Below are 119,455 nucleotides of genomic sequence, written 5' to 3' on the forward strand. Positions count from 1 at the left end.
GACGGCACACGTTTGAAAAACGAAAAATAGAAAACAACAACAGAGTAATTTTAAAAGCCTCTTTGTTTGAGAACTACTTCTTCTGCCACGGATTTGAGGGCGGCCAGAATGACAGGTAACACTTTCGGCTGCTTTGAATCTCATATTAACTCAATGGACGGATTCGCCGTTTTTAAATATTACAATTTCTTGGTCACAAAGTGTAGTTTTAAGATTAGTTCAGTCGAGAATATATATGTATTATATTTAAATCTGCAGTCGATTAGTAAAGATAGCGCCTGTTTGAACGTTTGCTTAGTGAGATTCGGTATGTATGAGAACCAAAGCATGAGCGGACGTCAGTGTTTACTCGCCCCGCTGACCACCGCCCTCTCTGGGCTACATCTCTGACAGGGATTCCCTGGCTCTCATGCTGGCCTGATGGTCAAAAATGAGATCAAATCAGCAGTATTTGGTGTCACGATGAAACTATTACTTGTTTTCTTATTCATATTTAGTGTCATTTGTGTTGTTATTGTTTTGGCGCGAGGTAAAAGTTAATAAAACTATACTTCTATAATGTTACTATTGGTTTACCATTTCATCTTAACGCGATACGAGCACTCGGTTATTATTAGACTTCGTTCTTGTCAGTACTATATAAAACAGTTTTTTATAAGTGTCAGAGAGATGTTTTTGCATGCTGCTTATAAATATACCAGTGCCGATATCTCATAACATGTTTTAATAGTCACGTCGCGATTAAATAAATGATCAATGTCCACATTTAAAAGCTGCGGTGCTTACCTGCAGTTCCACGGTGTTTTCGCATTCTGATAAGAGATATAGCTCCAGAAAAAAACGAGTGCCTACATTCCTCCCTCCAAGCGCCAAGCGTCCACACGATGTGACAAGACATTAATCCCATTAACTTTAACGTAACATCCAAGAGCGCTGATCTTTGACGGAATAATAACTTCCGATTGGGGATTCACAGACTGATTTATGAGCTAGTGAACTAATGAGACACACGGAGAGTGATTCAAAACAGAGATGAGCCTGTTGAGGACCTCCATTCACTAGGTGGCGGAATGATACGAAAGGTGAAGCGGTTACTGTGCCGTTATCAGTAGAATATTGCACGCCTCTTAGCCAATCAGATTCGAGAACCAGAAAGAACTGTTGTATAAATATTTATAAAGGGCTGAGCAATCTGTGCTTTTGGTCTTTTTCTCTTATTGTCAGAAGATGATCTCCTGTGGATTTGTGAAACTTTTTATGTGTTTTGGTTAAGATACTGAACAAAGAGTGTTTTGGAGGCATGGAGGTAAATTTCTTCATCTTATGTTTTTTGATTTTTTGTTGGGTGTGTAAGTCACCAAATCCATCTTATTTTTAATTATTTTAATTTAATTTTAATGAATTATTTATATTTGTTACAACAAACCCTCTGTTTGTTACAATGAATCCCATCTATGGGGTAAGTTGTAACATTTGAACTCCTGTCACTTTCGGTGTAATTGTATGATAACGGTATAGGTCAATAGGTTCATTTGTAGCAGAGATGAGTGTGTTGTTTATGTTAAAAAAAGATTAATCCAATGTTAACATTTTTTGAATAATAGAGCCAAAGCCAAAAAGTATTTTGTGCCCCGCTCTCACTACAGTGTATTTGTTTATTGACCTTTGCCTTGCCTTGAGGTCAACATCCCATATATTGTCTTACAATGAATATGTATTGATGTAGTCTATGTATATGTTGATCTAATGAAGATAATATAAAGCTTTGAATCATTTTGTGTCAACCGGCCCATGTTCTGTGTGTATCACGTTCTTTAGGGTGTAACAGAATTAAACAATGAAATGCTAAAGGACAAAGAAAGACAAAAAGAGATGGAGGGAGTGAGAGAAAGAGAGAGAACATTGATTCGACAGAACCGTGAGTCTGGACCCCTGGGATGCTTCCTGCTGATGATGTGAGAGTCCAGGGTTATTTTTAGCACCAGGTTGGACACAAAGAGCCTTTCCGAAGTACAGAGACAAGGTCAACTGAGATTTTCAGGTAAGGGGAGTTTAATTTAAAAACACAGAAATGGAAACCTACATTTTAAACTTTAACACTTAAGAATAATTTAAGAAAAAAATTCTTACTCCATTAGCAGATTTTTTGCCTTTTTTAAGCACACATTCAATTAAATTGTATATTTTTTTGTCTAAAAACTCCTATTCAGTTACACTTTATAATAAGGGTCCATGAATCATAATGAACTAAGACATAAATGTATTTTTACTTACACATGAAATAATGCTGAGTTAAGGCATGTACTAAGCATAAAATAATGAAAAGTCATCATCAAGTATGCCATGTTGTAGTTAATGATGACTCTTCATGTGTTTATTTTTAGTGAATGATTTAACTCATCATTAGTTCATATTTAAGTAAGAATTCATTTAGGTATTAGTTAATTATGATTCACTTATGACAAAGTGTTACTTTATTTTCTTAGGTCATTTTTGCTCATCAAGAAAATACATCTTGAATTAAGAATTTTTAGATATTTGTACCAAAAACAAGACAAAAAAGTACTAAGTATAAAAAAATCACTTTTTGCAGTGCAGTTCATGTAACTGCTGGAGATCCACTGACCGAAAAATTTTCACCCTCTATATCTAACACAAAATTTTTTTTTGCTATTGTACCCTGCAGACAAAAAGGTACAAAGCTACAATTTCTGTCACATGAAGTGGTACCCCTTCAAAGGTAATTTTTGTACCTTTATAGGTATAGGTATATTCCCCACATTTTTGAATGGGTTTTGCTTTACAATTCTCTGCAGGGTTCGGTTATCCCTATTGCTTGTAACTTTTTTCTACCACATCTTTTCCTTCCCTTCGCCTCTCTATTACTGTGCTTGGACACAGAGCTCTGTGAACAACCAGACACTTTTTGGGGTACAATATTATACTCTAAGGACCTATTTTGTACCAGTTAAATGTTAGGGGTACAAAGCAGTTAACTGTATGTACTCAAAAAGGTCCAATATTGTATTATGTTTTGTATAGCTGTAAAGGTACAAAACAGTCCTTTTAGGGTACCACCCCAGCGACAGCAAAGGTACAGTTTTGTACCTTTTTTCTGACAGTGTGTTATGTTTAAAAAGGACTGTGTCTTTAAAGCAACAGTTAACCAAAAATTAAATTAAGCCATAGGTGTGTATATTACTTTCTTCTTTCAGCCAAACAGTAAGTTATATTAATATCAAAGCACTGGATAGTGCACCAATTTAAAGCTCAAAAAAATTCATTAATCCATTCAAAACTACAGTTTTTAATTGTCTTCTAAAGCAAAGCGGTGGATTTTGGTAAGATAACATTTATATTTCAAACTTTAGAAACTACATGGTCATGAGAGAGTTGAGGTCAACATCCCAACCCATTATTCAAAGTGTCTTAAAGTGCATTCAAGCTATACATTTTATCAGTGTGTTCCCTGGGAACCCACAACCCTTGCACTGCTAATGCCACTACCAATTGAGTTACAGGAACACATACGTTTTTTTGAGGTACCTACCATGACAGATAAATCAAGGCTTTTGTACACGTTCATGTTGAAAGATTTGCAACATTTTTTATTGCTGGCTACACAATTGGAGCACAATGGAAAAGTGAAATCTAACTCGCATCCATCATGCCAACCACTGCCACAAAACAGCTTCATTTAGAAATCTCTTAAAGCTGCCAGTTCTGTCTGCTGCTTGCAATGGTCTGTAATTTTCAGCCATGCAGATATTGAAACTTGTTTTTTTTAACCGGTGACGTCATTGTGAGCCCAGACCGAGCTTTGTTTTCACTGACGTGGAATAATTATGTTTACCAGAACATTAACCTTGTGGCACAGATGGATTGTTACATTAGCCGAGATGTTGAATAACCAAATGGCCTACGTTTTTTCTTCAAAGATGTTTACAGAAGAGCTGCCATACACACACACACACACACACACACACACACACACACACACACACACACACACACACACACACACACACAACATGATTGCATTTTGTTACTAAAACGTGTGAATTATTACAGACAGATCTTTATTCATCAAACATGAAGATCTGTATTGTGTATCCCGGTTATTGTGTGCTATTTGTTTTCTTTGTTTATACACAAACAGATCTGGAAAATTATAGCTTAAAGTAGACTACCTGTTACCCATCATTTACCAATTCAATAAACATGCAATGTTACTGTGGGTATACTGTACAGGCTTATATATTATTCAAATATTTATATTTATACATTAAGATGTGAACTCAAAAGAGTACATTTTTGCAAAAAAATTTCTTACAACAGAAATCCCAGGATGGTACCCTTTCGAAAGTTCACATTTTCACTTAAAGAGTTTATACCTCAAATGTGCACATTGGCAATATGTGCATATAGTACCTTGGAGGCACCAAATGTATCCATATGGTGCATATTAGGACCTTTTTGAAGGGTACTACCCCGGTGACAGCTTGGGAACATTTTTGACCATTTTTTCTGACCCGTGAATTTACTTTTAAAAATACAAAACTATTAAAATTCTAAAATGTGTGACAAAAATAATAAGTGACCCTAAATTATTTAGAGTTTGTTGTGTGGTCTAAATATAAATGAGGTGAGAGAGTTCATTGAGTTCTGTCATCGCTACGGTAGTCTGTTATTGTGTTTGTTTATTTGCTTATTTGTTGAGAAACACCCACACACAAATCTGTAATGTTTACTGTTTGTGACATCATGCATTTAGTAAGACAAACATATGACTAAAACAAGATAATGAGTCAGAAAACACTTTATGTCACGGTGCTACAAATACTGAAGTACACAGATGGACTGCAACTCTCCAGACGGAGGGATTTTCTCAGCCGTGGTTGGACTGTTAGGGGAAGTGACCGGCTGTGATAAGAATCTATCAGATGTAAACACTCGAGTGCTCATTCACTCGTCTAGGAAAGAGTTGTGACTGCGAGGAAGCCATCAAACCATAAGAACAGCAGGGCTGAAAGACAGAGACTGATAAGAGATGTGTCACACCGTCTGAAAGAGTTTTTTACTGACAAATGATCGCATTGCATGTAAAAACGGAAGCATCTAATGCATCTTTTCTGCATTGTTTAAGAGAATGATATTTAATCCTTTTTATTGAAATAAAATGCATAGCTATGCACTGCAAAAAATGACTTTCTTACTTAGTATTTTGTCTTGTTTTCAGTAGAAATATCAAAAAATTCTTAAATTAAGATGTATTTTCTTGATTAGCAAAATGCCTTTTAGACAAAAACTATACAATTTAAGTGAATTTGTGCTTTAAACAAGCAAAATTATCTACTGATGGGGTGAGAAAAGTTTGCCTAAATTTAGTGTTTAAGAAAAAAGATAACTTATTTTTAGATTTTTTTCTCACCCCATTGGCAGATATTTTTGCATGTTGTAGATTTACAGTTACTGGAATTGTATATATTTTTTTGTCTATACACTAGACTTATTTTCTTAGGTTATTTTGCTCATCAAGAAAAAGCATCTTGATTTAAGAATTTTTAGATATTTGTACTGAAAACAAGACAAAAATACTAAGTAAGAAAGTCATTTTTTAAAGTGAGCCTTTTACAATTTTGCATTGTTGCAAAGCAGCTTTACCGTATAAGTAGATATTAGTAAGTTTAGACACATATGAAGAAGCAATATTATTATAAATAAATATTATTGCAAAATACATTAGCAACACAACTCTCAAAATATCGTAAAAAATAATGTACATTAGATTTTTTTATAAATATGAGCCTGTCTGTGAAATTCAGTTAAAGTCTCATAATCTAATGATAATATTAAAGATATCAAGAATATATTTTCACAATATTCTTTATATTATGTAGCATGATTTTATGTAGAAAACAATCAATTACAGATTAGCTGGGTTTTCACATGGGTCACATAAAATTTACATTTAGGCATTTAGCAGACACTTTTGTCCAGAGCGACTTACAAAGATTAGGAAACAAAAAAGCGATGTTTCAATAATACAAAAGGTGCATATAACAAGATATAAGTTTTCACTATTTCTAAACAATACCTTTTGAGAGAAAAGAAAGAGTTAGTTTAGGTCTTGAAGATTTTACGTCCCCCCGTGACAGACTCTTCACACTTTAGTTTAGGGAGAACGAGGATAAGCTCCAGGCCAGCACACTAAATCCCTTCCGGCCCCGACCAGTGGGCTTAACATTAGCAAAATATATTTCAAAGGACAATTTGTTTCTTTATATTATTTCTCGGGAGACATTACATCAGTCTCATCAGACAGCCATAGTTCAACAAAGCAGTTAAAAAAAAAATAAAAGTGTGATGGCATAAAATAATTCATGACTCAAAATAAGCAGATGATTCTGTCATGAGACTTTACGTGATCTTAAGATAACAGTCGATGTCTGTGGTTATGCTATTTAGCCTGCAGGCACATGTAGGAAGTGGGATGTGTGATCTGGGATCACAGCCGCAACATTCATGACAGCGTCCCAATGAACCGCCAGACGACCACTAAGCCTCATGACCCTAACCAGGCAAAACATCTTCTAGATGGGTTACTAAAGACACAGCATGTTAAACCCCTTCTGCGTTATGTTTTAACTATTTAGCTATTATGTGATAACCGGTGGAATATATTTTTTGTGGGTCATACTTTCTGTGGGATATTCACATAGCGTGATCTTGTGGCCACTATCACGACATCCTTCTCTATTTTGCATGAAAGAGTTTCATCAGATAAATAATAGGTTATTTGAAATGATACGGCCCAATTTCACCCTCCGGTCGACAGAATCAGATGCACTTTTGTTTGCACAAATGTCTTTGAAACCTGCCTTTAATCCCAGCAGAGATGAGAGGAACCAAAGCTGACAATATTTCAGTCAGGCGTGACCTGTGTGGTCAGGTTCCTCTACGCTTTTAAAAACAAATATACAACAATGCCATGGAAAAAATATATTTTTGGTTCTCCGAAGAACCTTTCAGTCGAATAATTTCTTTCTCACATTTTTTATAGTCTGAAAATCAGAAAGGCTCTGTGGATGTTGAAGATCCTTCATAAAACCATACAGCCCAACAAGGGACCTTTATTTTTTTTAAGTGTACATCACAGCAGCGCACTCCATTTTTAGTATAAAAGTCTCGTTTTAATTGTATGTTTCTTGAAAGTTTTAACTGTGATAAAGACTCTGAATTCAGCATTTAAAGCCAAAACATAGATCAACATAAAGAGAGCTTTGATGTTTAACTTAGATATGCGTTGTTTCTTACCCTCGGCAATTACGTCAACTACATAAAGGTTGAGATAACGCAAGATCAAACATTATGATTTAAAGGAAGAGAGGATGTCTGTATCTTCCAATGTAAAACGTGTACAGCGTGCATGCCTTAGTCATCGAGGGGATTTCTGCGTTTGAAAATCCATACCCTCAGGACCTTTGGGTCAACGTGAAGTGGTCCTACACATTCACGTCGAAACACGAACATGATAGGCATTACTCAAACTAACACATATGTGTCATTGTAATGAATGAGGCATTCCCAGAACTTCACACAAAATCTCGGCATCCCACCTTTTTTTAAATCTAGGAAGCCTGTAGATTCCTGTGAAGTGACTGTTGATTGACATGAGGATCCGTTTGATGTCATAGACCCTCTCATAAACAATAAGATCATTGCTAGACTATAATTTTACTCATTAGTCAGTTGTCATTATGAGGTGTATAATTGCAAGTGTCTATAACAGTGAAGTATATTTAACATGTGTTTGGTTAATGCTTTAAACTATATTTAGCAAACGTAATTGTATGAGTCGTATTTAAGTTACTGTATTATGATTTGTATGCAAAGGACTAATCCATGAAAAATGAGTCTGAAAATCCCAGGGTGTGCTTTCCATCGCCCTAGGATATGTTTTAGTCCATGCAGGTACAGACAAGTATCTCACTGCAGCTGTATGAACTAAGACAAATTTTATTTGATGCCAACGATCTTACAACCGATTAGCACCCGGGTGAAACAAGGTTAAGTCTCACATCAGCTTGAACTACCTGTTATTGTTAAAAACAACCTCAGGTGAAATCTGCTTTTCCCTTTGAACTTTTTCCACAGTCAATCTTTTCTATCGTTGTCTTTGTCAGACCACCGCTGTGTATAAAAAAGCAATGAAGCTTTGAAGTCTCACGTGCATGGCTACTGGTCTTCACTTCATTAGGTTTAACTCGAGTGTGTGACAACAAACCATCGACCCACAGAAAAATGAAAGAGATGGTTTGGAGTGATGAATAGGGCCGTGGTGTAGTGTTGCGTTTTGTGGTTCTGACTCAGGCTGGGGCACGATCAGGCCATAGAGTCGGGTCACATTGACAACTGGGATATTCGGATGAGTCACCTGAAGGGATGAATGAGAGAAAGAGCTGAGGACAATGAATACAGAAACAAGAATAGAACGAGAACTCCCTTCGGATTGGGTTACACAGTATAAACAAGTGACGCACGCATACCGATTCAAGAAGGCCTGCAAGAAGTCTTTCGGATTCATATGCACACACCTGGAGCGATTCTGATGACAGGATCTGATACGCTTATCAGACAGACTATGAGCTCTCACGTTGCACAAAAAAATACCTTCCTTTTACAGAACAGTTCTCAGATTTCTTATGGGAAACCTATGCAAATACAGTATATGCAACCTAACTACATCTCAGAAAGAAAAAAAGAAGTGGGAATTACTAGCTCATGTAGTACAACAGGCTTACAGCACCACCTTGTGGTCAATGTGCAAATTATTTGTTGTCCTACGTTGAATTTTCCATACATTTCTTTTCAGACAACAAACCTCATTAAATTCAAGACAAAAGCAAACACAAGGAGATGTGTTTGTGATGTGTTTGTGATATGCAAATCTTGCGGATTTTAAGCCCTAACCCAGTGTTCAAATTGAGGGGGGGCTGGGGTGGCCCTGGACCTCCTATAAGCATCGAGGGACCCCCTATAAAGCACGAAAAGATAAATTAGGGGGTCCCCTGGTTTTTATTAAATTAAAATACTAAATGAATTTCTGGTTGGGGGGATTAGGGGACCCCCATAATCTTTTGACATAATTCGAACAATGCCTAAACCAAATTACAGTCTAATTAATAAACGCATTATTACTTCCTTTATGTTCTGCACTTTATTTTGCTGTTCAAAACTATATTTGCTACATTCACCCTTATGTTCTTTTAAGTTATTGTTTAAAGTGGCATTGTCCCATATAACTGTGATGTTTAAGGTCTCCAATGCCATGGGAACTAAATGTTACCCTTCTGTTTTTAGGAAACAAACTCTTTGCCCTTTTAGAAGAGCTGGGGTTTCTTCACAAAAGAGTTAAATGTCACTCAAAAGGGCCTTTGCTATCTCCGATTAGGGTTTTCTTTAAACCATTTCATCCTTTATTCCTTCAGTGTAACGTCCTCCTCACGTGACCTGTGATTTGGGGATTATTTGATATATCTAACAATAGACTGTTAACAATGAAAAGCTTGGAGGTTTGGGTTTGTAAGCGAATACAAGAAGCGTAGGCTCAAATATCAGATGGGTAAATAGTGTAAAATGATAAGGGTGTGTGTCACTGTTCTATTGAAATTCTCATGAGTTTACATCCAGTAAACCTGTTCTGAGATTCAGGAAGTTTACAATCAAAAGGATGCACTAACAGAGAGATATGTGTCTTTGTGTTCATGTATATGTTTGGTATAATATATAAACATGATATATAAATGATGCTGGATCTTATATGTTGATATTTTGGCACATTCACTTTAATTTGAATAGGAAAACATGTACATTTTGTAGACTGCCAGGAGCAGAGGAAAGCTTTTTCAGAAAATATTGATATTAGTTCATAAATATCAATTTCTGGATAATCTATATTTAAAACTTTGTCAGATGTCTCTTAAAATTGATCTGCCAGAACAATACTTTACAGGAAATTTCCCGAACAGCAAAGCACAGTCTCATGGGCAATAACAGGAGAGACTACAGTAGTAAAACTTTTTATTGGAATTTTAGCAGTGAAACATTTCAATGATACTTTAGTCAATTGAAGTCTATGATGGTGATTATTAGTAGTAGTAGCAGTAGTAGTAATAGTCAACACAATCTCAGTACAATTCATTTTGTATTTTATTATTTGGTTCTTTCATATTAAATCAAACGACCATATTTGTACATTTTTGTACGATTTGCATTTGACCCTCTGATGTTGGGGAGAGGGGCGTGGTTAGAGGCGGGGTTTCATTATGGTTCTTTTAAAGTCCCCATGATACGAATGTCGCGATCGACTTTACTTTCAAATTGTGACGTATTTCCAAGTAAAGCAGAAAATCATATGAGGAAAATAGTGGGCATTTGTTTGTGTTTTCCACTGTGCTTTGATTGGATAAGAAAAAGTAGGAACTGGCAGCAGACGAAGGTCCTTTTACACTCCGAAGTGTGTGCATCAGCGCCCCCCTTGCACCCTGCTGCAGGCTCCACACATTTTACCAACCCAGAAGTTCTTGCGAAAGAGCAATCAGATGACGGATGGTAGGAGTCTGAAACAACAACAACAACACTTTTCTTCCTATTTCTGGTGTGAGGCTTCAGTCTGTCTCAAAATACGACTCTGGTGCATCCTCGTGGACTCGCGTCAAGGGTCCCTAAGGTCTGCACTACATGATGTCATCAAAGTGTGGACTCTAAGGAAGTCCACAAATCTGGAGTGTGCCATTTGGGACAGGGCTTGACAGTTGGAGGGGGCGGAGTTAAAAGATGCTCTCGCCTAATTAGACGTCTAAAGGGCTCGATATAGTCGTGCGTAGGTCCTACGGCGTAGCCGCGACGACGTAGGTTCCGCGTTGGTATTCATTTATACTTTTGCGCCGTCGTCTGCGTCGACGTGCAAACACTGGTAGGCAGTAACCACGCGTGTAACCACAGTAGCAGCGCGAAAGCCAAAGAAGAAGAAGCTTTGCAAGTTAAGCCACAAACGAAGAAGAAACAGCAACTTGTTGTGTATAATTTGAGAAGACCAGCAATGATGGATGTAAACAGCGACTTTTGTTGCAGTTTGAGTTAAATCACTTCTCAACTTGGCCCAGGGCCGGAGTGGGACTCATTTTCAGCCCTGGAGTTTCATGCCTTAGACCGGCCCACTTTAGTTCACGACTGACTATTAAAATAATATCTTTAAACCCTCAGTAGTATAAGTCTGCAGTAGTGCACTGTTCTCTGCAGCCTTGCAATTCACTGTATTTTTCAAATATATAATTTCATATTCCGTGCAAATGCAGTAAACAATTATAATTTTTGCCATAATTATGCAGCCCTACCATAAGACCATAATATTACTAAAGTAAACTTATTCAAAAACTAAAGGAAACAAATGTGTTTGTATTTTCCTCTATATTTCTATTTCTAAAAAATGGTGAGTCTTGAGATTAACTGTTGGGTTGATAACGTTTGGAAACCCCTGATATACAATACACAAGCAAGATTTATCAAGTAGGCCTATGCATTGGAAACAAATGGAAATAATCTGTATCTTTTTTTTAGTACTTAGATCATGTATATTGCTAAATAACGTAGGCCTACATTGTGTTAAAAAAAAAGAAAACATCATGGATATACTTTTGAAACTAATGAGTTTTACATCAAATAGATTTTTGTTCCTCTTGCAATAAACGATGAATAATGACTATTCATAGAGAATTCATCTATGACTTGGATAAAAAAAAATACGTTTAGAGGCCAGCCCGTTTGTATTAAGACGCGCTCAAGTTTATTTAAAATAGGCCTATAATAGACGCGCGGCCGGCAAGCGCACTCAAAAGACGCGCTCAAGTTTATTTAAAATATAGACGCGCGGCCGGCAAGCGCACTCAAAAGACGCGCTCAAGTTTATTTTAAATATAATAGACGCGCGGCCGGCAAGCGCACTCAAAAGACGCGCTCAAGTTTATTTTAAATATAGACGAGCGGCCGGCAAGCGCAATCAATATAGACGCGTCTGAAACAAAACTCGTGTTCAAGTAAGCGCTTTGAAAACCAGAAGACAGCGGCACGTCCTGCGTTTCCCATGCGTTTTAGATGTCAATGAACCCTAATGCAAGAATTCTTCCAATAAGTGGTCGGGACTCGGGACACAATCAACTTGTGCGTAAAGCGGCAGGGACATCTCTCACCCGCAAATACGCTTCATCCCGGTGGCATGACAACACCGGCCCTCGTGGCCAAAAAAACAGACCGGCCCACCGGGAATCCTCCCGGTTCTCCCTATGGCCAATCCGGGCCTGACTTGGCCATTGTTTTCACCGTCGCAAACGGAAATACATATGACGCAGTTTTTTTTTACCTGACGGGAGGGGTTCTGGTGGACCAATCACAGCGCTTGCGGTCCGCGTAGAACTGACGCGCTGCTAAAAATTTTGCGAGGTGCGCATCAGGCTACGCAGAGCTACGCACAGGCTACGGATAGCCTACGGCGTAGAACCTACAGCACGACTATATATCGCCCTTAACTGACCTCATCAGAGAATGTTCCCACAAGAGGGCGGAAGTACATTTTCAGATTTTGATTTGAAGTTTATAAGCGCAAATAAATAAAAAGAAAACAACGACTTATGGAGATAAATTGTTCACTGCAATATTACATAAAAAAAGGAAAGTTACTTTTGAATTCATTGGAACTTTAATAACCAAACGCTTTTTACGATTCACTTCAAATACATACTCGAAAAATATTTACGTAATAGTAGTGATAGTAGTATTAGTACAAAAAATAATACAAATAAATAAATAAAATAATAAACGTACAAATAAAGTATAAATAAATTAAGTAATATAATATAAAATAATTTATACGTTACATTAATACAGTGAATATCTGTGAATTTATGCCAGTGAATATAAGCCTACCATCATCATTTTTCCATCACTATTTTTTATTTCTTTATAAATAACAAAAATAAAAAAATAAACGAATTTAAAATAAAATAAATTTAAGTAATTATGTAACACACATATTAATCTAAGTCTGTCATCATCGATATCCTAATTCATTTTCATTCATAAAGTGCATTATCGGTCAAAATATAAACGCACCCGCTCACCTCCCTTTAAGAGAGCACTGCGCCTTTAAGAGCCATGCAGAAGCGCCGGTGTGGCCGGTGTGTGTTCCTGTGTGTGTCAGCCGTACCCATCATGGCCACTGAGCAGCAGCTGATGAGACGGACCCAGCCCGTTAGACACCGGTACCGGTGAGGAGGCTTCATGCCTCCATCATCCTCCTCATCCTCAGTGAGATCTCCGAGCAGGATGACTCGTGGCGGCAGCATGAATAAGGATTACTCCATTAATCTGTCGGTGCAGCAAGTGCTCAGTCTCTGGGTCCAGGGCACGGTACCGACCCTACAGCACTTCACAGGTACGTGCACACGCCAGGACAGATCCGGAGTCCGAATGGCTTCATGCGTCCGCGCACTGACGCGCGCGCAGCTGTGCGTATCCGAAGGTCACATTTTACATTACACTGTACAGTTTTTTACATTACTACAATACAGACCATCATACTAATGCATAATGTACAGTAGTGCATGCGTTGCTTAATTTAACGTGTTATAGTAAAGCAGTATACTACTAGTATGCTGGAGTCACATTATGCTTTAATATTTACTGTGATATATGATTACTGTAACTATCATGACGTTACTATCATGACTGTGTAAAGATGCATTATCATGTCCAGAAACTATGAGACATTATTAAATTAATATTATGGTATTCCAATAAAGGGTCAGCATGTTAATGTTTTAACTTTATTATAGTAATTATTTCATACCATAGCATACATTACGTACAGAAGTCTTAGTGTTTAAATAACTGTGTACTAAAAAATGAAAGCTTTGCTTACTATTAACCGCAGTGCACTAATGCGTTTACACCTGGTATGAACCCTTTATAGGCAGCGTGTAATTACTTATCTTTGGTTAATCTTGAGTCTTTGCATACGGAGTAAACCGTAGTAATTTTCAACAGCATATTGTTCATCACATGATGCTGTGCTTGGGGGCCTGATATCTCGAGCATTTTACACTTGGACTGCTCTCATAACAACACAATTCAAGTGACATACAGTATTGTCATGCTCGAGTTAAAACCTTAACACAAGCATTGTGTCAACATTATTGGTGTAAAAGCATCTATTCAGTGTCAAGGCTATAAACAACTTTGGAAACAGTGTCCAATGTCTTCAAAAGTCTGGTTTTGAAACTCAAGCGTCTCTTTTATCATAAACCATTTCGTGCGTGTGCAGCAAGCACGTATTTTGACATGACACAACACATATTTTGACATGATGAGCAACACACGACACTCCGAACACATATTGCATCCTCGGAAGAGAAGTCACCGGTGGCCACTGCTAGTTTGTGTATTTAAATTATGGTTGTTTTGATTAACTACTGGACTCAGTCACAGCAAGTTTACGGATGCTAGTAGTAGACTGAATAAAATATTATGTTTCCAGAGAACAGACAGGTTTTAAAATGTGTCACATTCATCTTTCCCTTCAGAGATTATAATTTATCTATTCTCGTGGACATCTGGCATGATGCAACACAAAAACCAGCCTGGAAAGCATTTTTGTGTCTGCCTTTCGACAGAATTTATAATAGCATGTGAGAACTAGTTTTTATATAAATATAGTTAATTGTGTCAGGCTATTTTAGACATGGTTTACTGAAAATCACTGAGGAAGTATTGCCACGTTACGCCCAGTTTGATGTGACAATCCTTGCATGACAATATTCTTAGTTCAACTTAAAAAGTTACTTCAATTGGTAACATCTGAAGTTAAATTAAAAGTAAGTTAAACTTTTCCAATTGAAGTAGTTTTTTAAGTTAATTCAACTTTTTACAATATGTACATGTTTTCAACAAAAAGCTGCTGTATGCCTTTACAAGACTTGAACTTGGAGAAGATGGTGTAAGGTGTCACTTCCTCGCAGTTGAAGGAAATAGCCGCTCCCTACATCCGCTTTAAAAGCCTCAGCCGGTAATAAACTTGTGTTCAGAGAGCAGACATCTCTTCATCTGTGCTGAAATAAAGCTGAATAAGTGCACACATGAGATGATGACAAACTCTCACATGAGAGTTTGTCATGTTGTTTCCGGTTTTGGTCAGTGAAACCAAATCATCTAGTCATTTCATTTCCTTCTGTTGTCAAAGACCGACTTCTGCCAGCTTAGTAGTTTGATGCTGCATTGTGTAAGAAACTTTAATGTTACTGAAATACTTTGACATCTATGTACTGCATGTAATAACTTATTTGACCAGGTGAAAATCATAGGTATGATTTTAACTATTATAAGGTGGCTTAATATCATTTCAAAGTTGCTTATGCACAGTTGACATTGTGTGAAACTATTGTATGAATGTTTTATTTCATGCTTTTGAATTTTTTTTATACTGATTTTGTTTGAAACCAATACTTGTGAAGAACTTTGAGCTGCTTTTTATGTATGAAAAGTGCTATACAAACAAAAAATTAGTGTTAGAGAAACGCCCATTACAGCTCTGATGGATGAAGTTGGCGTTATCTTTGTATGTTTCCTGTGTGGGGAAAGAAAAGCACGCTGTGACAGAGTTTGACTACTGTATGAGAGAGCAGCTCTCTAGACCACATAAACATTTCTTCTGTGTTTGCTTGTTTTCTGATCGCTATCTCTTTTGCTTCTCGTTTTTTATCATTTTGTGGTTGTCACGAGGTCGTAAAGCACTTAAGGTTTGTAATGATACTATAGGTTTGTTTATTTGTAAGTTGGTTTAATTAGAATGAGATAAGTTTGGTTCATGGATGCTGTGCGTGTCATCTCATGCACATGTTAAAGAACAGCATTTGTCTTTGTGAATGCTACATTGTGTTAACAGGCAAACAAAAGGGCTTTTTGTAACCTCTCTAGTCTGTGTTGTTGTTGACATATGATGTTTGAAGAGGCCTTTCACGTGCACATGCAGGCCTTTCACTCTTTACATTGACACCCTCCCGTTTTATTTTACACAAAATGTTTACCATAAGGTTATATAAAAACACAGCATTTTGCGTGATCTTCTGATCACTTCTTCTTAGTAAATGGTTTAGTAATTTTATGTGATGTTGTGTGTTTCACACTATTTGTGATTATCTTTATCATCTTTTGGTAGATACAATATGTGATTTTGTGTGAGTAAAATGTTGACTAAGCATCAATCTATCATATTACCTGGGGTCAATGTGGGTCAGTAGTACATTAATGAAAGACGTTTAGAAAGCATTAGAAAACAAAGCAAGTCTGTGCTTTGATGGTCTTTGCGGGTGAAGTGTCTCTGAAGTCTCTCAGTTACTGTATCTCTGTGCTACAGTGTCCCTGTGATACAGTATCTTTGTGCTGATGTGTCTCTGTGGTACAGTATCTCTGTACTGATGTGTCCCTTCCTGTGCTACATTATGTCTGTGCTGATGTGTCCCTGTGCTACATTATCTCTGTGCTACAGTTTCTCTGTGCTGATGTGTCCCTGTGCTCTCTGTGCTGATGTGTCCCTGTGATGCAGTATCTCTGTGCTGATGTGCCTACCATATCTCTGTGCTGCATTGTTTCTGTTCTACAGTGTCTCTGTGGTACAGTATCTATGTGCTTAAGCATCTCTGTGCTACAGTATCTCTTTGCTGAAGTGTCTCTGTGCTGAAATATCTCTGTGCTGAATTGTCTCTACTGAAGTGTCTCTGTGCTACATTGTTTTTGTTCTACTACAGTATCTCTGTGGTACAGTATCTCTGTGGTACAGTGTCTATGTGCTTAAGTGTCTCTGTGCTGAAGTACCTCTGTACTACAGCATTTCTGTGCTACAGTATCTCAGTACTGAAGTGTCTCTCTCTGTGCTGAATTGTCTCTGTGCTAAATTGTCTCTGTGCTGAAGGGTCTCTGTGCTGAATTGTCTCTGTACTGAAGTGTCTTTGTGCTACATTGTCTCTCTGTTACATTGTCTCTGTGCTACATTGTCTCTGTGCTACATTGTCTCTGTGCTACTGTATCTATATGGTACAGTATTTATGTGTCTATGTGCTGAAGTATCTCTGTGCTACAGCATTTCTGTGCTACAGCATCACTGTGCTGAACTGTCTATGTGCTGAAGTGTCTCTGTACTGAAGTGTCTTTGTGCTGAATTGTCTCTGTGCTGAAGGGTCTCTTTGGTGAAGTGCCTCTGTGGTGAAGGGTCTCTGTGCTGAAGGGTCTCCGTGCTGCAGTATGTCTGTGCTACATTATCTCCGTGGTACAGTATCTCTATGGTACAGTATCTATGTGCTTAAGCATCACTATGCTACAGTATTTCTGTGCTACAGTATCTTTGTGTTAAGTGTTGTCTGCTTTGGCTGATGCAGTAGGCCGTGCCACCTCATAAGAACTGCAGCAGTGTTCCTGGCACAGCATGGCTCTGCTGTCAGACGCTTTTGTGCTGTCAGGCTCAGTGTACTGATAACATGGTTTGATGGACCTCTCTCTCTCTCTCTGCTGTTTGCCCGTACATATTAGTGTGTGTGTGTGTGTGTGTGTGTGTGTGTGTGTGTGTGTGTGTGTGTTGTTTACAGACTTCCAGCACAAAAGCCTTTATGTCTGGACATTACGTCTTACTTAAAATGTGAGCTTATGGCTTAATAATACATTGTGTATATGTGTGTACTTCCTTAGACTGGTTTACATTAAAGGAAGCGGCATAAATTAATTGACCGGATCTTGCATTACATGTATTATACTTGCATTTTCTGTTTGTAATGTTTGGCACATGCAACAGTATCACACGCTTGCATGTTCAGAATATATATATATATGTCTTTTCACACATTTAAAGGGGAAGTGCTTTAATCAGCACTATGCAGAATGGGCACGTATGCAGTTATTTGATCCATGCATTTTACCTTGTTAAATTGCTGTTGTCAGCAGATGTGCCTGCCTGAGCTTATGATTTCTTAATCTTTTTTCATTTGCGTGTAAATGCATTTCACAAAGCTCATGACATCAGCGGTTAAATAACTGTTGTGTAAAGGGATTTGCAATGTTTAGGAATTTACTAGAGTTGACTGATTCCTAACAGGGTGGATCAACAGACCCAAACTGTTCATTTACTTTTCTCAGAAGTATGTGACACTTGAGTCGTGTCCAAAATGACTGCATTATACAGATCGTGAAAGATAAATGGAAGTAAATAGACAGTTTGTATGTCATTGAGATAGCAGACAGTGAGGGAAGTTCATTGTTATAAATATTAAGTGTTCAGCTGTTTTAAAGAGCTTGTGGGTTTTAGCAGTTTTAGAAAATAACCCTCTTCTAACACATTTACACTGTCAGTCACTTAAAATTAATAGTCATTTTCAGTGTTTGCTAACACTGTTGGAAGTGGACATGCAGAAAAGTTATGTTTTTCTCATCTTTCAAATTGTATATTTTTTTTTGGCAGTGCTGTTGTCGAGACAACTTAAACCAAGGCACGGCCAAGACCATTAAAAAATGTATGGAATCACATTATGGATATTGTTGGCATTTGTATTAATTTGTTGACAGATTTATTTTTGGACTAAAAGACAAATTAGTCAGTGATTGCTTTTAAAGCAAAAAGTTTTACATCCAATTACATTAATGGTGTTAACACACAATTCAGACCATGCACCAGCAATTAAAATAAAAATCTTGAAATAAAATCACGAGACCACTAAGTCTGAGGCAAGAGCGAGACTAAAGACAGTCGAGGCCGAGATAAGACCAAGACCCTCAAAAAATGGTCTTGAATTGGGTCTTAAGACCAAGACCGTTCTCGAGGACTACAACACTATGATTTGATCACATATCATATGTCGGAATCAAGTCCTTTACTAATAATTGGTAACGAAGTACGCTAAGTTTTGACATAATCAATGTAAAAATATGCATATAGTTGATGTAACACCCTGTATAGCTCAGTGGTAGAGCATTGCATAAGCAGCGCAAAAAGGCCATGGTTTCTAACCCCGGGAATACACATATTGATCAGAAAATGTATACCTTATATTTAAATCATCTGCCAAATCCTTTATTCAGTGTGTGGCACTGTGAAATAAAGGGTGAAGATGTTCTCACAAAGCAGTTCCTCTTTGATCAAGAAAGCAGAACTCCCTAAGAAGAACACCGAAACATCGATTTCATTATTAGTAAGGACAGGCTTAGGACAGAAAAGCATTTACTTTCCAAAAAGTACAGACAAAAGATGATACACATTTTTCAAGTTGTGTCACAGTCTTTAGATTTAATCTAACTCTCTGTCGGTTTTGATTTCTCTTTGTTTCTTTGCAGAGATGTGGTACTGGGTGTTTCTCTGGTGTCTGTTCTCATCTCTGTTCGTCCACAGCGCCGTGGGTCTGCTCATGTGCGTTACGCTTCAGCGTCATAAGAGAGGACGATTGATCACGGTGGTCCTGATCAGTGTGGGCTTCCTGGCATCGCTCACAGGAGGAGTTATCACCAGTCAGTTTCTCATTTACATTTTAGTTAACTTAAGCATCTACACATTGACATCGTTTTTGCTTAAAGATAACCTTTCCTCTGATCTGACCTATTTATTTTCCCATTGTACGAAATTATTTGACAGTATACAGATACAGATGCATACAGATTTTTTGCATACTATATATGGGTGATTCTCACGAAAACTTGGTTTTAAAAATGTCAAGCATGAAAATTTAAAAATTGCTTAAATTTACTTTAGTTTGAAAAACAAAGTCTGGAGTAAATGGGAACATTAATTTAAAAACTTTTACTTATCATTTAACACTTTTTGTAACATAATTTAAAAAATGTGTCCTAGAAAATCTCATTACCGCAACAGTCATAAAACATCAACACTGACATATTTTCAAAATGACATGACAAACCTGAAAGAACATAATTTGGAGATTCTGCAAATGCATTTAAAATCAAAGTATTATGCTTCTATTAATTAAATTAACATTTAATAAGCATCTGTTGCGGTAATGATAATCAAAATGTTGTGTAAGCATTCTGACAAGACAATATTTCAAATTAACTGTAAAAAAATGATCTTACCTGGTAGCCATCTTGAAGTAACTGGTCCATGTGCTTGGTCACTCAAAATCAAACTTTATTTAAATTCTGTACGTGTGCTTAAACTGTTTTCAAAAAGTGTTGCGGAGGATGAGAACATCAGGCATGGACACATCATTTTCCTAATTTTCTTCATTATTATTATACATGAATATTCAGTAAATATTTTTTTTCTGTCATCTAAAGTAGTCTAGCAAAACATCTAGTGTTAATTTGATTAAATTACAACATAACGCATGTTCAAACACAGCCGGACACATTGCGGTAATGAGAACTTCAGCAGAAAATGAGATCAAATTTACAATTATAAATTCTTATGTTGAAATCACACATTGTGCAAGGTAGAACACAGTATTGTGTTAATTCTGATGCTTTTTAATGTTACTACATTACACATTTTAAAGCTAAAATCATTAGTGCCGTGGTGTTTCAATGGTTTCGTGAGAATCACCCATATAGGAGATTTTTTGATGCAGGGTTTGTAAATAAGTGTCAACAAGGTGTTATTGTGCATGTTTCAACTTTATCTAATAATGTAACCAAGACTAAATGGACAATGGACATTTGTTTGTTGTACCCCATGTCATCCAAGATGTTTTTTGTTTTTTTTAATCGTAATCTTTTGATGTGATTGCGTAATACGTAAGGTCGCGCTGGCGCATCACATGGCTAGTGCACGATAAGATGTGTTTTAAAAGTAGTTTAAAAAAATTTTTTTTGGGGGGGTGAAAATCACAATCATTTCACTTGATAAGATCCTTATGCCTTGGTTGGGATTGTTTAGAGCCCTTTGAAGTTGCATTAAAACTGCAATTTTAATGTGATGTCATTTCTCAGGTGCGGCAGTCGCAGGTGTGTATCGTGTGGCGGGGAAGGACATGACACCATTAGAAGCTCTGGTTTTCGGGGTCGGCCAGACCACATTCACCGTCATAATTTCATTTTCACGGATACTGGCCACGCTCTGAATGGACAGAGTCGCTCACTAACGCAGCCAACCGGCTCACAGAAGAGGCGGGATGAGGATAAAGTGGGTTGAGCCGAGGTGAGTGGCATTAAACCAGAGAGGGGTGTGTCCTGCGGTGCATCGGATTAGCTTTAGGAGTAACTCGTATACCCTAAACCCTATTGGTTCAAATCAGATGCAAAAACAGCATGAAGCTGTTTATAAGCCTTTGTCAGAAACTCAATCAACGTGCCAATTGCCTTGATGGAGAACTACAATGACGTTTTTGTTTTGTTTTTGCACATGAAACGCTGCAGCTTTATTTCCACCACTTGATGTTGGAGTCGTAGCAATGCAGTACAGTGGAAAAATACTGCAACCATAATCACATGGATGGATCTATCTATCTATCCTAACCATTTGGGCGGCCTGAAACATTCCTGTTTGTATGGATGGATTTTGACTTTGGTCTAACAGTGTTATCACATCGTGATTTTTTTCCACTTTGCACATTTTTTACATGGAGGAAGATGTTTAATATGCTTTAATGGATCTGAATGCTGGGGCAGGGCGCTGCTTAACAACACAGACCTTTTATTAAAAGACGTTAAGACTAATCTGGTCTCTTTAAACCTAGTTAATGTAGTTTTATATCATTATATTATGGCCTGTACATAATTTGATTGCTCTACACAGTAATTCGAGTCTTTATGTATAATCCACATTACTGTGGCAATACTATTACTGCTCATATATGGGGACTTTAAACCTCAGGCCTTAAAAGACGAGATGCACGTCTCTCATGAGTCAAGTATTTGTCAATACATCCTGAACTGATTCTGCTGCACACTTCTGTGCGTCTCTATGGGGCTCAAAGCCGCAGTGGTGTTGCGTCACGCCTCATAAACACATGTTAGGATATCCGGAAAAACACATTGTACTTGAACTTTCTAATGCAGAAGTTTACACTGAGGCCATAAGAAAATAATGTGTCTTTGCCAACAGTTTAAATGTGTGAAGATTGCACTCGCAATAATTTGCCTTTCGTAAGATTCCCAATCCATGATCCTTATACCAAACTTTACCAAAACAGTATCAGCATCAGATCTGTGAGTGTTGGTTGAACAGTGTGAAATGTGACAACATAAACACTGTGTTTTACCTTACGGCTGCCACTGGCATTAATATTTGCAGCAAATTATGCTTTAGTTTGCTTTTGTTTTTTGAACTACTTTCAATGAGCTCGACAAGACAATTCGATTTTTTAAAACTTCAGCTTTTAAAGTTTTTATATACCGTATTTCATTCTGATTTCTATGAAGTATATATACATATACTGTATATTGAGGATGCAACAATATTTTGGCCTATTATCAGTATCGGCAGATTGCCACTATCGGACATCGGCAAATTGTTTAAAAACAGCCAATGATGAAGCCAGATTATACCTGGCATTTAAAAGGGGCAGATAAAAACTCAAACTTGATAAAAATGCAGTTCGTTCATACGCTTGGCGTAAAATAATTTATAAATAAAAAGCAAAATGTATTTACTTTTAGGCATTTAGTGGCTTTTGCATTGGATCCCCTACATATAATTTACAGACCTATTAGATCGTGTGAAACCGATAAACAATCATGTTTAAATCATACTTGGTTTTAAATTCTAGTATTTTATGCAAGTATGGCTTGCAATTTAATTGCATGTTTGCAGTCTGAATCAATGTCCCCGAGGTAAACAAAAAAATTCTATGTTAAGCATTACAAAACAGCTTCTTTTATATGCATACAGTATGTCTGTTTACAGATGCCATGTGTGACTGTTGTGTCAATGCAAATAACATCTGCAGGTCATTTTAACACATTAAGGGATTTCAGTCTCTGATACGCACAAATGAACAGATTTCTCTGTTTCTTTAAGCCAAAGTAAACCTTATCTCTTCTTGTTCAGTACTTTTTTTATTGAATATCATTTTTTAAACACTTGTTTAGCTTTTTATATTATGTGTTTTTGTTTGTCATACTTCACTTAGCACTGATTCATGAACCTGTTTTAAGACCTACTGTATAAAACAGGTTTTATTATAATTTTGTTGATACTGTGAACGATTTTCAGATATTATGTAATGATGTTACCATATTTATGAGAACGCTGGATGATAATTTCATTCTTATGCAACTAACTAATAGGTTTTCTGGCAGTATAAGAGGAGCCAGCAGAGGGCGCCAGTGTACTGTGAATGAGTCTCATGTAGAAATGATTGTAGCTTTGCTCTGCACACTTCTGCAGATATGTTGTGTTATTTATGAAGACTCACAAAACTCACTTTTAGAAAAGTCACTTTAATTTTTTATTTTTAAAAATTATTTTTTGGGTTTTTTTCATTTTACAAAGACTGCTTTCCAACTTACATTCAACAATGCTACTTGTATTATTTTGCAGTATTTACTCTAGTATGTATCATGGACAGCATGCGAGTATTGTGTAGGCTATGTATTGAAAACCCAAATGATCTAGATTTCAAATGTGCTGTATACAGTCTAGTGCAGTGGTTCCCAAACTTTTTCAGCGTGCGGCCCCCCTTGTGTACAGTGCATTTTTTCGCGGCCCCCCAAAAGAAAATTTATGACAAAAATGTCATATTTTAATTAAACAAAACATATAAAATTATACCTAGTAGTGCTGTTGGTTAGTTGGCTTATTATTTTTTAGGTTTAATTACACAGAATTCATGATAAATTAATGTATTTTATAAAATGTCATAAAACTGGGGGCCCCCTGGCACCGTCTCGCGGCCCCAGTTGGAAAACCACTGGTCTAGTGTACTTACGGTGTGCACCTGCATCGTACAGTCATTACGTGATCTTTCATTTGCAGTGAATGAAGGATTCATATTTAATAAAATCAGCATTCAGGAATGATAAAAAATGAATGCATTTTAAAACAAATTTATATAAACAGTACAACATAACCACATTTATTTTCAAGATAATGACTGACCACCACTATATAGTGTTGTCATGTTTGAAATATTTATCTTTTAATACTGCTTATTGTTTCATATACCACTTTAAAAAGATTATTGACAATATTGAATCACACGCAGTACATAATACGATGATATTCAATTCTCAACACACTTTTAACCTTGTTTCAACAAAACCTCTCGGCATCTAAGTATTTGAACTTTGGTTGAATGTTTTAAAGATTTTTTTTCTTTAATATGTTTCTGTTGACTATTGCCAAGGTACAAACATGAACACTGTTAAAGAGAGAAAATGAATGGTGCTTTTATATATGTAGATTTTCTCTCTTTAACAATTGTTGTTTGTTTATATTTTTTGCTTTCTCTTAGCACTTTATTTAATGAAGTTTTCTGTAGACTTAACCTTTGCCAAGAACATGTGTTCATATGCACAAACTTTACAATTAAATTATAAGAAATAACCCTTATACCTATGGTATATGTTACCATATTTGCGTTTGAATAATGAAGAAGTTGAATCTTTTGGTTTCTTGTTTTGTCATAAATATAGCATTTGTGAATGAATTTAGATATACTGTATGTTTGAATGGTGTTTAAGCATGATGTCAGTGTTGGTTGTAGTTGTGTTTGAGTGCATTAACACTTTTACTGCTTTGAATCTCAACAAGTTTTCATAGAAATGATTTTATTTTATCAGATTTGGCTTTTTTGCTAACTTGGCCTAAGAGCAGCTTGAATACCATTTATTTCGAAACTTTAAAAGTTGTTTTTAAGCTCTTTAATATTTTGTGTAATACTTTGAATTGTCTTTTTTTAAACATGTATTTATCGTATTTTGCTTTTTGTTGGTTTGCACAGTTTTTAAAGGCCGTAAATGCAGTTTAGCAGCTGGTGTAATTTGTGTAGGCTATACTATATGACATCATCAATATGGTTTCAGATCTTTAGAGATGCTGGCAAAACTTAAGATGGAGAATATTGCAATACAGAGCGAGACATGATATCAGATATTTTCTCTGTTAACATACAATGATTTTATAAAGCATACCCTTCCTTCATTAAAGGGTTAAACCTGCGCGTCTGTACCCCAGCGATTGCATGCATTAATGCAACTCCTCTTGGACTATGTTTTTGTGAACGGATTTCTGACAATCCTTCTTAACCGCTACTCGTGTGTAAATATTGTATAATATGTTCTTTTATAAAAAAAAATAATGCCAAGTGTCTAATTCTGTACAAATTCTCATCTGTAAAGACAAACACCTGCAGTGAGTTGAAATAAAAATGTTTTACAATTAAAGTTGGCTTGTGGTCTTTTGTCACTTTCATTAAAATGTTGTTTTTCTGTGAAGATTTCGGTGAATCAATTAACATTTGATTAATTTTTTAATCTTGGTTAAGATATTATGATGAAGTACTGTATATATAGCTTGCATGTACAGTAAGTCACTTTGAATTAAAGCATCTGGCAAACGCATACTGTAAATGTAAAACCAGCTCACCGCCAAGTAACAGCAACATGATAGATAATGAAACAAAAAATTATACAAATTCATTTTTACAACCCAGCTCCAAAAGGCTATACTTTATCATCTCTTATAAAACTTTTTGCTGTAAGTAATATTGTTTAGTATCTAAATTGTATGCCGTTAACTGTTTTAAGCATAAATGTTAAAATTGAAGAAAACTATTTAATAATGTTTAATCATTAACTATTTCTTTCAATTTTGACTTTGTAAGGGCGTCTGATTTTAATATGATCTTGACTGACATTCAATGTTTTGTCTTCCTTTGCTAAATTCACGTCGAATGGCACAATGTCTTGAATTGTATAGCCACATTGAAATCACAATTAAGGTCAGACTTGTTTCTTTTTATAAGTTACTAGAAGCAGACTCATTGCTGCATGGCTCATTTAGTCTCGACAGAGACTACCATCTCATTTCCGGTACGTGTTCCCTCCCCACTCCACACAAGAGTGGACGTGCAGAACCAAAGCATTCGTACTACCTGCAAACAGGGTGCCACCCTCCTGGAGCCACTCAGAGGGGGACAGGGGATTATTTTTGGAGCCACTGTTCTTAGCACTAAATATGGGAAAAATCATTTAAAATGGGACTTGAATGGTGATTGTGCCATACAGCCCAATTTTTGCAAAGGAAATAGCGAAGGTTTGCTATAATTTGAGCATTTAAGCACACAACACATATGTTGGATAAGTATTTAAGAATTTATATGAAAAGATTTCACGTTGAAGCATAGTTCAGCTCCATTGTTTAGTGCCCCTCCACACACACACATTTTTAATCCCTGCTTTTACTTTTTATTATGGAATTCTACGTTTTTTACATTTTAGATTAAAAATAAACCAAACTATGGGATATCACACATTTAACTATAAGAATTATAGCATCCAAAATAAATCAAATCTCTATTAAATAGTATTTGATCATCTGCAATGTAGTCACTTTTTGTCTCGAGTTTGCAGAAATTGTTATTTTATCAAAAGCATCTTGAGGTTTTACCCGGAAATGCATTACATTTACATTTACATCTAATCATTAGATGCTTTAATCCAAGGCGATTAGATAACAATGAAAGCGAGTCAAATCTTGCTTCATTCCCAAAAAAAGAGCAACAGTGCTCCGAAAACTAAGTTACTGTACCTACTGTAACACAAAGCCATGAACTTTTTTATATAAATGCTTTGTAAACAGTATTGAATAAGTGCACATTTATTCTTGACTGCTTTCTCATCAACTTCAAAAATGTTTTTAAACTTAAATTTTAGTTTTTAAATAAAAAAATTATTTATATGTTTGGCACAATTTTATTTTTGTCAAGTAAGTAATTTAACAAACATTTATATTCATTATTATATATTATTAACATTAAAGGGTATATCATGTAAATCAAACTTTTTCCATGTTTAAGGGCTATAATTGGGTCCCGAGTGCTTAGAAAATGTGAAAAAGATCAACCCAGTAACTTAGTTTTGGTAAACCATTATCTGCAAGCATGTGAAAAATAGGCCATTGAAATTTGGTTCCCCTTGTGATGTCAGAAGGGGATAATGCCGCCCCTTAATCTGCACTATCCAACCACAGCACCGCCATTTAGTGCAGAGATCAGCTCATTTGCATTTTAAAGGACAGACCCAAAAACACAAAGTGGAAATTTTAACATGTTATAATTAATTAATTATCTATATTTTGAGCAAAAATTTCACATACGTACTCTGGGGACACCAAAGATTTATTTTACATCTTTAAAAAGTCCCCTTTAACATTTATTATTTCATTGTTTATTATTCATTCATTCAGCATCAGTATTCTTAATGCATTGTGGAATTGGTTCTCCGCAAGCATGGGTGTGATTATATAATTGCAGGTACATTTGCTGTCCAAAGTCATTATTTTTTCCAAATGATTGTAGATTTGGTACTTATTTGGGCAGTTTTCCAGACAGGGCTTACCCTAGTCCCAGACTTAAGCGCATGTTTAAGCTGCTTTAATTTAAAAACGCCTTATCTCTTAACATATATTAATGACAATGTTTTGTCTCAAGATGCACCCTAGATTTGTTTTTGTAAGATTTGCTTGTAAAAACTACTTAAATGTCAGTTTCCTTGTCTGGGAAACTGCCCCTTAGTCGTGGATCACACAGTGTTTTTACAGACAATAACAATAATGTCAATTTAGTAAGAAGTATCTTACAGCTGAAAATCGTGTTTTCCTGTTGTTCAAATAATCAGTGTCCACTACCAAGTTAGAGTAACAGGGTTGACAGTATGTCACTGGCACAGGCAGATAAAGATCTTTCTGCAACCTTAGATTTTCAAGGACATCATTCAGTTTGATTTATAAGTTTGACCTCAAAATGTCCCCACAAGGTCAAAAAATGTACTGGTATTCCTGTCTTTGTCGGGACATTTGGTCTCCACAACGTGATAATTATCAGGTACACACACACACACACACATGACTGTCAACACTGTTTCTCTACCTTGGAAACGTGATCCACAATGACTTTGGACACCAAATGTACCTGCAATTATATAAACACCTTATCAGGCAAAACTAGGTCTCCTTGAAGAAGGCAACATTTTGCGGTCTCTGGTACAGCCCCTTTGAACGTATAATGTATACTGAGAACGGCGCAACTGACCAATGAGAAGTTTTTTAAGGCTAACTGATGAAGCTTAACAATTGGAGTCATTCCCAGACACATTCCTGTAACACAGAGAAAAAGTTCAGCTAAAGCACCAACAATTGACTCATTTTGTTTAAATCAGCCTAGTCACTCCCCGGCCCTCATTCGCCTATGGGCACATCAAAGCCCTCGGAATGAACCTCAACAACAAACGGCCCACAATAAAGTATCCTGTGTTGAAGAGCTTCAAGCCCATTTGGATGCTTGGACCTCTGAGGACCTTTTAAGCGAGCACAATGCTCATTACTTTAACAGCAGAGCTGCGGAAGCGGAGCGAGATGATACAATAGAGTCACACACGAGGAATTTAATCAGTTCGTCTGGGAGTCAAAGTTCCCTGCTGGTTATCGCTCTGTTTTGTTATTGTGTTATTTTGTTATTTTATTCCAGGATACCGTTGTACATTGTGCTGTCAAACACTGCAGCGGTCCAATTGGCTTCTGTATAATGCACGTTTTTTTTAGCTCGTCCAGGATTGGTTGCAGGGGTACAAATAGATGTTTGAGCATTTCTATGCCTGGACATTAAAACAGGTGCTGTGTAGAGGAATGTTTCCACAATAATAGTTATGTTTTATTTGATTATTAACCTCATTTCAAATGATTATTAAATTTGGTTGATAAACAAGTTACTGTGATGAGCAATGTGTACAATGACATAAGGACACTTCCTATGCCCGTGTGTGTGTGTGTGTGTGTGTGTGTGTGTGTGCGCCTGTGTGTGTTTGCTGGTCAAATGAAGTAACTCTGAGTTCATTTGTCACGTGTGTGTTTTTTTTCTGTGCCTCAGTAAAGTGGTTTGGCATCTATATCCTGTTTTTTTCCTTGAGTTCATAGATAAATTCTGCTCTCCCCGGCAGAAACGCCAGTCTGTCTTTATTGTGAATGTGTTTGACCTGGAAATGTTAGGAACAGAAGGAAATGACTGTAATGTGATCCATTTAAGAGAAGTCAGTTTTTCCTCAACCCTTCTGGAATGTGAAGAATTGAACAGCGGGTCAGAAAAACAGCTTTATTATCAACAATCAACAGTACAGACGATGATTTCATATCACAATACAAACACAGCATGACTCACAGGACAGATCAGTGCTGAACTTGTGCTTTTCTCTTTGTCACGCACACAATGTGCTTATAGGATATGGGAGACTTTTTAATTTAACCAGTTTAAACCAGATCAATGTTTAGCTGTTATTTGATTGCTTATAACATTCTTAAAACATTTCAAAGAAGCATGTACTGTACAATATTTATGTCATTGTGGCTAATAAAATAGTTATTTATTTATTTATATATTTATTTATTTTACTATTTATTTGCACAGTTTACTATTTATTTGTTTTTGTATTTTTTATTATTTAATTGTACAATTTACAATATATTTGTTTTCTTATTTATTTATTTTTCACTATTTATTTGTTTTCCTATTTATTTATTTTTATTATTTATTTGTACAATTTACTATTTATTTAGTTTTTACTCTTTATTTGTACAATTTACTATTTATTTATTTATCAACTATTTATTTGTACAATTTACAATTTATTTATTTACTATTTATTTTTACAATTTACAATTTATTATTTACTATTTATTTATTTATTTATTTATTTATTTGTACAATTTACTATTTATTTGTACAATTTACTATTTATTTGTACAATTTACTATTTATTTATTTATTTATTTACTATTTATTTGTTCAATTTATTATTTGTGTTTTTCAGTTCATACCAACGTGAGCTCAAATGTTCCTATTTTACATAGGGGCGATTTCATGTGATTCAGGCACAAATGAAATCCCAAACGTAACCCCAACATCAGTTGTGCAAAAGCAGATTGTACAAAAATGTAGAAATGAGATTCAAGTACAAATTCAGTCAGGAATTATCCAAAATAGGTACATATTGTCATGAGATTGTTTTGGAGCTACAATAATTTTTAAGTAGACAAACCATCTCCAAATGGTTTTACTGCCTTACAAAACAGTATTTGTGAAATGCCTGCAGTTTCATGTCTCCTGGTCACTGGCCGGGTACGAGGCAATGACCAATACAAAACTTGACTTCAATACAAAAATTAACTGATATAAATTAAGTGGCCATATACATGTCAAAGTTTTTGCGCGGTTTGGCTGTTCCTTTACACGAAAAGGGTGTTTCAGGGTCATGAAAATGCAAACTTTTGAGTTTCAAAGTGCAAGATTTTGAAAAACGACGCCTTGTTGTCTGCGTGTAAACCCCCAAAACTTGAATGTTAAAGGTGACATCATGCTTAATTCCAAAATTTTGGCCCTAATAAACCTACATCGTCGTCTTTCTAAACAAAACTGCTCCATGCTTTCAACATCTTGATTTCTTTTGTATTTATCGATCTGTAAAGTGTGCGTATGCACATAGTGTTTTTTTACAAAGTAACATCGGCATCTACTGGCCTGGCACAAGTAATACAGCGTATTTATGTACATGTGGATCTTTTTATAGCGTTGTCATGCATACGTGAAATTTTTAAAAAGCGCAAAAGATTTTTGTATTTTCGTTTTACATTTTTGTCATGCAAAAAGCCTTAAATGAAAGAAAATTCATTCAAATACAACAATTAAGTTTCGTTTTTTAATCCTGTAAGGGTTACATTAAATATACAAATCCCTAATGCTGAAAGTTTCATGTTTAAAGACTAAAAATACTTAAAATTTAAAAATTGCTTGGGCCCTTCTGAAAAGTCCAGCTAAGACCAGCATAAGCTGGTAGCTGGTTTTAGCTGGTTTAAGGTGGCAGTAGCTGGTTTAAGCTGGTCCTCCCAGCCTGGCAAAGCTGGTCAAGCTGGTGGGTCAGCTGGCTTAAAAAGTGACGAAACACAGCTACACCTAGCTTGCTACACCTGCAAAACCAGCTTAAACCAAGCTGGGAGACCAACTAAAATCAGCTCACCATTTTATGCTGGTCTTTACAAATCCTCTCAAACTGGGTATTTCTCATTAGTATACCTTTAACCTGAACTTATGCATGTTGTAATTTCAGCCTGGTACTTGATTTATTACGTTTCCTGGTGTTGCAAGGTTGTACCGCGAACTCAGACCGGTCTGTTTTATTTGCAAGACGTGCTCTCGTGTCCAGAAGGCATTCAGACGAAAGAACTTCCTGCATACTTGAACTTGGAAGGTGAAAAAAATGAGGAAACAACATCCACAAGCAGACCTGACCCCTCAAGCCATATAATGATCTTCAATGGCCAATCCCACCCTGAAAGCTTGAAGCTCAGGACTCTAGACACGGAGGTATGCTGGATCTGAAGAACAAGCGTTTACAGATCTGCCTAACCTCATCCCCTCCCAACCCCACAATGCACTCCAGATATATGATGCTCAGTGCATCAAACTATTTTTAGCAGGCTTTCGAAAATGCACTCGCTCCTTGGCTCCATTGTTTCATAAGGGCCAGATACAAACAATGGTGTATCCTCGCCCCTCGACAGGCGCCGAATGAGGTGCCTCTCTTTTGTGTGTCGCTCCAGGGAAGTGAATGTTGGAGACAACGGCGGGCGGTCGCGTGTGTAGCTGTCACCTGCTGTCCGGGCGCCAGGCCTCGCCGTGGGCACGTGTCATTGAGGAAGATGCTTTTGAGAGGAAGGCTGTGCCTGGGATGAGTCTATCAAATCAAATCACTTCCTTTGACTTTTTTTCTGGACAGATGTACAGTGTCTCAGAAAATATTGCTTACAACCCTGGCAAGTTTGAGTTTGAAAGACGCCTAATAGCCATCCAACCAAAGCCAAGAAGTCCAGGTTAAAGTGCACTTTTTTTGCTAAAAAACATGGTTATTTTGTGTATTTGATATAATACAATGTGTTTGCGTATGGGTAAATAAACACATTACTTTCCACATATTGTACTTTTTTATAGCTCCAGATATCCCTGTCTTTTGCATATAGTTAACATGTACTAATACACACTTACACACCGAAGGAAATGTACAATTGTGAATCGGCGGATAGGTAGTTCTTTTAGACTTTCAGTGAAAATTTAATAAACGTCTAACCAAAGCTAAAAAATAAATAAATAAAGCCACTGTTGACTTTGCTTACATGATAGAATATCATAAATCTCGCAAGTTATTTTGGTAAAAACGACATGTAACCAAAGTTTATTTTGTCTAGAAGTGGGTCATAGCAGGGTCTATAGTTAACCTGTAAACTCGATGGCAAAGTGAAATGATGGCTGTTGATGTTGGGATTTTGGGAATGCACATTTCACTGCATTAGATAACTAAATCTTTTAAAATATTTTATGCTTATTGATGGCTTCTCTGACAAATGTTAAATGCTTTCACATTTGTAATTTGCTTTGGATAAAAGCATTAGCTAAATAAATGTAAATGTAATGTAAATGAGCCATATTTGTATGTTTTTGGCAAATTCTGATGTCAATGTGATCATTCTGGATGTATTACTGTAAGTCAGTTCCTCTCGGGTTAAATCAGGTAACCAAAGGTTAATTTCACTATATTCATTTAACTATATTAACTAATGTTTTATAAACATTAATTTTCACATTCATGTCTCTGATATGTCAAACTGCTTAGTAGTCTATTATATGCTTTTATTATTTTGCGTTTGGTTAACTATTTTGTCATCTCATGCCAGGACATTCCTATCTACGTGTGTGGTATCCAAATACTTTTGGGCTTCTTTTCCGGGCAAACAAATTTCCACAAGGTGGCGTGTGTGCACTCCTTCAATAAACACAGAGAGGACAATCACCTACATTACCTGCCAAGCAATAAGATGATTTATAAATCAGTTACTAAAACTTTAGTATATATGGATGGGACATCATCCCTTGTAAAAGTCCTCATGTTTAATTGATCTCATTTCTGAAGGATTTTGCAAACAAAGTGGAGATGTGCAGGGCAAGGTTGCAATTAACTCATTCCATGCCAGCCTTTATTTTATTTTTATTGTGATTTTCACCAAATGCCTTTTTAGGGAAATGTTATTCTATAAATATAGAAACATAGAAAAATATCAAATGAAAGAACAAACCCTCTGCTTTCAAACAAACAAACAAATAAACAAAACAGGAAAAAAACATTTCATCCTATCTTTATTTGTTCTCTTTTTATAATCTTTTAAAAATGGGTAGGTTTCTTCAAAATACAAAATTTTCAGCAAAAATAATTGCATTTTCGTAAAGGGATATTGTAAGAGATCAGATTCAAAACAATTATCAGTTTAAAATTAATTAAATTAGTTTTTGCTTTAGTTTTTTATAAATTGGGTAAGAACGCCATTTAGTGGATAATAGCGGAATTACAGATTACAGTAAAAACGTCAGGAAAGCTTCAGGCACTGTTGGAGAAAGTTACTTTTAAAAGTAATGCATTACAATATTAAGTTACTCCCAAAAAAAGTAACTAATTTCGTTAGTTACTTTTCATGGAAAGTAATACTTACGTTACTTTTGTATTACTTTTTTTATCTCTTTCAGGCCTTGAAGGTGTTTTTATTACTGAAGAGTTCTGCAATTAGAAATTTCATGACAAAAATGTTGAGCTCTGGCCTGCAATCTAACTGAAACTGTTCCCACACAGGTGTGTACGCAAAAAGTGACTACGTTTAGTTTAATTTAATGTTTTTTAATTTAATTAATTAAACTAAAAAAGTAATTTGCATTACTTTTTTGAAAAAGTAACTCAAATATTAATGTGTACATTTAAAAAGTAATGCGTTACTTTAATCGTTACTTCAGAAAAGTAATATTATTACGTAATGCACGTTACTTGTAATGCGACACTGTTGGCAGGGAAATGTTTTTTCTTAAATGATGAGATAACTCGTCTATGGCGAGGAAAGAGTTAACTGAAAATTTGTCAAAATACACTGTCAAAAAGTCAAAAAAAATTTAAGCTGTTTCAGCTAATTCAAGCTGTCATCCTTTATAGGTATAATACAGGATTTAGTATAATACACCACTTAGGTACCAATTTCATGCCCAGTGTTGTCAAAATTTTAAATTTAAGAGACAAATTTCCACAACTTGTATAGTAAAGCAGAGTAAAGAGTAAAGATATTGTACACATTATGTACAAATATGTACCTCTGAGTTACTAATAACAACTCTTTAGGTGCAAAGGTGCACTTTTTAAAAGGGCACCGCCCCAGTGACAGCTAAGGACCATTTTTTTAAAACACAAATGTTGAGTAAATTAGTTACATTTTTAATCTGACTGTGCTAATTTTATATATCAGTTATTACAGTTTTTCTCCATTGGTTTGGCTCATTTCTTAAAACAGAAATTACATTCTCAAAACTCTAAGATCATTTGGCAAAACAGTCTTACAGTTCAGCTCAACACTATAGCTCACTTGCAAAAGCTCATATATTTCCCAAAACTGTTCATTCATGCTTCAAAAATAAATTCCTTTTTCATATAAAGCGTCAGTGCCACAAAAATGGCAAATATCCTTATCCTTGCTTTGGCTCATTTCTTGAAACAGACTGGACGTTCTCAACACTCTTGGCGCTTTTGTCAAAATAACTTGGATGGTTCGGCACAACACCATGGTTCACCTGCAAAAGCTCATACCTCTCCCAAAACCGTTCACTCATGTGTCAAAACTAAATTTCCTTCTCATTTAAACAGTCAATGCCCCCAAAATGCTTTATCTCTTTGGCATTGTGTAAGCACTGCAAGTCAAAATGTTTAGATGTTTTGTCACTATGGCAGAGGACCATTGAAATATACCTTATGTCCACATTTCAGTCTTAGCCCAGTCCTTCATTGACAATGGTTACTGTACTGTTTTTTGTCTAGCTAACAGAATACAATTGTGTATAAAACTGAAAAAAAAAATAGGATTTTAGGGTAAGAGTAGCCTCCAAGGTTTGACACCACACATTGCACTCATACTGCCAAGGAAATTGTAACCACTTTTATTCACACACAAGGTAACTTCCATACACCAGACTAAAAAGAAAATATATAAAGCATAATATACTCTAATATAAACACAAAAAACAATGAAAATTATATGCAGCCTACAGTGCTGTAAATAATGCGGGAGTTTCAGAACTAACATTTCTTCACTGGTCGCTGTCCTCACCCTTCCTCTCCTGGCCACCATCCTCACCCTCCTGACCATCCACACGCTGCTGTCTGTCTGGCCACAGATTCTCATCCACATCACAGTGTATATTCTCCCTTGCAATGCAACGAGGGAACAAAACAGCTTGCATGTCGCAACCATCCCCTACACTGATCTCCTGTAATATCCTAACATGCAGCGTTCATCATGGAGCAGGGACCTTTGATTTTGAGCCCTATGCTCATATATCTCCACCTCCCAGAGGAGAAAAACTCAATAGGATTGAGGAAAGGAGAGTAAGGTGGTAGGAACACCATGACCATCCTTGGATGAGTAGTGAACCAGTCCCTGATTAGCAGGCCACGGTAGAAATTCACATTGTCCCATACAATGACATATTGTGGTAGGTGAGGCCCGACGAGACCTTTCTCATTTTGAGGGATCAAATCAAACTGAAGGCGGTCCAAGAAGATGAGGAGCATCTGTGTATAGTATGGGCCAAGACTGGGGATGTGAGTGGCCACACCATTCTCAGATATGGCATCAAACATAGTAATATTGCCCCCTCACTGGCCTCGGACATCCACCATGGCCCGGTTGGCAATAATAGTATGGTCACGTCTTCAGCCCTTGGCCACGTTGCAGCCAGCTTCATCCACAAACACGAGGATGTGAGGGGTCTCGTTTCCTTCCAATGCCATTATTCTCTTCAAAACCATAAACTCCTCCTTCATTAGTTAAGTTTCACCTGACTGTCAACTGCTTTAATAAATGTATCAAATATTCTAAGAATTCATATATGGTATTCATGGTATTATGTTCTTGACTTATTTTGACAATTGAACAGACTATTGTGCATGTGATGACTTATACAATGGAATAACGCTGACACGTTTTGGAGTAAACAACCATTAGACTGAGAATCAACCAATCAGTTTAGATCAACAAGATCTATTCACTTGGAAATTCTGCTAAATGTAGGCTAACTGTACTTAATCAGTTGCAAAGATGTACTGAGCTATTGAGACATGTACTTAGATATTTGCAATTTGATGAAATGAATGAGAAATTCAATTCTGTTGTGAACACTTGCCACGTGGTTTGGAGGTTTGTCCATGTTGTTTTGAGAATGTAATTTCTGTTTCAAGAAATGAGCCAAACCAATGGAGAAAAACTGTAATAACACATGTACATATATTTATAAAAAAATGAATGGTGGCAAATTATTGATGGAAAGATGGTCAGACTCGACCTGCATCACTTACACCATAACTGGTGACATTAGTTAACCTTTGACCCATAGCTGAAATATTTAAATGAATTCATCTGATAATGTCCAACAGAAATTCACATGTTTTTCACTTTGCATTTATTTGTCTGGCAGGTGCTTTCATACCAAAGTGTTTTACAACTAAATGACATTTTTGAGAAATAACATTATTCTGTTCTCCTCTCAAAGGAGTGAATTCGTAACAACATTATCAGCTCTTGAACTCCACGGCCTCATCAATCCTTAAAGCACCAATCGGCTCTGACTTTTACCCATGATACCTTGCAACAGTTATGCACCCTTAGGGTTCCCAGCGAGGGCGTGAAATGCCAGAAGCGTGTTGGGACGCAGAATAATTTTACAGTATGCTGGTCCCTGATCCTCACAATGGACCCGGCTCTATCAGTCCCTCCCAGATGTTTAGTCCTGGATCTCACTTTCCTGTTTGACCCAAGCTTGACATTTTGATGAAGCATTCAGGCTGCGCTAATGAGCCGTCAGCAACATTTTACCTCAAGTTTGAGTTTCCCCGCCACCGAGGTGCTGTTTTTAGTCCCGACGTTCCGAGAAGTTCCATTGACCTTTCCAACACCAAAGTCGCGGAAAGGCCTGATTGTTTTCTTATTTATAAAAATGAATGAAGATTACTAAAATTATACAGATTTCCCAACCAAAGACTGCTTTGGTATAAAGTCAGAAAAAACAAAATGTCTTTAATATTGTATGAAATGTTTTCCATCCATTGCAATGACATGATAACACGTCATGCAGGGTATATTTGTTAAATAAATGCATTAACTAACATTAACTATGAGCAATATTGATTAATCTTGTATTGTTTATTGTTGGTTCATGCATTTAACCAATAAAACCTTATTGTAAAGTGAATGCATTGTGTTTTGTTTGGGTTAAATCTTAATAACAGCAAAACCAAAAAGGCCAAGAATAAATGTGACTTACATAACACCATAAGTGCTGTATTTTCCAGTGAGGTGGATTAAAATTACAGAGGCTGTCAGCATGCTGAATATACATATGAAATAGAAATAGATACACTGGAAACCCAACATCTCAAAGCCTGATTCTTCACTGCATAGAGAGGGGGTAAAAGTAAAGTGAAAGGGTGTGAGTCATCACAACCAAACCCACCCCAGTCTGGGTAAAAATACCCTCTCTGAGGAGCATACGGCATCCATTCGCCTCTGTTATTATCTAACCGCAACCGCACCTTTATGTTCTTTCTGCGCTCTTTAAATCTCTTCGGTTCTCTTCGTCTGTGCCGGTCCTGCGTCTTATCTCAATAAAACGTGAATCAGGAATCTCATCAGTTATGAACGAGAATCAAGTTCAAGTTCTTTGAGAAGTTTTTTTAGAATTAGTGTTTGATTTATTCCAGGTATGCTTTTAGACCTTGCAGTGCATTAAAATACAATGAACCATCAGTTCAATAAAACGCAATAAAATCTCACAGTTGCATGATTCGAGCCGATATGTGTAATGATACAGATTATTCACCAGATATTGCATTGCTTTGCTTTAAATACAGAGCTATAATGTTTTTTACACAAGCATCTGAAACAGGGCTGTAGAGATTTTTTCATGTGGATCTATGAAGTTTCAGCCCACAGGGGGCGTCAGAGGACAAATCAGAGACTGGACTCTATAAGTGTTATTTTCAAAACATGATAGATTCACATTGCATAGTAGTTCAATGCTTATTTGCAGTTTTTTTGCAATTCATTCCTATAAAAACAAAAGACTCTTTAGCAGTTTCAGTTTTACAAATGAGTTTCAATCTTATGACTGTCTGACATAGTTTCTCTTACGAAAGTGTTCGAGTTTCATTTTTTGAATGTTTTCATTTTATGACTACTGCTTTAAATGTCTAAATGTAATGTAAATGCTCTTTTTTTCACCTGCTAGGATTTATCTTAGGTTTGCACTTGAGAAACATATAAGCTAGCAGTCACATTCATTTCGTTTGCTGCAGCCATGGCTGATTTGAATTGTATACCTTCTTAACCATCACCATTTAGTTATGATGTCTACCACCATCATGGACTAACTGGGCTGTGCTAACCAGTAAAACCCTTACTTCTTGTCTGAAGTACAGGTAATGAGAACTTTAGTTTAGCTTGAAGTTAAAGTATGAATCCTTCATGCTCTCCATTTCTTATCAGTGATGCATTAGCTGCATATTTGCACTCAATTTATTTTGTGGAGCAATGCACACAAACTTTCAGCTCAGCATGAACATATTTACATATTTTGGTCTTCAGTGAAATTGTTTGATAGACAATGACCCATTGTCACATGTGAGCACCTGAACCCTTCATCTCCTCAGCATGATCCTCCACAAAAGCTGAGGACGAACGTTTCTTATACAGTCGAATGGGCCTTTGAAGTTTAAATTAACTTAATTCACATTTTGGATTTCACATTTCTTAATACGCTGGTCTTATTGTAAACTCATTGATGAAATTAACTTGTTTCAAAAAGGGATGAATCCAACCTGTTGGGTTGTAATTTAACCTGTGCTGGTTTATTTTAACTCATTGTTGGGTAAAATCAAAACAGTTTGGGGCGGTATCCTGGACAGGCTTATCCTAGTCCCAGACTTGTCTCGAGATGCACACCAGTATTGTTTTTTTAAAGTATGTTTGTAAAAACTACTTAAATGTGTTAACATAACTAAGGCCTAGTCTTAATCTAAACCCTGTCTGGGAAACCGCCCCTTTGTGTGCTAATTTAACCCAACTGCTGTGTTCATCCCTGTTTGACCAAACGTGTTGAAAATAGTCCAGCATTTTTTAAGAGTATACCGTACACTGCAAAAATTATTTTCAAAGAATAGTATTTTTGTCTTGTTTTCAGTAAAAATATCTTAAAATTCCTAAATTAAGATGCTTTTTCTTGATGAGCAAAACGACTAAAAAAAAATAAGTCTAGTTTTTAGACCAAAAATATTAAATTGAAGTGCAATAAACAAGCGAAAAAATCTGCCAATGGGGTAAGCAAAAAATCTTGAACATTTTTCTTAAACATCAAGAAAAAAAATTATCTAGTTTTATGCACAAAATCATTTAAATGTGATATTTTTGGTCTAAAACTAGACTTATTTTCTTGGGTCATTTTGCTCGTCAAGAAAAATATCTTAATCCAAGAATTTTTAGATATTTTTACTGAAAACAAGACAAACATACCAAGCAAATGTTTTCTTGAAAATAATTTTTTGCAGTGTAAGTGCATGTTTTTCTCAAGAAATAGATGCAATATATTTGTCTTTAGACCAAAAAGGTTTTAAATTAATTACACAGATATTTCAACAAATTTTTTGTTAACACTTTACAGTAAAGTTGTATCTGTTAAGATTAATGCATTAGTTAAACTAACATAAACTAACATTGAGCAATACTTCTACCGCAGTTATTAAAGCTCCTGTTCTTTCTTTCTTTTTGAAGCTTTGATTGTGTTTACAGTGCGCAATATAACATGTGTTCATGTTTCACATGTAAAAAAACGCGGTATTTTTCAAACAATTAACTTATCTGTATAGCGCTGTCTTTATTTAACAAAGATTTATAAATGCTGGAAAACTATATTGTTCATTGTTAGTTCATGTAAGCTAATGCATTTAGCAATGTTAACAAATACAAACTTATTGTAAAATTTTTACCACACATTAGATATACTGTATAGTAAAATATTTCTGAAATTTTGTGCCAAACGCATGCAACACAATATATTACAATTAAACAAATGAAAGTAAGCTGGTGGGAGTGTACTGCATACTACAGTTAGTTCACTATTGTAGCATCATAGCATTAAAAAGTTTCTTTATTTATGAATGCTAGCAAGTGGAAGTTAAACTTAAAGGAATAGTCAATTTTCTTAAAAGAAAAATCCAGATAATCCACTCACCACCATGTCATCCAAAATGCCGATGTCCCTCCCTGTTCAGTCGAGAAGAAATTATGTTTTTTGAGGAAATTGCAGGATTTTTCTAATTTTAATGGACTTTCATGGACACCAACACTTAACACTTAACTCAACACTTAACAGTTTTTTTCAACGGAGTTTCAAAGGACTCTAAGCGATCCCAAAGAGGCGTAAGGGTCTTATCTAGCAAAACGATTGTCATTTTTGACAAGAAAAATAACAAATATGCACTTTTAAACCACAACTTTTCGTCTAGGTCCGGTCCAGCGCGACCTAACGTAAATGCGTAGTGACGTAGGGAGGTCACGTGTTACATATATAAAATGCACATTTGTGGACCATTGTAAACAATAAACTGACACAAAGACATTCATTATTATCATTCCACATACAACAACGTCTGAACGGTCCTCTTTCAACACACTTGTAAACACTGGGGCGGAGTTTCGCGTTCGTCCTCTGTGACCTCTTGACATCATGACGTATTGCGTGAGGTCACGCTGACGCTTTCAGGGCCGGATCTAGACGAGAAATTGTGGTTTAAAAGTGTATATTTGTTATTTTTCTTGTCAAAAATGACAATCGTTTTGCTAGATAAGACCCTTGCGCCTCGTTTGGGATCGCTTGGAGTCCTTTGAAACTCCATTGAAAAAAACTGTTACGTGTTGAGTTAAGTATTAAGTGTTGGTGTCCACTAAAGTCCATCAAAACGAGAAAAATCCCGCAATGCTTTCCCAAAAAAAACACAATTTCTTCTAGACTGAACAAAGAAAGACATCAACATTTTGGATGACATGGTGGTGAGTAAATTAACTGGATTTTTCTTTTAAGAAAATGGACTATTCCTTTAAGTGTGGCTTTTGATTTAAATCATGGATGATATGATTGTTAGAGTAAATGTAAAACCTTGCACTGATTTTTCTCCAGCTCAGGTTTTTATAGCATGTTGCCTTGAGACAAACGCACTATGCCTGCTGTTTTCTTGCGAGGCAATCATTCTGACACTCTGTCAAGCTTTTCTACACCTCACCGTTCTGCTTTGCCTTTCCTGAAACGCTGCCTCAGCATCCGAGAAATGTTGTATCTGGTTTTTCCTTTGACTGCTGTGAAAAACCGGCTTAAAAAGAAAGTATTATAAACTCAAGCTAGTGAACAAAACACTTTAATGCTCCATTTGCTGTAGATTAAACACATACTCATATGCTTTCCTGTTTTAACCTTCAACACTTTTCGTCCAAGGTTTTTTGAGTGGCTTACAGATGGAAAAGAAGGTTAGATTTTTCTTCTCAGGATAGTTTGGTGACATTTTCCCATTTTCATCCATGATAAATTTTTTCCACAGTGCAAAGTGTCCAGAGGGGTTTCACGTTAACTGAGTGTTGAATCAAATGACTAATTCAAAGTCACTGATATAACTTGTGAATCAACATCATTTTAAAGCATTTCAGTACAATTTTACATTTACCAAAGGCACATTTCGCAAGTGTACAGTCTAAAAAACACATTCCAGTGGTATATGAATACATAAGTGCACCAGTTTCAACCTGAACTCTCATGAAACATCTCTATTGACTCGTGAGTCATTGCCTGAATCATACTGATAGTCACCTGTGCACCTGCCTACTATAAAATGAGTCTGTTCAATAGGTGAAAAAACACAACCACTGTGCCATTTTCATAAGGATGAAGTGATAGAAAACAAGAAAACAAAAGAGACAGACTAAATGAATCCTAATGAATTGAGTTTATACAGAAAACAGCATGCATTAGAAACACCTGCGCTGCTGTCCAGAGTCACATCTCATTTAATGTAACCATAAAACAGATTGCTAAAACTGAGATCAAAGATTGAAAGAAACAGTGTTGTCTGAAAAAGCACTTAACACTGATCACAGGTCAGATCACGTAGCCCACACATGCGCAGAGAGAGGCAACGACATTGAGTTATACAAGAATTCACAGCCACGGGCTCATAAAAAAGTTTTACCATTGATATGCATTCATGTGCAGAAATGCCTCCGCCCATGTTCAGTTATCTGTGGCCATCCTTTTCCTTATGAACGGTTGCCAAAATACAGAAATATCATTTGTTGATCCCACAGGCATGTTTGCATGAATAGATCTCATTCTACTGAAATGTAAATAGACCTTAACAGAGGAAATATAATGGCAACATTGTGGTCATGGTTGCAAGTAGTGGTCATTTATTTATTTAAACGTCTCCATGTAATATTTTTAATAGCGTTTCTATGAATAGGACATTTAAAAAAAAAAGATTCGTTTCTTCAGCACAGTTTAGTTACATAACTTCTTATCCCAAAAATAACTGTTTAAAAATGTATAATTTTACTTTATGATGCAAAGTTTTATTTTGTCAGATGTGCAGCAACACATAAATATGCACTTTTCTACAAGCTCATCAAAAATGGATAAATAAAATATAAAATTTAAATAGGATATGAAAACTCTAAATATTTAATGAAATAAATATATTGAGATGTGAATGAATGTCTCTCTGAATGTGCTGACCCTTTCTGTGGTGTGGTGAGGGGTGGAGCATAGTTTGCAGGGGCGGGGTGCGGGAATCTGGTTGTTGCTATGGTAACATTATGTAACAGCATATGGTAGAGAGTAAACAGAAGCGGGTGCGGTGATGAGAGCCTCGGCATCCCCTGCACTCCATCACTGAATCCCATTACATCATAACATTACATAAATCTGATCAAAGACTTACAAAACTATACAGAGCTGATGGACATAAAGAAAAACAAAAAAAAGTTGTTGTAACACTTTAAGATAGGGTTGTATCTGTTAACATGAACTAACAATGAGTTTTTTAGCATTCCTTAATCTTTGTTTATGTTAATTAATGCCAATACAGTTGTTAACTAATGTACAATAATAATGTATTAGTTAATGCTGAAAGAACTAATAAATGCTGTTGAAGTATCGTTCATTATGAATTCATGCAAGCTAATGCATTAAATGGGACATTTCACAAGACTTTTAAAAAATGTTAAATAAATCTTTAGTGTACCCAGAGTATGTATGTGAAGTTTTAACTCAAAATACAATATAGATCATTTATTATAGCATGTTAAAATTGCCACTTTGTAGCTCCAAGCAAAAATGTGCTGTTTTTGGGTGTGTCCTTTAAAATGCAAGCTGATCTCTGCACTAAATGGCCAACGATATCTCATGGTAATTCATACATATTTTAAGAGGTGGCTAATTCATATTAATGTATATGACCACATTCGTAGATTTGTGTATGATTTGCCTCCTTGACCCCTGTGATGTTGGGGTTAAGGGCGGGGTTAGATGTAGGGTTTCGTTTTTGCGGGATTAACTTTTTATGAAATCAGCCAACTCATAAAATATGTACGATTTCTCCTGATCAGGTTGAAATGGCAGTGCCATGGTTGGATAGTGCAGATTAAGGGGCGGTATTATCCCCTTCTGACATCACAAGGGGAGCCATATTTCAATAACCTTTACATGCTTGCAGAGAATGGTTTACCAAAACTAAGTTATTGGGTTGATCTTTATCACATTTTCTAGGTTGATAGAAGCACTGGGGACCCAATTATAGCACTTAAATATGGAAAAAGTCAGATTTTCATGGTATGTCCCCTTTAACTCATGTTAAAAAATACAACCTTACTGTAAAGTGTTACCATTTTTCTTTAGTGCACAATAAAAATATTGATAATCATTTTCAAATATGAGCAAATAATATTGATATGAATGTTTTTTTAACCTCTTTACTGTCACCCACCCCTTTTAAGTGTGTGGGGGGAATTTGATGTGCACCTTCAAATTAATATAACTCTGGCATTTTTTTCTTGTTTTAAAGAAGAAAATGTAAGGTTTTTCACTGAAGTGTCTGGATATGAAAATATTAAACAGAAAAAATGTTATGGCAGTTTAAATTTCTTTTAATAAATAAAAATAATTTCATAACATATTAATTTTATAAATAAAACTATAAAAATGTAAATATTTCAAAAAATAATAATGCAAAAATGAAGCCATAAGTTTCAAGTAGTTGTGATTCAAATTTCAAGGTAAAATCACAAAAAATGAGGTTCGTGTCACTTTTTTGTCGTTTTACCAACAAAGGCCACTAGGTGTCAATGGTTTGCTGGATACTCTTGCCGCAAATTAATAAATTACTGTCACTGCATTATTATTACTGCTAAAACGTTTTGAAATATGAAAACTACACTCTTGGAGCTTTCCAATGATATATAGTTTGTCAACATTTTTGAAGATTTATAATATGATATTAGAATTATGAATATATAAAATTAATATGCATTAATATGGTGGGGTCATGTAACTAAAAACTGTCACTACATTATTTATATCATCAGATGACCTTGAAATATGAAAACTACATTCTGAGAGCTTTCCAGTGATATATAGTTTATCAAGATTTTTTAGATTTAGAGCAAGGGTTTAGTGTTATAAATATGTAAAATCAAATTGGGCCTACATGTGGGCCAGTGACATTTTAGAAACTGAGTCTCACTACATCATAATTCTCCCAAAATGATGAGGATATATGAAAACTACACTCTTAGAGCTTTCAAATGATATATAGTTTGTCATGATTGGATAAGAATTCACACGCAAAACACTGAAGTAAACGTAGGCGTCCCACTAGTGGGGCAGTGATATTTAGTAGGATATGAATGTTTTGAGGCACACTGTCCTCATAAATGAATCAATTACTCTCTCTACATAATTTATTTTATAAAACATTGCTGAAATGTGTATTCTAGAGGTTTAGACCTTTCCAACAATATATAGTTTGTTGTGATAGATTAAAATGTACGTCAAAAATATTGAAGTAAACTCAGGTGTCCCGTATACGGGACGGCAACAGTTGATTAAACATTTTTACAATGGCATATAAACATCTGTCAGCATTGAGTGGATTTCTTACACCGCAGGGAAACCTACGATAAAACTCCAGCAATCTGCAAGTGCATTTCCTTGTGAGAAATGCATGAACTTTGATTGAATGTTATTTAAGTCCTGAGTTTGCATACGCCCATCTTCATTTATCATAACACAACTTTACTCTCACATAACATTTGAGAACCACTGATATAGATAAAGCTTTATTCATTAGCGTTTAGCTTTTATTTATTTTAATTTGTGACAGAGTTTGTGACAAAAGCTAAAGTTATTTTTTGTGATTTTGTTATTGTGTTTCTACATATAATAATCCTACATAATGTTAAGGACATTCACTGGAAAAACCTTGATATTTTTATTATATAGAGTAAGTAAGGTCATTGGAGATCAATGATTGAAATCAAACTTTGATGCTTCTCATCTCCCTTTCATCAGACTTTAGCCTGAATTTCACCAACATGGGGTCACATTTTTGCATTTGCTTTAACTGTGACTATTTCCCGATACTTTCTAGTACATTGTTAAAATCTTTAATGATAAAATGAAAGAAACTTGATGGTATGCAGCAAAAAGCACAAGTTTATCCATGTGAAATGAAAATAAGAATTCAGGTCCTTCAGTCCTCATACAAGCGGCTCATTGTTCCTAACAAGCAGATGTAATTCTTCTCATAACTCCTTCCAAGTTATTAATAGCTAAAAGCTTATTTTGCTAACATTACGCAGCTACAATAGATGAGACTTTTCTTCTGTATGGTGAACAAACCAGATAATCACAAGTGTGTTGTGTGATAACTAAAGGTTAAGAACTTCTCAAGAATCAGGCCATTGGGGAACCAACTGAGAAAAACATGTTATATAATTAAATGTCAATGGGTTAAAGGAACATCTTGGATGATGTGAAATCAAAATGTATCCTATTAATGCATTCTGGGTGATATTATGAACAACTCATCACCACAATCTAAAAATTCCTCTGATGTAACTTTCCTTGTGGGTGATGTCACCAATCTTTCAACCGTCCCGAAGGATGAAAATCAAGTCCTGTTCTACATTTTTTCTCATTGAATATCCTGTTTCATTTCCTAATAATACATAACACATTTCCTAAATGAAGTCTGCAGCTGTGGCCTGCTGTCTGTCACCACAGACAATCATTTTGTTAAACAGCATCACAATGTGATGTCTTTCGAATCACATCTGTGCTGATATACATAACAAACTATTGTATATAAAATAATCTAGCCCTTACTGGTTTCAAATTGTTAATGGACAAGCATTAAACTTAAAGGCAGACTAAAGTTGTCATGAAAAGTGTACAGAGAGCTTTAACTGTAAGAAGACACTCGCTTCTATCCACACTAGATGAAGTGCTAGCTCGGGTATACAAATAGCTTATTATTTTTGATACGGTATGTCTGCAACATGATTTCTCCCGGAGGATGTCTGTATAAAATGTGTCCAGTGACACATACATTTTAAATGCTATTCAGGGGTGATGTAACAAACATCAGTCATTATATGCTGCTGACAAACTCTAATGTTATACACATTTACAGTAATAAGATGTATATCCACATGTTGATGGGACAGATTAGGCAAGTACAACTGAAGTTATGTTACAGTCATTTTACTGTTATCATTAGCTGCAAGTAGTTTATTTATAAAGGAGTCTGATGAATTGTGCACAATAAGACCAAGAGTTTGTAATAAGCTCAAGGCAAGTCGTGGTATAGTCATGAAATATTTCATTTATTTATTCGTGTTCATGGACATGATTTTCCTTTTTTTGTGCCATTGAGCACAAATGTCTTTTTCGTGTCACTCAGCACAAATTTCTATGAATTGTTTTTCATGTCCATAGCACGATATTGTTCCTCATGCCATTTTATGTATTGTTTTTTCCTATTATTTTACTATTGTCGGTTGGGGTTAGAAAGACTAAAATCAGAAAAAAAAACAATACATAAAATTACATCCTAACCCAAACCCCAAATCTAACCCCAACCCCAATGCGACAATGATTTAAAAATATGGAGAAAAAAACGAGAAAACAAAATCTAAAATGACACAAAGAAGAAAGTCGTGCTACGAACATGAAAAACTATTTATAGAAATTTGTCAGAAAATTACCGAGCCCCTAAGGTGACATTGGAGTAAAAAAAATCTAAAGTTTAGTTTCATGTGCTCACGCGAAACTTTCAGGTGCTCACGCAAAACCTTCATGTGCAGAATTTTTTTTAAGTTTAGTTTCATGTGCTCACGTGAAACTTTCATGTGTTCACGTGAAACTTTCGCACGCTCACGTGAAACTTTCGCGCGCGCACGTGAAACAATCGCACGCGCACGTAAAACTATCGCGCACGTGAAACTTTCGAGCGCGCACGTGAAACTATCGCACGTGCACGTTTTACGTGAAAGTTTTACGTGAGCATGTGATAGTTCAAGGGAGCACGCAAAACTAAACTTTATTCAATTTTTGCTCCATGTCCCCTTAGGGGCTTCGTAGAAAATCGTGTCCATGAACAAGAATAAATAAATCTACTATTTTGTGACAATACCACGACTTGCCATTAGATTGGGTTGCATAAGGTAAATGAGGTCAGATTCCTGTTGACTAAAGGCCTAATCCCAAATTGGAACCCTAAAAACTGCGGTCTTCCTACAAGTCCGCACTTTTGTGATGTAACGCCGCTTTGACTGTCGGAAAGAAGTCTGCTGCTAATCCCGCACAGGAAAAAATCTGCATCAAGGGCACATATTGACCCAAAGTGTGAAAGAGTGCCCATGAGCATCCTTTTTAAACCTAAAATGACAAATGAAACCGCCTACAGTCTTGTGGACTCGCAATGATTGCATTGATATAAAGTGCAAATAAAGTGCACCATTTGGGACGCAGCAGAGTACGGTCAACATTAAAACCGAAAATGTATTGTCACTTTAAAGGGACAGTAAGTAAGGTTTTAAGTATTTTATTAATCCAAAATCAATGTCTTTATTCATAAATATGTCCTTGTTGGTGTCAAATGATCTCTGCCAGTGATCTGACTTTTCTTTGTAAGCTTTGAATTTCTTCTCTTTACTTACATTGATCGGGTAAGTCCAAGGAGGCTTCCATGTCGTTCCACCATACTGATAAACTATAATAGCAGAGAGGGACAAAAAGCACTAGCCTACCAACGCGTTACCACAACACGTTTTCATTCAGAACACGTGAACTAGCTGAAACGGACAAGAAGATCAGTGAGTACATAACGGCTAACGTAGTTGCAACATGCATTTGAAAAAGCGAGGCGCTAAAGAGCACTTTTCGTTTGAAAGCAAAATACAATTTCACCACTAGATGGGGGTAAATCATACTTATTGTCCCTTTAAAGGTGCAGTGTGTAATTTTTAGAAGGATCTCTTGACAGAAACGCAAAATAATATATAAAACTATATTATCAGTGGTGTTTAACGACCTTAAATAATGAACTGCTATGTGTTTATTACCTTAGAATGAGTTGTTTTTATCTACACACACTTACATGGAAGTCGCCATTTTGTGCCACCATGTTTCTACAGTAGCCCTAAATGGACAAACTAGTGTAGAGTGCGTTTTGTCACTACTGTATGTTTGTCCTATGGCGACTACTGTTGCTTCTCTATGCGTTTCGGTAAACAGTGGATGAGCGGTTGGTTGCTAGATGCCGCTAAAATCTACACACTGCACCTTTAACTACAGTAGCTTATAGACATTTACACTTACGTTATGCATTTGGCAGACTATATGCAAAGGTATGCATTTTGATCAATACAGCTACAGGTATGTGTGTTTTCTGGAAATCATGACCCTTTGTGCAGCTGACACAATGCTCTACCACTGAGCTATACCGGAGTAATAGTTTCTGAATCAAGTTAGCAAAAGTTTGTAACGTGTACAATACCCAAACTTCGAGTGAGAAGCATAGCAGAGGCACAACATGCATTTAGTAATGGTGGCAGTTCAAAGTGAATGAGTCACAGTGTTAGATATAGAGAGTGTGCGGGCGGCTGGCTGTCACAGAGGCATCTTTGAATGAATCTTCACCCCCTCAAATTCAGACGCGTGCACAAGGACCTCAACCCTATACGTATGATATGACGTCTCCCTGCTTTGCCTTAAGGGTCTGCAAGAGTAGTGCATGTGGGTTTGCTTTGCGCTGCGTACCCAAAAGAAATAAGAAACTGAAATATGCAGTAGCATCCCATCGTTAATGCAACCTGCTTTTATTATTAAAAAAAAATGTCTGCATGAAATTGATGTACAAAACATGATTTATGATTTTTCATATCATAATTTTTCACTGTTGTGTATTTTTAAATAATTTTCAGTGTGGACACATTCTTGTGGACCATAAGTGCAAAAGGAGGGGGAAGACATAGCAAGAGGAAATTTAAATTTAGCCCAAGCAGAAAAATCTTTATCATGATGCTGTTCGCCTCATACCTCCGTCACTCGCACACGTATGTCTCTCTCCCTGTGGGCTTGTTATTGAAGAAAGCATATAACAGATAGTCACCTTCATTAAAGATCTATTTATATTCTCCGGCCTGACCTTTCTCATTATGTGATGTGTCATTTGTGAACACCCGCAGACATATTGTGAGATGCTTTGGATGTGGATATAAATATAGCCAGGCAGCATTATTTGTGTGCATGGTATATCCGGTGATGTCTTAGAATAGTTGTTAATGGATGTTTGTGGATCAGTCTGTGCATACACGCCTGTTACTAATCGTTTTGGCTCTAAAGTCAACAATAAATTGTTTGCCACAATTGTTTACATATTCAAATCAAATAATGCCATTAATAATTGGTACCGACTGATTGGTATTTAGTTAATATGTTTTGAAAAGATTAATAAGTTGCAGTGATTGTGAGTACAAAAGGTCTGAAAAAAGCCACATTTATTGTTCATATTTTATCATATACAAATTTATTATATGCATACAAATGTTGGGTCATTCAAATATGGAAAAACCCAACTGTTTGGTCATAAATAAACCTATGGGTTGTTGTTACTTGGTACCATGGATTAAAACAACCAGCATTTGGGCTGAAACAATCCAGAAAAGGTTTATTTATAACCCAATTTTCCATATTTCAAATATATATATTGAGTAATCCACTGTAAGTCACCTTGGATAAAGCTGCCAAATGCATAAATGTAGACCTATTTGACCCAATAATTTTTTTTTTTTGTTTCAGTTCACATGTAGGCTATTTTAGAAAATACAATAACTTGTTCTTAGACATTTTACTCTTTCAAAATATGTTGAACATTATGCCACTACCTTTACATAAAAAAACAAATGTTTTGTAATTGGGTAACATAAACATGGCCAGACACATGGTGCATCAAAGCTTTGTATTCTCAAATTTGTTTAAACACTGCGTATAGTTTCAATAAGCACCTCCTCCTCTTCACTTCCCTCTTCAGACCTCAACAATCTTTTAGCGCAATGTAAAAAACAGAATATGCAGATTAATTTTGTATACTACGCAAATAATTTTGTTCATTTTAAATGCACTTTTCCAGTACTGACAGTGAAAGCCATGCAAGTGTTTTCTTACAAACGCGCAAACTGACTGTCACCAGAGGTGCGTGTTTTTAACGCACTCGTGTCCTAAATCTGCTTTTGTATTATTTTGAGCAAAAGCACACGACAAACACGGGCTATGTGCTGTATGCGCCATTGTTTGCATGGATCTGTGCGGGAAAGCCCAGTGCTGGTTGAGGGGCACAACGTGACCTAACAAACAAGGAACCTCCGGGAACACCGTCAGTCCTGAACTATGCGCACAAGTGGCTCATCCGAGGGGCCCAACGACAAGCGACACTTTTAAAATCTCGCGAAACACGCCTTATTCTCGATGCCGTTTCGTAAAACGCGAATTATTCTTGCATGCTTATCATATGCGTAAAGTATATCGATAGATAATAAAAGCCTGGATTGCGCTTAACGCAATTTGTTTGAATGTTTCATCGGCCGTCTGGATACTCCTTGTCGCCGTTTGCTCAGATTAGGAGGCGGAGACGGGACCCCCGTTGACGTCAGTGGGCCTGTCGGTTTCCTGCAATAGAAAGTGAGAGAAGATAGAGCGAGAGAGGAAAAACACAGACCTCTGACCGTTACAAGTTGAATCCCTTGACAACAGTTCAGACTGCACCTGTAAGTACGTAAAGTTAAAAATAGACGCGGTTATTTGTCTTAAGAAACAGCGCAGTGCGTTTTTTTAGACACATAAGGTGCGTAAACGCGTCTCAAAGCGCTGTTGCTTTGGGGAACAGTGATGCAAGCTAGATTTTGCAGGGGTGCTTAAACTTGTGTGCATGTTTGTGCGAGTTTGCGTTACGCTGGTTTGGTTGCTGTTTCTCGGTTTGGTCTGTACCGACCGAGCCGGCCCGTGTTTTGTATCTCACCGAGCGCACGTCTCCAGAATGTTAATACGCGGGGTGTAAATGTTTATCAAGCGCGTAACACTGTTGCAGAGAGTCGCCGAAGCGCAGATCGCGACGGCAGGTAAGCGTAAAAAAATGCTTGATACAAACTGTCGCGTTTCCTATGCGCTTTCCTCGTCTTCGGCCGGTTTAAGGCTCAATTTAATATCGAATTAGGGAAGTGTTTCGTCTGTCGCGTCCTGTTGCAGAGGACTCACAGGGGTTTTCCCCGGCTCCGCCCTCTTCGTGTGTTCTTAAAGGCATTATTGCGCCATTCACCTGAATTTGGCACTTAAATGTATTACGAATGCGCGGTGAATGCATTTGAAGGCAAATGTTGCGTTGTTGTACCCGTTGGGGTTTGCACGCGTGGTGACTCATCGCATGCGGATCTCAGTATATGACTTTTATTGGAGCTACCCCCGTTTCATGCCATCTTTTTTTGCCAATGCATGCCAAGCAGGCTACGTATGTTACCCATGTGACGCGTGTGCAGCAGTTTCAGTTGGCTCTGTCTGTGTGGTTTCGGGGTGTTTCCTAACGCCCGATAGACAGATTTTTTACATTCTGTTTGTGTGCATTCAAGTCATGCGTTTGGAACACCTGTCCTTGACATTGCTTTGTGACCATTGCGCTACAGTCGCAGATTTGACATGCTACTGCGGTAACATCGTAACAATGTTTTCACAGTCGCGCGGCGGGATTGTTTAAAGTCCTGCGAGTGTGTGAGACCTGGTGCATGCGCAGTGTGTGCGCGTGTGCTCGAATCCACGGGGAGGTGATGTCATTGCCGTAGAGATCCACACTGCGAGAAATCATATACACACTCGTAGTAAGTGTTATGTAATCTGGGAAGCCGAAACATTTGTGCGCAATCTGGCGTCTTGTTTGCATGCGGGATGTTTGGGCGAGGCAACAACAGAGCTAAGAAACATTTATAGAAAATAAAACAAATCCTATAAGGAGTGTCATGTAGAGAAGGTGGGGTTTATTTGTCTAGTCTTTTCTGCAATGCCAAAAATGCATTTGCTCTTTAAGAGGTTCATAAAACATATAATCAAGATATGTATGCTAGATTCAATCTATTTTGTATGTATTACAAAACACTAATAATATCCTCTCCCCTGTGTGTGTATTCAATTTATGGTTTAAATATTAGCCCACAACTATTTATTTGCACTAGCCCACTGTTCAGAATTTTATTAAGATGCCTTGTAAACAGAATGGCATCTTTTATAATGCAAACAACATATATTTCCAGAAACAAAATGTATATACTATTTTATGTACTGTGTACTAGATAAAATTGCATTTCTGGTGCATTATCATTTCACAAAAAGAAGCAAGTGTGTGTATTAAAGAAATGCCCATCAACTAATCTGACATCAACAATCGCAGGCTATTTAGATCTGATGTGTGATTTGTGAGACCGCCACACTTTGGTATTTACGTCAGTGATTGAAAAGACTGATGACCTCTCACACTAGTAGAGGAAACTAGTTACTGGTGTTTAGCAGGTGTCTTTGAAAATTTGCCGTTCTGGTCTTAATTTTCTCAATAATGTATCTGTTTTGCCTTAAGTTTGGTTTGTCTATTGTCTCCTTTAGATGTGCCGTGTGTGGAAAAATAGAAGCAGCCCCTCTTCTCTGTGATCGCCTGCATTCCATCCAGCATCTTTCCGGACGATGTTTCACTGAGCCAGCCGAAAAAAACATCTACAATGCCACGTACAAAGCAGAACAACCCTAAAAATCTGAAAGGTGAGTGAATTAATTATGAGCTGAAATATTATTTTCTTCGCTTGATTTGGTTTTTTATTATTTGGTCATGCAAATTAAGATAAGATTTCTTTTAAAGCTTTCCAAAAATACTTCTATTACACACGTATTTCCGGAAAGCTTTAAAAGAAATCATTTCCAGTCCAAAATATCTTATTTTGCATGACTAAGAAGATGGTTCTGGTATTTTCCTTTTTGAGCTGTTTCAAAAATGTTGGTGTTAAATGGTGCATTTTAATAGATCTGTCATTTATTAAGAGACTTATGTGAGCATTGTAATGTTATGGCATCGGTTTGTTGTCTTTTAATAGTGTTGTGTGTGCTAACTTTGTTACATTTTAACACCCCCGCATCACTTGGTGATTGGAGTTTTCTGGCTTGTATTGATGTATTTCCTGTTGAAACAGGAAGTTGGAGCTACTTTAGTCCGAGGCTGGTGGTGTTACGTGGAGATATGTTCTCATTCTAGATGATATTTTGTATTTATGGATTTCTGCAAAACATTTGTCATCAGTTATGATTACACTAGAATATAGCTGACTAATTTTGCCATCATATTTGACAACTGATTTATGTCATTGAATTCTGTGTATTCATGTTGCTTTACAAGAAATTCAACATACTCACCATAGCAAAGTTTGTAAAAAAAAATGTAGCCATCATCAATCATGAAGCTAGAGCTCGGCTCATGTAGGTTTATTACATTATGTTTTCTGGCTGTGACAGTATTCAGATGAACTAATAAATTTTTTTGTAAGCAGATTTATGATACACTTGCTAGGGCTGTCCAATTAATAATTTTGATTTTCAATTTCAATTTTCGAATTACAAAACAAGATAATCGAGGTAAAACAATTATTGTGCAATTAAAATATAAATTGTGCGCTGCTGTACCGATGTTTTTGTAAGGCACTTCGAAGGCACCACTGCTTTGACACATTGCAACACTTATTTAATAAAAAGGTTAAATAAATGCATGTTTACAAAGTCACTGAGTAATCATGCTAAATAATCGTGATTATGATTTTGTCCACAATCGAGCAGACCTATAACATTTGCTGTTTTTTATCTACAAATAGCTTTATTTATTTATGTAGTGCTCGGTTACTAAGGTCACTTTAGATGTTGTCTATGATTGAGGAAAAAGACAGGAAGTGCATCAAGCATGTTGACACGCGAAAATTGCGCCTCAATGCATGACGTCACTGTGGAATCCCAGACATTTCCTTTGTTACAGGGCTTCCCACTACTCAAATGGTTTATGTTGGGTTGCACTGAAACATGTTCTGTGTGAGTTAAGTATAAATTCTCATGCAACCAAAATGAATTTGGGTGAATTTTGCAAAAAAGTTTATACTTGACTGCAAACAGTTACAGTAAAAAATTGTGAAAAGCGCTATATAAAAAAAACGTAAGTGTTTTTAGATCATGAAGATTTTTGCATTATTTGGTAACACTTTACAATAATGTTGTATAAGTAGTAAATATATTAGTAAATGCATTAACTTACATGATGAAAAATGATATTGTTTGTTCATTTATTTTATTTTTTTTAAGGTAAGTAAATTTCAATACAGTTATTCATGTTAGTTCATGGTGCATTAACTAGTGTTGACAGTTACGTTTGATTTTAAAAATGTATTGGTAAATGCATAAATTAACGTGAACTAAGATTAATAAATGCTGTAGAAGTATTGCTCATAGTTCATGTTAGCTAATGCATTGACTAATGTTAACAAATACAACTTATTGTAAAGTGTTACACACAATTTTTTATAACCCCCTGCTATTTTTGATGCTCACTTATATGTGATAAAATAACAAAAGGCCTATAAGTAATTTTATAAGTAAATCAATAAGTAAAGTTCACGTAAACATGATGGATGTTTTTGCTGTCGTGTTAGTTAGTTGCATATAAAACATAGAAGATCTCTGCTGAGAATTACGTTTTTGGAAAAAAAATTTATTTGTCACGAAAACAACATTATAAAAAACATAATAAATAGGCTTAATTTTCTTTATGCAATAAAATATTATTTTTAAAGTGGGTGAAATGTGATCCATGTTTTCATGTGATTCATGCTTTAGGAATCTAGAACTAGTTTACATCAACATGTACTGAAATACAATAACATTTTTGAACTTGTTAGTCTGGCATATCGTGGCCTTGGGCCATGGCAATAAAAATGACTGTACAACAATGTTTTGAAAGAAAACTACCAGAAGGAGGAACTCGAGAGGATTCCCTGGTTTGTGTTGGGTCACTGTGTTTATTGATGTCATGGATACAGAGGCGACCTCTGTCTATCAACCAGGCACACGCCCTTCCCTAAAACACATGTCATAATCCCATCAGACGGTCAAAGCCGAAGAGCATAAAGGTTTTATTGTTCTCGGGAGGCGACCGGGTTACCAGTGTGTATTTACTGTTTGGTGGCGCGCCGAAAATATCGCTGGGCACAGACTCGGCCAAGGTGTCAGCTTGTGTTTCGTGTTGTTGTGTCGTGCGTTGGCTTCACGTGAGTTCGGAGCTGTGCAGGATCACTTTGGTGACGCAGTTTGCGGGTAAACGGGCAGGAAGTATGGAAGCTCTGTTTACTTTTCTGAAACAGCTGGTCTCCAAGCACGCACACATTCATAACCCTGCATGTTACCCGATTCGCAGCATTTACATAAACCTTAACCGCTGAAAAACTGTTTCATAGATACCAGCAATCAGGTCACAAACGCTGCAGCACAGAAAATGGTGTTTTGCATTTAAATTTTGGCATTTAAAGAAGTTAAACATCAATCCTTCAAACAGTGCACTTTATTTTTAAACGTTGCTGATAAATTCAGTAGCATATATGAAAATGTGGTAACACTAAATTAACGTTATGTTTTTTATGAACTAACAATGAACAATACTTGTACTGCATTTATTAGTCTTAGTTTGTGTTAATTTCTAATGCATTATTAAAATAAGTGTATGGGCATTAACTAACTTTAGTTTTTTTATTGTATAGTAAACATTGTGAAAAGAGCATGAGGTGGATTTCTGCTGGAAATGTATTTTTGTTTTGGCTGGTGACCGTATATCTAGTTAGTGCATGTATATTTTTTAAAGTTATTGATATTTTAAAGTGATACTGTCCTCTTTTCTATGCTTTGTATGTTAGCGTGTTACCAAAACAATGCACATTAGTATGCACCGGAGAGTCTACTTCCTCTAAGCCGAAGCTTTGAACACGTTAAGCTTTCCTGTGAAATGCATCATCAGTTGTTAATTTGCATGCATGAAGACGTTATTTCACACGATTTGTAGTGTGAAATTTCTTTGACCTCAATATCCTTGAACATTTATTGAATATAAAGGGGGGGTTTGTTGGCACTGTCTTAAAAAAAAGGAAGGTCAAGCACCGGGGCTGTACACTTCCAAAAAGTACAGTTTTGCACTTAAAGAGTTCATAATAGTCCCTCAGAGGTACATATTGGTACCAAAGGGTGCATATTAGTGGTACATATTGGTACCAAATGTATATCTAATGGTGACCTTTTAAAGGGTATTGCCCTGGTGACAGCAGGGGTCTGTATTTTGACACTTTTTGTAGATGGTTAAATTGTGCGCTGTGCCAATGCAGGAAGGTTTCCTCAGGGCCGTCCTTCACTTCCCATTTGTGAAGCACTTCTTAACACACTTTCTCCCAAAATAGTCTCCGTCTGAGGTATTGAATCAACCTGCCGTTTAAACAGCGTCTCCCACGCGCAAGTGCTAACTGTGTCAGACGGTTACTGACTCTGTTCGTGGGAGATGACCACAGAATGTTAAAATGAAAAAGACCTTTTCAGTGCAGTGCAGGCGGGCGAGAAAGACGCTGATGGCGCAACCTGGAACGTCCCTTCATAACTGCATGGGTAAATGTTTTACCCAGAATGCCCGGCTTGATTGTGTGACCCGGAGAACCTGTTAATAATCGACTTTGGGTTTGTTCAACGACCCACCGAGAGTCCAGGCGTTCGCAGGGTGCAACCTAGCTTGAGAGATTCAGTGTTTTGGAATACATTTTTTTTTTGTTGCAGATGCTCAGTTTGGTCTGTTCGGATCTTCATGTCTGCTGGATTAGCTTATCATATGGTGAATTTGGAGAAGATTTTGTATCTTGGATCAAGGCTGTAGTCAGCACGCAAAGAAAACTTGAATCTGTAGATTTACAGTTTAAGTTATTTGGGCATGGCTTGTTTGGATGGGCTTTCAAAAACACTGCAAACATTTATAAATGGGTCTTGATGAGACGTGGTGCTTTGCTTTCAAAACATTGCTCTGTTTGTTTAAGCGATCCTGGTATGTCAGCTAAACCAGTGAGATGGGACTACTTTTAGCTTGGACCAGTAAGCAACACCCCGATAACCGCATAGCAATGCTCAGAACATTTTAGCAATATGGCAGAAAGTTTTCCATGGGCAAAAACAGTCACACATTTTCTAACATACTGAATTGAATGCTGTTATTTATATCTGGGCTTACACTGGGATCTCTGCACCATCTTTCCCCTTTGACTCCGTTGAACATTAGCGGTCAAGAGGTCAAGCTGGGGTTAAGAGGGCTTCATGAACCCATTGGTTTTTCGAGACTGCCCCATAAAGGTCCTGGTCCTTCTTTTTTATATCAATGATTAAGGAGTGGAAAATTGGTTTCAGGTTCATCTACCCCGAGCAACATTTGTGCTCAAAAATTGACATCCAAGATGGAAAGGAAAACCAAATTACACTCTAAAAATATGCTGGGTTATATAATCGAACCCAACCCGTTAGGTTGTAATTTAACCTATTCTGGGTTGTTTCAACACAAAATTCTGGGTTGTTTTAACCCATTGTTGGCTCAAATTTAAACATTTTCTGGGTTGATTTAAACCAAAAGCCTTTTAGCCTTTTTTAGTGTATATAAATGTAGCTCATTTTAAGGACGGATACTATTTTTACAATTTTTGCAGTTAAGCACATTATTCCCAAAGTGCACTATGTGAAAATATTATTTGCGTTACTGTAATGGCTGTAATGATAAACAAAAATATTTTAAAGTTAGTAAAGTTAGTAGATCTGTAAGTATATCATGTAGTTAAACCTAGGGATGCTCATATTGACCGGTTAACTGAAGGTAAGAATTTGTGACCGATTAATACTATAAGTTAAAAAATGAATGCGCAGTACATGTCGACACATGCCTACAGATATTTTGCCGCTTTTCTATCTTTAATTTGTGAATGTCCTGTAAATGACGCAAATCAGTGCTACCCTGATGGTCTGTTAAAGTAATCATTTGTATTTAGGCATGGGCCGGTTACCGGTTTTAGGGTATACCGGGGTTTTAAACCTCAGTTAAGGTTTACAAATAAAATGTTCTGTGATACCCTCTCCAAGGTATGAGCTGTGTTTATACAAAATTCATTAAATCATTGAGTCATGTGATTGTTTGATGTTTACATTTAAGATACATTACGAAAAAATTATATATTTCTTTTAGTGCTGGGCAAAGATTAATCGCGATTAATCGCATACAAAATAATTGCATAATATATGTGCGTGTACTGTGTCTAATTATTGTGTATATTTAACCACACACACATTCATATATTCATTTCAGAATTGTTTTACTAATATATAATTTTTTTAAATTAATTTTTAATATAGAATATATAAAAATATAAATAAATATATATATAAACATGTAAATGTTTCTTAACAGGGAACTACACTAACCTTTTCCACTGGTGGCACTTGCGCTACCTACTTTTTCAGTTACTGGCGCAAAATATGATTTGGTCGCACATATTTTTTTCAAGTTATATTAAGGCGCTCTGGTTAATAATGAACAATAATGAAACTGTATTGCATACAGATATGCTTTTTATTTTACTTGCCATCTTTTAAACCACATGCCGCCTTGTTTTCTTAAACGTTGCAGTCAGTGTTTCCCACAGATCTGAAATTTACTTGGTGGTGGTAACCGGTAAAAAGGGCAATCATTACCCACTGACAAATAATGGTCTACTATACATATGACGAAGAACTAATAATGTGTGACACAACACAATACTTTGATTTATTGAAAATTAATATTAATTTCACATTATATTTCATTAATCTAAACACTCCAAACTTTCTTTGCCATTAACAAAGCTGACACTGTTTGTCAAAGCACCACGAAAACACTTACTGTTTTTGCACTGATATGAAGCAATTAGACCCCTTTTATCAAACTCAATATAATACAATACTATAGTATATTAATAGACAGTGCAGGTCTATAGATTATAAATGTGACTGATGTTATGACTGATGTTATAATGGTAATAATTTCTATTAAATAGGCACTTTTACTGCTTCTGCTCTATCTTTCTATTTCTCTCTTGCCGATTTAAAAAGCTTAATCCAATTATTATTTCAATAATATTATTCCACTTATTTTATTTTCAAATCTACTTGCTGTCCCGGTGACAAACTTTACATTGCTTTGCTCGTTTAGTGCAATGGGCTTGACATTAGCACTGCTTTTTTGCTACATCTGTGCAAACTTAATATGGATATGGTTTTAGAAAAGATATGGTTTATTAATAATAAGATTATTAAAAACATGTGAGAAAGAAAACGCAGCGCGTGGTCGTAACAAGAACCATCGCCATAGAAACCGAAGGCACGCTAAACTGCACTCGAGCTTTAGCGCGGTAGCGCTCATGGCCGTTTTCCGATTGACTCGGGTTATAAACTCAATATTAATCAGACTTGGGATTCGGGACCCAAAGTAATTAAACTAGGACCTAAGCGGACCCGACAGACCATTTAAAATATAAACCCGGAACCATACGGGTCCCGCGTCCTCAGTGAAGAAAGACCTCTGCTCAAGTTCAGAAACATGGAAGACACTGCGCTTGCGTCGCGTCGCACCTAATTCATTGAAAAACAGCTGAGCACGCAAACGCACACTGATGGGGAGAGACACGACGTGCTTTCACGCAAAATGAAGCCAACGTGTTGATGGCTCAGAGCACGTTATAAAACGTATTCTTAAAATCCACATTTGTTTTAATAAATGCTCATAGTAAATCATAGCATATTGTCTAAAACATTAGGTAGCACATTTGCGACCCATTAAAAATTAGGGTCGCAACGGCAGTTCAAAAGGTCGCATATGCGACCATTTTGGTCGCAGTGTAGCTCCCTGCTTAAATACATACATGAATGTGTGTGTATTTATTTATACATAATAATTACACACAGCACATACTCATATATTATACCAAAAATCACTTTTATTTTGTATGCGATTAATCGCGATTAATCTTTGCCCAGCACTCATTTCTTTGAAAGCATATTATAATTTAAAGGCTTTATTTTTACCTGCCATTTGAAAATAAAAATGTTAGTGTTGCAATGGCAATACCGCAACACCGTGAAACCGTGGTATTTTTTGCTAAAGGTTATCATACCGCCATAATCTTATACCTGCCGATGCCTATTTGTACTGCATATGTTGTTTTTTGCTTGAGTATGGTCTGCATATGTGTGCAAGAGACGGCATACGTCTCCGTCTCGCGTGCGTCCACACATATTTAGTGGCCAGACCTTCGCTGATCGTCCTTGACCATAAAGATCTCTTTTTTGCACAAACAGAGAAAGAAAAAAAGCTAAACTTTTTAAATGTGTCCTGCTTTAGTAATGGCCACTGTGGTAGATGAAACGGAGAAAGTATAACCTGGATATGAATCATCTGGACTGACCGCGTACTCTTTGATAATGTAATGTTGTGTGAAAATTTGCTAATGTATGAATCCTGGTTCTGTTGTTGATCTGTTGCTGCTGTTTGTACATTCAAATTAAATAAAATGTTTGTATTGTTTCTACCGGGTTTTTACTCAATGCTAATTAAACATTACAATATTATCAGTTAACGGTTAATGTTGGTTAACAAGCTGCGGTTGTCGGTTGGGAAAATTAAAGGCGGAGTCCACGATGTTTGAAAAACGCGTTGGAAAAGGAGACGGGCCGACTACCAAAACACACTTATAGCCAATCAAATCAAATCAAATGCCGGGTTGCGTATGTGTGGGGCGGGTCTATCAACAGAAGGTCCAGATTCTATTCTATTGGGGTAGGGGCGTGTTTGTTTAGGTGATTTCAAATATCAACATCGGCTTTCAAACATCATGGACTCCGCCTTTAATTGAAATGAACATTTCTAGGTAAACTTAATTTTATAAACTAATGTATTAAATTACATTTTATAATGGTTTGATTTCAAGCATTAACTTAAATTTAGGACTTTAATTGATATTAATTTTATTTAAATATGACCATTAATATTTGCATTATTGTATTATGATAATTACTATAATTTTTTATTAAATAAAGCTATTAATGCAACATATCATTAATCTTAATTAAAAATATGCTTGTCTCTAAAATAAAACATGTATTTGAGGTTTGTTGCAAGTGTGAGGATGGCTGGATTTTACCTGTTGTGTCATGCTTATAAGGGACAAACTAATATTTCTTCACATTTACGAATAACTAATTCAGCTGTAGTCTCTCTTTCTCTCTGTGTTCTTGTTCCCTGCGGCTGGGATCACCCTGCGTTTTAGCAACAGTAACTAAAACAGAAGTGCAGTAACAAGTACAGCCATGTCTATTCAACTATCAGGAAACTGCGTGTGTATGAGAGAGATGGTAAAAAAAATGAATGTGAGGGTTTGTTTTTCCTTCGATCGTAGTGGCTTATGGAATATTTGTGTGAAAGCACAGATCAGCTCTTTAAAACGGCTTGTACTGTTTTCATTTTCTTCATTTTTTCACTTAGGAGTAATTCGTTTTCCTTCGTCTATGGAAAGACTGACTGTTTCCAGTAATAAAGCTATTAATGTAACCAGTTTGCTTTTTAAAAGAAGCAAGGGTGCCCAGCTCTCGTTGGTTTGCAGTATGTTTCTTTGTTTGCTTGCTGTGGGTTTTTCTGACATCATTTCTGAAAGAGACCATTTTGCTCAAGGGTCAGGTACTCTGTTGAGTTACACAGTATTTACACCGCAACCAAAGTACATCACGATTTGTTTACTGTCAACGAAGAGCTCATGTCACACTTGAAGTGTTGAGAGTTTGATTTAGTTGATCTTTTTGATTCATCTTATGCCTATAGCATATTTACACACAACACATTGTTATTATTTTATAATTTTAAAAAAAGACAGCTTCTGGTTTTTTTAAGAGTGTAGTTTGAGATTCAGGGTGGAGGCCTGCACCAAGAGCACCAATGGTCCAATTCACAATTTTACATTTCCTTTGGTGTGTAAGTGTGTATTAGTACATGTTAATGATATTCAAAACCCCAAAGTAAACGATGATGCGAGTTATTGTCTCCAACATAAATCTCTTTTCTTGGACTATAAAATGCATGGATTTTAGGCAAAAGTTTACTTCCTGGGATTGGTGATGTAAACAAGACGACATTATCATAATTCATCCCGCTTCAGACTCGCAGCCTGTAAGTTAACTCCTGTTAGCATTGCATTGAGACCGAATCCTTCAAACATGTTAAGGAGCGTCACATTTCCAGCTGAGAGGTATTCAGCCCAATCACAAAGTACAAATTAGCTGCCCAATCAGGGACACGCAGCTTTTCAAATCTGTGCATTTCAGGAAGACATCTGGAGCTACAAAAATGTACTGAATTTGAAAAATAATGTGTTTTTTAGCAATGAAATAGGTGCTCTTTAAGTCTTTGTGTTAATGCATCATTTCCATGTCTGTTTGTTCAGATGAGAAATTTTTTTATCCTATGACTAAACAAAAATACTTGGTGACATAAACATGGCTTTTAGTTTCACTTCCTAACAATCAGTTCCTTATTTTGTCAAACTAAATCTCATGATGAAATATCACATCTGTGATCTGACAAACCTTTTACTGTGGTAATTGCAGTTCCTTCAAAAAATTATAGTTGAAGTGAAAATGAAAAATATTGTGGACACAGTGTCTTAAAAATTTAAACTGAAAGTCAGAACTTTGATCCATTGCATTGAACATAAAATATATAAAAATTGATGATGCATCATGCAAACATCTTCCATTTTTACAATATCATAATATTAAAAAAAATGCTGGTTGTAAACTCATTCATGTACATTTATTTAAATTAATTTAAATTTCTTCTATTTCTGAATGAGTTCCCATATTGATTTAGTTTTACAGTAGCAAAAAAATCTATTGTAAATGTTTTTGTGGTAAAAACTATCATTACCGTAGTAAGAACCTAACTTCACCCCTGTGTTTTTGTGCTTTTCTGTGAGGCTGTCAGCTGGCATGCAAACCCTGCAAATGTCTTCTTACCGTAAGTGTCCACACCTGAACCCATCCGAAACTGTTTAATACTCAAACCCTCTCTGTCTTCTCTCCACCTCCTCAATTTGTATGAACACTTTCATTCTGAATGTCTGTCAAACCCCGACTGCGTATCAGACCGATGTGACTAATGCTGGACTAACACCACCCACCCGCCATACCCTGAGAAACAGTGTGTGTGTGTGTGTGTGTGTGTGTGTGTGTGTGTGTGTGTGTGTGTGTGTGTGTGTGTGTGTGTGTGTTCGCTGAGGTATTTCTGTGCAACACCACATGAAGGGCTAATAGTCTAAAAAAGCGTGTGTATTTACATGCACATTTTCAGAAGATAGATTCTCTCCCACATCACATCTCAGACTGAATGTGAGCTTTAGACTATCGGGGTTGTGCGGACAAAAAAAGATTCGGCTTCGTTTGGTCTGTTGTATTTTAACAAAGGCAGAAGAGCGAGATTCAGTCTTTCTTCTATTTGTGTACATACCTTGGCTTGTGTTGTTGTTGTTTGTTGTGAATTGTTCTTGTGTTTAATTTGTTTTGCACTTTGCTCAGCAATGATGCTTTGTATGTGCTTGTAGCTTCATTCACCTTTTTGTGCTTGCTGTTTGCAGTCACCTTTTTGACATTGCAGTTAAAACATTACACCATAGTAGACCGAATGCTCCAGTGTTTTTATGTAGCCTACTTGTGTGTTGTGTGTTTGTTACTTGTGGTTTTAAAATGTGCTTAATTGTTCAAATGTATAATATTTCAAAATATTATTTTGTAACAAAGGAAGTAATCATGCAGCATTTTTTCAGTCAACATTTTTGGACCTTTTTGATTCTAGCTGGCTTTTGTTTTAAATGGTGCTTTTCCATTGTGTGGTACGACATGACTCGGTACCACCCGGCTCGCTTTACTTGTTTTCCCATCGCAGTTTAGTGCAACTTCAGAGTGGGTGAGATTATAACGTTATCGTTACAGTTGCGTTGCCTTTCCTGCCGGGACATTATCGTAAACGCGATTTAAACAAACCCTTAACACGTAAGCAATGGAGCATGTCAATGGAATGGTGTTCTTCATATTCGCCATGCGCCTGTTTTTTAGCGCTAAAATGGAATTTGGGAACGTGTACAACAAAGCACAGAGTCCACAGACAACAACATTACTTTTTGGATAAGCTAATCTTACATGTAGCAATGACGCTGATAGTGATTCTCTCTGACCAATCAGTGATCTACACGTCATGTTTTTGTATCAGTATGTGGTACTTAACAAGTATCAGGTACGAACTGTGAAAAAGCACCAATAGGGTGATGAAATTTCATTTAAAGTGAATTTTTTAAACTAAGTAAATGTCCGATTGTTTTGTGAAAACTACCAGACTAGAACCAGAGCTGATTGTGAGCGTCTAGTGGATTTTGGAGGACTTTTTTCCCTCCTGACACAGACCACACCCACTTCTGAAAAGGTTTATAGAGTGGGACGTTGAAGGTCAAGTTCCCTTCAAGAGCATCTTCACATATGCCAGTGTAACACTTTAAAGGTCAGATTTACTAAATAGGGAAAATTACTATGAGGACGTTACACATTTAGCCCAAATTTAGGTGTATGCTTCTTTTTTTACAGGAACACTCCACTTCCGCTCATTTTCCAGCTCCCCTAGAGTTAAACATTTGATTTTTACAGTTTTGGAATCCATTCAGCAGATCTCTGGACTTTTGGCATGGCTTGGCATAATCCATTGAGTCTGATTGGACCATTAGCATTGCGCTAAAAAAATAACCAAAGTGTTTCGATATTTTTCCTATATATTTGAAACTTGACTCTTCTGTAGTTACATCATGTACTAAGACCGACAGCAAATTAAAAGTTGTGATTTTCTAGGCAGATATGGCTAGGAACTATACTCTCATTCTGGCGTAATAATCAAGGACTTTGCTGCATTGATATTACGTCATCTTGCGCGGACACGCGCGCGTCTCAGCTTCCAAACACGCCACACAAATAATTTCTCATACAAATGATTACTTTATCAGACCGTCAGGGCAGCAATAATTTGTGTCATTTACAGGACATTTACAAATTAAAGAAAGAAAAGTGGCGAAATGTCTGTTGGCTCATGCTGACACACACCGTGCTTTAACAATTTTTTTTCTTTAAGGTGATAATGTTAATCAGTCATAAATTCTTACCTTGGGTAACGGTTAAACTGTCAATGTGAACATCCCTACTGGGGACTATTTTCAGGCACTGCGACATATCATTGCGTCTGTTGCAACTTAAAATTTTTCGTAGTTCTTAGTACACGATGCAACTACAGAAGAGTCAAGTTTTAAATAGGAAAAATATCGAAACTTTTCGCTATTTTTGAGTGTGATGCTAATGGTCTGAAACCACATGACAACAGTGTCATGGACAAATGCGGAAGTAATAGCATCTGTCGGGACACTCGCTTGTTTATGGTAAGTTTGATAATCTGTCGTTTTGGACTAATACTGTAACATCTATGACTAACAATTTCATTTTGAACATTACATGAAACCTTACATAATGAAATAAAACAATGTCATCAAACGCAACATTTACAAAACTTGATTACTTTACCTCATCCGTTAACAGGTTTCTTGTTCCCATCTGACTGATGGCCATCAGCAGAGTTAACGACAACAAATCCCATAATTCCACGCTGCTTCAGAGCCTCATTAATCTACGTCATTGTTTTGATTGTGCGCCCGCAGATTATACAGATTGCATCTTTAACTCTAATGCTGCGTTCACACCAGCCGCGGTAGAGTGATTTTAATGTTAAGTCAATGTGAAGACGCGTTGACGCGCGTCTGGAGGTCTCGCGGCGCGAATGAGGCGTTTAGCACTGCGCGGTAGATGCAATTCCGCCTCATTCGCGCATCTAGTTTGTGCAAATGACTCGAATTGAGCGTTGTCCCGGAAAACGCGCAAGTTGAAAAATTTGAACTTTGGCGGAAAAACGCGCCGCTTTAACCAATCAGGAGCTTGCTCTAGTAGTGACGTGATTACAGGAAGCGAGCAGAGTCGCAGAGCCCCTCCCATGACGTGAATTTTCGTGTGAATGAAGCGAGTAAACTCAAAATGTTCAAGCGGCAAACTCAAACGCAACTGGTATGAACAGAAAGGGTGCTGGAAAATAAGCCTTTTTTTCAAAAAAAGTATAGTGTCTCTTTAAGTCTTCGCAATTTCATTGTCTTCTTTACCTTTGATTACTTAAATTTCAGCATTTACTATTTATAACTCTATATCAAAGAGAAACCTCTTACTTAAAGTTCTCTTTGAAAACATATCTGACGTGAATGATATTCTATTAGAAAGGCTTGATGGCTCAAACATGTAATGAAACAGCACATCATTGTGTTCAGGCATGAAGACTTCATTTAAAAACAAAATTGCTCTGAAGATACGAAAATCCTGCATAGCGACAGGAAACCCTTATAAGGGCGTTGTGTGGGGCATGCATGTGTTTTTGTGTGTGTGTGTGTGTGTGTGTGTGAGGTTTGTACGAGTGAAGCTGGAGCGAGCTGTTGCCAGGGCAACACGAACAGCATGAGTCTGTGTGCAGGTGCTGTTGCTTGAGTCTGACTACAGGAGGAGAAAGATGATTTTTCCTTTTTTTTGGGAAAGGTGAATTGACTTTGTGAACAATTGATTATCTGTGGGACAGACCCCGAAGGGGATGACGGAATGGCAAAAATAGAGGAAAAAGGGTTGGGGTAGAGAGAAAGAGAGAAGGGAGATGGCAGCTCTGAACAGGAGCCCAAGTACCCAGCGGGAATCCGGTAACCCGAGTGACTTTCATACAAAGAGAAAGATAAATATTAAAGGAAAGAAAGGCTGTAATAATAGAGTTGAATTTAGCCAGATCAACTTGGAAAAGCAGGTGTGATCATCATTTAGTCACCCACATGTCTTTCAATGACTTTCATTCTTCTGTGGAACCCACTAGGAAGATATTTTGGAAAGCCTGGCTTGACACGACATGATATGGCATATTAGAACATAAACATGTAAGATTTGTGAGCTGTCACGGAGTGAGAGGTTATTAGTGAGCTGATAATGAAAATTTAAATTCTTTAAAATCTCAAAAAAGCTTTAGAAGACTTGAATCAGATGTGCAACGTTTTATCATACTTTACCCAAGAAAATAAATACAAGATTTGAATGATGTGAGGGTCATTTAAATGGTTAACTGTCCATTTAAGAACAGACTTATGTTTGTGCGTCTGCTGCAGAAAATTCTGGGTTTTGTATTGTGTTTGTTTGTTTTTTGAGGCACACATAAAATAGGATTTTCCCACTACAATGCCAGATTCAATCCGTTCAGGTTTGATGGAATGTGGATTCTCTGGAAATCTTCTTCATTGGGATGTTTCTGGTAACTTGTGTAGTTTATGAGGGCACAATCTTCACAAACAGTACAAAGATTCAAATCATGCCAAAAACGTGTGTAAGATTCATAAACATGCCAGTTTCCACGTAAAACTGATTTACAACCGCAATGGACGAAAGCCACAGTGACTCTTGATTCAAGTCACAATCTGTCCGACCAGCAGGACACCTCATCGCTCTGATCTCTCTCTCTCTCTCTCTCTCTCTCTCTCTCTCTCTGTAGCCTTGGCTTTGTCCTTGAAGGTTAAAAGGTCTTCTGGTAATTACTTACATTAGCTTACAATCTCGTATTCAGAATTTAATATTGAAGTGTCTTTGTAAAAATATTTGCATAAAGTTGTTTTGGCTAATATATAATCATATACACTTTTAAAGACTTGTGGCATTCATCTCTAACCCTAAAGAAATGGTTTGCATTTTTAGAAAAATACAAAAGATGGCATTGAGCATCTCTGAATTATTTTCAGATTTAGCTCATATCTGAGAAAAGTGTGCTCCATAAAATAGTTAAGTAAACCCACTTACTCTGTGATCACTGTTTAGACAGTGAATAAAAAGATTATGCAATATGTGTGTATGTGTGTATGTGTTATCAGATCTCTATATAGAAATAAGAGGTGCCTTTTACACATTTCTTTTAAGTTCCCCATTCCTATAAACCATATTTTGTGTGCGTGTGTGTGTGTGTGTGTGTGTGTGTGTGTGTGTGTGTGCGTGCGTGCGTGCGTGCGTGCGTGCGTGCGTGCGTGCGTGCGTGTGTGATTAAAATGATTAATGATTATTGTGGGTGTGATTTTTTTTTTTTTAGTGATAGTATTTGTTTAGAATTTCCACACTCACAGAAAATCTACAAATATAAAATTGAGATTTTCAGACCTGGAAATGTCCTTAAATATGAAGATGTTTTAAGATAAAAATATTATCCAGGTATCATGGAGTAGGGGAGAGCGGGGCACAACCTAACGCTTTTTGGTTTGGCTCAATCATTCAAAAAATATTTGAGTTTGATTCATTATATTTTTACACAAGCAACACACACATCTCTGCTACAAATTAACATTTGAAGTTTGTTTCTTTCTTACCATTTTTGGACAATTACGCCAAACGTGGCAGAAGTGCAAACATTACATCTTACCCCATAGGTGGGGTTAATAGTAACAGGCAGGGGTTTAGTTGTATCACTTACTAAAAATTAAGTTTGCAGGCAAATATTTCAATATTATTTTGTCTATATACTTGAAGTGGATATTGTTTATATATCTGTCTATAATAGACAGGTATCCACCCTGTATTTATTCATCCAGCCCTTTTTAACAATACTTCAATTATAAATGGATACAAAATGTCTAAATATGTGAGAAAAAGCAGCACAATTATGATAAAATATGTGACCCAAAATGTGACCCAGGCTGTAATAATCATACTACAGTTTCAAATTCTGAGATAATGAGCATCAAAGTCTGATTTTAGCCATTTATTTCATTATGATTTTAATCTTTGACGTGACCTTATTCAATCAATATTAGAGATATAAACAAAAATATATTTGACACACGGTTTTTGATAAGACAGACCATTTATTTTATTGCCATCCAGCAATCATTCTTGTGTAGCCTATTTAAAACAACGACAAGACTTACGCTAGCGTTAGCTGTTTTCATATCGTAAGTGCTGAGGGGTTAGTTGTAACACAGCGTTACAATTAACCTGCTTGGTGAAAATATTTTTAAGCCCACCAAAAGAGTTGCTAAGATGCACAGCATTGGATTTCAAAATGATGCACAGCATTGGATTTGGTATCTTACACACCCAACTAAGAAACCAAAAAAAAAAAACATATGATGAAAAACAATTACTTGCATGCCACCAAAACATTTGTTCATCAATAACTCTCTGGAAAAACATTATACATTTACAATCATTTGCGGGAGATCGTGTTTTGGCAGCGTGCAAAAAAATACCGGAAAAACAAAACGCTCAACCTTGTGCAACAGTCCGTGTTACAACTAACCCTGCACTAGTTTGTGCCCCGCGCACCCCTACTGGAAAATATATTATAAATCTAAATGTGTGGGAACGCTGGTGTTCCCTCGTATTCTTTCTGGTTTAACAGGGAATACGAGCATTCCCACACATTTAGAACATGGTTAAAACTTGAAAATCAATTTATAGTGACATCAAAATGATGCATTTGTGCTTACTGTGGTGGAAAAAACGAGGCACAAATGATTTAGACCAAGTGGTTGTGAAATGTAAAAATTTGTAGAATTGATTTCTGTCGAGAAAGTGATGTGCTTGAAAATAACTGGGATATTACAGGGGCGAAATAAATCATGAATCAGAAAGAGGCGAGACCGGGTGGGAGGGGGTTTTAATATCTATATGGTGAGTGCAAGTGGGGATGAATGGAAATGTGAAAAAACTGAAAGACAGGCGGAGGAAATGATTGGCAGAGAGGAATGAATGAGGACGAGGTGGATTCGTGAAGCGGGAGACGTGTTCGTGGTTTCTCTGTGTGTGTGTGTGTGTGTGTGTGTGTGTGTGTGTGTGTTTTTCACTTGCCCTCTAGCTGAGCTTTTTTCTCTTGCGTAACGTGGGCCGTTTCTTCAGCAGCTGTTGCCATGGGAATTTCTCCGGCAGGGGAGGAGGATTGGGGTTCGAGCATTCCTATGAATCTCCTCTTGTGGTCTTCCCTTCATTTCCCGTTCCATAGATCTACAAATGAGAAAGAAATTAAACTGAAAGCAAACATTTCCTCTTGGGTGAGCACGGTGGGCGGTACCCATGCACATCTGCATGCTGTTTTCTCTGCTGTTACACGTGACACAGTATGCATGAATACATTTTACGAACAGTAGTTTGCAAATGCCTGTTTTATTCAGCTTTATCTAATTATAATAATCTCACATGTTTTCTGTTTGTATTGGCGTTTTGTATCAAAATAAAAGTCACTGTTGATGTTACTTTAGATTTATCCATCAGATTTTAAAGGGGACATATTTTCTGACTTTTTCCATGTTTTAGTGCTATAATTGGGTTCCCAGTGCTTCCATCAACATAGAAAAAGTGAAAAAGATCAACCCAGTAACTTAGTTTTGGTAAACCATTCTCTGCAAGCATGTGGAAAAATAACTCATTGAAATGTGTGATGTCAGAAGGGGATCTTATTATAATAATACCGCCCCTTAATCTGCACTATCCAACCACGGCACTGCCATTAAGTGCAGAAAAAGAGAGAGAAAAATTATTGATCGTACATTTGAATTTCAACAAACCACCATGATGGCGATCCGTGTTTGCATTTTATCAGCTCATCTCCATTTATAAGGACACACCCAAAATGGCACATTTTTGCTCACATCTACAAAGTAGCAATTTAAGCATGTTATAATAAATTATCTATATGGTACTTTTATGCTAAAAGTTCACATACCTGCTCTGGGGACACCAAAGTTTTAAAATCTTAAAAAAGTCTTATGAAATGTGAGAAGCTGTGTTGGATTTTGCCAGGAGATTCAGTAGATGGTTGGAGTATACAAAGTATATAAAATCATTTGCATGCGGTACACTGTCAGAAAAATGGTTCTTAGTGGTCATTAGGGAAGAACCTTGTAACATATACCATTTAGGTATAGATGGGTGATTCTCACGAAAACTTGGTTTTAAAAATGTCAAGCATGAAAATGTAAAAATTGCTTAAATTTACTTTTTTTCCCACCAGACATTGAAAAAAAGTCTGGAGTAAATGGGAACATTAATTTAAAAACTTTTACTTATCATTTAACACTTTTTGTAACATAATTTAAAAAATTAGTCCTAAAAAATCTAATTACCGCAACAGTCAGAAAACATCAACACTGACATATTTTCAAAATGACATGACAAACCTGAAAGAACATAATTTGGAGATTCTGCACATGCATTTAAAATCAAAGTATTATGCTTCTATTAATTAAATTAACATTTAATAAGCATCTGTTGCGGTAATGATAATCAAAATGTCGTTCAAGCATTCTGACAAGACAATATTTCAAATTAACTGTAAAAAAATGATCTTACCTGGTAGCCATCTTGAAGTAACTGGTCCATGTGCTTGGTCACTCAAAATCAAACTTTATTAAAATTCTGTATGTGTGCTTAAACTGTTCTCAAAAAGTGTTGCGGAGGATGAGAACATCAGGCATGGACACGTCATTTTTCTTCATTATTATTATACATGAATATTCAGTAAATATTTTTTTCTGTCATCTAAAGTAGTCTAGCAAAACATCCATTTATTTTTTTCTTAATATTTTTGTGTTAATTTGATAAATTACAACATAACACATGTTCAAACAAAGCCGGACACATTGCGGTAATGAGAATTTCAGCAGAAAATTAGATAAAATTTCCAATTGTAAATTCTTATGTTGAAATCACACATTGTGCGAGGTAGAACACAGTGTTGTGTTAATTCTGATGCTTTTTAATGTTACTATATTACACATTTTAAAGCTAAAATCATTAGTGCCGTGGTGTTTCAATGGTTTCGTGAGAATCACCCAGATATGTATACATTTGGTACCAATCTGAGGTACTACTATGAACTCTTTAGGTGCAAAGGTGTACTTTTTGAAAGGGTACCGCCCTAGTGACAGCTAGGTACTATTTTTTTGACCGTGTAGATACGGTGTTATGCCGTTGTTTTTGTTTACTGATATTTTACTTGCCGACTTTTATGTCTTTTCTCACTGTGTCTGTTTATGAACGTGCAAGCACTTGTTTACAGAGATGGAGTGATGTGAATATGTGTGTTTTTGTGCACCGTGAGCGTGGGAACCACTGGGCTTTGCCTGAGGTGTGTGAGTGTATATGTCTGAGTTGGGTGACTAATTTTGTATAAGTGTATGTGTGTGTGTGAATCAAATGCATCCACCCAAAACAGCTCACAGGTGTTAACCAGGGATTTCCTGACAGCTGTGTGTGCATGCAATACATAATCCTTTCCTGAATATCATCAAATCTACCTCGCACAAGCTCATCTCATTGTTTTAGCATAATGCAAATTAGATTAATCAGTGTAAGTAATCTTGAAATATTGCCTTTTTTATGATGCATCCTAATGGTGGATTACAAGGTACACATTTTTATCAGTATGCATGTGCAAACCCATGACCTTTGCACTTCTAACACAATGCTTTACCACTGTGCTATACAGGAGCATTGATATTGATAAATTTTGTGAGTTACATCAGTGTCCACGCTGGATGGTAGATGTCTGTTTACATCTTTCAGCATGTTTTTGTTGTTATATTTTGTGCGGGCGGCTGTGCCGTGTGTGGGCTGGAGTTGTGTATTAATAAAAGCGTGCGATTGTATTGTGGGCGGTTGTTCTCCACAAGTGGGTTAGGAGCTAATCTGATGCCGATAAACATTTCAGGTTCCTCGGTGTGCGTGTGTGTGCGCGCACGGTGCGAGCGTTCAGCCGAGGGAATTAGGCAGCCGGCTTTTTATAGACCTTCCGTTCTGCTTTGTGTTTCATTCGCTGAGAGAGGAAGTCAGCGTGGCGGTCGTCTGGGCTTTCCCTGCGCAGGGATTAGAAACACTGAGAAAAGTAGCTGGCAAATAAAAGGAACGCTGGAGGAGGAGACGAGAGAGATAGATAGGAGGGAATGAAGGAGGGTCGGGAACTGAAGCTTTTCCAGCCGAGAGAGTGAGTGAGCTATCAACACACAGCCGGCTTTTCATACGAGTGAAAGCGAAACAGAGAAATAGTTTCTAGGCGAGGTCTGTCTGCTGTGGTTATGTGGTGTGTATGTGTTTGAGAGAGGACACATTCAGGTGTTTCCCAGCGGCGTTCCTCGGTGCTTCAGGGAAATCCGTCTCGTCCTGATACAGGCACACTTTCACCGGGAGAGAAAATAACCAGGCAGTCCCGCCGTCGTCTATAAATCTTCACTGCTGCTCAGGTATTTGTTGTGAGAGCGTGTGATCATGTTTTGACCTCTTTTGTTTCCATGTTCCTCTTTCGTTTCTGTATGTTGACCTCTTTTGTTTTGAGAAATATAAGCGATGAGAGTTTTACTAGCTATCATTGTGTTTTTTGAACATGTAGCGTGATTGCACTTTATTTATTTTTATTTTATGCATTGCACAGCTTTACAGGTGTGTTGGGCAACCTTATATCTGTAAACTTTTGTAGTGCAACTCAATATATCACTTTTACAATGTCAAATGTTTTAAATCAGAAATATATTGCTGTACTATGGTCCAAAATCCATAAGGTCACTATGCAGTAAAATAAACATGACTTTGGCCCAAACTGGCACATGCATATTTTTACAATTGTTGCACTATTGTTCAGTGTTATGTTTGTATTTTTATTAAACGTTTCGCATGATTGGCTAGCTGAATGTTTGTTGTTATTTTTCTGTCTTGCTTCATGTCAATAGACATGTGGTGGTTATGTACCGTAGGTCATCTCATGGTTGACCAGCCCAAAAGGTCATGAATCTCTTCTGTCTGGTCCTTTCATTAAACTTTCCCTTTTTGTGCATGCAAATGTTTTATGCATAAGAAAAATTTCACCTGGTTCAGTTTGAAGCTCAGCCGACCCTCCTGATCTTCATCCCTGGGGTCTGAATTACCGATGGGTTGGGTGGAGAGGATCAGTCGCGTATGGATGAGCACACCGTGGTTATGTAAGAGGCAGACTATTGGATGTAGGTAGTGCTTCAAACACATCGACGGTGTGTTTTGAGTTTATTGAAGCAAACAAGAATAGTAGAGAAAGATATAGAAAGTAAAGATTTATATAGAAAATGTGCACACAGAAGAGAGAAAAAAAAGATGTGAGATTGAAGTGTGTAGCGGAGGAGGAATAGGATGTACAGTATGTTGATTCTCAGTGTCTGTTGCGATGTGTTAGATTACATAATGCATCTCCAGCCGGGCTGTAATCGATGCGGGAAAACACAGCAAACAACTCATGAACACACAGAGATGATAGCGACAGACTCTGCTGTTGCTTAGACTAGCGCTAGGGAACTTGAGAAAGACGCTCGCACACATGCTGGCCAACTGTGAAAGCCCAAGCAGGCTTGTCATGATAGTAGGATGACTATGACTGGATACTAATACCAGTGAGGAGTCCAGCATAAAGTATGAGAGCATTGAGGTACCAAATATGTCTTTATTACAACAACCATCATCATAGCTACACTTTACATTTATGCATATGGAAGACGCCAAATGCGTATCCAAAGTGGCAACTATACATTTTATATGCAGGTGTGTTTTTCAGGGATCAAACCCATGACATTTTGCGCTGCTAACGCAATGCTCTATCAATTGAGCACCAGGAGAACTTGTGTTTCCATGGTGACCGTGATAAAAGAAAGATTTTAAGAAATGTTCCTTAAAATTTTATTTGGAGCTGCAGAAACCAGTCAGGTTTTTTCCAGCCCTTTCTTAAAGTGATGTTTTGGTATTTCGTTACATTTATAATCCAGGTTAGCTCCAAATCAATGAGAGAATCCATCAATGAATGCTGAACAACTCAGTCCTAATGAGCTCAGAGAGATTAACATGTTGTCTCTAAACACAACCCATCTCCAATCCCCTTGCCGTGTCCTCGTCTGTCCTGAAACACGCGGCGTGCCATTTTTACACTTTTGATGTGCCTCATAACTTTGCTGCGATTAGCTTTTTGATCCAAATCACAAATTCACTTTGACATCAGTGGTAGTGGGTGCAGCGTGGGAGATTAATGGATTTTAAGGGGGAGGCGCTAAGGAGCGAGGTGGGCGTTTGCGCTATTTTTAATGGCTAGATACGTAAAAAAAGTGAAGTCAGACTCCGAATGAAATTTTGCCCAAATGTGCTTTAAAAAGAAAGTCCTTTTCTCCTTTTCATACGGTAATATTAATTTTTGATGAGAGCTGGATTCTTTAGCATTGCTGGAAGTGCGAGACCTCCGAGACATAAAGGACAGTACTGAATGTGCTTTTGTGTCTGTGCGATACAGTGGCGATGACAGCTGCATTCGAGAGGGACTTGTCGGTTCTTTCGCACTGAAAGGAGAAGACTTCTGTGCCTCCAGTGAGCACTTTTCTTTTCATCATTATTCAAACTCCTTTCATCACATTCAGATCGCTGTCAGATTCATATGCAAACAGACCCTTGAATCTGGATTCTGTGTAAGTGTGTGAGAGAGCGATTTACTCGGAGTGTAAAACAGGTGCATTAATGCACAACCCAAGTTGTTGTTATTAAACTCATGTGTTCACAGCTGCATATGTGTTAATCTGGGTCCACGCTTGCTCATTTTGCTTTAGCAACATTAAAGGCGTCGGTTCACAGTTGTGACGGTTTAACAGGTTTTGAACTAACCAATGAGGGGCTTTGGTTACACTGCCAAAATTTCCCCTATATAAATACATTAGCAGCTTATTAAAGTAGAGCACTGGGGATTTCCTAAGTCTGTTTGTTTGTTTTCACACATTTAAACCTATTCACATGTAGCTGAAATAACTGAGTGGTGACATTAGTGTGGACTATATACAAATGTTCATAAAATGAAGATACTGTTTTTAGATAATATTATTATAATATTATAGGTTTTTAAAGTCTTTCTGTATACTATTAGTACATAGAAAGAAATACATTAAACAGGTATAGAAAAAGTTTCCAGAACAATCAGGACTAAGTCCTTTTACAAAAACAAATGACAAACTGCAATCTTGTTATCTTAATTGTTTAGATTTGGATTAGGCTGCGTCCGTTTCCAAACGGTGCGCTGATTGGAAGTGACACTTATTTCCCTTGGCAGGCGTCGTGAGTTTTGGCAGTGCTGTCAAACGCAGAATACCAATCACAAAGACTCCAAAATGACTGCGAAAAATGTTCGTGTTGAGCAAAGTGCATTTTTTAAGGGGGTTTCTTTTGATCTGAAGATTCCTGAGTGCATCTCACAAAACATGTCCAACTCCTATTTCACCACAAATCAAAAGAAAAAATCAGATTTTTTTTAAAAACAAACAAACAAACAAACAAACAAACTTATTTGTAGGACTAGCGACATTTTCTGTACTAGAGTGCTGGAAATGACTTTATGATGAAAAGTATATATTTTAAAATAAAATTTAAAATATATTTCAAAATGACAAAAAATATATTTGCTGAACTATATTTTGAAAAATATGCTTACAAAAATAAATTTTTTACTAATATATATTTTTTGCATATTTTGTAATACATTTTAAAAATAAATATATTTTAAAGCATTTATATTTAAGTAGCATTCGAAGAAAAACGTTTATGTTACAAACCTGTTTAAAAAAAATCACAAATATATTTAATTAAGCTTCGCTTTCTACAACATGTATTTAGCATATATTTAGAACATATTTTTGGCCAGAGAAATGCATTTTATTACCATATTTTAGGGGAGCAGTCTTCAAATCTCTAAAATGCTGCCTTTGGAGGCAGCTTTCCAAGGCAGGAGTGCGTCAACGTCCAAATCCAGTGTTAGCTTTACCTCCTGACTCCTGAGATACCTTCATCGTCCTGTCCCACAATTCTGCGCGTGTATATGTGAGGAATGTGATTGGTGGAGCCTGGTCGAGTTTGAAAAAAAAATGGCAGCCAAGAAAGCATGTGGAGTACAAATATAGTGTAAATAAGGTTATATCTCACTTTTTACACATTTTGATTGCATTTCTAGGAAAAAAATAGTATTGCAGTTTTCAAATATGGGATTAGTTATCACAAATGCGCTCTCTGTTTATATTTCAAACAGAATCTATTACGCTGCCTATGAAGGCTATCCGAATGCGTTTCCCGGAGCTGCCTTCATTGCGCCGAAGTCAGCTGCCTCATGAGGCAGTAAGGCAACAAGTCAGCTGCCTTGGGTTTCAAAAATATCGAAAATACCATCTGCCGGTAAATCTTTTAAAGTGTTTTCTTGACGAAGATTGGGTGGTATGTCTTCAATGGTCAAGTTTTCGGAGAGTAAAGGACCAGGTATACCTTTTTTCCGTGTCCGGCTCGTAAGCAATAAAAATGATTTCTTATTCAAATTATTACTCTACCATGCAGGTCGTCAGGGCAGCACTGATTCACAACATTACAGTACATTAAAGAAATTTGGATAGATGAAGGAAAATAGCGGATTCACCATTGCAAACAAAGTTTATAACAAACAAGAAGAAAACAAAAAACAGAAATCAAATATTATGGTGACAAAAATGCTCCACAGCTTTCTGTTATTGGAAGAAGTGAAAATAAAAGAAGAAAGATGATGGTTTGTGTGTGTGCAAACACTGTCTATTGCCTTTGTGTTATTGTTTGTAGTGTTGTGACTTGTCTCAACATTTTCATGTGCATGCGCTGTCATATGCGGACTGTCCGTGTACCCTCATGATGACGAAAATGATGTCATGCGGATGGTGTACATACGCAGACGGCCCAAGTATACCTTCGGCTTAAGTAGTTGTACGAAATTGTGTCTTCTTGGTCCAACACACACTATTTTCATGAATTCGTACAATGAATCCGCCAACTCGTAAAACACAAACAAATTCCCGTTAGATTAGGTTGCTTGGTCTTGTTTAATAGTTTTGGGCGAATCTAATCCAATAGTTAAAGGATTTTAACACTAGAGGATGCATTTTTAAACAATAACTAACGTGAAGCTTAATGGCATTATGATGGAGAGTGGAATGATGGGAAATGATGTTTTTTTACCCAGAGACTTATGAAGTTCACTAATCATGTTCATGAATGAGGTAATGAATTAATGTTTTATTACCTGTACACCTGATCACATTATTTTATGCAATTGTAATGCCACTTCCGCGTTTGTCCAGTCGTGTTGCCATCGTTTCTACAAGCAGAAACGGAGGAGAGCTTGGATATTACTTAACTGATGACAAGGGACGAGACATTATATAAAATAGGATTTACAAATTCTTGGGAACTTTTGAGGTAATGTAAGTAAAGAGATGCATAAAATATATCACACCATCCAAGTGTTTTTTAGATATTTTATTACAAAAATCGAACATATGGTGGCTTTAAGTCTAGTAGAAGTCAGTAAAATAGTTAAGATTGTTTGCAGCAAAAGCAATTTCTTAAAAATCAATTGGGCGGATTCCCAAACAGGGCTTATTGTAGTCCCAGACTAAAATGCATGTTTGAGTTGCCCTTATTTAAAAATACCTTGTACTTACACATCTTAACATATATCTGTGCCATTGTTTTGTCTCGAGATGCACACCAGTATTGTTTTTTGTAAGGTGTGTTTGTAAAAACTTAAATGTCCTGATATAACTAAGGCCCAGTCCTGGATTAATCTAAACCCTGTCCGGTAAACCGCACCAATAACTTTGTTTATCCGGTTGACTCACGATTCATTGAAATCCCAGTTGCGTTCCAGTCATCAGAAATCCCTGCAAACAGATCGGCTCAGGGCTTAGAGAGTTAAACCTGCCCGAGAGGAAGAGAAAGCGAGGGAGAGACGTCCAAGAAGGGCATTGGTGAAAGACTGATTGTGTGGGATGGTGCAAGGCAGAACAGGATCGCCCACACCGGGCCGAGCGCTAGTGGTGACATCATCTGTTTGTTTTGTTGGGATTGGCTCAGACTGACCTGACAGGGATTCCCCCTCCACTCCACAGGGACAGAGCGTGACTGTGCGTGTTGGGGTGGGGTGAATGCCTACGGTGATGTTGTATTGACACAAAACAGATTGTCTGGTAAAGTGTGTTTGTGTATGTGTTTAACTGGGGAAGTAAGAGTTTATTTAGAGGAAGAATACACACACACATACACACTTTTGTTTTAAGTTTCCACAGATTAACATGGTGAATTACATGAAAACTGTCACAAATGGGCTTGGGTCACATTTCACCCCAAATCAAAGAGCAAAAAATGTCTTGTCATATAGAAAATGTTCATTTTTAATTATGCTTTCAGTTTTGTGTTTGAAATGCGATCTGGGTGTGTTCTTGTGATTCACCCAGTTTTCTTTTTACCCATATTTTTATCACAAGAACACAGCACAAAATACTATCTGAGTGTAAGTATAGTGTCACTTTATTGAATACAGATGGGGCTGACACTGGGTTTGTGTGCGCTGGCCACTGTCAAATGCCAACTTGTAAGTGAATGTGATGTTATGGGAGGTGACAGGGAACAGCTATTCTGCTGTCAGTCATAGAGACGACAGGCCCGACTGTAAACACACACACACACATACACACATACGCATGTTTCAGATCACTCTGGATCTGATTTATTATTCTGACACAATGAGGAAATAAAGTCACTACAGAGAAGCGTCACACATTCAAACATTTCAGCTTTGTTCAAAGAAAACAGGTTTGTCTTATTTTATTTCGTTTATTTTTTAATATTAATAGTATTTTTTATTGTAATAGTTTGACACATATATACTTGATACATTTTAACGTTTGGTTTGTATTTTGTGAGTTTGGGTAAAGATTATATTTGTAAATCTGGCTATGTTGTCTAGACACTCAATGTTATTTTAAAACTACTATTTTAGGAAATAAAATAGATTTATTCATATTAGATACATTTTATTACAATAAGACCGAACCAAAAATAAAACAGAAAACAAAATATTAACACACAAACTAATAATTGGACTAATAATTATAATTTTAACCTGTTGCCATTCATGAAATATACGTGACAGTGATTTATTGAAAAAGTCAAATTGGTGGTATTTTTTTTTGTAGTTTAAACGCATACATAACACAATTTTAAAGTCGCAATGAAATTTAAATGAAAACCTGTAATCTGTTTTGGAATATTGTAGTATTTTTTTTTACAGATGACTTAAAGTTTCAGCAGTAACAACATAAACAAGCGGCTGTCGTGGTCCGCACGTAACTTCCGGTTAACTCTGCTAAGAATAAATAACAACAAAGTTCTTTAAACGTAGTTTATTTATATAACAATCAAAACAACAACAACACATAGATTGCCTAGGACAGTGGTTCCCAAACTTTTTCAGCGTGCGGCACCCCTTGTGCATTTTTTCGCGGCCCCCCGAAAGAAAATTTATGACAAAAACAGTTTTAAAATGTAATATTTTAATTAAACAAAATAACATTATACCTAGTAGTGCTGTTGGTTAGTTGGCTTATTATTTTTTAGGTTTAATTACATAGAATTCATGATAAATTAATGTATTTTATAAAATGTCCTAAAACTGGGGCCCCCCTGGCACCATCTCGCGGCCCCCAGTTTGAAAACCACTGGCCTAGGAAACCAAAACATTTGTTATTTTCGCATTTGTTCAAGAGATCAGTTTAGCAAGTCAGACCATTAAAAAAAACAAAACCGGAAGTAAAGTTCGGATTCAGACGTGATCACGTCAGCGCACGTGCATCTGATGAAACGTCAATATGTGAGCTTAATTATTATTATTTTTTACATTCTTAATTAAAAACAAAAAATTCTAAAATTTTTTCATCATTTTTAGTTAATGTGCCCTCATCTTGAATCAAAAATGCAAATCCTCGAAATACTTGTGGTTATATGGTATGGCGGGTGGGCTAGTTGCTACTACCATTTTATGGCGACTTTAAGTATTTATTTATATTGTAGATCAGTGGTTCTCAAACTTTTTCAGCGTGCGGCCTCCTTTGTGTACGGTGCATTCCTTCGCGGCCCCCCCAAAGAAAATTTATGACAAAAAACTGTTCTTCACATTTTAATTAAACAAAACATTAAATTATACAAAGTAGTGCTGCCTTATTTTTTTAGGTTTAATTTCATAGAATTCATGATAAATTAATATATTTTATAAAATGTTATAAAACTGGGGCCCCCCTGGAACCATCTCGCGGCCACCCTGGGGGCCCCGGACCCCAGTTTGAGAACCACTTTTGTAGATAACATTATCATTTATTTTTATGGTTTTGACCAATAGTGTATTATTAAAATATTTTTGTAACTATACTATATTTAATTGTATCATAATAATATAGTCATGAATATAAAATAATATAATCACAGAACATTACATTTTTAAAATATCTTTTGTCACAATGTTTCTTATCTGTTAAGTATACAAAAATCACACATTGCATCCAAAGTTAACACCATAAAAGATATATAAATATAAATGCTCAAATCTTTTATCTTGCTTAGTCTCAGAAAGATATTTTCCTATTCAAAATTTGTAGTACACAATTTGTGGTTTTGTTTTGTAGGGATATTATGAAGTGTTCACCATGATCACTTTTGTACTTCTAGATGTTTGGCCTCTAATCAATTTCTTTAAATACTTCAAATGCTTAAAAATAAGAAATCATGGGTTTAGCACGCTCCAGGCACTGGATAGGTTATTGTCTAGTACCTATACCAAATAGCAAATATTGATACTGATATAATACTGATATTATTTTGTTCATGATATTTACGTAGCATAACTAAATGATATTACTACAGGCACTAAAACTGCTTCAGCTGCGGTCTTATGCTTAAATGCATTGCTTTCTTTCATTTCCTCTGTTTGGAAGGTGAAATTTGGCCCCTGCGTTTTTGCGCAAAGACACACAGAGTCAGTCACCAAACCTTCGCTTCTCCAGTGCCGTGATATTTCAGTGTCGGGCTCACAAAACCATCGTCTGTGTTTATCCTCGTTCTCTAATGAGCAAGTCCTCCACGCGGCAGAGCGAGTTAAATGATCGGCGTGTGCGTAAAGATGCGCAATGCGTATTAATTGATTCCTGCATCCAGAGCGCAGACGGACGCAGATAAAGCGCATCTATCCATACAAATCCTCTCCGGTCTTTGTGTAGTGTGTTTACGTCTCGTGTTCATTCATTATTTAACACAACAAGTGGTAGGCTGTCAGGTATACTAGCCATTGATGAATAATTAAACTTGTGAATGAGATTGTGTGTGCGTGCGTGAGAGAAAGAGAGAGAGTCAGCTGCATCCAGCACTGACATTCATTGAGGAGAGGAGAGAAAATCTATGAAGGGAATCGCTTATGAACTGAATTACTAATTCAAGTCACAGAAATAGATTCATTCCATTTAAAATAAAGATTTTTGCTCTTTTTATCAGAAGTGCATGAAAACAGATCATTGTTTTTCTATCAATGCATGCATTTTCTTCATATGTCATTTAAAGCCTCTCATTGGCTCTATCTCGACTAAAAATAGCAGTGATTGGGGATGGCCTCTGAATTTTTACCCACCTAGCAACCACATGGTAACTGCATGGCAATATACTGGTTATCATAACCGTAGTGGCAGTAAGTTTTGATTGAAGATAATGTTAAATAAGTTATGAGCCGTCTAACGGTCACACTGTGTGTGTCTTAATTAAAGGATAACAAATATAATTGTAGACTAGGAGGCGTGCATGTGTTTGTCCTAGAGATGCACTGGATCAATTTTTCACTAGCGTGCCTACGCAGACTTGACTATCTGCACTGACTGTCTGCCGCTGTATCCACCCACTGCTTCCTGCGGGGGCCGTCTCACGCCACACGTGTGTGTTTGTGTGAGAGATAGAGCTTGACAACAAATGTGCAAGTGTACCTGGTGTACAATATCAGGTGATTTGATGCATGCATTGGATATTTTAAACAAATGTGTGATGGGTTTGAGTGGCACACTGATTCTCATGTGCACCATTGCTAATAATGTCTATTCCTATTTCTGAGCTCTTTAAAACACATTTTTCTTCATTAGCATATGTGAGAGACTTGACAAGTCCCACATTTTGTGAAACTGGAGAAAATAGTGTGTGCTAATGTGCTTGCAAAGTCTATGCATGGGTAAGGCATTAAATACACACTGTTTTGCCTCAGTGTGTTAATGACAATTTCAATATGCACATTTTCATAATATTTCTAAGTAATCCTCCCAAAATGTCTTGCCTCACATCCTTTTGTTTAAAGTGCATGACAGAAAAACAAGATTCATTCTTCATTGAAGTCATTTTATGTAGTAATTGACAGCATGTCATAGCAGCTGTTTATGGAGGTTTACCTTTTCGTAATCTGAAATGTTATTTTAAAACACATAAGTTAAATTCATAAGTTTGACGTGTATATTCTATCCATTGTGAAAATGCTTTTATTTATTCTTATTAAGAAAATGCAAGAATCTTTTCTCATATGTGGCTTGGCACATGAAACTTGTTTCTTCTCTTTGATTTCAACTCTTCTATCTCTTTTTATTGCTCTGCATTATTAAGAGAAGCCTCAGGCACACAGTAATATTGCTTATCGCTGCTGACTAGAATCAGAATCACACATTCTTAAAAATAAAAGCTTAAAAAATGTTCTTCATTGGGCTGAATGTTATATATATAACCGGTTTTTTTTCTAGAAACCTTATCTTGGTCTTTACAATTTTTCACAAATTTGTCATGACGTGAAAATTTTCAATAAAAAATGGGTATAGCAGTTTACGTTTATTTATTATTTAAATTATGCAATAAAGTATATATTTTATACATAAAATTATCACAAAAAATAAGGATTGTGTTACATATATAGTGGTTTTACCAACAACGGCCACTAGGTGTCAGCAGTTTGCTGCATACTCTTGTCACAAATTAATAAATTACTGTCACTGAATTATTATTAGCCTACTGCTAAAATGTTTTAATATATCAAAATTACATTCATAGACCTTTCCAACAATTAAAATTGACATGCAAAATATTAAAGGGATAGTTTGGCCAAAAATGATATTAACCCCATGATTTACTCACCCCCAAGCTGTCCGAGTTGCATATGTCCATCGTTTTTCAGACAAACAAATTTTCGGATATTTTAGAAAATGTTTTTGATCTTTCAGTTAATTAAATGTGAAGTTACGGGGTCCACGACCTTCAAGTCCAAAAAAGGTGTGTCCATCCTTCACAAAATAAATCCAAACGGCTTCAGGATGATAAACAAAGGTCTTCTGAGGGTAATCCGTGCGGTGTTGTTGTAGAAATATCCATATTTAAAACTTTATTAACGAAAATAACTACCTTCCGGGAGCGCCGCCATCTTAGTCACGTCGGCATTCAAGATCAGAGCTTTACGCAGCCTACGGAGGGTACTGTGCTGCTGCTCTGTGCCCCCGCCCTCCGAATTTGTCATACGTCACTAAGAAAAGTGTGTACACTACGCTAATACTCTCTCCTGAGTACAGAGGAGTCTACCGGAAGGTAGTTCGTTTCGTTTATAAAGTTTTAAATATGGATATTTCTACAACAACACCGCGCGGATTGCCCTCGGAGGACCTTTGCTTGTCATCCTGGAGCCGTTTGGATTTGTTTTGTGGGGGATGGACGCACTTTTTTTGGACTTGAAGGTCGTGGACCCCGTAACTTCACATTTAATTAACTGAAAGATCAAAAACATTTTCTAAAATACCCGAAAATGTGTTTGTCTGAAAAACGATGGACATATGCAACTCGGTCAGCTTGGGGGTGAGTAAATCATGGGTTTAATATCATTTTTGGCCGAACTATCCCTTTAATAAAATAAATATGCCAGTTAAGGGGATGAGAACTAGTGATAGACCGATATATCGGCCGGCCGATATATCGGGCCAGATTTTTGCGAGTTTTATGTGTATCGGCATTGGCCGATACGCGGCTGCTGTGTTCGTTGATTTTTTCCGGCATTATTTACAGACAAAGTGCTGGAAGCCGCAAGCGATTGCAGGTCATGTGACTAAAAACAACCAACCTTTCCATAACAACATCGAAAGCTCGGCCTAACAGCTGAGCAGGTTTTTATTTCTCATCTCTTTATATATTTGTAGTAGTAAAGTGCTAGAAATCAATATGATAGTTCCTCGTCATTGTGGAGAGTGCAGTTCATGGTTCCATAGCACCCTCACCTGTTTTCACTATTTGTTAAATATAGTTTTTTTAAGTTCAATAAATAGTACTTTTTTAAATTGAGACTTGTAACATTTGGCATCATCGTGTCATTTTTATGATGTAAAAACAGTATTGGCTCCAAATATCGGCTCAAGAAAATCGTCAGCCTGTATCGGTCATTGGCTAAGGCTGATGAAACAAATGAATTAGGTGAATTAGGGGAGATATTGCTCATTTGAGGAGGAAGAAAAGAGGAAGTTTGGGTAGCAAATGATGATGCAGCTAATGAAGAATGACAGTTGTGTAATGGAAGCTTTACTGAAGTCACTGTGGTCCTGCAGTAAAGTGTGTATTTATGTTTTGGTGCATCGGTGTGTGGGCTCTAACAGTAATGAGGAGGGGAAGGTTACTGACTCTGCTTCTGGTAAGCTGCTCCCTCGTGTGTCTCCGGTGTGCTGATTGGTGGCTTCGGGCTCATCAGAGTTTCCTGTATAGAAACCTCACAAAGCCTTTGAACTTTGGGATGGTCTATTAAAGCAATAAACCTCTGGAGTCCGATACCGTCATTTTATTACAGGTAAGGGGTTTTCTCAGGCGTGACTCAAAGCAGAAGAAACTGTTCGGTAATGTTGTTTAATATATAACTGCAGCCTGGATACCAAGCAACTTGGGGCAATAACGAAAGGTGGAACAGTTACAGGTGTGTGTGTGTGTTTGTCAGTGTTTCACAATACAGTAGGTAAGAATTTAACACTTTGATTTAGACCGACGTTAGAAACCACAAATTAAAGTTTATTCTTTACAAGTTCCCTGATAATTTAAGCCAACAAGAATCATTTGAGTGTCATATTTGTGAAAACATAATACAGGTGTATAGTTACTGTAATTCCACTACTTTTAGCAGTAACGAGCATGTAACGAAGTATTTTTTTAAATCAAGTAACGCAATTACAATTACTGAAATTTAAATGAGTTCGTTACTCGCGTTACTCTATTTTGTAAAAAATAGACAACATATGTGACGTCGCAGGACCGTGGTTGGCGGCGCAATGATTCATTACACTTCATCATAGCTGACAGTGCATATAGAATGAACATGAAAAATCTAAACGGGACAACATACCTTTGTTTAAAAATTGTGCAAGTCATAATCCATCCGGACTCATGTTTGTAAATTATCTTCGCCAAGCAATCCCAGCATGACATTAACTTGCATTTGTAGTCCACAAAAGTAATAAATCTGAGAAATGTTCATATATTCTTAGATGTTTACATCGGCCTTCATGGAAGAGAACGATCCGCGATTGTTGTTTCATGGAAGAGAACGATCCGCGATTGTTGTTTCCACTAAAATATTCACACTGCGCTGTACACCCGTGTTAAAACTCCATAGTATGTGTGAGCTTGCTTTTAGTTTCAGTCTCTCCGTATCCGAAAAAACAATCCACTCGCTCTGTGTCCGTCTGACAAAACAATCCACGTAGCCTACTCCGTTTTCTGATTAAATATCTTCCTTTAATCCTGTGTATCATTTAAATCCAACAGAAAATATATACAAACAGTATATGACCAAAGAGCACAGTCCCTGCCACGAGCTTCACAAGCTGTGTTCCAATTCAAGGGCTGCACCCTACTAAGCATGCGATAAAAGGTGAGCACTCGGCCTTTCAAGGCACTCAGAAGTTCGCGAAGAGAACTGAAATGAGACGGTCTAACCTTCGGAGGACCCATAATTTGCCTCACCTGCTGCCCGCGCATCGCGCCTGTCAGCAGGACACAGCGGAGACGTTTCTAACTTATTAAAATAAATATGAAATCAGAAAAATGATAATTTATTTTAGAAAATATGACATGTTGACACAATTGTCTCCAAATTTTTAATGAGACACTACCCAATTTTAACACATTATATATTTTTGTAAACATGCAGAATATTTGTCTAAATGATCTAAATGATATACATAAATAAAGTAAGTTTATTAAGATAATTTCTAATAAAAATATTCAAAGGTTGAATCTAAAGCAAAATAGGTACAGTATGTGATACAGTATGTGATATATTAGAGTATTACGTGTAAAATAGCCCATCCATATTATTTTATTGTTTGACTGTTCAGTACTGTTCATATTTACATTTAAAAAGCAGACATAAAAGTAACTTAAAAGTTACTTTTCTTAGTAACTAATTACTTTTGATATACAGTAACTGGTAGAGTAATTCAGTTACTTTTAAAAGAAGTAACTAGTAACTGTAACTAATTACTAATTTGACGTTTGAGACGTTGAGACAGAATGAGACGTTTTTTTCTACATACACAGAGGGTCCCCTTACATGGAAGTCTCCATTTAGTAAATAACCCTCAGATATTACCACTCCCATCAGCGCTTCTTTGGAATTGCGCTCTTACATTAATTTGCCCCGTTTAGTTAATCTGGCCTTTAGTATGTTGTTATATTAGTATTTGAAAGCATTTCGGTTTTGTTGTTGGGTTTTTAAAGGGTTACCATTGTGCAGACAAGTGGAGCATTTGCTTAGGATGAGAACAGTCTCATTGACGTGTATGAGTTATTTAATGTTGTCTTGATCAGCTTCAGTTTCAGTTGAGTGTTAGTTATGGTTGGCTTGCTAATTTGTTCTGTTGCTGTAGTATAAAACCTTTATATTTGAGTAGAACTAACATGTTTAGATAATAGTAGCATTGCTAATTTTTAACTATTTTTTACTCGGATCAACTCAATTTAATTGTGCTAAGGTAACAAAAGACAATTGAGTAAGTTCAATTAAATGCATATATGTCAATTTAGATTATTTAATTAATTTTAATTTTAATTAAACCACTTACCATAAAACAATTGAGAAAATGAAATTAAAAAAATTCAGTGCATATAATATTAAAATTGTTCTTCGGTGCAAAGGTCATGGGTTTCATTCTGAAGAAATGCAAACTGGTAAAAAAATACCTTGAATACATGGTCATTTTTGTATAGATTTACATGTAAAACATATCGCAATATATTAAAATATATTGTGATATACCTAACACGGAGAGACTAAATTTATTTCAAAAGATGTGAAAGTAGAAAATGATCATGACTCATGAACTATGAAATTTTGATTATTTGGCACTAAAATGACATTGACTTACAAAGTAAAATAAAGTCGACTAATATTGTTCTTGAAATAAAATGATAATGTAAGGTCAGAGAGGGTCGCGTCTAGCCACAGCACATAAAACTGAATGATATAGTTGAGTGCTTTTTATCAAAGCAAGTGGATTTGACATGACAAATAACACACTCAAATTTGCCGGGCGGATGTTATTTCAGTTCTGTGGTAAAACTTACGGGTGTAAATCGCAGTTCTGCCCCAGTGCGGTTATGTGTGTGTGTGTGTGTGTAAACCCTCAAGCAATCAAGCAAAGTTTTTGGCTTCATTTCTCCCAGCGGAACAGTGTGGGATTGGGAACAGCAGTTCTGGTTTCAGGGGAATCCTTGAGTGAAGTCCATGGAAATGTCTGTCAAGTGTTTGCATGCTTGGATATTAGTTTCAAAAGAAAAATGATTTATATGAGTGCAAAAGGGCAGACAAAGAAGAACGTGCTATGATTTATTATGCTCTTACATAGTATCTTAATTATTTGTAGCATCACCGTTTCCGTTTCGAGTGTGGCTGCGTGTGAATTTGTGACAGGAGACGTGCAGGTTGCATAATATGCTTCAGTCATGTGATTCCCACTGTGTGACAGGAAAACAGAGATGCTGTCTCGTTTGATCTCATCATCAAGGCCACGTACAACATGGCACACACACACAAACGGTCTGTTGGGTGTGAACATTTAACACTCATTTAGCTTTCAACTCTACTGTATGTTTTACAACATCAGTTTCCGGCACAGTGTCCTGGCCTTCCTCTTATGTGTGTGTGTTTGACCCCAGTATGCCATATGTCCTATGCTATAAGGCAAATTACTTTAACCTTTTAACACCTCCGCTGTTATTTGTCAAAACGCATGGTGCGGAAAACTAACTACTGCATTACGCTGCGGCAGCCACACAAGATGTCTCCCTTACACACCGAAGAAATGGTGCTGTCAAGTCTAAAGTCTGTTAGTCGGTGTAGTTTACATAAATGAGATAAATTGTTTACAGAGTGTCTTTCAAATCCATCTTATCTTTTGTTTATCCAAATCGTGTTACTCTCCAGCTTCCGAAGCCTATACGGCACAAGACTACAGAGACTTAAAGCGCACTACAAACTAAATATGCAGCATTACATCACCAAAATGTTGATATGGAGCCGGGCCACGAGAGCTCGGGGTGTTGGAACAAGGACCCATGGTGCACCAGATGGCCCTCTAACAGTGTATGGCCTAAGCATGAGGATTTTTTTAATGACCTACTCGATGTGACAGGTACGCACCATCAAGCGGCCATTAAAAATGTGTTTATGTGAATAAACGCCACCCACTTCTGTGCTGATAGTTGCAGATACAACAGTTGACAGCTATTAGCCTTTGTGTTGTTTAGGCAGACACCATAACAAGGATTCAGGACCAATGTGTTCCTTAAAACCGCTTCAAAATTCCCTGTTGTCATGGTAGCATTAACTTTCAGCCCAAATGTTTGTCCTTTGCGGAAAAACTGCTTGCGAACCATCCCACATCATTTGGGGTTTGGTCCACAGTATTTTTTGCAGCAAGGAAAATCTCGGGTGGTATAAGAGAGAGAGGGTGTGTGGGTGAGATTGATGGATGGAGAGAAGCTGATCTCGATGAATAATGACACTACGTTCTGTGTCATATCCGATCTTTACTTCTTTACAATATCTTGCACAATTTGATAGAAACTTCTCTATGTTGGAGGATATCTAGGGATCCTTTGCAGATTGAGGAAGAACACAAAAAGAGGAATTACTAGTCCCTAGGGGAGATTCTTTGCTTTGGCATCATGACTAGCAGTTTTTTCGAAATGTTTCAGTTCTTCTTTCATTCTTAATCTGTCATGAGGTCCATTTCCTGTAAGGTCATCAGACTGTAATGTTTTTGTGGTTGAGGAGAAACCATCTCTTGAAAAACAAATCCGTGGTCGTAGAACCGCGTTTTTCAGGTTGTCCACAGAATCTTGCAGCAGAATACTGAGTTGCATTTGTGTGGCGGTTTTGCAATTGCCACCAAGCTCATCTCATCTTTTTTCTAATGTACCAATGTGTCAACTAAAGGCGTTTAAAATTTGTATGGACTCCACCATCCTGTCTCCTGGTAGGAATTCAGGGACAGTCCCACCATGAGTGTGGCTGGAGGGGAAACCTATTTGCGGTATATTTAGTAATGGTTATCCGATCCCACACATTCTGGACGACCCATTGATTGTTCAGAACAGAATGAGCAATTCTGGACTTGAGGTCAGATGACGGGCCGAGCAGGTCAACAATCATGGTGACATCGGTGTCCAGAATTAAACAGATGATGGTGCGGAATACAATGGGGAATGGTGAACTGTGTTGAACTCCCGCATTTGAAGGGTGATGTGATGAAATGAGAGCGAATTGGTACAGGAATGACAAGATTTTCTTTTTTTAGGGTTTAGATTAGCTCTCTAGAGATACTGTATGCAGCAGGTTCACGTCTTTCTGTACCCTTTCTGAAGGCTTTTACATGAAAGGCCACTGCCAAATGACCTCTAATGGGTGGATACTACACTGTATATTCATTGCCCACTAATGTTTTTGTTTCCAAGTTCAACACAGGTGCGTTTCATTATTATGTAACTTTCACATGCATTGCACACAAGTGTTTTTTTTTCAGTAATTGTAGCAGACTGGGTTTATCTTTCATTGATATACTCCACACTGTAAAACATGAAAAGTTTGATCAACTTAAAAAATGACTTCATTTACCAATTCAAGTAACTTTTAAAGTTGAACCAAATTTTCATTTTTTTACAGTGCATGTTGCACAATAATATCTGAGACATCTTTTATTGAAAAAGTAAATCATACAGTACAATTACTTTATCATGTCACTTTGTAAGTAGTCCAGTATTTATGCCCTTCTGTAATGTAAATGGTGCTTTGGTGTCACTACACTGTAACAAATGCAGCATTTTTGTCAAATCAACATATTTTTATGTTACTTTAACTCAACAAAGTAAGTCAAACAATTTCAAGTTGTTTTATAAGTTATGTCAACTTATAATAGGTCAACACTTAAAAGAATGTGTTGAATTGACTTGCAAAACCAAGTTCATGCTGTGTTGTAAAAACTAGGGCTGTCAAAAGAATAATAACAATTAATCGCATACAAAATAAAAGTTTGTTTTTGCATAATATATTTGTGTGTATTGCTTGTAATTACTATGTATATATAAATGCACACATACATGTATAAATTTAAGAAAAATTGTATTTATGTATTTTATACATAAATATATTTATATATATATATATATATATATATGGGTGATTCTCACAAAAACTTGGTTTTAAAAATGTCAAGCATGAAAATGTAAAAATTGCTTAAATTTACTTTTTTTCCCACCAGACATTGAAAAACAAAGTCTGGAGTAAATGGGAACATTAATTTAAAAACTTTTACTTATCATTTAACACTTTTTGTAACATAATTTAAAAAATTAGTCCTAAAAAAATCTCATTACCGCAACAGTCAGAAAATATCAACACTGACATATTTTCAAAATGACATGACAAACCTGAAAGAACATAATTTGGAGATTCTGCACATGCATTTAAAATCAGAGTATTATGCTTCTATTCATTAAATTAACATTTAATAAGCATCTGTTGCGGTAATGATAATCAAAATGTTGTGTAAGCATTCTGACAAGACAATATTTCAAATTAACTGTAAAAAAATGATCTTACCTGGTAGCCATCTTGAAGTAACTGGACCATGTGCTTGGTCACTCAAAATCAAACTTTATTATAAATTCTGTATGTGTGCTTAAACTGCTCTCAAAAAGTGTTGCGGAGGATGAGCACATCAGGCATGGACACATTATTTCCCTAATTTTTCTTCATTATTATTATACATGAATATTCAGTAAATATTTTTTCTGTCATCTAAAGTAGTCTAGCAAAACATCCATTTATTTTTTTTCTTAATATTTTTGTGTTAATTTGATTAAATTACGACATAACGCATGTTCAAACACAGCCGGACACATTGCGGTAATGAGAATTTCAGCAGAAAATGAGATAAAATTTACAATTATAAATTCTTATGTTGAAATCACACATTGTGCAAGGTAGAACACTATTGTGTTAATTCTGATGCTTTATAATGTTACTATATTACACATTTTAAAGCTAAAATCATTAGTGCCGTGGTGTTTCAATGGTTTCGTGAGAATGTTTACATACTATACATAATAATTACACACACATATCATGCGAACACAAACTTTTATTTTGTATGCGATTAATCGCAATAAATCTTTTGACAGCCCTAGTAAAAACTAATGTTTTGTATCTGCATTCCGGAATTTAGAGTGTTTATTTTCGAAGTAAAACATGTCTCTTTGTCTAAAATGCACGTTTGCCCCTAATTTGACTTGCATTATAGCCAGATAGCAAGCACATTTACATACAGCATGAGTTTACTGTTGCATTACATAAATATGCGTCTGTTTGTCCCGGTTGGTAATGCTGGGTTATGTATATATAGTGTTATATAATATATTATTGAGTTTGCACAAAGAGCGAGGGTGGCATTTGGTGAGTTAATAAAGGGTGTGTCTTTATCCCACTCATCATGACATAACATGCTTTGACCGGGGTCACCGGGTGCCCCCCTTCAAAGCTCCAACCTATTCTGCGTGCACTGAAAACTGCCCTTCGATTCATGGATTAATTTCCGTTTGACCAGCATGAGAAAAACAGCTGCCATGAATTTCTCTGTGGCCACTGCTTTTTCCCTGCGTACAGCGAGTAAGGATTCTTTCCGATACTTGTTATGGGCTCACTTTACAGGGAGTCCTTTGTTTCAGAAGTGTTTTGTAATGGGGTTTGTGGTTGAAAAGCACCACATCAGTGTTGTGATGTTGGCTGTTCTGATGGTGTAAACCATTTACCCACATGTGTGTGAGTGTGTTGGCTTAAAATGGTTAAGGGTGGTGAAAGATGATTGCTTCTCGGCACAGTAAACGTACACATAGACATACACGTACTTTATAAACTCACACCCACTCACTTTAAGCTGTAATTAAGTTACACAAGCAGATATATTGTCATTGTATGTGACTAGATTGTCCAAATACAGCTCAGCTAAATATGAAAAATACTGGGGAGTTTTTGGGCATTACTCAAGGACACATTAGCTAGATTATAAATGGGAAGTCTGCATGATAAAGGTTGTTATTTTGGATTAGGTTATAGTGCACATCTCTCTGGATTGCATCTCATCCATGAATTTGAAGGATTACTTAACATTATATATGATCATTGTCACAGGCCAACAGTTTCCTGCATTGCTGTATTATTTGTTCTTCAGGTCTGTATTTTGCAGTACTCTGAATCATTTTGAATTCTTACATCATTTGTGACTATTAATGATATGCAATATAAATGATCTAACACGAAATTCGTTCTCTCTGTTTCAGACAAAATAGAGGAGGCACAGAAAGAGCTTAAAGACCCCAAAGTTGCACACAAAGGTATGATTCATCTTTAACACTTATTTCACTGTTTCTTTCAAATGCAGCATATACAGGAAGAATCCCATGCCCCCCCTTCCCCTTCGTACCAGAACATTTAGTACCTGAGCTATTTCTCGTTCTCTCTCTTTGTCTGAGAGATAAAAGTGTGTTTGTGGCTTTATAGTGGAATTGCCATGTATCTTTGTTCAGCGGTAGATTCTCTCCGTTCATTACCGTGATCAGGCTGTAGATTCAGGATGGTGGAAATGACTGAGGCTGTCTGGATGTTTGTAATGAGTTGAGGGTTTCGCTCAGTCTCCAGTCATTCACAAACCATTAATGGTGTCACATCAAAGCAAAACAAAATGCGGTGCAAATTTACCCGTTGGGTACCTTTTGTTACGATATTTTAACCAAAAATGTATGACTTGTAGGATGATAAACAGTGAGGAAAATAATTTTTGCATGAGTTTTCCTTGCAGTCTGATCCAGAATGGAAAAAAACATAATTTTTTTGCATAAATGAGTTATGAGCAATCAGTCTCTGTTTACATGTCTTAGTCCTACTTTAACGTCCAGACTGTCTTTAGTGTTACATCAAAGGACCTCGAGCTAGCATGAAGAAATGAGCTCATACATTTGTATCCGATTCACATAGCGACAGGAAAAATAAAGTGAACTGCAAAAGAATGTGGTCTTCACTGAATGGGAGTCGCATCGCAATTGGGTGCTTCCAGTGTAAACCGCTTCATTTATTATAATGGGAGTTGTTGTTGGTGTTATGAGAGCTTTACATTATCCAGAACCCCCTAATGGTATTAATGGTTCCTGGCATGAATTCAGCAGCTTTAGGGAGCTGACGCCAAGCCAATTTTTCCAGCCCGTAACCATGTCCTTTTCCGTGGAAATGTGCAGAACAGGGCAAGATCGGACCCCGGCTCCATTACCGGTGGAACAACACTGATGGAAAAGTGGTATGTGTGGAGAGCAAAATTAAATGCTGTTTGGCTTTCCATCTTGTTAATGCTCATTCTGTGCCAGTGCATTACACCAACAACTCCAGGTTCCCTTAGTATGGCTTCTCAAACCCGTAACCATCGGCCACATCCTTTTTTAAAACTGGTTGCCTGGTCTCCCGGGGTGGTGACGGTGCACTGGGTGTCCCGGGGACTCCAGGAGTTTCCTACATCACATTTTCCCCTTGTGGCTACCGTGTTCATTTCTGCTACGCTTGCACTCTTATTAAAATTGTCGCATTGTATATCTCAGTGGTCTTAACCCTAACCACAAGCACACAGGGAAGCCTTTTATGCATGAATGTTGCATAATAGAATGGATGGGGGAATGATCTGTGTCATATAAGAGTTTTTCTTAAAAATGTGATCATTTACATGAATAAGCTATTGTAGTCATTTTGTTTATAGCACTACCATGATTTTGTTTCTTAGACATGCAGGGTTTTGAACATTTTACTATAGTAATATCATGAAGTTTAAAATAACTTGTATATGAATATCACATAAGTATGGTAAGCATATATATCCGTATATATTAAAAGTACCTCGCTCCTACCACCTGATACCATCACTGTACCATGACACGGTACTTTTTTGTAAGGGATAAAGAGTTCAGTTGACAGATTGTACAAATTGTCCCAGATGTTAATAGAAGGCAAAGCCCTTCATTTTAATGTAGTAAGTTTATTCTGGCATGTTTTTTATTGTGTAACTGCTGGAAAGGGTTAGTGCAACCAGAATGGAACAGGTCTGAGAATACATGCACCCCTTCTTTAAATACAACAGGCAGTGATGTCACCGGCCATGTTTGTCTTAATCCCTGAATCCGTTAAAAGCAGTTAATTAGCTCAGAGCTCCAATTGCCTCATATCCTCTTTCTACTTTCTTTAGAAACTTTTAAGGAAGTTTGTCAATCACTGTACCAAGGTGACACATGCAGAGAACTGAAGTTTTGGTAAATCCTAACAGCCTTTTTGAAATTCTAGGGAGTTCCTTTGGTACCCAGGAAATAATGACCAAGTAGATCTAATGCTAACCACTTTTCTCCACCAACCAATGCCAAACCAAGCAAGGGAAACCCTATTAAGTGCAGAGCTGCCACAGATGTTAGGGCTTGGTAACTTGTTTGTAACCATTTGGCGTCAAACAGACAAAGAGCCTTCAGTGTAAGTTGAAGACCACAGGGAATCCAAACACAGCAAATGCGGAAAACTCTGCCCATTTGTGCATTGGGTTTCAGTTGTGCCTCGCTCTACGGCAGGCTTTCTTTACCACATTAAGAGTAATTTGATTTGTGTCAGATGTTGACTTAGGTGCTCAGTTATTGCCCCAAGTATTTGGAACACATACGGGATGGAATTAATTTATTCACACAAGCTCATTTATCCGCATAAACACCTACATGTAACTTTTTATCCGTTTTTTCCTGCCAATTGTCTAAATGCATAAAGTGGGACATGGTAACACAAATAGCACAATTGCAATGAATGAGATGTATAAGCACAAGTGAAGGGAGGGTGTGGAGGGAGAGAGAGTGTGGGTTTTGTACATAATGATGCGTGGGCCTCGGTAGCAGCTCAGAAGATCTTCTAGATTCCAAAACAGTCTCGTCTATATGCTGGTTGTCAGTGGGATCGGTACTGCTGCTGAAAGCTAACTGGTTTTGCAAAGCAAAAGATTTTTTTTATAATGGAGCTTTTCATCTGCACTTCAATGCATCAAACTCGTCTTTTTAGGTAGGTGTTTGCTGGTCTGACGTTAGCAAGATTTTTTTGATGGTGATTATATTTGTAATATAGTAACATAAAGTGTGTGTGTGGTGGGGGTATTTATTTAAGATGTATTGTTTAGTTTTGTTTTACTTAAAAACTTGACCAAACTTGCGCAATGCAATTCTGCTGAAAATGAGGTGAAAACGAGACAGACAACAGTCATTTGTTTTGAAGATCGAATCAGGAAAAGCCATCGGCAAATTGTGTATGTAAGGATTACATAAACATCAGCTCGAGTTGATGAAGAAGGAAATGTAGTCGTGCACACTGAGAGAGATTATATTTAAAGACTCTTTCTGAAATGCAGTCTACAACTGTCAGATTGTTATTATAGTAACAGTTGATAAAGTGAGCCAATCAAGGATAAGGGGTCATTTTATTTTATTTTTAAAACTTTGATAACTGCATCTAATTTAATATACTCACAAGACTCATTGTCAATTGGCATTTTAGTTACACAAATAATTTATGTAAGTGATGTAATCAAGGCGCAGGTTTATTGTAAAACATATTTGTAATACAAAAAAATGAAATCTTTCTAATTATGTTTAAACATTTGTATTATGTAAGCTTGAATGTTTGGGTTTGACTTTGATAGTGTAATTTGTTATATTAGATATATGTGACCCAGTCTGTGAAAACCAATGTAAAGAACATTGTGAAAATATAACCATGATATTTCTAATATTGACTGCTTTTTTAATTTCTAATATGCTCCTAACTTTATGAGCCTGGATTCCACAGACAAAGTCACAAACAGTATGACAGTAATTTTGATACAGAACAAAATAGTATTAAATAATATTGAATGAAGTTTGGATTGTTCATCTTTCTTTGTCTCTCTTTTATACAGACATCCCTGAAAATACTAGCAGAAATTCTGAAGGAATCAAAGGATTGAAAAGGAAGAAAGTTGTAGTACAAAACCAGCTAAAGAAAGTCCCCAAGTCACCTGTCAAGAAGCAATCCCAAACCAAGAAATCTGTTTCTCCTTTATCCAAGGACGCCACACCCTCTTCTTCCTTCACCAGCAGTCCACTGCATGGTTTGCTTAATCCTCAAGAACCTGAAGATGCACCACAGGACACATCAGTATCTGAAGCAGTAAGAGGGGAGCCGTCCACCTCAGAGCCACAGGCTCTCAACCAGAAAAGTGCCGCAGAGCAGCCATCTTCTGAAGGCTCGCTACTCGACGATAGCTGGTGCGACAACGGCAGCAACAAAAATTCATCTCCCTCCCACACAAGTGCCCCCCTTGAAGTTCTGCTTAAAGCTATGGAGCCAGATTTCAACACGCTGACAGAAAGGAAGAATAGCAGTCCAATAGGATATCTTGGAAAATCAGCTTCTATTCCTGTCACTTACTCGGACTACGCTATGGCTATGCCTGCTGTTAATTTTAATGTCCAGTCACAACCCACATTTGCACCACCTTTTAGTGCAGCAAAACAACAGTTCTACGGCAGTATGGCATCAACAGCGCAACACGCAACACACCGGTATGTGTCAGGAAACCATCAGCAAGACAGGCCAGGAATCCAGAAAAGCTACAGTGTGGGTCCTTCACTTACCTTGAGCCATGCGCCAGTTCCTTCAGGTTCTGGTGGTTTACCTCAAAGCCAACCACCTGTTGTACAAACATGCCAGTCTCTGTCTGCCACGGTCCCCAACTCAATTCAAGTCCCTGTTACGCCAGGTTTCAGCCCTGTTCAGATGACAACTGTTGTAAACTTTGGCACAAGTCAAGTAACTGATATCACAGCAAAAGAGCAAAAACCGAAGAAGCAAGGGAAGTACGTCTGTGACTACTGCAATAGAGCTTGTGCCAAGCCAAGTGTGCTTCTAAAACACATACGGTCCCACACAGGAGAGAGACCTTACCCATGTGTGACATGTGGCTTTTCATTTAAGACAAAGAGCAACCTATATAAACATAAAAAGTCCCACGCACATACAATCAAACTAGGTCTTGTAAAAGACTCTGGAAGTGGATCCCTTTCCCAAGAGTCTGATAAAGGCCTTGCGACACATTCTGATGCAGAGGAAAGTGGAGACAGTGATGAGGAGGGCAGTGCCGCTGATTTAGACCCAGATTCTTCACAGAGTAGCATAACAGTTTTATCTGAAAGCAGTTTGCAGAGTGCAGGCATAATACCAGGCAGCCAAGCAGAGTCTGAGAATTCAGTGGTGTTTGAAGTTCTGAAACCATTGACCACTCACCGAGGATGTGAGCCAAAAGTCACTGCTGCTCTCCCTAAAGTGGTTGTCCACCCTGTAAATGTTTCACCTTTGCGGGCAGACAGCCCAAGAGTTACAGATTCTGCACCAGAACATGCCACCGCCCAGAGGCAAAGGGATTTCCAGCCAGCAAACCTAAGGTCCAGTGTAACAATGTTATCCTCACTAAAAGAAGTGGATTGCACAAGTCCTCTGCTGGATTCAGTTAGTGAGGATGAAGATCAGCATTGTAAATCACCCCTGGGAGGCAGCCATGCCCAGCTACAGAGGCAACAAGCAACTGATTGCTCGCAACAGTCACAAGGCAAGTGCCTACTAAGTCCTCGGAGTCTAGGAAGCACTGATTCTGGCTACTTTTCTCGTTCTGAAAGTGCTGATCAAGCTATGAGTCCTTCAAGTCCTTTTGTTAAGATCACTCCACCAGCAGAAACTGAGATTACAAAAACCCCACAAGTTCCTGCTTCCCCAGTTGTGGCAACTGTCATGCATGTAGCACCTACTGACAAGCATCGTGTTTCATTAGGACAAATGCATCCTCCATTGGAAACCAAAGCTCTGTCTCTTGAGGAGCGTATCTCAAAACTAATTTCAGACAATGAGGCTGTTGTGGATGACAAACAATTGGATAGTGTCAAACCTAGACGGACTTCTCTTTCTCGAAGGGGTAGCATTGATTCCCCTAAATCTTACATATTCAAAGACTCTTTTCAGTTTGATTTAAAACCACCAGTGAGGAGATCTAGTTCCAACTCTGACATACCCAAATCTCCTTTTACACCCACAGACAAATCTAAGCCAGTATTTCTTCTTTCTGTTCCACATCAGTATCCAGCCATGGACTGTTTACCAATAACAAGAAGTAATTCAATGCCTACAACACCTGGTCAGTCAGCTCTTTTTCCCAATGTAACACCTCAGCCTCACCCACTAAGGATCTGTCAATCATTTGATGACAAGATTAGCTCAATAAACGATGAGGTATTCTCCTCAACTCCTCCTACTCCCAATCCTGCTGTACATACTCGTACCCTAGTCAGACAGAAAGCAGTTGAGGATTCCTCCGCAAATGATGGTCACGTCCTAATTTCTGTTCAGTCCATGGATGAAAGCTATCATGGACCAAGTATTACACATGAGATAAGAAGTAAGTCCTTTGAGCATGCAACGGAAAGAACTCGAAAACCCCAACAAAATAAAGGAACAATGTATGAATGCGAGACCTGCCGTAACCGTTACAGAAAACTAGAAAACTTTGAAAATCACAAAAAGTTTTATTGTTCTGAACTGCACGGTCCGAAGAACAAGCCTATGCAAACCAGGGAGGTGGATTCAGAAGTTTTTAGCCGTAGCATTCAACAACCACTGATAAACAGAAATGCAGTAATTACAGGAATTGTAGAGCAACCATCTATGGTACGAAAAAGAAGAAAAATTAAAAGTGTTGGAGATGACGATGACCAGTCTCCAACTGAGACCACACCTCCATGTTCAAGAAGTTTTGATTCCTGCCAAATGTCCACAGGTTCGCTAGGGCGACCTTACTCCCACCACACCCAGACTATAAGTAACTCTACTGTTTTAGGTCAAATGCAAATCATTGGAAGAGTTGCTGAACCACAAGAGTCAAGACTATCTCCAATACGTGAGGCCCAGATTAGCTCACCCACTAAAGACAGAGGGGATCTCCAGAGACAAGGGAGCGGTACTTCAGTTATTCGACATACCAACTCCCTCAGCCAACTAAATTCTTTTGAAACGTCAGAGTCCATTGATAGATCATCTCCAGTTGATACTGGGGAAAGGGAAGTAAAGAGCTCTACAAAATGCCATACAGAAGCTGCAGTAAGTTCATCTTCACAAAGTTACCAGGACAGACTGTCAACACCCAAATGTGCCAGCCAAGGAATTGAGCATCATGGTAGGCAAACATTTCCCATTGCAAGTGACAGTTCCACACCTTTACAGCAATCACGACTTGTGCGGCAGAGCAACATTCAAGTCCCGGAAATTCTAGTAACAGAGGAACCAGACAGAGATCATGAAAGTCAACTTGTAGAATCAACAGAGAAACCCGTAGAAACATTCAGCTGGCCTCAGAGGAGTGAGAGCTTGTCCAAATTGCCAACAGAAAAACTTCCCCCAAAGAAGAAGCGCATACGACTTGCTCAAATGGAACAATCTTCTGGTGAATCTAGCTTTGAGTCAAGTCTGTCTCGTAGTCTTAGTAGAGACAGTAGCTTGTCAAGGTGCTCTAGTATTTCAGCCTCTTTTGACAGAGATGATCCACCAAGGTCTGACAGCCCATCCAGGGTTGAAAGTGTTGGGAAGTCTCCAGAAGCTCAAGGGCTTCCTGTAGCAAACAACACTCTTGGAGTGCCAGGCATGATGAGACGAGCTACCTCAGAGCAGATCACCTGCACTCAGTCATCTGTGGAAATTTCTTGTGATTACCGTAGCAAATCTTTTGACTGCAGCAGCGTGTCATCCAGCAGGCCTTTGACACCAATGCAGACGTCCATGCCAAAAACTACACACAGTCCTCTAACTACCCAGGTCCCCCTCATTGAAAGAAGACGGGGACCCTTGGTCCGTCAGATGTCTTTGAAGATTGGTCCAGACCCTCAAATGGCAGTGAAACAGACTGTCTCTACTCAAAGAGGCCCTTTCACAAATGAATCTTCTAGGTCCCAATCTAGACAAGTAAGTGTGAACACATCTACAATTGTTCAGCCCTTTGTGCTGTATTCTGGTGAGGAACCAAAACAGACACATGAGCATATGGTTCAAAGTATAAACCTTGGAAGCCAAACCCAACAACCCCAAGTTTATGGCCTTCCCCATCCATGGCATCAGACCTCAAAGGTTGTGACATGCCAGGTGCAACCCCCGGTCAATATGGTGGCAGGTCACACAGACATTCAAAAGACCTCAGATGAAAAAAATAACAAAAGCTTTGTACCTAAATACCAAATGAATTGCCCAGTACTGAAAACAGGCCAAACATATTCTTTTGCAGGTGTGCAAGGCAAACAGATTGCTTTGCCAGTGATTACAATACCAATTGCTAATAAAATTAAAGTCTCACAATCAAATGATGGAACACACAATGTCTTTGTAGCACAACCAGGTTATCAGGCTCTAATTAATAAGCCCCCAGTTGTACTTCCTGTTGGTGTGCAAGGTGTTTCAGCCTCTCAAATAACATCGGTATCGACAAGTGTACCCCAGATCCTAATCACACATGAGCAAACGTTAGCACCAGCCTCTGTGGCTTCTAAAGTTAACTTCCCTACAGTGCATGTTGTTAACAGTGATTTAAAGACTGGAAAAGACATCCAAACTCACAGGCAAGGTGCATCCGTTGCTATCCAGATGAAGAACAACAATAAAAACACTGAACTAAACCAGACAACTCAGCAAAGCATCCCATCTCTTGGTTCACTGCACTGTACTCAAAAACTAGCATCAGCAAATCTATGCCCGCAGGAGGCCACTGCCTCAAGCAAGCGAATGCTTTCCCCTGCCAACAGCCTGGACATTGCTATGGAAAAAACACAGAAGAGGGCTAAAGATGAACATGGAGCAGCATGTCTCACTGATGGTAGATCTTTAAATTACCTGAACACAAAGATGTCAGAAATTACCAGACAGAGGAAACTAATGTTGGTCAGACAGGTGTGTATGACAGAGCCAGTAGACAGCCCAATTGAGACAGATGCTCCAGAACAATTGCCCGAGACTTCCGAATCAGAAAAGACACCTGTCCCCCAGAGAGCAACACCAGAGGTCAATGAACAAGAGATGGAGAGTAGGACACCAACCACAGTTCATGCTGGTCAAGGTTCTGCCACACGTTCTTCACCTGGAATTCAAAACAGCACTATGCCAGAAAATATATATCTGAAGCCACAAGAGAAACCTGAGGAGCAGCGCTGGTCTCCATCCAAATCTCCTCTGAGGCCTACAACGTTTCAAGGACAAGTGAAGTTAGCTTCTTCTGTGTCAGTTGTCAACACCAGAGACAGTCATCGTCTGTCATTCCCCAGTCTGAAAACAGCTACAACTTTTACCTGGTGTTTTCTAATGAAAAGAAAACCTCTTCATATTCAGCAGACAGACCAGAAGATATCTGCTTATTCAGCCTGGGTTGTAAACCCCAACAATCCCAACCCACTAGGCCTTCCCACAAAAGTGGTAATGTCCTTGTTTGACTCCAAACAGACATCCAAGAAAATACACTACACCCAAGCCAAAACAACAACTTTGAAGTCAGATATCTTAACCTACTCTGAGAAGTTAAAAGACGTTTTGTCAAAAGTAAGCATTTTTACATTTGAACATTTTAAATACATTACTGTCTACACTATAGTGCATGATTATTAAACTGTTTTTGCATTTTGTTTCAGGTTGTTATCCAGCAAAGATCTGTGCCAAATGAGAATAGTGGAAAAATGAAACCAGAGACGCAACCTATTAATGAGTCAGATAGAGACTCTTCCAAATCTGAACCCCAACGAGTGAAGATCTTTGATGGAGGGTTTGTATTTCTTAACACTAATCTTTTAAAATGCCCCCTTCCAAAATATTTTGTTTTGATTTTCTTATTCTGTTATATTTTCAGCTACAAATCCAACGAGGAATATGTGTATGTTAGAGGACGTGGAAGAGGAAAATACATCTGTGAGGAATGTGGAATCCGCTGCAAAAAACCGAGCATGCTGCGCAAACACATCCGTACCCACTCTGACATTCGCCCCTTTCACTGCACACAATGCAACTTCTCTTTCAAGACTAAGGGTGAGTTCAGATCATTTTTCCATTGGCTGTTATGAGGAACTGAATTTTATGGTTATAAAGATACTTAACGTGGTCTTAGTTTATCCTTCATAAATATTTTGTATTTTTTAATAAATTAATCTTTTAATTTAAAGGAATACTGCCCAGTAAATGCCAAATGCAATATCTACCAGCATGTGTTTTATTAAAATTGAGGTTTTTAATACAATGTTTTATTTCATGTTTCATACATGAATTATATGTCGAGATTCTGAGTAAAAGGAGTGTGAAAATGCAGTACCGCGGCTACTTATACGCAGAGTACACAGTTTGCGTAGGGCACCAACTCCCCGGAGGGCACCATCTCGGTTGCTCATAAAATAAAAACATTTAATTCTGTATAAATATGAATCACAATTCATACAAACTATATGACATTATAATACAGCATTTTACGGTAAGCAGATGACGCGACGCGCCATCCCCATATCTGCCTGATTTAAATAGTGTGTACCAATTTATATCATGTAACTTCAATTGTTTAAATGGCATTGTGCGGCGTTGCGTTTTAAAGCATGGTAAACATATATATGCTAAAGAAATTTGTTGTTTTGTATATCCTAATAACTACACTTATTTATTGTTTTAATGAACAAAACATGTTTAACTGAATGCTTGAATCAATCAAACACCTGTATTATTGGGAACATAAACATACATATTTTTTAAGAGACATCTGCTGTTTTCTTAAAGCTAACTTTTAATTTAAAGAAATACATTTAGTAATTCTCCAAAATTGCTTGGATTTATACTGCTTTGTCCCTTTAGATTAAGCTAGATTAAGTCCATTAGCTACACAGGTACAGATGCAGAGATATAGGCTATAATACATAATTGCATTTTGTATAATTGTAGTTTGTGTTGCTGTAAAAATACAATTATAAATGATAAAAATAGCATTTTAATACAGTTCTATTCGCACACATACTATAGTTGTGTGTGACGTTGTTGTTGTTGGTGTTGTTGTTTCTAACTAAAGGGGGCACCACCGTAAAAGTCCACTTAGGGCACCCATTTGGCCAGCAGCAGCCCTGTGAAAATGTGTATAAAAAAAGGCAACGTTCACAATAAAGCTTGTATTTATTTACTAAACCTCATGTCATTCCAAATTAATAACAATAGTTGAAATCTTAAAGAATAGTATGGTTTCTTCTTTTCCATACAGTTGGAATAAATGAGAACCTCAGTCCCCAGTCATGGTACCTGCAGAAACTAAGAGCAACCAGGAAAATTCATGGAAGGGAAATAAATAATGATCAATTCATTTACTTTTACGAGTCAAATGTATTATCATATTACAACAGTTAGGTAATTTTGACCATTTTCAACCATCTATAAGAATAATTTTTCTGTACAATCAGTTTTTTTCTTACCTGCTTTTTTTGAAGACTGTGCCTGTTGAAAAAAGCGGGCATGATTCATTGCAGTTGAACTTCCCACGCTGCACTGCAGAACAGCACACAGTGTCAGACCAGCCTACGTTCCTTTAAGAACTTCTTTATCGGTTACTCACCCATTACATAGAGCCAGTGCCCAGGAATATAGCATGCTTATGTAAACTGTGCTATGCCCAGCATCCGCCTCCCACCTTGATGACCTCTCTCTTTTTTTCTCATCCACACAGGAAATCTCACCAAGCACATGAAGTCCAAAGCCCACAGTAAGAAGTGCATGGAGATGGGTGTTGCGATTGGCATTATAGATGATCAAGACAACGAAGACTCTGGTATGTTTCTCTCAATAAGTCTGGGGTTTTTTTCTTGACAACCACAGGTTATGTTAGGGAAGCCCAGAAAACAGAAACTATATTTAAACCATTATATTATGGTTTTTAACAACCAATCTAACATGACCATTAATAGTTATATTATCGATAAAATGTGTATTGTCCATCCTTTGAAATGATGATCAATAGCAACCCCACAGTCTAATTAGAGATTCTAAATGCGGTCTTTTCCTTGTTAACTCTTGGTGCATGTGGGCGGCATATACAGCGTTTACTGCAAGGAAATTGCTGTATCTAATTTTAGCGAAAGAGAGAGAGATAGAGAGAGTTCTCTGGTCTCAGTTACTGAGAGCATATTTGTTTTCCTCTCACACAGTTCCACACAAGCTGTCAAGTACAGGCTGCATTTGTGGTCTGAGGTGTTAATGTCTTCCCTGTATAATGGGAGGGATGTTTTTAGTCAGAGCAATCATCCTTTCTTTTGCTATGCAGTAGATTATAGAAAGCAGACAGGTATTCATTATGAAAGTTTAAACTACAAACAGTAGTTTGTAGGATGGACTGCAATGTCTACAATGTAAGACTGCCAAATACAGTCTATCCCAACCAGACAACAAAATATACCTCACTGACCACTGTCTGCATCCCTGGAGTCAGTTTTAGTCTTACTACCATTTCAAATATTCAGTAATCATATGTGCAATACTATGCAGCTGGAATTAAGCTTGCCATATGTTGTATACGTTGTTGTTTGCTACATTACAGATTTGTTTATTGTGTTGTTGTTTTATTTATAGTTGATCGAGGAACAGCAGGAAGTGCTGACAGGCAGGACTCAGATGGTGATGATTCAGATGGCCCGGATGATGAAGATAATGATGGCGAGGAAGAGGATGAGGAGGACAGCCAAGCAGAGTCGGGCATTTCTGCAACACCTTCGGTTTCTGCAAGTCCCCAGCACCTTCCTGCTAACCATGCCGACATAGCTCCTAGCTCTCTGCTGGCTCAGATGTCTATCAGCCCCAGCCCAACCCCTGCTGCCCAACCTCAGCCACCTCCAGCTTCAGATTCCCAGACTTCAGAAACAGAGTCGGTGGCTATGACGAGTCCTGTCTTATTAGTCAGACAGATGTCAATCTCCGCTTCTTGTTCCAGCCCAGGCCCTAATCCAACCTCTTTTGCTATCCATTCCACAACTGCCTCAGAATCCCACGCCTCTGACACCGACTCTGTGCACATGATGAGCCCGATTTCACCTTGCAGGCAGATGTCCATCGACTACCCTGATTTTGACGTTCCCCCTAGTCCCCCAGTGGCAGGCAAGGGCACCAAGCTCGCCCAGGTGAGACCCATGTCCTCGCCGTTATTGTCTTTCCCGTCGTGCATCCCTTCCTCTCTACATGTACATCTAACCCCATACCAGTATCAAACCTCATATGCATTCCAATCCCATGAGTCTCGCATGTCTGGCACATCAGCAAAGCTGCTTTGAATGCATGAAAAGGTGAATAGAATTTCAGCTGGTAGTTGCTGACTACCTTTCATAACATAGGGTCGGGTATTTGAACCTTCGTTTGTGTTGCTAGTCATTATAACAAAGTAATTATACCATTGTTCTTTAACAGGATGGAGTTGCCGTCACCTCATCCCAGCCTGCAAGTGAGTCCAATGCCAACGTTGACCGTGGTACTCAGACCTCCTCTGACCCTCTTCAGGGACACTTGCACTTTCCAAACACGGGTCCAATCATCGAGCCAAGAGTTGGGGCCACTACTCATCTGTTCAGCCACCTGCCTTTGCACTCCCAGCAGCCCCCACGATCCCCATACAGCATGGTACCTGTAGGTGGCATCCAACTTGTTCCTGCTGGTTTGGCAGCGTACTCTACATTTGTCCCAATTCAGGCCGGGCCAGTCCAATTAACCATCCCCGCACTAAGTGTGATCCATAGGCAGTCCAGTAGCCCTCTCCCAGGCCCCAATTCCTCTCCCCGGCCGGAGAGTTCCCCGGCCCATCCACTAGTAGTTCAGGAGCCAATAAATAGTGTCCTGCCTTGTTTTCCTCTTGGTCAAGTGGCAGGGCTCCAGACACTAGGTTCTCCCCAGAACACTTTGCAGCCCATGGGTTTGGAGACCTTGAGTGTGGTGGGTCTGGCCAACTCCACCCAGCTGGTACCACAGCCATTAAATGCCACCCTGGGTGTGCAGGTGTTGGCAGCCAGCCCTGCTCCTCAGATCAGCACAGCTTCGCCAGCACAGATCCCTGGCCTACAGATCCTCAACATTGCCCTTCCAGCTTTAATACCATCTCTCAGCCCCCTCTCAGCTCTAAGCCCCCTTCCAGCAACCATGGACAAGCCGCATAGTCCTGAGGCTGTAGCATCTGCACCTACCCCAGCACAGGTTGCAGAATCACCACCAGCGCCTACGTCTTCAGCCAGTCCTTCAACAGTCAATCCAGGAGAAGCTTCAACAAATTTGAAGCCATCCACAGACGACTGCCCCAGCAGCCCTAGCCTTGGATCTGGGGACACAGAGGATGCAGAGAAGACTTTAGCCATGGTGAAAATTCAAACCCCACCACCTTCGTCTCCCTCATGCACTAATAAAAGGAGCTCTGATGTTCCTCAGAAGGCAACAGCAGGTGGGGCTAGTGAAGCGATACCACGGCAACCTGTCTCTAGACAACCAGAAACTAATGACTATAACGAAGCCTCCAGTGATGATGAGGATAGACTTGTCATAGCTACCTGAGAATCCCAATAAAATCTTTTCCTTCTGTCTATGAATCTATATCTTTCTCTTATCTATCTCTTCTCCCACTCCTTTGTAAAACTTTGTCACTTTGTAAAACTGAAACACTTCAAGAGGTTTGCAACTCTGCCAGCCTTCTTATAAAAAGCACATTTTCTGACAGTCATATTGTACGTGCAATCATAAATGATGACCAATTATTTTATTTTGTACTTTTTTGTTAGCACCAGAGTTTTTCTTTTCTTTTTTGTACATGTTGTATAGACAATTGTGCCTTTTGGAGTTTCTTGTTTAGAAACCTGTACATAATATCTTATAAATCTAGTAGTTGCCTATTAAGTTAGATGAAATCAAAATGAAAGAATGGAGTAAATACTGTTTTTTATTTTAAAAACATTTTATGTCTATCGTAAATTTATGGGGAAATTAATGTTGTACTGAGGATGTATAACCATTTATATGGCATTGGGGGGGAAGTGTTCCTGTGCACAGATGTTGTGGTCAAGTATTTATTATATTCCACCTGGTGCCCATTTTGAACTCCATAAGTCCATAGGTATGAGTAAAATGGTGGCTTTACATTTGCTGTATCTACGCTATCTACAGTATCAGTAAAACCTTGTTTACAAGTGCACAAATGTCTCTGTAGTCTTTTCTTTTTTGTTTAAGCAGTGCAATTAGCTACCTAATGTCCTTTAATCAGCACTGCAGAAGCGGTTACTCTTATGGCACTCAAAGACACTAGAATTATTCAGCAACTCACATCAGTAATGAGGGTCTTAGCCAGGCCGGCAAAAAAACGTCACCAATCAGCTCTTTTATGAGGTTGTATTGACTGCGACTTAGTCCTCGTCTCCAGAGGCTCTGGACAAGAGCTCTCAGTACAGACCAAAAACGGACTCATTTCATCGACAGTACTATTTGCTTCCCGTCGTGGTATGATACTGTGGCTAAACATCGCCCCCTTCCGGATGCGTCAAGACTCTGCAGGCAGAGCAGATTCAGGTAGGTAGGGGAGGATGTTGCTTGGTTACCCAGCCCACGGAAGAGCATGAGAGTGGGTGAGATTGTCTGAAAACTGTTCTGAACATTTTGTCCCCCCAAACCCAGTGAATTTACTGAAAGTGGTCCATTAGATATCGTGTGCGTAATGTACTGCTCTGAAACTCATGGCACTTTTTTAACTCGTCCACTAGTGCCGAATTTGTATCAGAGCTGTTCTGTACAGAAAAAAATAGATCGTAAGACCTGTATGTACAGGTAAGACTTAAGCCTTGCAGAAAGACGATGACCAGTTTTGTTATTTTAAGAAAACTGTTACTGTGATCGTGGCACCCTAGCTCGAGGAAAGCAACGTTGTTAAAGAGAACCGCATATTTCCATAATTATCCCTAATGCAGCATCTCTATTCATCAGCTCTCTTAATAGATTGCTTATGTTATTGTCCTAAATCTCCGTCTGAGGTGGAACAAGCATGAACAGGCAACACATCTTCGTGCCGAAATTTTAATAAAGCTTGCTCAAAAAACTATTTTGAGGGTGAGGATGCAGTGCGCTTATGAGTTTCCATTAATACCCATTTCTTTCGGGCAGAACAAAAAGACAGCTGGCGGCGAAAGTTTTATTCGCATCTGTTAATAGAAAACTTTGAACCTCAATGCACCATTGACAAACATACATAGAATTTATTTTGAAAAATGTGTTTTATGACGACTATTTAAATGCACATTAAGCATTATATAATCATGAATGGCAAAAAATAATTTCATTTAAAATGAATTAAAATTTATTTCTAAAGTATTTTTCACAATTTAGCGTTGTGGCAAAACGGATTAAAAATAGCAGTAGAAGAAAAAACTGCATAAAGTTAATATATATGCGCATAAAAATTTCAAAACCATATTTGTGATTGAGGGAACATGACAGGTAGGTGACAGGTGAATTGGCCCCAAAATACAAGTTTTGGTTGGACGCGCAGGCATATTTATGAAATACAATTACCCAATTGATAATTCACTAACTAGTTTTTGAATTATAATCTTTGAAACAAATATATAGAACAAAATAGGTTTAGTAGGGACAAGCATTTGTATATTTTAACCCAATCTTAAATTGCTGATATAACTCTTGTGACAAATTCTCTACCTATTCAATATTAGCGTAACCTTATTATTTATTAAGGGTCACTTAAAAAATCTTTTTTTTTTAAAGTGATGATTTCATTGGAATCTGAAGCATTTCAAGTTTATACTCGAGCGTCCTCTACTGGGCAGAATTTAAACTGCCCTATTTTAAAAGTCATGGCTTACCATAAAAACTTGGCACCAACCTGCCGCCCGGCGTCTCCATCCCACTGGAATTTCAGGAATACAAAGTTTCTTATCTCGCTCCACATGTTGCTTGTCGGTGACTATTACAAACAGCATTGTGTTCGCGTGAGCGCGCGGGAGGGGGGCGGAGAGCACGCGTATAAAAGCAATGAGACTCAAAGGAGCGCAACTCTGAAGTGATGCACGGGTGCTTGTGAACGACCTGTAATTAAAAGTGCAACTTGGCTGCTGCGCACCGAAAGTTTTCAGCTATTTGCGAATTTATTGGATTATCTTCATTTGGGACTTGGATAAGAATACATATAAAATGGATTTGAGGATTATTTTCCCAGTGTTGTCCATGCTGTCTTCTGGAATCTTTGACTTTGGTATGTACATTAAAATATCTATACTACAATTTTTTTTTAAGTTTGTAAAGTCATTTTTAATTTTGAATAAGTTAACAGCAACTAAATTAAAATACTTGTACAGCCAATTTGATTATACTTAAACATTGAAAGCAGCATTTTTACAGAGTATAAACTCTACATGGCAGCAAATTCTTTACTTTTTGTTTAAGAGTTTAGGAGTAATTTAAACTTCTCAAAGGTTTTGCAGGAGAAAGTACAATTATGTGTTTACGACATTGAGAAAGTTTAAACATGTACATGTTTCGCATCATTGCCATTGCTTATTACGCGTGACAAAAACTTTACAAGTTATTGCAGTTTTGAACACAAATTGCTAAATTTAATTAAGCAAATGACTAAACATCATTAAAGTAACCCAACTTTATGATTACAGTTACAGCGGCATCTCTGAATCACATAACATCACCTGGCGCATCAGTGTCGGCGCGCCACTCCAGACCCAAACGATGCTCCTGCGCAAGTTTTCTGGATAAAGAGTGCGTTTACTTCTGTCACCTGGACATCATATGGGTCAACACACCAGAGTAAGTACTACTTAATTCACATCAACAGATTCGGCTAAATTGGGACACTTTGACAGTCATCTCAATGTCATAAAGTTTACCCGATTTACAATATCTAACACACGTGTAGCTAAAACAAGATGTTTGTGTAAGTGTTCTCCGTGGCATATTACTGTTTCCCTTATTTGTTTTTCTTTTCCCCAGGCGAACCGTATCTTACGGACTTGGAAACGCTCCACGCAAGAAGCGCGCAGTCCCAGAACCTGTTGTGCCCAAATCGCGCTGCAAATGTGCAGATAGCAAAGACAAAACATGCACTTCATTCTGTCAAGCGAACAATGCGTAAGTACACGCTGAATGCAAATAACCTGCACGTCACAGTTCAAAGCAATAGATATTTTTAATCTCAAGTCCTATTTCAAGGAAACCAGATTTACTGGTTTACATATTTGGGTGAGAAACAGAATGATAATGTACAGGGGTTATAACTTTACGGCATGCCATGACAAACTTGCTGAAACAGGTTTCACTTCTATATGTGGACTTGCTAAGGAATTGGGTTGTGAAGCGTCTCATGTGAACTTTCTTTTTTTACTGTAGGTATAAGACAGAATCAGACAGAGCCATCCCAGCCGCCCAGGGCCACGACTGTGCCAGGCAGGAATGCAAACACAAACTGGCAGCAATACAAAAAGCAATTAAACGGTAAGAAAAAGCGCACGCATTTTAAAATGTGGCACACATTTAAGAAGCTTTAATTTTAAGCTTCTGTAACATTGATGTCTCCTCGAAGTAATGGAGTCATTTTATTTTAGATTTTAAATTGAGCTCCCGGAGGTTAATAACTATTGTTGGTTTAATGACTTGAATGAAAGTAGTTTTCTCAACTTTGTCAGTAGGTCTACTTTTCAAGAGATTTAACAACCATTAATTTAATGTATAGTGCACTTATTTGCACAAATATACAGTGCCTAAATACGTGAACACACATACTTAAGCTTTATCAATGCATATGAGAACAGACTTGTTAGCAATCCACAAGGCAACAATTGCACATTTACATTTCTGTTCAAGGCCTGTCATGTGAAGAAAGATAATAGTAATAGTGAAATAGTAATAAGAAAAATGCAAAATTGATTTGTGAGCCAGATTTAGGGACAAACAAACAATTACTGAAGTGCTTTAAAACTTTGTTAAACAAACTTTATTGAATCCTTAAGCACAACTAAATATTTATGGTGATTTGTTAAATCAGATTCACATCAGCTGTGATATTGACCACATTGTGATGTTTGTCTACAGGGTGAAAATCACACACCAGATTGATGACGTATCCTTGAGAGCGATGGCCACCAAAAAGACACAACAACTTCTGAAGAAATGGGAAGTGAGGCAGCGTCACAAAGCACCACGCGGACGCCCGAAAACACCGACTCCTACACCGACTTTGACCAGCTTATAAACTTTGTTGATTCGCTCTAGTAAAAAGGATTTAAATCTCCTCTTCTCAACTCCTCTCAACACGTCATGTGGAGAAAAGTCATCATGGAATCCTTTTCAAATGTGTGTTGGAATACCTACAGATATCCATCCAGGATTCAGGTGTTTTCACGCGGGCTCCACCCCAGGCGTGAGTCAACACCAGCACACAGACTGAACTCGGTTTGAGTCATGGAGGAGAAATTGAACGTTTGGAGATGCTGTTGACTGAAACGAAAGAAACCTCAAGGCGTCAGGACTATCTAGATCCAGGACGCATGGAATTATCAATCCCACTTGAGCAGGGATATTTAAGACTTGACCACATCACGTGTCTTGCACAGAAAAAATATGCTGGTATCCAAAGAAACAATCAGAGACAGACAGAAACCTAAGGCGATATACGCACAGAAGTGTTACACTATAACTAAAAAAAATTGTCCTACACATTGATGTTATAATGCAAAATGTTATTTTGTCTCATTATTATCTGTAATGAGACTAATGCTCTTTATACACTGTACAATGATGAAGCTCTGAAATTGTATCAATGGCAAATGATTGTTTACATTTAAGTTAAATATGTATCTTTAAATAAGCCATATTGGCTTCAGAGATGTTATTTCTATGAAATATAACATGTTATATTGTGTTATTACCCTTTTTGTGGTAACATTGTTAAGTATTAATAAATAATTTGCATTATTTAAACAAATGATTTTTTCATTGTTTCTTGAAGTTGTTGCTTAACTTAAATTCTTAGTAAATATCAGTGACAATTTAGTATTTTTTTTTTATTTTAAGAAATTCATTAGCAAACGTGGACACTGTATGGATGTGAGAAATTTATGTCAAAGTGACAAACTTAAAAAACAAATCTATAAAAATTACATACAGCCAAAACTTAAAGGGATATTTCACTTTAAAATGAAAATTCTGTCATAATTTACTCAGCCCCATGTTGTTGTAAACCTGTATGAATTTATATTTTCTGATGAACACACAAAAAAAGATATTTTAAGAAATGATGGTAAACACACAGAAGATAGTGACCATTGACTTCCATAGTTGGAAAAAATATTTTGTAAGTATTGTGATAAATGAAGATAATATTTTGATAAATGATAGTAAGCACACAGTTATTGGTACCTATTAAATTCCATCATATTTTTTATTCCTACTATGAAAGTCAATGGACAATGCTGTGTGTTAACCATCATTTCTCAAAATATCATCTTTTGTGTTCATCAGAAAAAAGAAATTCATACAGACAACATGAGGATGAGTAAATGATGACAGAATTTTCATTTTAAAGTGAACTTAATCTATTTATCTTTAATCTATCTACTTAATCTAATCTAATCTCATGAATCTATTTTTTTAAATAGTCAGATCATTTTTAACTTTTAAGCATTTTTTTAAACTTTTCAGATTTGAAGAAATAGTCATCTAGTGTTATTAATTTAATTATTTAAAGCAGATGTTCTGGACTGTTTTGGACTGACAGGTCTTGGTCTAGATATGGGTCTCGAGGGGTCTACTCAATAAAGCTATCACCTTTAAAAACAGTGTTTACAAATATGAACACACTGAAAAAAACATACTTGCAAAGATTCACGGTCGACTTAAGACGTCTAAGTCTTTGATGATCTGGGGCCTCATTTATACGCACAGATTTGATCGTAAAGTGCGCAAAAATCAAGGCAAAGTTTATAAAAAACTGTCTTTGACGTGGGAAATGCTTAGCGTCACGTCAGGCACTTTTGCTTGTTCGATTGCTGCAGGTTTTTGAAAATATAAGCCATATAAGCCCTCAAAAAGGATTTAAATGTTGACAGGTGCTCTTTTATATGTCAATGACATTAATTAGCCAGCGTTTAAAGGCGGAGATCTGAAACTGATCAGCTCAAGTTCAAGATCATTTGCGATTTATAAATTTCCCAACTGAAAGAAAGGGGTACGGGCGTTTTCTGTGCGTACGTTCGTTTTATGAATCACACGTATGCATTTTTGATAAATGATCGTACGATCAAATGAAATATGGTTTCTATGCAGCATTATATAAATGAGGCCCCCTGGTCTTGACTCTATTGTTAAAGACAAAGCAAAAAAAATTTGGTAGTTATTTACATTTTAGCAGTTGTTTTGAAAGCTTTCTTTATTGAAGACATTTCACTAAACAAAACTCCAACCACGCTGCATTCCTGCGTTACAGGAGGCTTCAAACAGAAGCGCAACAAAATACACCCCGCAGGGAATTTTCCCATAGATCCTCTTAATTAGTCGAGTTTTCGCTATTCCTTTGTTCGTACCAGGAAATCATAAGAGGAAAATAGTCTTGGATATTCATCCCGAGCTGTGCACTTTTCATGCGAGTCTCCGGGGACCCGGGGTTTAGTCATTAAGGTTTGAATAGGCCCCGTGCACAAATAATAGCTTATTGCGACACAAGGAATCTCTTCGAAACGAAAGGCATTCAGAACCAATAGCACAAACAATGGAAAATACTTTGGGATGGTCGGACACACCTCGAGTTCTGACGTCTCTGCGTGCTGCCCGGGTCACCGCCCTGAGCTACCTTTACACACGTTTGCTTTAGTGAAAACATTCATTGTTTTTATATCAGGCTAATGATATTTGTTATGTCCTAACCCAGCCCCTAAACTTATCATCAAAACAATCATCTAAAACAATTAGAAAGCTATTTACTAAGTCGCTGTACTTTTCTGGACATTTTGGACATTACTGGTATATCTAAACCTATACACAATGCATCCTCTCAAAGATTAAAACTGTAAGCAAACAGGTATTCATGTCATGAATATCCCGCGGCTGTGTTTCTAATAACTCTTAAGGTGTTTATCAGCGATGGCTTTTCCAGCATTGACTCTTCTCTCATCATCTCAATACCACCCAGCCCACATGAATTGAGTTTTCCACACTTGAGTAGACGCTTCTGTCATGAGAGCTGACTGATGAGATCAACGCCGGTTAAATGGGTGCTGACCAATTATTTAATTCACCTGCGCTCTACACCCATGAAAGTTGAACTTTTATTTTGTCTGTGGGCCGGGAAACCTCCCTGTGATAAATAACTGAACTATGGGAGCGTGAAGTGATTTCAGACAGGTGAATTAACTCCCTATTACACCTGTACTTGTCAGGACACCTGGTCTAGAATGATGAAACATTGGCTGTGTGATCTGTCTACTTAACATTAAGGCATCGTATGAATGCTCCCGATGTCACAGAGAAGGCAATCCCAAATTGCCTTTCAACAAGTGAAATAAATCATTTAGATGACGTGAGAGAAGTTATAAAGCGATACTCCAGCCAAATATCAAAATTAGTCACCCTCAAGCAATCCAAGATACGTTCATTATCTTTCAGACAAACACATTTGGAGGTATTTTAGTAAATGTCCTTGCTTTTTCAAGCTTATAATTGGAGAAAACAGGGGTCAGGGAAAAACTTCTGACTTTGAAGCCCAAAAAAGCGCATTCATCCTTCACAGAAGCAATCCACACAGTTCCAAAGGTCCTTTTTAATAAAGGACTTTTGTGGGTAAACGATGCGATATTGTAAGAAAAATATCCATATTTTAAACTTTATAAACTTTTATAACTAGCTTCCAATAAAAACGCCATCTTGGACTCACGCGATCCATGAGTTATTGCACAACGTACCAATGGCAAACAATGCTCACTACGCTAAAACTCTCGCGTGAATCTCGTTAGTCCAAAATTGCGCCATTATCAGCAGCTAGTTATTAAGAAAAAATGTATTAAAAGTTTAGTCCATTTTCTTAAAAAAACCTTTAATGGACCTTAATACTTAACAGTTTTAATGCAGTTTCAAATTGCAGTTTGAAATGACTCTAAATGATCCTAAACGAGGCATAAGGGTTTTATCTAGCGAAACGATTGTCATTTTTGGCAAGAAAAATAAAAAATATGCATTTTTAAACCACAACTTCTCGTCTTCCTCCGGCTGTGTGACGAGACAGCGCGACCTCACGTAATACGTCATTACGTCAAGAGGTCACGGATGAGGTATGCGAAACTACGCCCCAGTGTTTACAAGTGTGAAGAAAGAGGACCGTTCCGAGCGTTGTTGTGTCGTCAACTGATACTAATTAATGTTTTTGTGTCAGTGTATTGTTTAAAAATGGTCCGCAAATGTGCGTTTCATATATGTAACACATGACCTTTCGACGACATTACGCAATTACGTGAGGCCGCGCTGGCTTGTCACACAGCTGGAGGAAGACGAGAAGTTGTGGGTTAAAAGTGCATATTTTTTATTTTTCTTGCCAAAAATGACAATCGTTTTGCTAGATAAGACCCTTATGCCTCGTTTGGGATCGTTTAGACTCCTTTAAAGCTGCGTTGAAACTGCAATTTTAAACTGCATTAAACTGAAGTATTAGGGTCCATTAAAGTCCATTAAAATGAGAAACATCCTGGAATGTTTTCCTCAAAAAACATACCTTCTTCTCGACTGAACAAAGAAAGACATACACATTTTGGACTTGGCGGTGAATAAATTATCTGGATTTTTTTTAAGAAGATGGATTAATCCTTTAATGTCTATATTTTTTATATAAAATATTTAAACATAAATAAATTTGTATATATGTTTCTTAAATACATAAATGCACGTGTGTGTATTTATATATACAAAATAATTTCACACGGTGCACACACATATATTATGCAAAAACAAACATTTATTTTGTACGTGATTAATTTTTTGATGGCTCTAGTTATAATACATAATTTTATAATTATGTATTTATTTATTTGTTTTGATTACAAAGGCTACTTACTGTAATGTGTTTACTTGCGTTGATACTTTATTTGAACCAATTATTATTGCATCATCATTATTTTGCAATTTAAAAGGTTATTGCTCACTTGGGTGTATTTTTATTACCCAAAACTGTCAAATAATTTCATTTCCAATTATAATTCAAAATAATTGTTAGGGGCGGTTCTAGATTAGTTAAAACATTTCAAAATAATGTGATTTTAGTTTCCTATTCATTTATTTTATCCTTAAGGATTTCTTTAAAAATGTAAAAAATCTCATCTCGTCTTGTTCTCTTGAACCGAATCTCAAGTCTTGTCTCGTCTTGTGGGTGTGTCTCCTCACACCCCTAGTTATTACCATTTATAAAGTTTGAAATCTGGATATTTTCTTACAAAATCGCATCAGTTATCTACAGAAGACCTTTATTAACCATTTGGAGCCTTGTGGATTACTTCTGTGAAGAATGCACTTTTTTGGGGTTTCAATATCAGAAGTTGTTCCCTGATCCCTG

General features: G+C 37.2%; 3 protein-coding genes and 2 long non-coding RNA genes across 10 annotated transcripts; 3 read left to right on the forward strand and 2 right to left on the reverse strand.

The window, feature by feature from the left end:
• Positions 1-7,913: 7,913 nt before the first annotated feature.
• On the reverse strand, positions 7,914-8,893 carry LOC129454800 (uncharacterized). Its single transcript, XR_008648077.2, has 2 exons — positions 8,550-8,893; positions 7,914-8,437 (listed from the first exon to the last, which is right to left on the reverse strand). It is a non-coding gene; the product is annotated as an uncharacterized lncRNA (long non-coding RNA).
• A 4,295-nt stretch (positions 8,894-13,188) lies between these two features.
• Positions 13,189-24,060, forward strand: tmem170b (transmembrane protein 170B). Of its 2 annotated transcripts, XR_008648079.2 has the most exons (4): positions 13,189-13,492; positions 19,429-19,599; positions 21,034-21,241; positions 21,460-24,060. XR_008648079.2 is itself a non-coding variant. In XM_055219378.2 (3 exons), the coding sequence occupies exons 1-3, from the start codon at positions 13,339-13,341 to the stop codon at positions 21,162-21,164; spliced, it is 456 nt and encodes a 151-aa protein (XP_055075353.1). In that variant the 5' UTR covers positions 13,189-13,338; the 3' UTR covers positions 21,165-24,060. The 2 variants fall into 2 exon arrangements, 1 of the variants encoding a protein (XP_055075353.1); XM_055219378.2 differs by having other exon boundaries at positions 21,034-24,060.
• A 27,547-nt stretch (positions 24,061-51,607) lies between these two features.
• Positions 51,608-110,048, forward strand: hivep1 (HIVEP zinc finger 1). 5 transcript variants are annotated; one of them, XM_055219381.2, is made up of 9 exons: positions 51,608-51,751; positions 53,628-53,780; positions 95,034-95,087; positions 98,711-104,412; positions 104,502-104,632; positions 104,717-104,892; positions 106,556-106,657; positions 107,455-107,999; positions 108,283-110,048. In XM_055219381.2, exons 2-9 carry the CDS (start codon positions 53,741-53,743, stop codon positions 109,408-109,410), a joined length of 7,878 nt encoding a protein of 2,625 aa, XP_055075356.2. In that variant the 5' UTR covers positions 51,608-51,751; positions 53,628-53,740; the 3' UTR covers positions 109,411-110,048. The 5 variants fall into 5 exon arrangements, with proteins under 5 accessions (XP_055075356.2, XP_055075360.2, XP_055075357.2 ...); XM_055219385.2 differs by having other exon boundaries at positions 107,455-108,161; positions 108,283-108,419; XM_055219382.2 differs by having other exon boundaries at positions 51,649-51,755.
• On the reverse strand, positions 77,172-80,910 carry LOC129454807 (uncharacterized). Its single transcript, XR_008648081.2, has 3 exons — positions 79,949-80,910; positions 77,977-78,157; positions 77,172-77,529 (listed from the first exon to the last, which is right to left on the reverse strand). It is a non-coding gene; the product is annotated as an uncharacterized lncRNA (long non-coding RNA).
• A 1,790-nt stretch (positions 110,049-111,838) lies between the features above and the next one.
• Positions 111,839-114,825, forward strand: edn1 (endothelin 1). The gene is made up of 5 exons (XM_055219386.2): positions 111,839-112,108; positions 112,524-112,674; positions 112,858-112,995; positions 113,254-113,358; positions 113,956-114,825. Exons 1-5 carry the CDS (start codon positions 112,048-112,050, stop codon positions 114,113-114,115), a joined length of 615 nt encoding a protein of 204 aa, XP_055075361.2. The 5' UTR covers positions 111,839-112,047; the 3' UTR covers positions 114,116-114,825.
• The last annotated feature ends 4,630 nt before the right edge of the window (positions 114,826-119,455 follow it).

The sequence above is a fragment of the Misgurnus anguillicaudatus genome, chromosome 20 (genome assembly GCF_027580225.2).
Source record: "Misgurnus anguillicaudatus chromosome 20, ASM2758022v2, whole genome shotgun sequence".
NCBI classification, from domain to species: domain Eukaryota; kingdom Metazoa; phylum Chordata; class Actinopteri; order Cypriniformes; family Cobitidae; genus Misgurnus; species Misgurnus anguillicaudatus.

What these genes read in the sequence shown, in the direction of transcription:
- hivep1 (XM_055219381.2), top strand. Translation starts at nt 53,741, where the DNA reads ATGCCACGTACAAAGCAGAACAACCCTAAAAATCTGAAAG. An exon ending in TCAAGACAACGAAGACTCTG is followed by an intron (nt 106,658 to 107,454) that starts GTATGTTTCTCT and finishes TTTTATTTATAG; the next exon opens with TTGATCGAGGAACAGCAGGA. An exon ending in AGGGCACCAAGCTCGCCCAG is followed by an intron (nt 108,000 to 108,282) that starts GTGAGACCCATG and finishes GTTCTTTAACAG; the next exon opens with GATGGAGTTGCCGTCACCTC.
- tmem170b (XM_055219378.2), top strand. Translation starts at nt 13,339, where the DNA reads ATGCCTCCATCATCCTCCTCATCCTCAGTGAGATCTCCGAGCAGGATG. An exon ending in GACCCTACAGCACTTCACAG is followed by an intron (nt 13,493 to 19,428) that starts GTACGTGCACAC and finishes GTTTCTTTGCAG; the next exon opens with AGATGTGGTACTGGGTGTTT. An exon ending in CACAGGAGGAGTTATCACCA is followed by an intron (nt 19,600 to 21,033) that starts GTCAGTTTCTCA and finishes GTCATTTCTCAG; the next exon opens with GTGCGGCAGTCGCAGGTGTG.
- edn1 (XM_055219386.2), top strand. Translation starts at nt 112,048, where the DNA reads ATGGATTTGAGGATTATTTTCCCAGTGTTGTCCATGCTGTCTTCTGGA. An exon ending in ATATGGGTCAACACACCAGA is followed by an intron (nt 112,675 to 112,857) that starts GTAAGTACTACT and finishes TCTTTTCCCCAG; the next exon opens with GCGAACCGTATCTTACGGAC. An exon ending in TTCTGTCAAGCGAACAATGC is followed by an intron (nt 112,996 to 113,253) that starts GTAAGTACACGC and finishes TTTTTACTGTAG; the next exon opens with GTATAAGACAGAATCAGACA.